Genomic DNA, 138,221 nt, shown 5'->3' with positions numbered 1-138,221 from the left:
GGGGCATGCAACCATCCAGTCTTGAAGTGAAATAAATTTCAGGAGACCATAGCAGCTTTAATTCTTCAGGCCAAATAAATCTCCAGAGGCTTTTTGGGCCTAGCATCTGGTACCCCTAAGTGTCTGCCTGGATAAACACATTCCAATGCAGAGGAGGCGGTGTAGACCAAGCAAGATGAAATCTCCCTGCCACACATTTGCACTTTCTTCCAATGACACTAAATATTAATGAGTGGCCTACATTAAATCCACAAGCACCTGATTCTCCCTCCCCTCTCTCCTTCTGCAGGGCAGCTGCCCTGGCGCATCACTGCAGAAACCATCATCTTTACTAGCAGGGAACCCATCCTCCCCTCCTTCCCCCTGCCATCCCCTCCCCCCCCCACCGCCAACTGGGGACTCGCCAGAAGGCAAAGGGAGGCTGGTGCAGCTGAACAGGAAGAGAGCAGCACCAGCTGTGCATTCATTTCCAGAGGTTTCGATTCTGCCCAGCCTTGCTATTCTTTCTTTCAACAGAGACAGTGAAATTATAAAGGGCTAACACTGGGGAGAAGGAATAGGACAGGCAAAGAAAGAGAAGGAGCGTGTACCTTTGTCAGCCGACCAATCGTAGCTTCTTTGAAGATCCAGTGCAATGTTAGATTCCTCACCCTTCAACAACAACAACAAAAAAAGTTGCTATCTGGTTAGGCAAAAAGTTATGATCTAACCAGTTCTTTTAGCTGTACAGTGTTCCCTCGATTCTCGCAGGGGATGCGTTCCGAGACCGCCCGCGAAAGTCGAATTTCCGCGAAGTAGAGATGCGGAAGTAAATACACCATTTTTGGTTATGGACAGTATCACAAGCCTTCCCTTAACACTTTAAACCCCTAAATTACCATTTCCCATTCCCTTAACAACCATTTACTCACCATTATTACTGGTACTACCATTGAATAAGACACTTAGTGATCCTGATATTTATAAACATAATTTGTTAACAATAATTATTCTTTTTGTTATTTATTTGCAAAAATTATTAGTTTGGCGATGACGTATGATGTCATCGGGCGGGGAAAAACGTGGCATAAAAAAACCCCTGCGAAGTATTTTTTAATTAATATTTTTTGAAAAACGATGGTATAGGCTATCCGCGAAGTTCGAACCCGCGAAAATCGAGGGAACACTGTATATCAAATTAGGAAAATCAATAGCTCATGATTCCAGCCTGCCAGAATATATTGGGTGGCCTCCCTAGATTTCACTGCTACCGTGTTTCCCCGATAGTAAGACCCCCCCCGATTGTAAGACATATGGGGGGTTTCAGGGGGGTCGGCTTATATAAGCCATACCCCGAAAGTAAGACATATGTCTTACTTTCAGGGAAACACGGGGGTATTGCGGGGGGGGGGCGATGACATTGCTTCCAAGCTCCCCGCGCGCCCCTCGCCTTCGCTCACCGCAGCGCCACCACCTCTTCCCCTGCCGAGCCTCAACTGCAAGCGGCCAGCGAGGCCGATCGGCTCCGAGGCGAGCGGCCGGAGCTGCGCCCTCCTTCGCCCGCCTCCTTTCCGCTCGCCTCTGAGCCGATCGGCCTCGCTGGCCGCTTGCAGCTGAGCCTCGGCAGGGGAAGAGGCGGTGGCGCCGCGGCGAGCGAAGGCGAGGGGCGCGCAGGGAGCTGCCGGAAAGGAGGCTGGTGAAGGAGGGCGCAGCTCCGGCCGCTCGCCTCGGAGCCGATCGGCCTCGCTGGCCGCTTCCCCTGCCGAGGCTCAGCTGCAAGCGGCCAGCGAGGCCAATCGGCTCCGAGGCGAGGGGCCGGAGCTGCGCCCTCCTTCGCCCGCCTCCTTTCCGGCAGCTCCCCGCGCCCGAAGACGAGCCGGCCCCGGTGCCCGGGACAATGTAAGACATACCCCCAAAGTAAGACACAGTGGGGCTTTTGGGGGTAAAAAGATAGTAAGACACTGCCTTACTATCGGGGAAACACGGTAACTAAATAGAGTTCTAAGCTTGCAAGAAAATGCAACTGGTAAGTTAATTTTGCATACAGTATAAACTCTTCCCCAATGAAGTGTCCTCTATCTTCAACTATTATCTGCTAAAGGCAACAACTCTTCAAGAATTATCTATTTTGTTTTTTGAATTACTACTCCACTTCCTAGACAGCTAAAAAAATATGTTAACTTAAAAACCATAACAACAATAAAATCTATACTTACAATAGATTGAAGATTTTAATTCTTGTTTTACATTTAAAAAAAAATATTTTCCCCATATGTCCCATATGATCAGCTAATGAACTAAGTCAAAACTGGCCACTGGTAGGGGCAGAGCCAAATTGGCATTTCCTACCTTACTTTTGGTTCCTTGTGCCTTCCCCCCACCCAAAACAGCAGGTGTGTCTGGGAAGGGCAGCTCCTGTAACAACTTTGAAATGAGCTCTGGAGGACAGCTTGCCAAGTGAAGCCTGAGGGAGGCAGACTGTCAAACCCCCCCCCCTCTTTTCGACCTATTTCTTTGACTACTTTATTGGTTGTACACATTTCTAGAGAACTATATAAATCATCAAAATGCCTCATACATCAAGAGTGCCTGCCAAAGGAGTACGGTATATTAGGTTAGCTTACCTAAAGTGAGTGAGGTATTTATTTTTATTTATTTATTTATTAGATTTGTATGCCGCCCTTCTCCGTAGACTCAGGGTGGCTCACAAGAATAAAACAATTCAAGACAAATCTAATAATTTAAAAACATTAAAGCAGACATACACACAAACAAACATACCATACATGAATTATATAGGCCCGGGGAGATGTCTCAATTCCCCCATGCTTGATGGCAGAGGTGCGTTTTAAGGAGTTTACGAAAGGCAAGGAGGGTGGGGGCAGTTCTAATCTCAGGGGGGGAGCTGGTTCCAGAGGGTCGGGGCTGCCACAGAGAAGGCTCTTCCCCTGGGACACGCCAAACGACATTGTTTAGTCGACGGGACCCGGAAAAGGCCAACTCTATCCGACATAAACGGGCAGGCTGATTCATGGAGGTTAAAGAGAAGAAGGAGGAAAAGTGACACGAGAGGAGGATCTAATAAGGCACACACTAGTTAACTGTTTCATTACTGAATGTCTCTGAGGGGCTGTTAATATACAGCGTGACAGACGGGACCCGGAGAAGGCCAACTCTGTGGGACCTAACTGGTCGCTGGGATTCGTGCGGCAGAAGGCGGTCCCGGAGATATTCTAGTCCGATGCCATGAAGGGCTTTATAGGTCATAACCAACACTTTGAATTGTGACCGGAAACTGATCGGCAACCAATGCAGACTGCGGAGTGTTGGTGTAACATGGGCATATTTAGGGAAGCCCATGATTGCTCTCGCAGCTGCATTCTGCACGGTCTGAAGTTTCCGAACCCTTTTCAGGGGTAGCCCCATGTAGAGAGCATTACAGTAGTTGAATCTTGAGGTGACGAGGGCATGAGTGACTGTGAGCAGTGAGTCCCGGTCCAGATAGGGCCGCAACTGGTGCACCAGGCGAACCTGGGCAAACGTCCCCCTCGCCACAGCTGAATGATGGTTCTCTAATGTGAGCTGTGGATCGAGGAGGGCGCCCAAGTTGCGGACCCTCTCTGAGGGGGTCAATAATAAGGTATACAATGTGGGGTCTTTTCCTGGATTTGGTGCCATTATACAGAGAGAGCAATTTAAGTGTAAGAGACAGTGAAAGAGGGGAGAAAGCAAAGGGTGCATTAGTGTAAGTTTCAGGCTCCCACTTCCTCCCAAAATTAGTCACTTCGTCTCTTTGGGGATGTTTAAGGGGAGGTGTTTCATGTACCAATTTGATCCTTAAATGTCCTTAAATGCCAAACATTGGGTTTCTCTTAGCCCAAAAATTCTGGGAGTCAATAAAAATATTCTCTCATCCTAACTACAGGAATATTGTCTATTTCTGTCCATGGCAATAGATCCCAAAGGGAATCCATATCTCTGCTTCAAAGGGATGGTTGGCCTCGTCCGGTAGATCCTCTATTATTACACACGATTCTATGAAACATTATTAATATATTCTGCCTTGAAAAGACCTTTGAGCCTTGCTTTGTGTATTCTCAAACTGAGAAGAAAGATATGGAAACTACTGTATGGATACATAAAAATCTCGTGGGTTTTTTTTTTTTTTTTTGAAGGCCAAAGTTGCTCTAAACCTGTCTCAATGTATCTAGCCTGAAATTCCTGCCTTGCCCTTAGAGATTTCTTCCCACTGGCCAGGGCTCATCCTTAGAAGTAGGGAAAGCAAATTATTCTCTTTGATTCCTTGCCTGTCCTACACACACATCACATCCACACACTACCAATTTCCCTTTATGCTGTGTTCCATCCAAACAGCCCAAAGTGGTCCTTGATTGATGGCAGTGTTTGCCCGCTAAGCGCACCCTGCGGTCCAATCCTTGCACATTCCCCAATTCCTCCCCAGTCCCTATTCAAAGACCGACTGTGTCTCATGTCAGTCCCCGAGGTGCTATTAATTAAAAATACATCCAATTAAATGGCAGGTGAGGACGTGCCATACGAGCTCCCTCCCCCCCCTCCTGCTTCGATTGGCTCATCTGTGCTTCGAATTGAACAAGATGCAGAGAGAGGCTACAGGAGAGCTCTCTGAACCTGTGCCAACATAGGCCATGCCAGTCTGCTCGGGTGGTGCGGTGAGTGTATGTGGCTGTGTGTGCATATGCAAAAGAGATGTGGCAGGCTGATTACCATAGCCAATGGTTGGCATTATTATAGTTTATCAGCTGCGTCCTGCCCCATTTTTATGCTTGCTTTCTCCCAAATACCAAATGAAGCTAGGGGGAAGAACAGCTTATCTAGTAGAGCTTGCTAAGCCAAACAACAGATTCATTTGAAAATAAGTCTGTGGAACAGAGGCCCACACAGAAAGTTTTAGCTAACCACTGATACTAATTTCAATTTCTCCTTTGCCGTTTGGCACTGCCTCCCAAACTTCTTTTGCCCGTTTCAGTAGCCTTCCTCTTTCTTAACTACATTGTGCTGATTTTTATTCAGTTCTGGTTTTCTCCTAGATCATACTTATAGGAGTTTCACAACCAGTTTATAGGGACCCAGAGTTGGTTTGAGGATGTTGCGGGGGGAACAAGGAAGTCTTAAATTATTTTTCTCCGTCTGGCTTTTGTAACAGGAATCAATTCCCCAGACCGCTAATATCCCTGACAGATGGGTATTGTGTCACATGCTTATATTAATAACAATAATCGAAATATAGTATAGAAGTGGTGAGCCAAAGACAGACAAAATATGGAACTCTGAATACTGATTTAGTCAACAATGCTAATTTTGCCCTTCTTGCGGTTGCAAAATATTGAGCTTTTTTGCCAAACTGGTGATGCATTTGTCTCCTGCTAAAGGCAACAATTCAATAATCTTAACTTTTACTAATGCGGAGGTAAGAGAAAATATATGGAGCCAAATGAATATTTCAACAAGTTAGTTCTACATCAATATCAGTCATCTTGTCATATAATGATATAAACAGAGTAATATAATCCATAAATTCTACAACTGTTTTCCTTGATGGTGCATAATGTACAAATAATTCAGATTAACCGGTATGGATCAATTATATTCCAAAACTAAATTATGTTGGATGGAGCCAGAAACATTGTTTTTAAATGCCATTCAAGGGTAGCTAGAAGTATGACTCTTAATTGCAATATTTAAAAAAATACCAAATTTCAATCAAACATGAAGTTGGCATTTTACATTTCAAAAGTTGAGATAGTAACACTGAAAAAAGATTCTTGGGCTGAAAACTGAGCTTTTCTTGTTGGACAAATGTGGCAACGAAAGTATTCCTTCTGAAAGTGATATTAGATGGAAGAGCGTGGAGCAACACGGAATAAATCAAAGAAATCTTGTCATGGCCAAGGAACGGGGTGGTTGATTCAAAAGTGTTCCATTTTAGTTTTGGAATCTGCAGTATTTCTTGCCGACTTCACATTCCTGCTAATTGGAGATTTTAATCTTCAGCGACTTTCTGCTCAGGGGTGCTGACAGGATCACCAGCTGTGCAGCTATTCCAGCAGCAGCGGCTTTTTAATCAAGCTATCTTGGCAGGGAAGGTGGGATAGTGGAATTGGGGAAAGGGAGGGTGAGGTTAGGAGGATGAGGAAGGTGAGAGCCTGGTGTTTGCCCCCTCCCCACTCCAAGGGCAAAGCTAATGTGCGGAGGGAAAGAGAAACTGTTTTTTCCTTGCAGAAGCTAAGGGTAAGTCTTGGCAGGATCCCAAGACACGAGTTTATGCAGACTGCAGTTTCTTACCAGCCATATATTAAAAGGGTAAATTTTTGAAGTACATGAAGGAGCAGAGAAGGAAAACCCTACCCCTAAACCTTTTTGTAGCAATCTTTTAGAAGGAAGATAGAAAAATTTTATCAGATATGGTAAGGATAAAGAAATTGAATTTCTGCTCACAGTACAATTAAGTATCTTTCCTTTCCCTCACAGCTTCAAACACTAAGGAGACACCTGAAAAATTTATATTGGATAAATGATGGCAGTAGCAACTACGTCAAATACATATGGATAAAACTCCCGGAAAATCTATACCACCTATATGCTTAAACCACAGGCCGCAAAACATAGAAGCCCCAGCTCCAACGCTGGCCCCCCACACTCTTCTTATTACTCTTTTCATGCTCTGTTTTTCTACTCGTCCTCCTCTTGTATTTCTTTCCCTTCTTTCTAAATCCCTTTCCCTTTCTTTCCCTCTCCTTCCCCAATCAAGCATGCTATATAAGTAAACTATAATTGCTGGAATGTACATTATATATATTCCCTTTACTTTTCTGTACCCTGTTTTTAATGTATATAACCAATAAATATATTTTTACAAAAAAGAATTTATACTGGAGAAAGGGATATTCGTCAGCTCCAAGTTTTGATACTAAGTCCTATGACTCATGGATAACTCCATGGCATTTAATGTCCTTCTAATCTGCTTCTTATACAACATAGGGCCTAAAGTTCACCGAATAGTTTGATAGAAAACAACATCTCTGATTTCCTCTGGTTGCCTGGTAAGCATTTTGGTCCTCTGCAGATGGAGATCTCTTCCTAGCTGTCAAGTCTTATAATTATCATGGCAGATTTTTCCTCTAAAATTTGCCCTTTTAGGGAAAAAAATTATCAGCTAGAGCAAGCATCTACAATTCACAGCTTGGCGGCTGCAGGCCTTCCCTTCAATCCTGCTACCAAACCTTGGTGAACTCAGACGTCCGTACCAATAGCTACAGCTTTTATTCGACAGAATAATTATTTTATTTAAGAGGTTCAAAGAAGAAAATGACAAAAGAGAATTATCCTGTGAATGATATTTATTTATTTTAACAAAAGTATAATTAAATTAAATCCAATGCTCTTTTATTTTGCCTCAATCCCAGTTTTTAGAATGTTAAAAAAAACCAGACTTAAAAGATTTGCAGATAAGTGCCAAATTCAAAACAATTATGATAATTTAAATGATTATATACTTTTTGGCAAAATGATAATATGATAGCAACTCGGAGATCTCTGCACAAGCTCAGAAGGGAAGTGCTTTTAGGACTCCTTATTTTTAAAGCAGATAAGGATTGGTCTGTATCCAGGGGTGAGCTACTGCCCGGACCGGGGGTGGAGGGGACACACAGAGGGGTAGTGAAAAAGGAGCACCACCCCAGAGCACCCATTTTGCACTGATGTTGAAAGAAAATGCAGGGCGTCCTGCATAAGCCACACCCACAGTGTGGTAGTAAAAATTTTGGTAGCCCTTCACTGTCTGTATCTCATGTAGAATAAGTGCACCAGTATGCCTTCTGTCCCCTGTCCCATTTATCTCTCCTATTCATCTTATATATCTCTTATTCCTTACCTATATCTTTTTTTCTATTCTCTGATATATTGTATTTCTATATATTTCCCTCTATCCTTCATTGTTTCTTCCTACTATGAAGCCCTTCATGGCATCGGACCAGAATATCTCCTGGACCACCTTCTGCCGCACGAATCCCAGTGACCAGTTAGGTCCCACAGAGTGGGCCTTCTCCGGGTCCCGTCGACTAAACAATGTCGTCTGGTTGGACCCAGGGGAAGAGCCTTCTTTGTGGCGGCCCCGACCCTCTGGAACCAGCTCCCCCCGGAGATTAGGATTGCCCCCACCCTCCTTGCCTTTCATAAACTTCTTAAAATCCACCTCTGCCGTCAGGCATGGGGGAACTGAGACATATTTCCCAGGCCTATATAGTTTATGTATGGCATGTTGTGTCTATGTCTTTTTAAATTATGGGTTTTTAGATTTTTAAATATTAACTTTGTATTGTACATTGTTTTTTTACTATTGCTGTGAGCCGCCCCGAGTCTACAGAGAGGGGCGGCATACAAATTTAATAAATAATAATAATAATAATAATAATAATAATAATAATAATAATAAGTATGTCATGTTTTGGATGAAATAATATAAAAATTTTTTTAAAAAAGATACTTTGTACCCTTATACCTTCACTACATATTTTGGCAATTATTGTACTTATTGTGGTGGCTGGGGGGGTGGGGAATGTTTCTCCCTCACTTGGAAAGTTGAGAGTTCAATCCTAGAGGTTTCTCTTCTGGAGTGCAAAGAAAAAATATCTGCAGTCAACTCCACATGGTGTCAGGAAGGATATTGGGCCAGTAAATACTTAGCTTCATCCAGCAACCCTGATTCTACTCCAAATTAAGGGATTGTATAAAGGGACTTTGTACAGGAGTGGGTTCCTGCCATTTTGGACCAGATTGCCCGAACTGGTAGCGACCTGCTGATGTTGTCACAATGGTGTCACAGATCCAGTTCAGTCGGTGCCGATCTGTGAGCACCGCCATCATTTGGGGGGGAATTTTTTGTGTGAATTGTTTATTGTTTGGAAGTTCTTTCCTCTGCTGCTTCTTGAAAAAGGGCCGTCCTGCCTCCACCCAATTTTATTGTTGTTGTGTTTTTAACTATATATTGTTTTATTTTATGGTTGGAGAAAATAAAAAAAATTATACCAGAAAAAACTTTATACTTATCTTTATTCCTCCGTCCGAAGCACAGCTGATCAGCTGTGTTTCAGGCTGATTATAGCTACTGAGCATGCGCAGAAGCAAAACCGCACATGGGGAGCGCGAAACATCACAATGCAAAGTGGTGGTGAAGCTAAGTGGAATCCACCCTTGAGTTTGTGTTATTGTGTCTGTTGAAGTCAAAAGACCTCATATTCTATTCTAAAGAAAAAAGGTGGAAACTATTTGCATTAGTTTCCATGATACTCGTACCATTTTTATTATCTTTTTAATTTTTACCAATTTATATGTCTGCCCATCTTGCAAATGCAACTCTGGGCAGATAATAAACACATAAACAATAAAAACAATGTTCATAAGTGCTACCGTAATAAAGAATAAAATTCTACAGAAGCTACTGTACTCAAATACAGTAGTTAACATAAGCCTCTCAATGGGATATTTAACCTCTTGACTATCAGGTATACTAAACTAATTAGATTATATTCTTTAAAATGAAGGGCCCTTCCTGTTGGATCTAGAAGGATAGGCAGAAACAACCAGAAGAGATGATCCTGAAAATAACTAACCCCATGCCATGAAGCTCTTGACAAGCAACATCTTCAATTCCACCCAGAAGTACTCAGAGAATGCCAAACTGAGCAGAGATTAATATATACCATTTCCCAGGTTCAGCACCATAATTATGACCCCAAACTGGCTCTTTTTGTTATTTTTAATTGTGATCATGTACACAAAAGTAAGTTCAATTTTGAGTAATGTATTTAGAATATAATAACAGAGTTGGAAGGGATCTTGGCGGTCTTCTAGTCCAACCCCTTGCTTAGGCAGGATATCATACACCACTTCAAGCTAATAGTTATCCAATATTTTCTTTAAAACTTCCAATGTTGGATTTTACAACTTTTGGAGGCAAGTTGTTCCACTGATTGTTTTAACTGTCAGGTTCTAAGTTGCTTCTCTCCTTGATTAGTTCCCACCCATTGCTGCTTGTTCTCCCCCCAGGTGCTTTGGAGAGCAGCCTGACTCCCTCTACTTTGTCGCAGCCCCTGAGATATTGGAACACTGCTATCATGTCTCTGCTGCTCCTTCTTTTTATTAAAGAAGACAAACCCAGTTCCAGCAACCGTTCTTCATATGTTTTATCCTCAGGTCCCCTAAACATCTTTGTTGCAAAAAGTGAGATACAAATTTGAGTATCTTAAATCTCATTCAGACCAGGAGAGAATCTTTGGCAGACCAAGTATTGTTGAACTGGAGTTGTAAGGGTGGTTTACCAATGATTATGTTGACTGAAAAATGGTATGTTTAGTTATACTAGACAACCCAAAGCCTTCTTACTTCACAATAAGGATTCCAATGGGTTTTTTTTAATCACTTCAATTGCTTTTTTCCATAGCTTTCTCATCTTTGTGAGATTTTTCAAAATTAAAATATTTTCTAAAGATATACTGTTTGGGCTTTCACTTGAAACTTGTACTGTTTTCAATATTCTGAAATTTACTATTTTTGTCCTGTAGAATTTGGGAGAATTATTGTCTGGGGAGCATCCTGAAAATACTATCTCAGAAACAACTCTTTTCCTACATTTTACAAATCTAGGAAGTCCTGTTTTTTTTTCTTTGTTTTTTAAAAGAATGGCTTTAAAATTAGTTTATGTCTATTTTATTGCTAGAATTTTGAATCTTTTATATCTGAGCTACCACAAAGGATAATGACAATAAGAATCCTAATGTAGCTTAAAACATTGGTCAATGTGATCAATAAGAGAGGTGGAGGGACCAGGTTATGCAGCAGAAACAAACATTATAATAGATGAGATCCATCTGGATACAAAATAGAGGATCAAGGAGCTTTCAATCTGAAGGGACCCTTTTTATTTATTTTATTTTATTTCCCATTACAATCCATACTCATCTAGTTTCACTTATCCCACCCCCCCTCAATTTCAGGTGTTCATGGTGCTAGATTTGTTTGTATTTGGGTTTAACTGGATGCAGTTGTAGTTGCTCAAAACAGCAAGGACTATTATTTAAAACTTTGTAGTTCTGAATGAAAAGATCTAGAAGAGGTGGACTGAGCAAATATAGGACACAGCAGAAAAGCTGCTATGGGCAATACTCCCCTTGTTGACCCTCACAGGTTCTCCACTTATAACATTTTGTTGAACATAAGAATATAAATTTTCAATATATTTTATTCTGTTTCAATACATTGATCCATTAAATCTCTTGCTCTCCTTTTATTACTATTCTCATTACTAGTTTTAGCTTATAAGCTCTGTAATGGCAAGGACCTGTCTATTTCTGTTTTGCTTTAGTTAAAGAGAGTGTTCACATAGCATTTTAAGCCATAATTTGTTTTGTTTGGCTTGGACTTAGCTGATGTGAACCCAACCCATATGCTGTGAACATGGCACTCTATATAATCAGCTGACATGCAAACATATTGCTCTCCATACGCTGGAGAATGTAATTGGAGCTGTTGTTTGGCCAGTTTGGATTTTCTTTAACCTAAAACTAGGAAAGTGGGAAAGGTATTTTTATCATGTGCAGTAGAAACAAGGAAATGTATCCTGCTGAAAAAAATAAAGGGAACATTCAAATAACACATCCTAGATCTGAATGAATGAAATATTCTCATTGAATACTTTGTTCTGTACAAAGTTGAATGTGCACAACAGCATGTGAAATTGATTGTCAATCAGTGTTGCTTCCTAAGTGGACAGTTTGATTTCAGAGAAGTTTTAATTTACTTGGAATTATATTGTGTTGTTTAAGTGTTCCCCTTTTTTTTGAGCTGTGTATTTTTCCTTCCTTCCTTCCTTCCTCCCTCCCTCCCTCCCTCCCTTCCATCCATCCTTCTTAGTGAACATGGAAGGGACTTGAGATGCATAATGATTCTCCAAGAATCTTTTTTGTCTCTATGTTCAAACTTCTTTGGCTGCAAATATCTACCTTCCTCAAAATGGTAAAAGGAAATGAAACCAAAGGAGAGGTCCAATAGAGTTAACAAGCCATGATGATCCAAAAGTGAGATGCCAGAACTTCCTGTGGAAACATTTGGAAGTTTTGTTGGCATGAGCTGCCCTCTTGTGTCCAAAAGAAGAATGCCAGTTGCCAATTGCCATGAAGAAGAAATCAGCCAAGAAATCAGATCTGCTTTTAGTTTATTGCACAGCAATATTTTCTACCATACTTTTTGTTGTTCAGTCTTACCTTTGCTTATGTACCGTACTTTTATATTTAATTTATATAGCATTTCTCTTTTTTAAATCACTTCTCAGAAATAAAAAATATCAATTCACTTTTAAATTTTTAAATATTTTTTTTCCTTCAAAGAACACATTTTTAAATTAATAAAAAATTCTAATTATAACTACTAATAGCAAATGTTAAAAATCAAATTAAAACAGAATGGTGGCCATTCTCAAATAGCCAGCAGATTAAGAAACACAGCATGACAATATTTAAAGACCTTCTTCAGCTGTACGAGGGGCAACCTTGTGAGTAATTGTAAGCAATTACTACCAGCATCACTGCTGACAAATGTCCTCAACTCTTCAGGTGAAGACAAAGAGCAGAACCATCAGGGATAAACTAAATATAAATTGGGAAGTTATGTATTGCCAAATATTGTGTCTCTTCACAAGGCCCATAGAAAATCCATTCAGAAAAGGAAGAACGTGGGAAGAAGAGAATTATGATGCAAACTTAGAGGTAGGATAAATGATAAATTTGCTTGTAAATGCTGTAAAGATGATTAGGATTTATTTTATTTTTATTTTTTATTTTTTATTTTTTTTATTTTTATTTTTATTTATATATATATATATATATATATATATGTGTGTGTGTGTGTGTGTGTGTGTGTGTGTGTGTGTGTGTGTGTGTGTGTGTGTGTGTGTAGATTGTTCTGAGTTCGGGTTTTGCCCTGTGTAATATTTTGCATGTTTATGCGACGTTTCGGCGAAATCACATTCACCATCATCAGGCTAAAGTTCCAATCTTTGTGTTGTTGTAAAATGGAATGTTAGCAACTGTCATTTCTTCCTAGTATATAGTGTGGGGGTGGAGATTTGTTTTGAATGTAGCAAATAGATTGGGTGATTATGTTTCAGTGATCTGATTGGTTGGTGTAATCATAATTATTAGAAGGAATGACATGGAGATTTTTATGAAGTGTTTTGTTTAAGGCTGATTTCCAAATATCAAATTTCTAAAATCATAATTATTAGAAGGATTGACATGCTGATTATTATGAAGTGTTTTTTTTTGTTGTTTAAGGCTGGTTTCCAAATTTCTGGTAGTCGTGTCATCTCTTTTATTTATGCAAAGGGGTCTCCTCTCAATTTCTATAGCTTCTAGAGCAATTCTTCTGTATAAATTCTCTGTTTTGTGGAGTAATTTAGTTTTTTCAAAGTCAATTTTGTGCCCTGTTTTTTTAATGTGCTGGACAAGGGAGGAGGTCTTTTCTTCTTTTTTGACTGCATTCACATGTTCTGCTATGCGTTGGCTCACTCTTCGGTTAGTTTGTCCAATGTATGTGGCTGCACATGTTTTGCAAGGGATTTCATAGATTCCTTGGTATTCCAATTGGATTTTATCTTTGGGGCTCCTTAGGATATTAGATATTTTTTGGTTGGTGCAAAATGAAGTTTTGATGTTATGTTTGTGCAGAATTTTACTAATTTTATCCGTGGTGCCTTTGATGTAAGGAAGGATGGTGGTGCCATTGTCCTGTTCTTGATCTTGTTTTTTGGGGGGTGTCTCTTTTTTGATTAGGTTTGTTATTGTTTTCTCTTTGAATCCATTAGAAATTAATACATCTTTGAGTTTGTTCAATTCAGTTTTTAAGTGCTCATGGTCAGCTAAGCGTTTGATTATATATATATATATTTATTTTGATTTGTATGCCGCCCCTCTCCGTAGACTCGGGGCGGCTAAAAACAGTAATAAAAACATGTAAATCCAATACTAAAACAACTAAAAAACCCTTATTGTAAAACCAAATATCCCTACAAACAAACATACCATGCATAAATTGTAAAGGCCTAGGGGGAAAGAATATCTCAGTTCCCCCATGCCTGACGGCAGAGATGGGTTTTAAGGAGCTTCGTTTCTTTATATATTTTTATTCACTTTCTTTTTTCACTTGTTTTATATTTTTCCTCACTCTTTTTCTCTTCTATAAATATACACTGCACGTTTGTCTTTTATTATTGTAAAGAACCTTTTCGTAAAATTATTTTAAAAAAGAAAAAAAATCAAATTCTGTCTCGGGCCATGCCATCTAATTAGGCGGTTATCAAAATGAAGTCTCTTGGACTTCTGGATTGAAAACCAAAATATAAATCTAACAAATTAAATGGTTCTGTCCAAGATACCTAATAGACCCTTAAAGGGTTCCAGAGGGAGCTTGGGGAAATACCAGAATCACTTCTCCACAATCCGGCTGAGTCCCTGGTGGATGCCTGGAACAGGGTGTCATCAGCGGTATTGGACCGGATTGCATCTTTGCGACCACTCCATGGCGATGGATCCAGGAAAGCTCCATGGTTTACCCAGGAGCTCCAGGAGATGAAACGCCAGAAGAGACGTCTAGAGCCACACTGGAGATCCAGTAACTCCAAATCTGACCGAACACTGTTAAGAGCCTTTATTAGGAATTACTTAGTGGTGATACGGATGGCAAAATGTTTGCATTTTTCCGCACTTATTGCATCCACGGATTCACGCCCAGCTGCCCTCTTTAGGGTGACTCGTTCTCTTCTCAATGTAGAGTGAACGGAGAAGCCCTTGCAGGCTAGAACTGAGGAATTTGTTCAGTTTTTGTGGGAAAAAGACACCCAGATTCGGATGGACCTGAACTCTGATTAGGCAATTCCGACTGAAATAACAGGGGTAGGTCTTAGTGCTATTGTGTGGAATGAATTTGAGCCTGTGACTCCTGAGGATGTGGACAAGGCTATGGGAATTAGATCCTCCAAAAGGTTCTCTACATGGAGCTACCTCTGAAAAGTGTTCGGAAACTTCAGATCGTGCAGAACGCGGCCGCGAGAGCCATCGTAGGGCTTCCTAGATTCGCCCAGGTTTCTGCAACACTCTGTGGCCTGCATTGGCTGCCGATCAGTTTCCGGTCACAATTCAAAGTGTTGGTTATGACCTTTAAAGCCCTGCATGGCATTGGACCAGAGTACCTCCGGAACCAACTGCTACCGCATGAATCCCAGCGACCGATAAGGTCCCACAGAGTTGGCCTTCGGGTCCCGTTGACCAAACAATGTCGTTTGGCGGGCCCCAGGGGAAGAGCCTTCTCTGTGGCAGCCCCGGCCCTCTGGAATCAACTCCCCCCGGAGATTAGAACTGCCCCCACACTCTTTGTCTTTCATAAATTACTAAAGACCCATCTATACCGCCAGGCATGGGGGAGTTGAGACACCTTTCCCCCAGGCTTTTTTATATTTATGTTTGGGTATGTATATATTGTTTGCTTTTTAAAATATGATAGGGTTTTATGTGCTTTTTAACATTAGATTTGTTTTTCACTGGAATATTGTTTTTATTATTGTTGTGTGCCGCCCCGAGTCTTCGGAGAGGGGCGGCATACAAATCTAATAAATTGAATTGAATTGAATTGAATTATTGGATCAGTGCCATTCCTGGTTGGTTTTGGCCAGCAGGGTGGTGACATGGGGCTGGCTTCAGGCCTTGATTAGCGCCTCCTTGAGGGAGGGATCCTTCCTGCAACCATTAAAGGAAGCAGTTGTGAGGCCCCTCCTCAAGAAGCCTTCCCTGGACCCAACTGAATTTAAAAAGTTTCATCCAGTTTCCAACCTACCCTTTGTGGGAATGTTGTAGATAAAGTGGTGGCACTTCAGCTCCTACGGTCATTGGATGAAACAGATTATCTAGACCTTTTCAATCAAGCTTCAGACCTGACTACAGTACAGAAATTAATTTGGTCACTCTGATGGTGAGCCAGAGATGGAGGTTATTCCTCTATCTTGGTGCTACTTGACCTCTCAGCTGCTTTCGATATCATTGACCACGGTATCCTTCTGTGATGACTATAGGAGTTGGGAGTGGGAGGCACTGTGATACAGTAGTTTATTTATTTATTGGATTTGTATGCCGCCCCTCTCCGTAGACTCTCCGTAGACATAGGAGTTCTCCTCCTATGGCCAGTCAGAGTCAGTGTTGGTAAGAGGACAGAGGTCAATCCCCAGGCCCCTCCTCTGTGGGGTGCATCAGGGTTTGGTCTTCTCTCCTCTCCTATTTAACATCTACCTGAAACCACTGGGTGAAATCATCTGATGACATAGGGTGAGGTATCAGCAATATGCTGATGATATACAGTGGTACATCTCCACCCCATGCCAGTTCAGGGAAGTGTTGGATGTGATTTGCCAGTGCCTGGAGGCTGTAAAGGTCTGGATGGAAGTTAACAGACTCAGACCTCGTGGCTGTGGGTATTGCCCCCAAAAGATTATATCATATACTGTCCATCCTTGGCTCTGGGGGGGGGAATTACCCCCATCAGAACGGGTTCACAATTTGGGTATACTCCTAGACTCACAGCTAAGATTAGACCAACATCAGACAGCTGTAACTAGAGGGACCTTTGCACAGGTTCACCTAGTGCACCAATTGCAACAATACTTGGAACAGGAGGCTCTTCTCATGGCCACTCATGCCCTTATCACCTCACGGTTAGATTGTTGCAATGTGCTCTACATGGGGCTACCCCTGAAAAGCGTTCGGAGACTATAGTTGGTCCAGAATGCAAAACGTAATCTGTTGTGGGTGCACCTAGGTGCACTTATGTTATACCAATTCTCCGTGGACTGCACTGGCTCCTTATTGTTCTCCGGGTGTAATTCAAGGTGTTGGTCATTTCCTTTAAAGCCCTACATGGCTTAGGGCCAGACTATCTTTGAGACCGCCTTCTACTACATAGCTCCCAGTGGCCGATAAGGGCCCACAGAGTTGGTCTTCTCCGGTTCCCATCAGCTAAACAGTGTCAGCTGGCGGGTCCACGGGGGAGGGCCTTCTCTGTGGCTGCTCCGACTCCTCTGGAACCAGCTACCTCCTGAAGTCCAGATTCCTGAGATCTGGGCTGCCTTCTGGAAATCTGTGAAGAGCTGGCTTTTCCAGCATGCCAGGGGCCACTGATCGGATGCTGTAGCATCAAGATCCAGCCGTAAATGGCATGTATGGCTTTTAACAGTGGGATTTAAATGGTTTCTAAATTGTTTTTAAAGGTTTTACATAGAAACATAAAAGATTGACGGCAGAAAAAGACCTCATAGTCCATCAGGTCTGCCCTTATACTATTTCCTGTATTTTATCTTAAGATGGATATATTTTTATCCAAGGCATGTTTAAATTCAGTTACTGTGGATTTACCAACCACGTCTGCTGGAAGTTTGTTCCAAGCATCTACTACTCTTTCAGTCAAATAATAATTTCTCAGGTTGCTTCTGATCTTTCCCCCAACTCACCTCAAATTGTGTCCCCTTGTTCTTTTGTTCTCTTTCCTATTAAAAGCACTTCCCTTCTGAACCTTATTTACTGTTAACCCTTTAACATATTTAAATGTTTCCATCATGTCCCCTCTTGTTTTAATCATATTTTAATGCTATTTGTATGTTTTAATGGCGATCAGTATGTTTTATGCATGCACAGAATGTTAAAAACCACAAAATGGTGACTGACATCTGGTTCTCCGAACCACCAGCAGCCACTGCTACCGGTACCCCCCGAACCGAGCCGAAGCAGTAGCATTTTACCCCTGACATATGGGTTTTTCATGGCCTGAACTTGGGGGGAGGGGAGGAAAATGATCTGCATCTTTTTTATCTTTGATTAGAGTGCCCTCTAGTGTCCCTGATTAATGATAAAATTAGAGAGGAAAATATATAAAGAAACAAGGTTCTGGTTCTAGTCTATCCCTGCGTTTGTCAACCAAATAATTTTGAAAACTGAATAGACCTAGTCTGGGGGGAAATGCCACGGGGAAAAAAAATCAGATTGCAAATACAGTGGAGTCTCAGTTATAATAATAATAATAATTATTATTATTATTATTTATTAGATCTGTATGCCGACCCTCTCGGGGCAGCTCACAACAATAATAAAAAACAATATTATAGCGAAACAAATCTAATATTAAAAAAGAAGCATATAAAACCCTATCGTATTTAAAAAACCAAACAACACATAAACACCAAACATAAAATATAAAGAGCCTGGGGGAAAGGTGTCTCAACTCTCCCATGCCTGGCGTTATAGGTGGGTCTTGAGTATTTTAGGAAAGACAAGGAGGGTGGGGGCAGTTCTAATCTTCGGGGGGAGTTGATTCCAGAGGGCCGGGGCCGCCACAGAGAAGGCTCTTCTCCTGGGGCCCGCCAAATGACATTGTTTAGTCGATGGGACCCGGAGAAGGCCAACTCTATCTGACATAAACGGGCAGGCTGATAGTTGGATAACCGAAAATGTTGGATAATCCAGAGGGTCTAAGAAAAGCTTTGAAATCACTATGAATTGCAAACGTATTGAGGTTTTATTGCAAGTTTCTACTCCATTGATACCTTCTTCCTTTTCGTTACAATGTTTGGGGCTCTGCATGTCACCTTCCCCATTCTGGATGCCATGTTTGGGGACATGTCGGGGGAAACGAAATGCCCCCAAGCAGCTTCGGATGATCCAGAATGTCATATGACTGAAGGACGGATAATCAAGACTCTACTGTAAGTTGATTTTGGCCAGAAGATATGGAGGAAAATATTCCAGAAAAAAAAATGTAGCCCTTGATTAAATTAAATAAGCAGGTGCTTAGGACATCAAAGGAAAGGCGACACCAAATAGTTTTTTCCTTAGCTTGTTATTGTTGTTAGTTGCAAAGGTATGTCTGATCTATCCCGATCCCCTGAACAATGGCAACTCCAAATCTCAACTAGCAAATGCTCTGTCCTACACATTGGGAAGAAGAATCTGAACTCCAAATACGAACTGAATAATCAAATTATCACAGATAATCCCCACTCAGTTAAAGACCTCGATATACTAATAACAAAAGCCCACTGTAACAACATAGCCAAGAAGGCTTCAAGGGTTGTAAACCAAATCCTACGTAGCTTCTGCTCTGGCAATCTCACACTACTTACCAGAGCTTACAAAACCTTTGCCAGACCCATCCTCGAATACAGCTCATCTGTTTGGAACTCATATCGCATCTCAGACATTAACACCCTTGAAAATGTCCAAATATACTTCACCAGAAGAGCCCTTCACTCCTCCACTCAAAATAGAATACCCTATGAGACTAGACTTTCAATCCTGGGCCTAGAAAGCTTAGAACTAAGACGCCTTAAACAAGATCTAAGTATTGCCCACAAGATCATATGCTGCAGCATCCTGCCTGCCGGCGACTACTTTGGCTTCAACCACAACAACACAAGAGCACACAACAGATTTAAACTTAATATTAACCACTCCAAACTTGACTGTAAAAAATATGACTTCGTTAACCGAGTTGTCGAAGCATGGAACTCATTACCGGACTCCATAGTGTCATCCCCAAACCCCCAACACTTTACCCTTAGATTATCTACGGTTGACCTATCCAGATTCCTAAGAGGTCAGTAAGGGGCGAGTACAAGTGCACTAGAGTGCCTTCCATCCCGTCCTATTGCTCTCCTATATCTCCTATACCTTTCTTCTATTCCTATATCTCTTCTTCTATTCTTTCATTGATATGTTCTATTACTATACCTTCTTTTCTATTATTTCTTAGATATATTTTACTATGAGTATCTCCTCTATAACCTTCATCATGTATTTTACTATGTGTATATAGATATATACCCACTAAAACCCTCATTGTGTATTGGACAAAATAATAAATGAATGAATGAATGAATGAATGAATGAATGAATGAATGAATGAATGAATGAATGGTCCTCAAGGCCTTCCTGCCCTCAACCATCCCCCAGAGTCCATTTGAGCCAAGGCTTCTCAATTATTTTCTGTCATGCCCCACCCTAGGAAGAAGTAAACATTTCATCCCTGCCCCCAACTCTCTGCTGATGTGCGTCTCGTGGCCTGGCCCGCCCATCTTGCTACCCCCCAGATTGCGCCTCACCACGAGACACGCATCCTACCCGACACTTGTACCGGTACCTCTGTTGCGTTCCTCGGCATTGTGCCCAGGGCAGCCTGTTCTAGAAGAAAACATCTTGTGAGTTCAAGATGCTTGATTGGACTCACAAGACTTTTTCTTTTAGAACGGGCTGCCCTGGACACAACACTGGTGAACGTGACAGAGGTAGTGGCAGGGGTGGGCAGCAGGCAGGACGGGGTGGAACGCAGTTCCACCAGCGGAAATGAAGCTGTGTGCCCAGCTCCAGCTGACCATCCCCCCTCCCATCCTCCTCCTCGTCGGAAAGCGGCAGGGAGACCAGCACCAGCAGGAGTTGCAGGGGGCCCTTTTCCTCCTGCCTCTTTTCTCAACAGCTCATTGGCACCCGTTTGCCTAGCTACCCAGCCTGAGGCGGGGGGGGCGACCCAGGAAGGGGAGCAGGGTAAACGCAAAGCAAATTGTCACCCTAGAGAGCGACACTGGTGAGGTTGTAAGTTGAGGACTTAACAGTTCACTTGCACGATGATGATCGTTCAAGCCACTCCCACCTGGCCGCATGGCCAGCAAGCCACACCCACAAAATAAGCCACACCCACAGTGTGGAAGTAAAATTTTGACTGCCCATTACTGGGTACCAGTACAAGTGTCAGGTAGGATGTACATCCAACACCCTGTGGCAAAAAAAAGCACATTCCCGGGGTCTCTCTCTCTCTCTCTCACACACACACACACACCTGGCATTACTCTATGCCCCCCAAGGAGGGGAAATCAGAGAAGCACTGGTTTAAGCTTACATTGACTGCTTCGGTGAATCCATCCGGCCACCTCATTCGGTCGTCCCCTTCTACTTTTGCTCTCAATCTGTCACAGCATTAGGCTCTTCCCTAGTGAGCCATAGGATTTGAGTTTCATCTTCAGGATCTGGCCTTCTAAAGAGCAGTCAGGGTTGACCTCCTCTGGGACTGACCGGTTGGATCCCCTTGCAGTCCAAGGGACTCGCAGCAGTCTCCTCCGGCACCATAGTTCAAAGGCCTCAATTCTTTGGTGCTGAGCCTTTCTTATGGTCCAAATTTCACAGCCGTATATTGCAATTGGGAAAACCATCGCCTTGACTATATGTACTTTTGTTGGCAAGGAGATGTATCTATTATTTAGTATGCTGTCTAGATTTGCCCATAGCTTTCCTCCCCAGGAGCAAGCGCCTTTTAATTTCTTGTCTGTAATCCCCATCTGCGGTGATCTTGGAGCCCAGGAAAATAAAACCTGTCACTACCTTCATTTCTTCCCCATCTACTTCCCAGGAATTGAGAGGGCTGGATGCCATGATCTTAATTATCTTAATGTTGAGCTTCTTAACGTTTTTAATATTTCTCCCAGCGATCTTAATTCCAACTTGTGATTCATCTAGCCCCCCGCTTTCTCATGATATGCTCTGCATATAAGTTAAATAGGCAGGACAACAGTATACTACCTTGCTGAACTCCTTTGCCAATTTTGAATCAATCAGTGGTTCTGTGTCCAGTTCTCACTGTTGCTTCTTGACCGAATTATAAGTTTCTCAAGAGACAAATAAGATTTATTTATTTATTATTTATTTATTGGATTTATATGCCGCCCCACTTTAAGGACTTGGGGCGGCTGACAATATGTAAAATAAATAACAAATACAATAGCTAAATTGTAGCTAGCGGCAGTCCTTGGAAGAAGCCGATTATCTAGGCCCTCAACAGTCGGGTTTCAGGCCTGGCTACAGCACAGAAACTGCTTTGGTCATGTTGATGGATGATCTCTGGCAGGCCGGGGACAGGGGTTTATCCTCTGTCCTGGTGCTTCTTGACCTCTCAGCGGCTTTTGATACCATCAACCATGGTATCCTTCTGCGCCGGCTGGAGGGGTTGGGAGTGAGAGGCACTGTCCTTCAGTGGTTCTCCTATCTTTCTGGTCTGTCACAGTCGGTATTAGTGAGGGGGTCAGAGGTCGACTCCGAGGTCTCTCCCTTGTGGGGTGCCTCAGGGGTCGGTCCTCTCCCCCCTGCTATTTAATATCTACATGAAACAGCTGGGTGAGATCATCCAAGGGCATGGGGTGAGGTATCATCAGTATGCGGATGATACCAGTTGTACATCTCCACCCCATGTCCAGTTAACGAAGCAGTGGAAGTGATGTGCCGGTGCCTGGAGGCTGTTAGGGTCTGGAGTGGTGTCAACAGACTTACAATCAACCCTGATAAGATGGACTGGCTGTGGGTTTTGCCTCCCAAGGACAATTCCATCTGTTTGTCCATTACCCTGGGGGGGAATTACTGACCCGCTCAGAGAGGATCCCCAACTTAGGCATCCTCCTCGATCCACAGCTAATATTAGATAACCATCTTTCATCTGTGGCGAGGGGGGCGTTTGCCCAAGTTCGCCTGGTGCACCAGTTGCGGCCCTACCTGGACCGGAACTCATTACTCACAGTCACTCATGCCCTCATCACCTCGAGGTTCGACTACTGTAATGCTCTCTACATGGGGCTACCCTTGAAGAGTGTTCAGAAACTTCAGATCATGCAGAAAGCAGCTGTGAGAGCAATCATGGGCTTTCCCAGATATGTCCATGTCACATCAACATTCCGCAGTCTGCATTGGTTGCAGGTCAGTTTCCGGTCACAATTTTTGGTTATGACCTATAAAGCCCTTCATGGCATCTGACCAGAATACATGTGGGACCGCCTTCTGCCACACGAATCCTACCAACCGATTAGGTCCCACATAGTTGGCCTTCGCCGAGTCCTGTCGACAAAACAATGTCATCTGGCAGGACCCAGGGGAAGAGCCTTCTCTGTGGCGGCCTTGAACCTCTGGAATCAACTCCCCCCCCGGAGATTAGGACTGCCCCCACCCTCCTTGCCTTTCGCAAACTCTTAAAAACCCACCTCTGCCGCCAGGCATGGGGAAATTGATTCCCCCTGGCCGTTTCGTTTTATGTATGGTTCGTTTGGGGTGTATGACTGTTTTTATACTAAGGGTTTTAACTGTACTTTTTGATCATTGGATTTGTACTGTGCTTTGCTGTTGTGAGCCGCTCCGAGTCTCCGGAAAGGGGCAGCATACAAATCTAATAAATAATAATAATAATAATAATAATAATAATAATAATAATAATTCCAATTAATTAAAACTAAGCAAACAATCTAAAATCCCCAATTGTGTTAAAAATCAGTCGTACCCATTCAAATAACAGCCGTACAAACATTTGTTGGCCAGGGGGCTGAGATCTAATCGCCCCGAGTCTGGCGGCATAAAAGAGTCTTAAGACTCTTGCGAAAGGCGAGGCTGGTGGGTGCAGTGCGATGGTCTGGTACTCCCAGCTCTTTTAAGAATTTGCCATAATATGTTGTGATCCACACAATCAGTGGCCTTAGCATAGTCAATGAAGCAGAATCTGGAACTCCCTAACTTTCACTAGAGATATGCCATGCTCCTCCTGCTTCAAACACTCCACTATCCCTGTGTTGAAGAAGCCCTCCATCAAGGATCTGAATGACTTACAGACCAATTGCTCTAACAGCTATAGTTATGAAAATCTGTTAGACCCCCTGTAATTTGCATACCAGGCAAAAAGGTCAAGAGATGATGCTGTTAATATATGGCTCGGCCATATAGTACATCCTACAACTTCTTGAATCTCCAAAGACCTACACAGGGGTCCTCTTTGGAGACTTTAGATCAGCATTCAATACCATCATATCGGATTTATTTATTTATTCATTCATTCATTCATTCATTCATTCATTCATTCAGTTTATTCAGTTTATTCAGTTTATTCAGTTTATTCAATTTATTCAATTTATTCAATTTATTTATTTATTCATTCATTCATTCATTCATTCATTCATTTATTGGATTTATATGCCGCCCCTCTCTGTGGACTCGGGGCGGCTAACAACAGTGACAAAAACAGAATGTAAAAATCCAATGCTAAAACAGCTAAAAACCCTTGTTATAAAATCAATCATACATACAAACATACCATCCATAAATTGTAGAAGCATAGGGGGAAAGATTATCTTAGTCCCCCCCATGCCTGACGGCAGAGGTGGGTTTTGAGGAGCTTACGAAAGGCAAGGAGGGTGGGGGCTATTCTAATCTCTGGGGGGAGTTGGTTCCAGAGGGCTGGGGCCGCCACAGAGAAGGCTCTTCCCCTGAGCCCCGCCAACCGACATTGTTTAGTTGACGGGACCCGGAGAAGGCCCACTCTGTGGGACCTAACTGGATTTGTGCGGCAGAAGGCGGTCCCTGAGATAATCTGGCCCAGTGCCATAAAGGGATGGTCTTCTAACCAAACTAAATCAGCTACCTGCAGCTGAACACACTTGTAAGTGGATCACAAGCTTCCTAACAGACAGGAAGTAGCAGGTGAAGCTAGGCAAAATCGTATCAATTAGCACAGGGCACCCCAAAGTTGTGTACTTTCACCACTTCTCTTCTCTCTATATACCAATGACTGCATCTCAAACAATCCATCTGTTAAACTACTGAAGTTTTCAGATGATACAACAGTGATTGGTTTCATTCGAGACAACAATGAAACTGCATACAGATAGGAGGTTGGACAACTAGCTTCATGGTGCGACCGTAACAATCTGGAACTGAACACACACAATGGCCGAAACGTGGCCTCCAGGAAGGACGTCTTCGTGACGTCAAAACTCCGCTCATGGAATTCCCTATTGGGATTCCCCACTTCTGTTTCAGCCTCTAGATCGGTCGAAAATGCCGCTGCCAATCGCAAAAACGGCGCTCCTGCGGGCGCCGCCGCCCGGCTGTAGCCTTCTGAAACAGCCAGGCGCTTCTCGGCAGCCTCCGGAACCTGAACCCGAACCCGAACTTCCGGGTTCGGCATTCGGGAGAACGCCGAGAAGCCCCCTGGCTGTTTCAGAAGGTGACAGTCGGGTGGCAGCGCTTCTCAGCGACCTCCCGAACCCGAAACATTTGGGTTCGGGTTCGGGAGAACGCCGAGAAGCCCCTGGCTGTTTTAAAACGTGACACCCGGGTGGCGGCGCCCAGCGGAGGGCCATTTTGTGATTTTTTCCCCCTTGCACGCATTAATCGCTGTTACATTGTTTCCTATGGGAAACATTGTTTCGTCTTACGAACTTTTCGCCTTACAAACCACCTTCCGGCACCAATTAAGTTCATAAGACGAGGTATTACTGTACTTTCTCTTATTTCCCTGTTTTCCAAGTTTGCTGGACACCCTACAAATGCCATCATTCTGCTAAACAAATAATTCCCTCATCATTGTCAAAGTATTTACTAAGGCTGAGTTACTATTACTGTAATTTGTTGCTTGTATCATCACGATTTATATTAACATTGATTGTTTCCTGATTGCTTATTTGTACCCTATGGCTATCATTAAGTGTTATACCTCATGATTCTTGACAAATGTATCTTTTCTATTATACTTTTCTATGTACAATGAGAAGATATGTACCAATGACAAATTCTTTGTGTGTCCAATCACTTGCCTATTAAAGAATCCTAACCTATTGTATCCTACTCTCCATGATCCAGCATATGTTGACAATTTGATCACTAGTTTCTCTGCTTGTATTTCTAGTAGTTCTTGAGCCACATACTATTGAAGCCTAGGATTTTGAGCATAACTTTGCTAGCATGTGCAATGAATGCAATGGTGTGGTAGTTTGAACATTCTTTGGCATTGCCCTTCTTTGGAACTGGAATGTAAACTGACCTTTTCCAATCCTGTGGCCATTCCCAAGTTTGCCAAATTTGCAGGCAAATTGAATGTAGCACTTTTACTGCATCGGACCAGAATATCTCCGGGACCACTTTCTGCCGCACAAATCTCAGCGACCAGTTAGGTCCCACAGAGTTGGTCTTCTCCGGATCCCGTCGACTAAACAATGTCGTCTGGCGGGACCCAGGGGAAGAGCCTTCTCTGTGGCGGCCCCGACCCTCTGGAACCAACTCCCCCCCAGATATCAGAGTTGTCCCCACCCTCCTTGCCTTTCGCAAGCTCCTCAAAACCCACCTTTGTCGTCAGGCCTGGGGGAATTGAAATTTTCCCTTCCCCCCTAGGCTTATAGAATTTATACATGGTATGTTTGTATGTATGATTGGTTCTTTAAATTTGGGTTTTTTAGATTATTTTTAATATTAGATTTGTTTACATTGTCTTTTTATTGTTGTTAGCCGTCCCGAATCTGCGGAGAGGGGCGGCATACATATCTAATAAATAAATAAATAATAAAATAAATCGTCTTTTAAGATTTTGAATAGCTTAGCTGGAATAGTGTCACTTCCACTAGCTTTGTTGTTGCTCAGACTTCCTAAGGACCATTTGTCTTCACATTCTAGGATGTTTGGCTCGAGATCAGTGATTACCCCATAATGGCTATCAAGGACATTAAGTTCATTCTCGTATAGTTCTTTTGTATAATTTTGCCACCTCTTCTTAATCTCTTCTGCCTCTGTTAGGTCCCTGCTATTTCGATCCTTTATCATGCCCACCTTTGCATGAAACATTCCTTTCGTATCTTCAATTTTCTTGAAGAGATCTCTGGTCCTCCCTGTTCTATTGTTCTATTTCTTTCCACTGTTTATTTAAGAAGGCATTCTTATCTTCTAGCTATTCTGTGGAATTCTGCATTCAATTGGATGTATCTTTCTCTTTCTCCCTTGCCTTTCGCATTCTACAGGACCGCCTTCTGCTGCACGAATCCCAGCGACCGATTAGGTCCCAGATAGTTGGCTTTCTCTGGTTCCCATCGACTAAACAACGTTGTCTGGCGGGCCCAAGGGGAAGAGCCTTTTCTGTGGCGGCCCCAGCTCTCTGAAATCAACTCCCCCCGGAGATTAGAACCACCCTCACCCTCCTTGTCTTTCATAAGTTATTGAAGACCGACCTATGTCACTAGGCGTGGGGTAACTGAGACACCTCCGGGCTTATATAGTTTATGTATGGTTTGATTGTGTTGCATGGTTTTAATGATGGCTTTTAGATGTATTTTAAATACTGGATTTGTCACTTTGTTATAATTGTTGTGAGCCAATCTGAGTCTTTAGAGAATGGCGGCATACACATCTAATAAATATTATTATTATTATTATTATTATTATTATTATTATTATTATTATTATTATTATTATTATTATGTCAATACAACACAGCAAACAAGATCACTATGCTGGATTTCGTATTTCATCACCAGTCGGGCGCTTCCCAAGCACCTAGGACTGCATGATGTAGCGGCGAATTATGTTTGCCGATCCCAGTAAAGCGGCCTTTTGCATTTGACACATGGAGATTTTGTCAATTCCGATGGTTTTCAAATGTCCGCTGAGATCCTTTGGCACTGCGCCCAGTGTGCCAAGTACCACTGGGACCACTTTCACTGGCTTATGCCAGAGTCGTTGCACCATTATTATTATTATTATTATTATTATTATTATTATTATTATCATTATTATTAATTGTTATTATCCCTTTTTTGCGTAGCTATTTGTAAAGCCTCCTCTGACAGCCATTTTGCTTTCTTGCATTTCTTTTCTTTTCCTTGTTTCCTTAGCTATCATGGCCTTAATCCTAAAAATGAACTTTAAATTGTTGAAAAGGGAGTTAGGTTAAATGAAAATCAGTTTAGATTTTCCCATCCCATCCTGTCATCTCCCATGCCTTTCCAAGGCAAAAATGGTGGGTGTTAATTGAGATAAATAAAACACAGTATGCTTTAAACAAGAATACAAATCAAGCAGCATGTTTTAATAAAAAATAGAACTCAAAGACAATTCAACAAGAATGCGGGGATGATAAACATAAAACAAAAAACAAATATATTCCTATGAAAAAGTTCTTCCATCCATTTAGCTTACCTAGTCTTGTTCAGCCATGACCCACCAATGTTTTTTAGTAATTGGGATGAAAAGGGCTTTCTCACTGTGGAACAACTTCTCCATCAAAATACTGTTTGTTCAGAAAACCCAAAAGAGCCTACAAACTATGCAGTAACAATAATTTTTAGAGGTGGTTGGCAATAAGATAATCAGGAAAAAGTCCATCTCATTGTCAACTGTATATAATGTTTGATTCTGAATTAATATTTTGATTGTTTTATAATAATTTATTGTTCTATTCCTTGGATTTGGGATGACAAAGCAGATAAAATTTTAAAATTATTACAAAGACTTTATACTGCTTATTTAAAAAAAACCCACCCACATATCTGCTCAAAATTTCCATTGCTAAGGCAGTTGTGCCCCATTTTACAAACTGTCGAAGTTGTTAATCACTTTGGTTATTAAGTGAATCATGCAGTTATTACGGTAAGTAAATCTGGCTTTCCTCATTGACTTTGTTGGTGCCTGGGGAAGGATACAAATAGTAGTCCCATAACCCTGGGGCAGCACAATTGTCACAAATACATGCCAGTTGCCAAGCACTAGAATTTTGATCACATGATTACAAGGATTCTGCAACAATTGTATGAAAACCAGTCATAAATCAGTTTTTTCAGTGCTCTCATCACTTTGAACAGTCAATAAATAAAGCTGAGGTATACTGTAATATTTATTATTTATTTATTCATTCATTCATTCATTCATTCATTCATTTATTCAATTTTTAATGCCGCCCTTCTCCTTAGACTCAGGGCGGCTTACAACATATTAGCAATAGCACTTTTTTAAACAGAGCTAGGCTATTGCCCCCACAATCCGGGTCCTCATTTTACCCACCTCGGAAGGATGGAAGGCTGAGTCAACCTTGAGCCGGTGATGAGATTTGAACCACTGACCTTCAGATCTACAAATCAGCTTCAGTGGCCTGCAGTACAGCACTCTACCTGCTGCGCCACCCCGACTCATATCTGAGGGACCATCTCTTGCCAGTCATATCTACCCAGCCCATCAGAGCAGAGAGGCAGGGAATGTTGTGGGTCCCATCCCTGAGGGAGATTTACCTGGTGGGACTCAGAAGAAGGGCCTTCTCTGTGGTGGCTCCCTCTCTCTGGAACCTCATTCACCCAGAGATTGGAATGGCCCCCACTCTAGTACTCTTCTGGGAGGTGGTAAAGACCTGGTACTGCCAGCAGGCCTGGGAAACCCAGAGCAAGAAGGAGTCCATTAAATGGGTCGTGTGATCTGCTGTCGCTGGGGCAGGGGGTGGGAGGATGGGGATGACTTTGCTATATTGTACTATATTAATTTGATTTTTTTGTTAGTTTGTATTTTTTTAAATGTGGTTTTATATTCTGTAAGCCACCATGAGTCGCCATGGGCGAATAGGCAGCAATTAATTAATTACTTAATTAAAAACAATATGCTGTATCTTGTATTCAGAAATAAAAATTGAAAAACTGAACATAAAAATTGAACATAACTGTTTTTTTATTTTTAAAACTTATGCTTTTAAAACCAATATCTTGCCGCACTTAAATATTTATTTTAGAGGTTATTATGTTTGTTGTATTGACAGTCTTTTATGCTTGACAATGTTCATTTGAAGAATCAATTCTGATATTGTTAAAACAAATGACAACAAATTATATAATGAATTAGAGTCAGTGTCAAATGAATTGCTGAGAGCTAATTTTCATAACTAATAATATGTATACATTTGTATCAGAGGTGGGTTCCTCGTGGTTCGGACCGGTTCTATAGAACCGGCAGTAACTTGGTGACCTGGATCACCGGAACCAGCAGAAAACTGGGGGGAAAACCCCATGTGAATCCCACATGAATCCCAGCGACAGGTTAGGGCCCACAGATTTGGCCTTCTACAGGTCCTGTCAACTTTACTAGACATGGCGCTTGGTGGGACCTAGGAGAAGAGCCTTCTCTGTGGGGGCCCCGGCCCTCTGGAATCAGCTCCTCCTGGAGATTCGTATTGCCCCCACCCTCCTCGCCTTTCATAAGAGCCTTAAGACTCATTTATGCTACCAGGCTTGGGGCTATTAGACACTGCCCCCTGGCCGATGAATGTATGGTGGGTTTGCTGATTGAATGAATATGTGTGCATTTTAATTCGTTTTCTAGTTTTTAGATTTAACTTTTAACTCAATTAATTTAATTTCGAAGTACAATGTTTTTTTATGTTGTAAGCTGCCTCAAGTCCTCGGAGAGGGGTGGCATATAAATCAATTAATCGAACAAACCAACATACATACATATATTCTGTTTAAATGTGTGTGTGTGTGTGTGTGTGTGAGAGAGAGAGAGAGAGAGAGAGATCCATCAGGAAAAAGCTAGTCATGGATTAGGGATTTATTTTAACAAATTGATGTGCAGTATTGATTGATTGATTGATTGATTGATTTGTTTGTTTGATTGATTGATTTTAATGCCGCCCTTCTCCTTAGACTCAGGGCAGCTTACAACATGTTAGCAATAGCACTTTTTAACAGAGCCAGCATATTGCCCCCACAATCAGGGTCCTCATTTTACCCACCTCGGAAGGATGAAAGGCTGAGTCAACCTTGAGCCGGTGATGAGATCTGAACCACTGACCTAAAGTCAGCTTCAGTGGCCTGCAGTACAGCATGCTACCTGCTGTGCCACCCCGGCTTTATAAAGAACAGAAAGCCAAGATAATAATAAAGAACTTTTAATACAACAAGGCAGCACACCAAAGGGAACAGGACACGGGTGGGTTCCAAAACTTTTTACTACCATCTAAGGGTGTGGCTTAATTTTATGGAAGTTACTTGATGGTCATGTGACTGGATGGGAGTGACTTGATGATCATGTGACTGGGTGGGCATAGCTTTGTGGCCATGTGACTGGGTGCGCGTGGTCAACTTGACACTCACTTCAAGGGATACAGTTAGAGTGCCTGGCCTCTCCTCGTATCAAAGGCCTCAACGAGATACAATTTCCCTATCTATTTACTACTACTGAACATCTAAATATATGATTTAATCCTATGTATATGCCATATGTGTACATATGCCACATGTTTACATATTACTCACAGGCACACAAAAGTATGTTATCTACTATATACACTGTATGTGTACATACACACATACACATACACACCCCTCTTTTAAAGAGGGGTGTGTATGTGTAAGAGGTCAGTAAGGGGCGAGTACAAGTGCACTAGAGTGCCTTCCATCCCCTGTCCTATTGCTCTCCTATATCTCCTATTCCTTTCTTCTATTCCTATATCTCTTCTTCTATTCTTTCATTGATATGTTCTGTTACTATATCTTCTTTTCTATATCTTCTTCTATATTTTACTATGAGTATCTCTTCTATAACCTTCATCATGTATTTTACTATGTGTATATATTTATATATACCCACTAAAACTCTCATTGTGTATTGGACAAAATAAGTAAATAAAATAAAATAAAATAAAAATATATAAATTTAACCTCACTTACTACATTTGGAAAAACACACCCAGAGTCTGCCATACATTTAACCATAGCTTCTGTACATTAGAACATTACACATGCCTTCAGATGTACTTCCCTAGTTTGCACCTGACTGTTAGAGCCAGGAGACGTCATGTATTGAATAAAATGTGATGAAACTCACTAAACAATGCTCTTGCTTAGCAACCAAAAATTTGCGCTCAATTGTGGTCATAAATCAAGGACTATCTCTGCCTTCCTCTGCATGTCAGCCTTGTCCTAGTAAACTCCTTCTTTCTGGCAATTTTCCTCTCTGTTAGTGGCACCAAAATATCCAGACAATTTAAGGTTTCCTGCTGCAGAAGGGAGGTGGACTAGATTACCTCCGAGATGTCTTCCAGCCCCAAATTGTTGTCCTGTTTCAGTGTCTTCTGAAGCCACGTCTAGTGCCAGGGTTTATGGTGCTTCCTTCCTCTTCTCTCTCTCTCTTTCTCTCTCTCCCTTCCTTTCTCCTCTTTCTTTCTCCTCTTTCTTTCTTTCCTTCCTTCCTTCTTTTTTCTTATCTTGTCTTTCTTATCTCTCTCCCTTCTTTCCTTTCTTTCTCTTTCTTTCTTATCTCTCTGCCTCTCTCCCCCCTCTTTTTCTTTCATCTCCAGTTATAGTCATTAAAAATAATAGTTCCTAACTCAGTTAAGCATTCGCTTCCACACCATTTCATAAGATAAATTATTACCAGCTAGAAAACATTTTGATTAACCAGAGGGAAACACCTGCTGGGGAATATGCTACTGGGAAAGGTGAAATAAGTGGATTGAGGTGCTGCAACCCTGGCTGTAATAGAATCAGGGTAAGCAGAGCATTTTATGCTAGAGGTCCAGATATATATAACAGGATATAATCCTATTCTAACATGCATGCTACACTGCAACAGTGGATCCTACATGTTCTGATTCTACACCAGGAAGAAAGTCCCGGCCCTGTTGAATGGGAAGAGCTGGCTATAAAGGAGGCTCAGCTCACAGATGGACAGACCAAGGCTCAACTAAAAACCCATCTCCTCTCCACGCTCTTTCCAAGCTTCTCCTCTGTCCCACCCTCCTTTCTGCCAGCAGTCTGTGCATGCCCAGGATTGCTCCTTGGACTAAAGCGTTTTAGCGCAGGACCTCCTTCCCTTCAAGGTCCCCCTCCTTTCTGCTGTCTTTTCCTTCCCTTCCCCAAATTCTGCATCAAGTTGGATCCCGTGTTTGGTATTTTCCCATCTCTTTCAGGGAAAGAGAGAATGAGAGAACTATTCAATAAAAGTGCCTGGATGGAGAGGATTTGGTCTCCTGCTAGCCACCGAGCTGAAACAGTTGCATAAGAGAGCCTCCTTCTTCAGTGCTCGAAGGCAAGATCTCTCTGTCTCTCATTCTTTCCCTTCCCCTTTTTCATTCTCTGTCATTCAGTCTCTCTCTTTCTCCCTCTCTCCTTTCCTCTCCCCCACTCCTCCCACCCCCACTTCCCAACCCTCACACCCAGATAATCACTGTAAGGAAATTCAGCCACATTCTTTCATACAAAAATAATACACCGGCTGGGTGCATCTCTCCATTTCCCCCTCGCTGCCTCCATGTGTGCATATTTTCTGCTTTTGAAATAAACTTAGCACAGATTAAATTGTATTACAATGCTACCAGGTTAACTTGATCTTTAGAGGAGACAGGACTTTCAAATGATTTTCATGAATAGCTCTGCTAGACATGAATCAAAAAAATCTATAAGAGACCCTGAAATAATAAGTAATGTATTAGAATTAAAAAGAAAACAGAAAAAGGATCCATCCAGAATGTCTCCCCATTTCTATCATTATTGCATATGAATTTAATGAGGTCCAAAACAATTGTTCAGCAGAAAGCTAATAATTTTTTCACGTTGCAAGATGTAATTATTAAAAGCATCCAATACTCGTAGTTCACAATGATCTAGTTTACCCGATCCACATTAGTACTTCCAAATAGGCAGCAGAGTATTATAGAATGTAGAGGGGAACTTCCGGTTTGGCATCACACTGGAACCAGCTTCCAATGGAGATTAAATGAGCCGGGGTGGCGCAGCAGGTAGAGTGCTGTACTGCAGGCCACTGAAGCTGACTTGCAGATCTGAAGGTCAGCGGTTCAAATCTCATCACCGGCTCAAGGTTGACTCAGCCTTCCATCCTTCCAAGGTGGGTAAAATGAGGACCCAGATTGTGGGGGCAATAGCCTAGCTCTGTTAAAAAGTGCTATTGCTAACATGTTGTAAGCCACCCTGAGTCTAAGGAGAAGGGCGGCATAAAAATTGAATAAATAAATAAATTCCACTTGGTGTGCCCGGCTATCTATCTGTCTGCCTGTCTGTCTGCCTGTCTGTCTGACTGACTATTTATCTATCTATCTATCTATCTATCTATCTATCTATCTATCTATCTATCTATCTATCTATCTATCTATCTATCTATTCAATTTTTATGCCGCCCTTCTCCTTAGACTCAGGGCGGCTTACAACATGTTAGCAATAGCACTTTTTTTTAACAGAGCTAGGCTATTGCCCCCACAATCCGGGCCCTCATTTTACCCACCTCGGGAGGATGGAAGGCTGAGTCAATCTTGAGCCGGTGATGAGATTTGAACCGCTGACCTTCAGATCTACAAGTCAGCTTCAGTGGCCTGCAGTACAGCATTCTACCTGCTGCACCACCCCGGCACAACCGTGGCTGCTTTAGGCAAGATCTTTTCGAGATACAAGGACCGGTGGAGAGGAGAAGTTTTGGAGCATCGGAGGGAGAAAGGAGATCTCCTGTACGAGGCAAGAAGCGCCCCCAGATCGAATGCGAAAGAGATCGGCCTGTTAATGGCCAATCAGAAGACGTGAGAGCCAGCCCCAGTTAAGGGAAGCAAAGAACAACTGCAGAAAACGTATCAGATCAGTAAAGAAGGGGGGGGAAAGACCTCTATACGAAGGGAATAATATGAAAGACTTAAGGATGAAAGCGAAACTGGATATGTTGGGTTGAAGCGGCGAATGTAAATTAGCAAAGGAAGGAGCAAAGAAAGTGAGTTGGATGGACGGAGAAAGGGTGTGATAAGGTGCTGAACTTTTGACTTTGGTGGTTAAAATATTGGAAAAGATTGCGAGGCAGAGGAAGAAGGATTGCTGGAGTGGCTTACTGGAAATAAAGTGAAAAAGACTTAGGTCAGGTGACAAAAGAGTGTTGGAAGAATGGGTGAAATGGAGCCTAATTGTGCAATGATGGGGCGTAATAGAGGGACAACATCTTGGAAGCACAAAAGTATTCAGTGAAAGCAAGAGTGCTTAAGAAGAGGAAAGGAAAACAGAAATAAAGAACTTAAAGAAAAGAAGAGTGAACTATTAAGGGCACTCTCCCCCACTTGTTTTGTTCTCTTTCTTTGTCCTAAAGAACAATTTGAAATTGGGATTCTTTTTTTTCCTTTCTTTTCTTTTCTTTGGGTCTATGCTAAGAAGTGTCTAAGCTTTCATTCTGGCACCTGACTTCTCTTGTCTCCTGGCTTCTTCTATTGAGATTTTTTTTTCTTTACTTTTTCTATTGAATTGCTATTTTCCTTTTGAATTTATCATATTTCAAGTAAATTAATAGGGGTATAACTTCTTTGTATTTCTGATGGTGAAAACATTATAACTTATTTATATTTATAGAATATTTAGATAGAAGTATTGATAAGTAACTATTGATAAGTAACATTATAACTTATTTATATTTATAGCATATTTATATAGAAGTATTGATAAGTAACTATTATAGTATAGCAATAGAATAATAGAGTAATTATAAATGAGCTTTAATAATTCCATATATTTATATATTTTCATATTGCAATTAATTAATTAATTAATTACCTTCCTTTGTTTGCCTTTCCTAATTGATTATTAAACTTAAAAGTGATAACTAAATAATCTATATATTAGTTATACAGTGATCCCCCGCTCGTTGCGAGGGTTCCGTTCCAGGACCCCCCGCAACGAGCGGGTTTTCGCGAAGTAGCGCTGCGGAAGTAAAAACACCATCTGCGCATGTGCAGATGGTGTTTTTACTCCCACAGCGCTAGCGAGGAGCCGAAGATTGGGGGCGGCGCGGCTGTTTGCCGCCGGCATGGAGGGCTTCCTAGCAGCCCCCCAAACCTGGGTTGGGGGTCCGGGGGGCGCTGGCTCTCGGCGCTTTCGAGCTGAGTCCGGGAGCGAATTCGCTCCCGGACTCAGCTCAAAAGCGCCGATAGCAAGCGGCAAGGAACGGCTTGTCCACGCCGTTCATTCTCGCCGCTTTCGAGCTGAATCCGGGAGCAAATTCGCTCCCGGACTCAGCTCGAAAGCGCCGAGAACGAACGGCAAGGAACGGCTTTTCCACGCCGTTCATTCTCGCCGCTTTCGAGCTGAATCCGGGAGCGAATTCGCTCCCGGACTCAGCTCGAAAGCGCCGAGAACGAACGGCAAGGAACGGCTTTTCCACGCCGTTCATTCTCGCCGCTTTCGAGCTGAATCCGGGAGCGAATTCGCTCCCGGACTCAGCTCGAAAGCGCCGAGAACGAACGGCAAGGAACGGCTTTTCCACGCCGTTCATTCTCGCCGCTTTCAAGCTGAGTCCGGGAGCGAATTCGCTCCCGGACTCAGCTCGAAAGCGCCGAGAACGAACGGCAAGGAACGGCTTGTCCACGCCGTTCATTCTCGCCGCTTTCGAGCTGAGTCCGGGAGCGAATTCGCTCCCGGACTCAGCTCGAAAGCGCCGAGAATGAACGGCGTGGGCGGGCGAAGGGCGGGCGGCAGCGAGGAGTTTGCGTGGGCGGTGGGGAAACTCCTCGCTGACGCCAGCAAGAGGGGGAAGACTCAGGGAAGCCGCCCAGCAGCTGATCTCCCGGTTGCCATCTACGCATGCGTGCCCACGGGCACGCATGCGTAGATGGTATTTTGACTTCCGGGTTGAAAAATAGCGAAGTACCCTGTTCGCAATGGTTGGGGACGCAATAAACGGGGGATCACTGTACTACATTGTTGGAATTAATATAAAATATTTATTAATTATATATTATATATTAATTATATATTATTTATCAACTAATCACCTAAACATAGGTGATTGGAGTGAACAAGTGATATTATAGACACCAGGAAATACTGGAATCATATACTTAAGTGGGATAACCTATTTAAACTGTTACCAATGTCAACGAAAACAATAACCCAGAACAAAGGAAGCAGAAAGCAAACAATGTTGTTATCTTCCCCTACGAGGCAAAGATTGCTTGAAAGTATGTTGCTGAATAGAATTAGAAAGGGTAATGGGAATTAAGACAACTGAAAAAATTAAATATCTAGGGATTTGGCTGTCAGTGAAATGTTCTTTAATAAAAGAAGACAACTACCTGAAACTGTTACAAAATATACAAAAAAATTTAACACTTTGGTCCAAATTGAAAATATTGTTGATGGGAAGAATATCAGTCAACAAGATGAACATTTTACCTAAATTGCTTTATCTTTTTCAAATGGCACCAATAAAATTAGGGAGAAAATTTTATAAGGAATTAGATAAAATAAACCGAAATTTTGTCTGGAAGGGTAAAAAATCCAGAATCAAATATAAATTGTTGTAAGATAAAAGGAGATAGGGAGGAATGGGCTTACCAAATCAGAGGGTATACCATCATGCAGCAACTACAGTATAATGTGATTAAAAGATTGGGTAACACTAACAAATAAAAGAATACTAACTAGCGAAGGGTACGACTTACAGCTAGGGCTGGCATAAATATCTCTGAAGTGAAGGCAACAAAATCCATAACTACTGTCAAAGACACCATGTAAGAGGGGGCTGGATATTAGAAGGAAATTTTATACTCAAATTCCAAAGTGGTTATCTCCAATGGAAACTATGATCTATCCTAATCTACTAAATTTAGATTAACAAGTTACATATAAACAATTGTTAGATGACCATAATAAATTAAAAACAAGAGAAAATTTGGCAAGGATTGGCATAAACATTGACTGGTGGCCATACTTTTAGATAAATCAGAATTTGTTCAATTTGGTTTTCAGAAAAATTATCAGGAATTGAATAAAATTTTATTAGACTCTGTCAAGAAAGTGATTTTGAAATTGTACAATTGCCTACTAAATTACAAATTGGAGGATGAAAGAGTCAAGGAGGTAATGATAACATGGGCTCAGAATATTAGGCACATGATTGACCTAGGCAATTGGGAAATAATATGGATTGGAACCTCAAGTTAATAACCGTGGCATACAAAGAGAAAGATTATAAAATATTTTATTGTTGGCCTCTCTTTCCACCAAGGTTGACAAAAATCTCCCCTAAATTTTCTGCAAAGTGCTGGAAATGTAAAACAGAACTGGGCACGTATTACCACATTTGGTGGATGTGCCCAGTAGCCAGGACCTATTGGAAGCGAATACAAAGATGGCTAAATTACGAATTACTGTACATTTGTTAAATTAGACCTAAAACTTGAAATGTTCCTCCTAGAAAATTGGAAAAGCCAATTAGATAAAATAAACCGAAATTATGCCTGGAAGGGTAAAAAACCCAGAATCAAATATAAATTGTTGTAAGATAAAAGGAGATAGGGAGGAATGGCCTTACCAAATCAGAGGGTATACCATCATTAAAAGATTGGGTAACACTAACAAATAAAAGAATACTAACTAGTGAAGGGTACAACTTATAGCTAGGGCTGGCATAAATATCTCTGAAGTGAAGGCAACAAAATCCATAACTACTGTCAAAGACACTATGTAAGAGGAGGACTGATAGAGGATTACTGAACAGGGTTGAGGCAAGTCCTGAAACTCTAAATACCTGCTTTAATTTCATTTCTCTAGCTCTACTGACCAACATGGAGTTGTTCAAATGTGGACTATTAACCCCACCCAGCATGGTAAGGGTTTCTGAGGATTGCAGTTCAAAATATCCACAAGACAACAGGTTATTTACCACTTTTCTTCTCTGGCAAATGCAGAAATTGCTCCAATACTAAGCACTATTCCTCAAAAAAAAAAACCACCCACCTTTCTATCAGGCAGACCTATTCAATTTCAATGGAAAAAATGAAGCCAACTGAGAAATGTCTGGAATGAATGACATCTTCACATGCCTCAATCTGCCTAAACCCATTTCTCACACTGGACTTTAATATGCGTTGAATGATATTTTTTAGATTGGGAATTGGGACATGGCATGTCTGGAAGGCCAAATGCAGGGGCAGGGCTGATATACACTTGCTCTTTCTTTTGTAAAAGGGGCACTGGTCCTATCTGTTATGCCTCTTCTCATCAGGTGGAGCCATCATTCAGGATAATAATAATAATAATAATAATAATAATAATAATAATAATAATAATAATAATAATTATTATTATTATTATTATTATTATTATTATTTATTAGATTTGTATGCCGCCCCTCTTCGAAGACTCGGGGTGGCTCACAACAATGATAAAAACAATATTATAGTAGCACAAATCTAATATTAAAAGAAATAACTAAAACCCAATCATATTAAAACCAAACAACACATACATACCAAACATAAATTATAAGGAGCCTGGGGGAAAGATGTCTCAAATCCCCCGTGCCTGGCGGTATAGGTGGGTCTTGAGTAGTTTACGAAAGACAAGGAGGGTGGGAGCAGTTCCAATCTCCAGGGGGAGTTGATTCCAGAGGGCCGGGGCCGCCACAGAGAAGGCTCTTCCCCTGGGGCCCGCCAGACGACATTGTTTAGTCGACGGGACCCGGAGAAGGCCAACTCTATGGGACCTTATCGGTTGCTGGGATTCGTGCGGTAGCAGGCAGTTCCGGAGGTACTCTGGTCCAATGCCACATAGGGCTTTAAAGGTCATAACCAACACTTTGAATTGTGACCAGAAATTGGTTGGCAGCCAAGGATGGTATGTCCTTGTCCACTTAGAATGAGGACCAAGTCTGCAGGAACCGCCTTCTTAGGACCCAGGTTTGATGAGGCCAAAGAAGCAGACCCAGCACGGCTACCAGTGGAAAACTGTTTCAAATAAATGCAGCCCCCCACCCCTTCCTGAAATTGTCAAAATAAGGGGCAGATGCCGGCGAGCACAAAATCCAGAACATTAAAGCTAGAAAAAGGCTCAAGTCTAATGACGTCAACTACACCAGTCCAATAAACGAGTAGGTAGAAATTGACCCTCCAAGGGTGAGACTAAATGAAGTCTCCAACTGATGAGAAGAGGTGTTTCAGGTAAGACCAATGCCCCCTCTCCATACCAGGTGGAGCCATAATTCAGGATGGGATGTACCAAAGCCGCGAAGTCCATTGGATGGACCCAATTCAAGTCCAATTCCCATGCACCTTGCCGATATTGCGCATAAACTGGGAAGGAGAAGTCCAAGTTGCCACTTGACAAACCTCTCCCAGAGGCGCTTGGATTGTTAAACTGCTGTTGCTAAACTATGCATGGAGTGGGCTGTGATTTCTAAGCCAAAAGCTTGTACGTCTTGGCAATGGTTCCATGAATCCAAGGGGCAATTGTCATGGCGGAGACCTTCTGACCCAAGGAAAGAGACAAGAAGACCACCAGAAGCACTTCAGTCCTGCACAACTCACATGTCTTATCAATGTGTATGCATAAGGCTCTATGGACACCCAGCATATGCCAAAGTCACTGTGTCGAATGAGCCGGATCCATGCAAAAATTGGACAGAACCAGCTCCTGAGCCCTATGGAAGGTGGAATTAACCTTTGTAATGAACAAGGGGCCCAACCTGAGGACAATATGGTTCAAATGAAAAATGGACAAGTCCTTCCGGATTGAGAGAGCCGAAAGCTCAGAGATTCTGCGAGCCAATGTGATCGCCATCAGGATGGCCACCTTAAAGGGGAGTAGCCAACTGAAGAAGCTCATAAGGAGCCCCCATCAGAGATTCAACATCCTGGGAAGGTCCCAGGTTGGGTGGATAACCAGAGGATGAAGACTGAAAGCCCCCCCCCCCCCCCCATGAACTGATAAACTGTAGGGAATTTTGCTATAGAGTCCACCTGGTCACAGGAGATAAGGCCACCATTTGGTATCAGAGAGTAGTGGGGGAGACCCATGGCCACTTCCCACTGTAGGAATTTTAACACCTTTGGAAGAGGTATATGTGTGGGCGAAAGACCCTCCGATGTACATCAGGAGCAGAAGGATTTCCATGTGGTGGCATAAATCCTCTCCGTGGAGTACTGATGAAATGCCTGGATGGTGAGGATGACCATGACGATGATTGGGTCATAATTCTGCCCTCTCAAAGTGTGCCACTCATCCGCCAAGTGATCAGCTGGTACCACTGGGGATCTAGGTGTACCAATGTCCCCCGGTTGAGTGATGACTCATTGGGGTGGAGACATGGTGGAGACATGGAGAGGGCCTCCAGATCTGTGAATCACTTCCTCTGCAACCAATGAGGTGCCAACAGAATCACTTCCACCCTCTGTTCTAATACCGTCTGGATGACCTGGGGCAGGACCGGCAAGTCAGAGGGCATTCACCCCCTCTGCTCCCTGGGATGGAAACTGAGAAAAGAATCTTGGGAGCTGGGAGTTCTCCCGGATCATGAAGCCAAAGCAGCTCATGATGTTGCATGAGATGCTGTCATGCTGAGTATTGACAGCCCCAGAGACATTCAGAGACATTCAGAGTTATTCAGTAATTAAATAGTTAACTGTGTGTGTGTTTTATTAACTCCTCCTATTATGATGTAAAATCCTGCCACATCATATATGCATCACGTCCGCCCTCCTCAGATTCTCCATTTTATATTGTTAGTTCTTTGTTAGCCACCATCATGTGAAGATGTATTTTTTATTTGCCTTTCATGGCATATTTTATTTTTTCTACTTTTGTAATAAAAGAAACCTTGTTTGAATACAAATTCTCTCTTTCAATCCATCGCCTCCGGAAATGATTTTTTATGGTCCACACGGGCTGTAATTTATCGCCTATTTCTGACATGGTAGCAGAGGATGGTTTATACTAATAAATCTAAAAGCCACGATACTCTGTAATGCCGGCTAAACATAAGAAGAAATTATTCTCTCAGTCCTTTATTGATCAAATGTCAAGTGATCAGATAGATGATTTGCTGGCTCTTATAAATAACTCGAAGGAGAAAAGAGTTCCAACGATGGAAGGACAAATCTCTCATGACACCGAAAATCCAGCTGAACAAGAGCTTTTCATTACAAGAGAAGAACTCAGCCGAGAAAGACAGCAACAAACCGTAAGTTGCGATCCCCTTTTAAATGTTGAAAGCCTGGTCCACCTCTGTCTGACTGAGCCAGTTCACTTGGGTATTGCAAACTCCAAAAATATGGTCTGCTGAAAGGGAGAGCAGAGGTCTCTCTGCCCACAGTCCCAGTGTCAGAACCTCCTGAGTCAGAGGCTGCAATCGAGTGCCAGCCTGGCGATTGACATGGGCCTTGGTGGTGATATTGTCCATAAGAATTAGGACATGGCAGCCAGTTAAGACCCTCTCAAAGTGTTTCAATGCCCCAAAATACTGCCCGAAGCTCCAGTCAAGTTGATCAAAGTTGTGGACTCCATCTGTGACCACCAGCCCTGTGCTATTTGGCCCTACTAGTGAGTGCCCCAGCTGGTCATGCTTGCATCCATTGTGACGACCACCCTGGCAGATCCTGTTGTACATATTCTTGATCAGTTGGAGGATGATGAAGATATTGAGGACTCGGATTCAGATAGTGTTTATGAAGTAGTGGGGGGCCCGGGGTTACAGGTAGTAGAACAGGTGGGAGGCCAGCCACAGGGTGGGGCTATGAGTTCAGGATCTAGTGAGGGAGAATCAGACACGCGCTGGGTTAATCCTAAATTCAGAAGGATTCAGATACGTAGAGAGCAAAGGTCTGGAAGAAGATATTAAGGAGAGGAATGGGTTAAATATTGTAGTGAGGTATTTGGCACGTCAGGGGGCTAGTGGAGAAGAAGGGTGGAGTTTCAACGTTGCTGAAAAGAAATATGGAGGTGTTTTCGCCACGCTAAAGTAAGCCAAGTATTTTGTATTGTATTTAGTCAGTGCTGCTGTCTTTTTTAAAGCTAAGTAGCTAGGAAATAAATCTTGTCTAAGTGAAGCAGGAAAAGGAATGTGAGAAATGCTGCTAAGAGAGAGATAACAGACCGAGTAAGGTCTGGAATGTGTTGAAAATACAGGAGAGCAGAGAAATAAACGGAATTGCTTTATTCATGAAATGATGCATTTAATGAGAGTTATTTATAATGACTAAACTTCTACCAGAAACCAGAACAGATCCCTGTAAAGGCAACCCATGGAAATCATTTTTCTCAGGAGAGTTGACAAGAGGGCTAGGGATACCCTACGTTCCCAATGTACCTGAACAACAAGGTTCTTGATGCTGTCTTATCTCTCCTGGGAAAGGAAAACCCTACACTTTAAGGTAGTGATGGTGAACCTATTTTGGTTTGCGTGCGAAAAGGGTATGTGTGGGTGTGCTAGCATGCACGCATGGCCCACACCCCTTCTCTATCCCCCCATGGATGAGCACCCCTCTGTGCTGCCCCCTGCACTTGCGCACAGGCCTTTATGAAACCTGCTAGGCAGTGGTGGGTTCATACTGGTGTGGTCCAGAGAGCTGCACCGGTGTGAACACACTGATTTTCGGCTTTTTTTCCCTTGGCATCTCCATGCCAGAAGAAGTCCTCCCGCCCCCCTCGTCTTAATGCTGACCTTCATTCTTTGTCTGAAGCACAGCTAATTCTTCCACACAAAGACACCGGAGGGGAGGGAAATGCCAAAAATTAGTGGGTTCACACCAGTGCGGCTCTGCGGACCACAACAGTATGAACTCACCACTGGAAAAAATGCCTAAACTGGCAAACCAGAAATGCGTTTTTCCAAACTTCCAGTTCGTCCATTGGGGGATTTTTTTTGCCTCTGGGGCTTTAGGGAAGTTTCCCTGAAGCATCCGGAGGATGAAACTGCTTTTCCAAAGACCAAAAATCAGCTGGCCATAGTGCACATGCGCGCTGGATCTGAAACATAGAAAAGTCTTGCGTGCCCTCCCCCAAATGGCTCCCTGTGCCACTATTTGCCATCACAGCTCTAAGGCATCTATAATGGCTTTAAGATGAAGGAGGGGAGTAGATAGGGAGAGGTGGCTCTTCTCCAAGTTAATGGAGGATCTGTGCTGTCGGAGCGTGGAGATGGTTACCTGGAGATGCTACCTCTCAAGATGAATGGAGGACGCCTGTACCAGAATATCATCTAGGTAGCAATGGACTCGCACAGGTAGAGACCTGAGATGAGCAGTCAACACTGCCAGGACCTTCGTGGAAACCCTGGGTACAGGGGAAAGACCAAAGGGAAGTGCCCTGTATTGGAAATGCCTACCTGCATAGCAGAACTGAAGGTCCTGCTGATGAAGACGGTTAATCAATATATGGAGGTAGGCCTCTTTCAGATCCAAGGAAACCAGGAATTCTCCCTGCCCGATGCATCCCAGAAAAGACTGAAGGGGGTGCAGTTTGAACTGTCTATATTTACTAAATATAGGAACTAAAGCTTCTATTCTGGCCCCTTGGAACATATTTGATCACAATCTGACCAATCAGGCATTTACAGTGGGGTGGTGGTGGTGGTGTTGTCCCTCTGAGCTTCCTGCCAATCAGCTTAAAGCTCTGTTGGGAGAATTGACACTAAATTTATGGTTGGGGGGTCACCACATGAGGAACTATATTAAAGGATCATGGCATTAGAAAGGTTGAGAACCACTGCGTTAGGTTAAGAATAACCTTCCATCCCCCGAGGCTTTAGGAACAATATATAGGGTGGAATAGTACCCCCATCCTTGCTGGTCCCAAGGAATCTGCTGAATGTCCAGCAGGTGCTGTACCACGTCATCCATAAGTGCTTGCCTAGAGGGCACTCTGGAAATGGGACATCTGATGAAAAACCTCAGGGGAAGAGAGAGAAATTCTAGAGAAAAACCCTGGCTAACAGTGTCTATTACCCACCTTTTCTGAGTAGTTTCCTCCCAGAACGAGGCAAAGAGAGCGAGCCTCTCCCCTATAGGAGGATTGGAAAGAGCCCTATCTGAAGGTATGACCCCCATCTCCCTTAAAGGCCACTTGAACTGTCTCCCCCTCCTGGATCTCTCCGCAGGCTGCAGCTGCCAAGATCTGGACTGACCTTGGGGTCAGGAGAAGCTGAAGCCCTGGTCAGCAGCCCCAAAAGGCCATCAGGAATAGAGAAACTGATGTTTCCACTCCTTGAAATATAAGGAAAGACCTTCCTCCTATCCTGAGTCTCAATGAGATTGGGCCAAGGCGTCCCCAAAGAGAGGTTGAGCTCGGAAACAGGGCAGTAGCCAGACACCATTTGTGCCGGGTATCCACAGATCAGTGACGCAGCCAGTGCATACATTGTGTGACCAAGGAAGCTGCTACTGCCTTGGAGGAGAACCAGAAGGCGTGAAGCAAACTGGGTGGCCGCAAAGATGTTGTTTAGGTCCTGTTGTGTTCGTGTTAAATTCTGGAATGAGCTTCTGGATGAGATGCAGCTATAACAACAAGGAATGCACAAAGAAGGAGGCAGAAGAAGACCCCTTCACCATCTAAGTGGCCACTTTATGGGCCTTAATAAGGGCCTGTTCAGTTTTCTTGTCTTCTGGCCTCAAGAGCTCCTCAGAATTACCTGGCATAGTGGTCGGAGAATGGAGAGCTACTACCAGAGTATCTCCTAGAGGTAGGTGAAGAGGGAGGCCTATGTTGAAGTGTTTACGATCAAGAGAAGATGGCGTAGGTCCCAAGAGTGGGGTTGACCACTGGCACTGCACAGAAATAATTGTGGGGCTGAATCTACGCTCATTTCTGGCATAACTTTAGCAAACAATGGATCCAGAGACTGGACACCCAAAGGCCTGGGAGCAGGGTCAGGATCTAACCCCACCACAGTGCAGGGTTGTAAAGGAGGCACTTAAATAGTACAAGAGGGAAAAGAGCATTGGATGCATGTTGGTCTTGTGAAATTTCCCTTGTCCTTCAAAAGATCGTAGTCATCATGGACCTGATCTCCTAGAAGATCTGCATGCTCCTCATCAGAGACATCAGAGTAGTAGTCATTGTTGCAAGGCCTAGGCAAGGGGTCAAGTCCAGTGGAAAGCTGATTTGGCACCATCTGGGCGAGTGTCTGCCTAGGGATTTCAGGCACACTGAGAGGGCCTGTTGAAATGCAGAGGCCAGTACCATCTGTAGAGTGATATGATTAGGAACCCAGTGGATGTGGATGGAGCTGAAGTGGACACTGAAGGAACCCCAATAGATTGAGAGGCCTCCTGAGCCTGTGCTGGAGCAGGGAATAAAGCCTCAACGGTTTGACCTAGAATTATTTACTCGACTAGGGGACATTTCTATACCAGCATGCACTGGTGAAATCCATTTTTAAAGACTACTGGTTCTGTGGGTGTGGCTTAGTGGGTGTGGCAGGGGAAGGTTACTGCAAAATCTCCATTCCGACCCTACTCTGGGACCAGCCAGAGGTGGTATTTGCTGGTTCTCTGAACTACTCAAAATTTCCACTACCTGTCAGAACCTGCTATATTTCATCCCTGCCAGAATGGCATCAATAATTTATTTATTTATTTATTATTTATTTTGTATGCCGCCTCTCTCCTTAGACTCGGGGCGGTTCACAGCAACAGTAGAAAACAATGTTCAATACAAATCTAACATTTAAAAGACTAAAAACCCATCATTTAAAAAACATACACACAACATACCATACATAAATTATATAGGCCTGGGGAAGATGTCTCAGTTCCCCCCATGCCTGACGGCAGAAAGTGTGGCAAGGCAGAAAAATAAAACCTCACTACAGTAATCACTGTAGGTAATATTGAAAAAGTAATATATTTGTGATAACAGCTTATACATTGCAATTACTTACAAACTTTGGTTCTTTTCTCCCTGAAGAGCATCCTTCCTGGGCTGTTTCCTGGGCTGAAAGCAGACCTCTTTTAACCGATAGCCAGAATTTAACCTGTAGTTGGGAAAAAAATATTTTTGTTGTTATTAAAGCAGCTTAATTCAGATAGATACAGTCAAGAAAGCTCATGTGGCATAATGATTAAAAGCATGATTTAGGAGCCAACCACCCTCCCACCCATCCATCCATCCAGATATTTGCTCGCCTAGTTCCAATTTCAGGCAAAGTTCACCAAAAACTCACTTGGAGGCCTTCCACAAGCTGTGTTCTTTCAGCCTTCAGGGTCCGGTCAGAAATTTCAAGATCTGAGCCTCCTTCCCTGGTCTCTAAGGGAAATCTCAGAGTAAGGGGTCAAAACCAAGGACCATATTAATATTTTTATATTTGGCTCAAAAAAAGCCAGGTCATATATGTTTCCCCCTTATGCTAGTATGCTCCACTCCTTGCTCCAAGGCTCTATCTCCCAGTCTGCTGTGCATTTCTTAGCCAATTGTGAGCACAAGAACAATACAAGCAAACCTTAATGATTGCAGTCTATTGCTGAAATAATGTCATTGTCTTGTATTGTTAAAGAAAATCAGAAACATAAATTACTAAGAGTTTTATAGAGTTGTGATACTTCAAATAATTTTCTACTGCATAGATCAGAACTGTTTTAAAACAGTTTTACAAACATTCAGTTTTGTACATCACAGTTTGTAGTCAAACATCAACAACAAGTGTTTGAATTCTAATGGCAAAGCATTCTGGCTGAATCATACATGGAACTTGGCACTGGAAAGTCCCAAGTTTGCTGATTTAGATGTGCAAATAAGTTGCCACAAGTATGAAATAACACTTTCATATTTTACTAATAGGTTAGTTCTTGTATGCTAGCAACACTAAGTCTCCAACTCTCAAGCAATACACATATGTGTGAATCGGTCCAGTAACTGAAACAAATATAACATGTTTAGGCAAACACTTCTGGAGGCAGAATCAGCACATGTGTGAGGTGTATTAGGATTGTTAACAGAATTGTGCCTTGTGGAACAAAGGGGCATATGATCATTAGGCCCACCTATAAATCTGTTTAGCCTTTTTAAAGAAGATATATATATATTCTCTCTATATAGTCTTCTCTACAAAGCTCTTTAAACCTAAAAGCAATTTCTGTTGAACAAATTATGTCTTATTTGTTCATGTGTCTTTAAGGAATGGTGTTTATCTTCAAATTTGAATTACTGGAGGTGAACTTTAGAGTTGGATAGTCATTCCACCAAACAGGAGAAGAATGTTGTAATGTGTATTTAAAAAGAGGGACACTGGTTAATCTTTTGTTATTTTGATGCCTTATATTGTTAGTGTGCTCTATGGCTTCATTACAGCTGTATTAGTTGCAGTTCAAATCTATAGATGACAGTGATTCATTAATGTCAGCTAAGTACATGGAAAGTTGAAGTGCTGACTTCATTTCTATGGAGAGCTTGATGCTGAGCTTGGTTGTTTTCTCACAGATATTTAATTACCTGATAGGTAACATCACCAATTCTTTGATTATGTTACCTAGTTGGGTAATTAAATGTTTGCAAGCAAGCAGCCAAGCTCAGAGAGCATCAAGGACTCTACAGTCCAACCCCAAGCTACCTTTTATTGGAAATGCATGACTTCCTATATTGCCAATTTCCTGTACAAATAATTCTACATAAAATAGCAAAGGGCAAATGACATTCTGCTATTTACAGTTGCATTTATGTGTATCTATAACTACATAGATACAAATGTGTGTGCACATGAGCATGTGGTGTATATCATCGAAATCTGAGCCTTAAAAATGAAATATTGTTTAAAGGAAGACCATTCAGAAAAGTACATCATACCAAAATGTACAGCATATAGCTTTCCTTATACTGAATCAAGGAAGCATATAAAAAAGGAAACACAAATTTGACGGCAGGAAATTTGAATTAAGTTTGCTTATGAAATATGCACTAATCGGCACAATGACCCAATATTGAAACAAGAACAGGATGTTGTGGTACCAGTAACAGAGCATCATTGTTTAGTAATAACATGTGAAAGGTACAGGAAAGGCTTTCTCTGGAATTAAAATCATGGATGCAGATTTGAGGCTTCTTGAAACTGTTTTTCCACAATTAAAAAAGCTGATTCCTAATCTAACTATTTGAACATATATAACCAATAAAAGAAGTACCATATATTCAAATAGCTTGATTAACCTGCTTTTCAATTTTCTGAATATTCTTTTTCGGTATTTCAATTTAAATATTTAAACATTTAAATATTGTGAATTAGTTTGTAGGATATTAACTGGGATTAAAATGCTAATTGAAAACAAGTACTCAAAAACTTGCAGATCAAAGGCTAGAATTCTATTAAACTGAATGTGGTTTTTATCCAAATATATATATGATTGTGCTGTACAGATAGTCCTCAAGCTAGAACCATTTGTTTAATGACAGTTTGAAGTTACAGTGGCACTGAAAAAGTGACTTTTGTCCATTTTTTACATTTTCAGCTGGTCTAATAACCCTGTTCTCGTGTGATCAAAGTTCAGATGGTTAGCAATTGACATGTTTTTATGGCAGTTATAGTGTCCTGGATGTATGTGATCATTTTTTGCTATTTTCTGACAAGCAAAATCAATGGGAAAGCAGATTGCAGTTGCAGTGATTCGTTTAACAATTGTGTCAAGTGCATACAATTGGGCAAAATTCACTGAACAACTGTCTTGCCTAGCTAAGGAAACGAGGACTACCTGTATAAATTGGAAACTGTCAAAACTGATGGAATTTGTGAATTCTAAACAAATAAAAGCAGCCTGCATTCGTATAGGCAAATTATTTGGAAGTGAATAAACAGAACTACTCTATGCAGGTCTGTCCACCCCCATCGTATCTTTCTCCTCTTTTGATTATTTTTAAATTGTTTTTAGATATATAAGCTTGATAACATTTCAAAAGAGACAAAAGTTTTTGAAGAAAATTTTGACTTATTAGCCAGGGGAACTAATGCCCTGTCCTTTGCTCTCCTGAAACCATACAACTGAAATAGATGAAAAGAAAAATATGCCAAGTTTCAATCGTATCATTTAGACTAATCTTTTTTTGGTGCAGAATTTTTATAAAAATACAGCACACAAGCAGCTCTTTTGCATGAGTTGTAGAGATGCTTTATAAAATTGAAACTGTACAGGCAATTAATCAACCACCACTGGACTATTTAGACAGGATCAAGGCCTTGATGTAGCTTGCAATTTCTCACTTTGCATTATTTATTCTTGAAGTTAGTTTTTTGTTATGTATTTCTTGCACTGCAATAATAGGAGTTACAGGTAAATGATGGATTATGAAAATTTACAAATAGAATAATGAACAACTTACAGGACAGAGGCACAGACCGCTGACACTGACATTTCATTTTTGTTTCTCCCTCATTTTGTATCCTTGAGCAACCCTTTCCCAAATGAGTATTATACTGCTCAAAAAAATAAAGGGAACACTCAAACAACACATCCTAGATCTGAATGAATGAACTATTCTCACTGAATACTTTGTTCCCTACAAAGTTGAATGTGCAGAACAGCATGCGAAAGTAATTGTCAGTCAGTGTTGCTTCCTAAGTGGACAGTTTGATTTCACAGAAGTTTGATTTACTTGGAGTAATGTTGTTTTGTTTAAGTGTTCCCTTTATTTTTTTGAGCAGTGTATATTTTAAGATCTCAGATGCTGTTCACACTTGATATTATTCAGGTCTGTATCTTGCATTTGCTTTGCACAGTTGGAAAACAATCTATTATTTGCCTGTACTATATCTACATTTTGCATATAAAAGATCAGTGAACTGACTGACGCTTAGGGAAGACCTGCGCTAACATCACTGATCTGAATTTCCAATAAATTTGTCAGATTACAGGTAGGCTTCTCATCTTCCTATATTGGAATTTGCAGGCAGCAACTTGTTTTTGTTGCATTTTTCCAACACCAAAAATAGACATGGCCTTAAACCTACCAGACTAGTATTAGCATGTTGGATCATTAGAATTTTTTTAGGGATTTTTTTTTTTCAGGGGGCAGAATTGTAGAAAATGTTCCAAGTAAGTAGTTTTCCAATGATCCCTGAAAGTGCTACTACTAATGTGCTTGACAAGAAAAGCTAATTTTCTGTTACAGAAGTACTGTAGTTCTGAAGTTGTACCAGACAAGAAAATCCAACTTTGATAAACATAATCACTATTTTATTAGAGGTATTCTGCCATATTGCTTTGTCGCAAGGAATGTATGTGTCAGCTTTCTAACTATTTTGAAAAATATTAAATCCAAAGAATAAAGTCACTTAGTATGTGATGGCTCCTTCATATATGCAAGTAATTATTTGCAAGGAAGTACAGGTAGTCCTCAACTTACAACAGTTCATTTAATGACCACTTGAATTTACAACGGGACTTATGACCTTTTTTCAAAATTATGACCGTTGCAGCATCCTCATAGTCATGAGATCAAAATTCAGACACTTGGCAGCTAGCATGTATTTATGATGGTTGCAATGTTTTGGGGTTACATGATCATCCTTTGTCATCTTCTGACAAGTAAAGTCAATGGCAAAGCCAGATTCACTCAGCAACCACATTACTAACTTAACAACCGCATTGACAGAGTTAACAATTGTGTCAAGAAAAGTCATAGAATGAGGCAAAATTCACTTCTCTTGCTTAGCAACAGATATTTTGGGCTCCACTGTGGTTGTAAGTCAAGGAGTACCTATAACCGGAAGCACCTGAAATTCCAAATTCGGGATTTCTGCTAATCGGATGTTTAATGCTGACTCTTTCCCCCCTAAGGTTGTCCTATTTATGTCTTCTAATATAAATAAATGGTATTTATATCTTTTTCTACCTCTTAGCTCTTAGTAACCTGAACAAAAGAAGTTCCTGCAGTTTCACCCAAGTTAATTGGATATTATAATTCTTTTAAAATGCAGAGAATATTCCTTAAAAGAAACCATGGCGATCAGGACCTTATCCTACAGAAAGGAGATAATAGCGTGAGGAATAAAGTAATGGTCCAGGGTGAACTCAATTTACATCTCTGCTGAATACCACTAATTCAAAAATCTTAATATGGGTTTGAATGATGGAAGAGTTTAAAAATGAACAAGGCAACCATGTATTTTTTAAAAAAAACCAAAACCAAGGCAACCCATGTATATAAAAACTGGTATGATAGTTGTTTAGAATTCCAGAACTAGAGTGATCATTTTCTCTATTCTCACCCCACCCCCACCCCAATGTATCCTTAACTGTACTAAAATTCAAAGCAATTCCTTATTTCATTAAGGTACAGGTATTATGTGAAAGCTGTAAGCCTCTTTTGCATATGATAAAGCATGGGGGGGGGGGAATGAGTTGGAAGGACTCCCTTCTGAAAGAAGAAAAAAATATCTTCCAAATCAATTTTGCAACAGCAAATTCTTCACTTGAAGTTAGCTTTCTATGGTGGTTGTGCTATGCTTCTAATTCAAAGGATTTTTAAAAAGTGCTTTGAAATGCATAAGTGTGCATACATGGCAATATTCCTTAAACCAAATACACTTTCCCCAGGTTCACAGGGGAATTCTAGAGGGCAACTGCAAGATCTGAAAGCGGGGGGAAGAGTTATTTTTCTGAAGAACCTACTTCTTTTGGTATCCAAAATGCTGCGTAATTCTGATTTGTAGAGTTTGATTACATGCCTTCAACTTGATATCAATTCTAAATCACCATAGATTTTCTCCCTGACAATCTGTATCTAATCTGTCCTTTCATGTCCAATGGTAGGGGGGAAAAAGCTTGAAACAGGTGATTTGAATCTGTGATGCTCAAATTCTTTCATGTGAATACAAGAGAAAATGACTGGCCATATGGCTAAATGATAATTCTTTCTTTAGACAAAATAAAGGATAGAAAGAAAATGGAAGGATGGAGAACAGCAAAGGCATAATTGGGATACCAGGAGAGCTTAAGCTTACTAACATAAAAAACATCAAGAAAAATGCATAATAAAGGAGGGGGGATCAGAGAGAGAAAACCCTCCCTTTTATTTACAATATTCTGCACATATAATACTTTTTTTGCACATTAAGTATGAACTGAAGATTTAAATGTACACACAAAATTTACACTTGGAATTTTGCAAGCTTTCTACACTTTGCAGAACAAAGAAAAGCAGTATTTTTCTAATATAAGGTGGCACATTACTATACTTAATGATTCCCTCATCCCTTTCGATTTCAATTATGACCTCACTCCCTCGTCATGTTTAAAGTATATTCAGCAGCAGTGTGCTTCCTCAAATATTTGTTCACTTATAATATGAAAGTTTTGATATTATATAAATTCGCCGTGCTTTTCAATGTCTAGCATGCTTCTTTGAAAATCCCAATTTAAAAGAATTGGAAGTGGGAGGAAGTGGAGTTATGTTACTAAGTAATTGTCTCTCCATAATTCTACATTTTGAAATCTTGGAGCATTATACAGTTTCCAGTGCAATTTTTTTTACAAAGAGCAATATGGGGGAGAGGAATAAAAAAAATTGAAATTAAAAATTAATCAGTATGGGTGAAACTACTAAAGCAAAAAAATAAAAAAAGAACAATTAAAAATAAGTAAGTACCCTCTTTCATTGAGGAATGTTTCAAAAAGTCTTCTTAAACACTGAAAACAGTGTTTTATCATATAAGAGATATCAACACTTATCTTTTAAAGACTGAGAAAAAAATAAACCTATTCAGGTTTCCTTCATTTTAGTATTAAATACCCTCCACCCCAAGAATTTAAGAATTACAAAGTTTTTGGTTTTTATTTTATTTTTGCCATTCACTCAGGGTGTATGTACTTCAACAAAAAGACACTTGCCATTCTTAAGAGAGAATTTTTTTAAAAAAATCATTCCATCCACTACTCAGTGGACTCACTACAGAAACTTAGTTTAGCTAAGGTTTGGAAGTGAGTATAACAGCACAGGGCTTTTCACAGTAAACCAGGGAACAGCTTACCCTTGGAAGAATGCAGCCTCCTGCCTTTTCACATAAAGGAACAATAACTAAGAGGGAAAATATCCCAAGACTTACATAACATAAACATTTTTTCTAATTCAGTATAAAAGGCATGTAGGCACCATCTGACAAATCTTGAAATTCAAGAAGGCAAGGGAGAAAAAAAACATTTATGGACTTTGCAATACTGAGATTAAATCTACATAAGCCGTAGAATGAGCTGGCTGAGTGACTGATGGTGCTGAACTGCACTTTTCAAGCATTCTTCTTCCTGGAAAGGTGCAGTCTTGGCTTTAGAAAGAAGATTAATACAGCCAAGAGGATGTTGGACTGGTATCTTTCTCCATAATATGTCGATTTTTCTACCTATAAGAAGGAAAATTTCTGTCTCTTACTCTACATGTGGATTTCTCCACCTGCTCCTTGAAATAGTACAGCTCATTCTAAGACTTCATTCTGCAAAAAAAAAAAGATAGACCAAGACACTGATTCATCTCATCCAGATCTTCAGTGGGCTGACAGAAATAGCTCAAGTCATACAAGAACATTCAATTCATGTCTCCAATTTATTATTTTACTTATGAAATCTTTCCTTCTTTTCCCTCCCCCTCCCCACACTTGTCAATGTAGCAAAATTCATCACATCAAACCCAAATCACTAGATTTTGGGGGATGGAATGATGTCACAAAAAGGCTAAAGAATTTTCACTCTAAAGCCCTGGGGAGAAAGAAACAGAGCAGCCCAGTGAGCAAAAGGGGGGGGGGGGGGTTATCAACCATTTCTATAGTAGGTGGTCAATGGTTTGCCCATCAAACTAGTTGCTCTGAGGTTAGGAGAATAAGAAAGTAAACACTACCCCCCTCATGCCACCGTTCAGTCATTTTAATAAGGTGCCCCTCTTCCTCCTCTTGGAGGAGCTCTATCCTGCCCACGAAATGATTTCCCATATGCAGTGGACTGGGCTGGGTTTCCCCACGTGTGGCTTGTTCCTGTGTCACTTGAATCTGTTACTCCCACCTCACTGTAGTTATGAATTTTGGCCTCTGAATGTACCAGTGTATTGTCACTCCCCTCAGTTTTGACGAAGGACTGCCCAACAGCAGAATGTATCGCTAAAGGAACTCGGGTGAAACGGAGGTCCTGGTCCCCAGGGAACTGAACTGATCCTGTGCTCTGGTAACTGCTGGACTCCCTGATGTGGCTTGTGGAACCCGGGAAGGTCCTACTTTTCCCCGCAGTTGGGGATGATGTCTCTGTTAAAGTCTGGATGGGATTTCTTTCATCAACATCAAAGTTGCAGCCCTCGGGCTTGTCGGTGCTGTAAGTCCTGGATGAAGTTTGTGACTTGGTGTATTCCAAGGAGGGCTTCCCAACTTGGGGTTCTTGCTTTGGGTGGCTCAGCAGCCCTGCCTCTTGCTGGGATAAAAGTTGGAGGAGAGCGGCTGTCATAGCCGGGTTCAACTCCTGAGCTGCATTAGAGTTGTTCTCTTCAGCCAGAGTGGGTGGTGGCAGCGGTGGTGGTCCAGGAGGCTCAGGGGGTCTCTTCTCTGGTGGGAGAATGTGAGGACAGGCTGTGGAATGGTTACTTCTTTTAAACACCAACTCATAAGTACATGTGAACAAACATTAAACATTTCAGAGACAGATATAAAGGAAGTGGGCAAAATTTAGGGAAAAGAACATTCTTTGAATAAAATAACTTCAAGATTATCAGACAAAAAAAAAGGATTGCATGCTGCAGGACTCAAAAATTCTCGTTCTGAGATCTTTGAGAGCCACTGCCAGTCAGATTAATAGTACTAGGTATGAAATAGCTGTGTGTGCTTTAAAAGTTTTTTTTTTTAAAGAGGTAAACCAAAGCAAATTTCTGCATCAAACTTATTTAAATTCTGGGAGCCATGTACAAGATAATAATTTCTGTTTTTTACTGTTTATTATACATCTGATTGTCATAGTTAGTTACAAAGATCTAGGCAGGGTACTGAAGTTTCTTCCTCCCCACCCCCCCAAGAAAAAAATGGTGCTGAATCCTTCCTTCATTTTCTTAAATTTCAGCAATCATGGCCCACATTTTCAAATACTATCTCTGAAAATAAAATAGCTAGATATATACCTTTAAATTAATGAAAATATTATTTTCACTGTAAAGAATATCACGTAAGCAACAAAATTCCATATAGAATAAACAATAGCCCTTCCCATAATCAAAACCCATATGGATTACCCAAAAGAAGAAATGTTTAATGATCCAAATTGTAAAAGAGACCAAGCAATACGCTGCTCATTTCCATTTTGGTAAAATGTAGGGATTCTCCCCATAGTTACCTCAGATACCCCAAACCATTGAAGCTGATAAGAATGGACCCTCTCCGCCAATATTAGCCTAGTTCAGAATAAGCATCTGGCATTTCTACTTCAGTTTAGACTGCGGTAGTTTTCTTTCATAAGAAGGGTGAGATGATGGGGCAGGCCTCAGTGGGAGAATCTGCGTCCTCTCATACGTAGAACAGACTTCTTTTGAACTCCTTTCCTCAGCACAGATCAGCAACTATTTAAGTTCACCTTCATAAAGGGCTTAAAGATTTAATTAGAGTAACATTAATTATCGATTTTATTCTTCTAACATTCTAAAGACTAAATGTAAAGCACAAAGCTAGGGCAGTAATGAGGAGGACTATGATCCAGCCTTCTCAGTACCATGCTAGCTTCCATGTGCATGAAAACTGACATGAGTATTTGAGCAATCATTTCTCAATTTAACAAGGTACATGCCAAGACTTCCCAGCCTTACGTCCTGAAAATTATTTCACGGGAAAAGCTAGGGGCAAGAATTCACAACCTGCTCAAGGTCTTATGATGAACATTTTCAGGAACCCAAAACTGTCGCCAGATTTCACACACACTCAGAGACGACTACCAGGCTTGGTTAAAGAATATTCAAAGAGTTTTTTATTTACCACATGGAAAGACCCATATAATCTTTCCCCCTTAAGTCCTAGAAGCAAGGGGGTGTCTCAATTTATTTACCTGCAGTTTCCTCCTGAGGCAAAGTGGGGGTTTTCCTTGGCCCCCGTAGATCGCTGTTCTTCTCACTGCTATTCTGCTCTGTATTTGTTGCAGGCTCTTGGGTTTTAATTAGCTGGCTCAGCAAAACTGCCAGAACACTTTGCATGTCTCCCTGAGTGCCTGCTGCTTCGGGAGTAGGTTGTTCCTCAGAGGGACATGCTGGTGGGGCTTGTTCCTCAGCAGCTGTTTCCTCTTCAGGCACGTTCTGGGAATCCTGTTCTTGCTGAGTGGTGGTGACTTCATTGAGTGCATTGATAGACTGGTTAAGGGCCTCTAGCTGTTGCTGCATCTCAGGGTTTGAATGAATGTTGAGTAGCTGGGCCATCTGCGGAACACTTAGGTCCGTCTGGCTCTGCAACAAGTTCAGTAAGACAGCCAGCTCACTCTGATTCAGCTGCTGTGTGATGTCACCAAGACCTGCTGAAAACATGAGGCAAGGCACCAGGGGACAGAAAAAGAAGCAAAAAGACCTTAGAAAAAGTAGAGCAGGAAATTGTCTTACATGCAATCCTACCTCTTGCTTACAAACACATTTAGTGTTACTCTCCTCTTTCCCTTCAAGAAATATTTTTTTTAAATTTATTTAATGTGAGAATAATAAATGACATAGCGATCAAGAACATAGGACACATACACAGGGGCAAATAGAAATGTCAACCAGAGAAATTCAAAATACTTGTAGGAGACGCATTCAAAATGCTTGAGGGAGAACTATCATATAAGCCCAGCTTCTCACCTGACATACCAGGATGGATTGTATGCCTACTTGCGGAGCTGAATCTATGGCAACATCTCTCAGTCTCGTATCCTCTACTCATCTGGAACTTAGCCTTGATGTTACTAGCTGGAGATTATAAAAACTGAAGTTCAGGAAAACTGACATTCACTAATTTGGGGGATTAGAAGGCACACATATCACCTTTGTTGTATATGAGTACACTATTAAGGAAATTCCTCTGTTTGGTACAGTTTTATACACCTGCTAATTTGCACTACTGCCTGTTGGAATTGCAGCCTCAGCTCCCTTGGTGCATTTACCCATCTGCCTTCAGCTTCCAGAATTTAGTTCATTTTAGAGTAGTGGATGATACATGTCAGGAAAGACAGAAAAATGAACATGTTAATTTTACTGGAATTCTTCATAAACTATTAATGCATTAGTCTTTTGGAGAGATATTCTATACCGAGAGCAAAAAGCAGCATTTTAGTGATGTTTTCTGTTTTTTCCAGCCTCCAGGACTTGTTTTGGTGTGATTTGTAACCAGTCCTTGGATGAGCAGATATGCTAAGTAAGTCTCTGAAGTCAGTGATACACCAAGTAAGGAACCTAAGGAGACACTAGGACTGGATCCTTCAACAATCCTTGAATAGTTAATTAACTGTAGTAGTGTGCCTAAATAATGACTAAATAATTGTGTATCTGAAAAATAAATCTGACACAGAATTTAATTCAAACTGGACACAATTCTTCAATTATAATTCAATATATAGATTCTATTACATGCAAAATTAAATATCTCTCCGCATCATTTTATTAATGAAATACAGCCAATGGTCAGTAGGACTGCAAAATCTATATTGTAATTTCATAGGATTTCTAAAGCAGAGTAGAGGTCTAATAATATTGACTGAATTTATTGAGATTTACAAATTTCATTTTATGATTTATATTGCATTTGAGTATGTTTCTAGATATGTATGCTTTGCTTAGAGCTTAAGAGTGATATTCAAGCTTTTAAAATGATATAATGTATTCTATTGTTCATGATCAGTTAATTATATTTCTATAATTATAACTATATTTCTATGTTTCTATATTTAGGAAATCCCAAAGGTGCTTTTTTTCAAGAGGCAACTGGACTTTCTGGTTTTTCTTTGAAGACATTTCACTTCTCATCCAAGAAGCTTCTTCAGCTCTGACTGAATAGTGGAAGGATTTGTACTCTTACAGGCAGCTGTTCATTTGCATGCTTTTAAGCGGGTAGTTAAGGTCACTGGAGTTAGACTCAGCCGTCCACCGCCATTTAAAAGACACAGGCCACTCTTTTGAAGATAACAAAGTCAATATTTTGGAACAGAAAGGATCACTGGTTTCAAAGAAGGGTTAAAGTTGAATGTCAAAATTGAAGAGCTCCCCCCCCTCAACAGAAGGGGAGGGACACAACATCACCTATCTTTAATCTACAACCCAGTCCTTTCAACAATTCCAAGAAGGCCCCACATCCATTTGCACCACTTTGACTCTGATGACACTGATAAACATCCAGGGGGCCTTAAGGACATGCTAAAAAAATTCAAATGACCAGCTGTCTGCAAGGAATATAAATCCTTCCATTCTCCACCATTCAGTCAGAGCTGAAGAAACTTCTTGAATAAGCAAAAACGTCTTCAAAGAAAAAACAAAAAGTCCAGTTGCCTCTTGAAAAAAAGCACCTTTGGGACAACCATGACCTAGATGACTGAGAATCCCCATAGACATATTCAGGAAAAGTATCATCCCTAAATCATCTGTAAATCCCTTGCTTACTTTTTTGCCCCTTTTGTTTTTTCTCTTCTTTGTTTACATATTTATCTGAAATGTCTACTAAGGTAAAGGTAAATGTTTCCCATATCCAGTTGCATCCTATTCTAGGGGTCAGTGCTCACCTCTATTTCTTGTCAGAGGGAGCCAGCATTGTTCAAAGACATTTCTGTGGCCATGTGGCCAGTGTCACTATACACCAAGGGGCAAGGAACACTGTTATCTTTCCACTATAAATAGGTATCAATAGTAATGTCCAGGGGAAGAGCCTTCTCTGTGGCGGCACCTAACTAACCCTATTGCACAGCACTTATGTCTCAAAAGTTGGCCAGTCAGCTTTACAGCTGATAAGTTCAGCATTTTTAACCAGAGAGCCAAAGCACTCCCCAAAAAACATTAGAAATGTTAAATAAAAATATATTACAGAAGATACATAGTTTCTGAACAGGCATAAGTAAACCTTGTTTCACTATAATATTGTTTTTTATTATTGTTGTGAGCCGCCCCAAATCTTCGGAGAGGGGCGGCATACAAATCTAATAAATTATTATTATTATTATTATTATTATTATTGTCTGAAAATACATACTACTGATTGCATTTAGTGCATGATGCATTATATGGACTCATTATATAGAGCCAGGGTGGCGCAGCAGGTAGAATGCTGTACTGCAGGCCACTGAAGCTGACTGTAGATCTGTAGGTTCAAATTTCATCACCGGCTCAAGGTTGACTCAGCCTTCCATCCTTCCGAGATGGGTAAAATGAAGACTCGGATTGTGGAGGCAATATGCTGGCTCTGTTAAAAAGTGCTATAGCTAACATGTTGTGAGCCGTCCTGACTGTAAGGAGAAGGGCGGCATAAAAATAGAAATAAATAAATAAATAAATAAATACATAAATAAATAAATAAATAATAATAATAATAATTATTATTGTTATTATTATTATTATATACATATGTGAATGGGAATTTATCACATGTAAAGTGGTAAAGAGATTTCCATCAAAAGACTGCTAAACTGAAATCCAGCACATTTACTGACTCTTTACCCAGGCCTTTGCCAATAGAGAGTAAGACCCTTTGCTTCAATGTGCTTGCCCTCTTTTAACACTATCTTTTTCCTTTAATTAATTTTATCATAATTTGACTGTAGTGAGCTACCCAAGGTCATTGACAACTACCGATAGGTGACCTATAAGTTTAATAAATGATCATTATTACATAAATTTCCAAAAACTACCCAGAAACCTCAATTAAAATGGAATAAAACTAAAAATGTCTAATCAAAATTGGCTGTAAAGACTTTATTACTAATATGTGGATGTGTTTTTTTTTAAAAGTATACATCACTATTCTCAGTACATCTAAAGGCAGTTTGGAAATTGTTCCATTTCCATCCTACCCAAATTCAAACTTTAATCATAATCTTGTTTTAATTAAACATCTTAATAATAGTGTACATAACATAAAGATATAATAAAAGATGATTCCAGTTTTTATGCTAGGTTTCTTATACCTGATTTCCTTGAAAACAAATTAAAGATGCAATATAAATACATAAATGTAGTATTTACAATAGGATTACCTTTTTCTCAAGCATAACCCTTTTCAAAATCATTATTTATGATCTGAATTTCCAAATATTTAGAAAAGCAAAAAATCCTGCCAATTAATTAAATCCTCAAGGGTTTTCCTAAGTTACACACTAACCAAATGGGTCTCCAGCACCAGGTTGTGTTTTGATCTGAGCAGGCTGGGGGGGGTACTGGGCTGCTATGATTCTTAATGGTTTCAGTGCTTATTACAGCGGCTGTATTCTTCCGGGAAGCCTTTGCCGAGGGAGGTTCCTCCACCGCAATCCCACTTTGCCGCTGCCGCCGGCGTTTCTTACTCCAGAGTTCATGACAATCCTGCCAATGAGGGAGGCTAGAAAGACAATATGTTTGTATATTGTCAATAATGGCAAATACAAATAATCAAAAGAAAAATTCTAATATTAGATTATTGGCATTTCTCTTATTTTAGATTATTTTTACCCCAATAGTCCAACACAAAAATCTTTCTTGTGTGTTAGCAATTCTTACATGAGTCAAAAGGGAGGTCATTTGGAGTGAGTGAATGACAGGAGGAATAAACCTGGTCTTTACAAAAGGCTTTAAAGGTATATAGAAACCACATGAATTTCACCACTCCTTTTTTAAAGTTTAGGGCAGTGATGGCAAACCTTTTTTTCCTCAGGTACCAAAAGCGCATGCATACGCACTATAGCACTTGCGTGAGTCCCCATATCCATAATTCAATGTCTGGGGAAAGCAAAAATGTCTCCCCCCACTGAGGGTATTTGGAGGCCGGAAATGGCCCATTTCCTGATATCTGCTGGGCCCAGTAGGCTCATTTTTTGCCCTCCCCAGGCTCCAGAGGCTTCCCTAGAGCCTGTGGAGAGCGAAAATGCTCTCCCTGCCCCACCGATGCTGAAAACCTCCTTCGTGTGAGCCGAAAATCAGCTGGCTGGTTGGAGCTAAGCTAGAGCAACTGCTCGTGTGCTAGCAGATATGGCTCTGTGTGCCACCTGTGGCATAGGTTCGCCATCATTGTCTTAGGGCATATAAATCATGGGCCATTTCAGTTAATAAAAATTTGGAGTTGCAGAAAAAAATGTGACTTGAATCGAGACACAGCTATATTTTTCTATGATTAAGCAGTTTTCTCATCAATTTTCCCAATTTGCCTCATCCATCTGTAGCTCCAACAGATTTCACAGGGACCTTGACCAGAAAAAAAACCATGGAAGGTGGCTACATGCAGACATATCACAGGAATAAAGGGAATGGCCAGCAGCATTTTAGCGTGTATGAAGAAAAAGGAGATTTGGGGACTGAAGTACTAGGTAGATAACTCTAAGCTATCTTCCAAATTTGAACCAGCTTGTAAACCAAGGAAGGGTTTCTTTTTCCTTTAGCAGGATACTTACTCTGGAGGATCCATCTTGCTGATATCAACATCCTTTAGGAAATCACTCTGCAAGGCTTGCTCTGCTGTACATCGTTTATTAGGGTCCAGTGTTAGCATATGGTCTAGCAAGTCGAGGGCAGCAGAAGGAATGCTAGAAGATGAGAAAAAATATGGGGAGGAGAGCTCAGAGTTGACGCAATAATCAGCACTGTTAGTTTGTTATCTATCTATCTATCTATCTATCTATCTATCTATCTATCTATCTATCTATCTATCTATCTATCTATCTACCTACCCCCCCACCCTACTTCTTAACCACCCATTTTTCTTAGGGAATAGACTTGGGTGGTATACTATGTAATTAAAATATAAACAGCATATAAAATCAACATTAAAATATTTAAATTAATTTAAGATTTAAAAATTTAAATATTAAAATATGACACTGTAAAATTTCAGAAGCCATATTACTTGATAGAATTTTTAAATATTTAAGGCAACCTGTTTTCTTAAATCTTTTATCAGGAAAGAACAATCTATAGCAGTGATGGCGAACCTATGGAATGGGTGCCACCTGGCATACGGAGCCATATCTGCTGGCGCATGAGCTGTTGCTCTAGCTCAGTTCCAACATGCATATGCTTGCCAGCCAGCTGATTTTTGGCTCGTACAGAGGTTCTGTGAGGGCATTTTAGTTTCCAGAGAGCCTCTGGGGCGATGGGGGAGGACGTTTTTATCCTCCCCTGGATCCAGGGAAGCCTTTGGAGCCTGGAGAGGGTGAAACACGAGCCTACTGGGCCCATCAGAGGTTGGGAAACAGGCCATTTCCAGCCTCCAGAGGGCCTCTAGGAAGCGGAGGAAGATATTTTCACCCTCCCCAGACACTGAACTATGGATTTGGGCACTCGCACATAAGTGATAGTGCATGCCCATGCTCTTTTGGCACCCGAGGGAAAAAAGGTTCGCCATCACTCATCTATAGCATACAACTAACTATGTATTTTGTGCCTCCGAGGCTCTCTCCAACTATGAATAATACTTCAATGTCAGTTTCCAAAATGTACTTCAGGGAACCTGTGGAATACCAACATAGTGTCCGCGGAGTTAGAGATTTTGGCCTGACACATAGTTTGTCTTATGCTTTTGAAATTCAACAGACACTTGCTGAACTGTATTTTTAGAGGGCAGCGCACCGTGAAAACTGGGCCAGAATGAGCCATCTGGTGTCAAGAATATGGAAAAGAACTTGTTAATTGAACATGGATATACATCTGTCTTTCATATAGATAGTCCTTGATTTATGACAATTGGGCCCCCAAATTTTGTTGCTAAGTGAGACAATTGCTAAGTGAGTTTTATCTCATTTTACAATCTTTCTTGCCATAGTTGTTAAGTGAATCACTGCAGTTGTTAAAAGCTAATAATACAGTTGTTAAGTGAATCTGGCTTCCCCAATGATTTTGCTTATCAGGTCACGAAAGGTGATCACATGACTCCGGAACATTGCAAACATCACAAATATGGGTCAGTTACTAAGCATCTGAATTTTGATCATGTGGCCGTGGGGGTGCTGCAATGGTTGTAAATATGAAAAATGATAACAAGTCACTTTTTTCAGTGCTGTTGTAACTTTGATGGTCATTAAATGAATTGTTATAAATCAAGAACTATCTGTACCACAATTTGATACGTGCAAGTACATGATTCTGGTAATTTGTGTTTCAAACTCATATGCTTATGATTATCAATTGTAAAATATTTGCCTAAATAATTGTTACTAGTCAAAACAGATGTTTCTGGATTAAATGGACAAATTTGAGTTCATATTACACATCTCCATACTTTCATTTAAAAATCAATCCAATATACCAGCTCTAGAAGAAAGGATGAGATAATCTTAAACCAGTATCAGCAGTGTTGGGATTAAATCACTGAAAATTGAGGCCACGTGTATGGATTTGCTTATTTCTTTCCTTGAGCCTACTGCTCAAGACATGGATCTAATGCTCTTTGCTGACTAACCAGATGATTATGCCTCTATTCATTGCCATTGGATGTACATGGCTGTGGCATGCATAGCAATTCAAACGAATGTATAATTTATGTGCTGACAAAAGAGAATATGATTTGGGAATCTGGCAGCAAAATTTACATTTAATCATATTCATAAGTCTTCCCCCACTCAACTCAAGACATAACTGAGATGATTAAACAGTAATATCAGTATCAATTATTTATATTAAAAAAACAGTACTAGTAACCAAGTAGTAAGAGTCCCAATCCCTGAAATGAGCCCTTGTAGCATATGTTTAAATTCATCTATTTTTCCCAACAACTGTCTAAGAATGGATGCTTTGAGTGTAAAGTGTTCTCAAGTATAGTATGAAAAGAGAAAAGAAAAACAAATAAGTAAGTAATCACTCCTCCCCCTTTATCCAAGACAAGTGGACACTACTGAATGCAGTTAAGAGCTGAAACAAGTAAATCTTCTCCTAAGTCTCATCTAGAATCCACCAAAAGTCTGTGGCTTTTGGTCAATTAATTTTTGCAGACCCTGAAAGTTCACCAAGCAAGCTTTTTTAGGTAGACAAGTGGACAGCCTATGCAACTCTACATTATCTCATATTCACAGAGACAGCAGATAGAAATAAAAAATCAGATATTGAGCTTTGTAGTGTTATAGTAAACACGAGGACACACTGCATACAATGCTATGCTCTCACCCAAAGAACAGTGCATCAACTTACAAAGAAAACTCCTCCCGCAGGCGTCTACGATATTGCTTCTTAGGTTTCATGGTATTGAAGTAGGGAAGTTTGATGACATCTGGCCATGCAGCTGGGCACGGGCTTCCACAAAGACGACTGCAAGGAAATGTAAACACAGTTTTGAATATCTTGATAAACATAATACTTGAACTCACTCAGTTCTGTGGGTTTTACTGAATTACCTATCCAACTGCAACTCCAAACAATACAGTAACAACATTTGTGCATCACCTTTCTTCCACTGGTTGACATGATGCACTATTCTTTGGCATAGCCATTAATGTGCTGGCCTAGAAACTAGGATACTGCAAGATTATCTCCTAGGCATGAAAGCCAGCTGGTTGATTTTAGGTCTGGGTCTCTCCCGCCCCACATTTCTTTCTCTCTCTCCCTCCCTCCCTCCATTTCTCTCTCTCCCCCTTCAATTTCTCTCCCTCTTTTCCCCCTCCCTCCCTCCTAATTATTAAAGAAGAAGTTCAGAAAGAATATATATGTGATTTACATTTCTGTCTATTTAAACTCAACTTTTACTTTAAATATCTCAAAGGATTCATAAATAGCTATTGGCATGGACTTTCAAACTGAAGTAAAAAGAGCATCAGGAAAAATTTGCAAGAGTAAAATTTGTATTAGTCATCTCTAAATGCAGAACACATATGAAGAAGAGTCTTTTCTGGGGGGGATATTTAAAGCATCAAAGAAATGAGTTCCCATTCATATACTATAGTAAGTTGAACATTCTGACAAGCACAAAGATGATTGATTGATTGATTGATTACATTTATTTGCCACCCATCTCATATCCAACAATTCTGGGTGGCTTGCAACATAAAAGAAAACATTAAAACCATCCATTATAAAAACACGGAATACAAAACGATTTCATAGATAAAATCAATGAGAAAATGTGGCAAAGAAGGGAGCCAAACATATGGAGGGTGGGAGGTGGCATTGAGTTTTAGTACTGAACCACCTCTACATGGAGCTCCCACATTGGGTTCCCAAACCATCTGGCAGGACCAGGCTCTTTTGAAACATCCAGAGGGCAGGAGCCACAGCAATGTGGCTCTTCTCCTGGATCCCGTCAGCTGAAAATCCTTGGCTGATAAGATTTACAGTAGGCCCCCTCTGCTGGCAAGGGTGGGGTAAGCCATGATTAAGATTAGCTGAAGAAAACATTTGTAGATGAATAATAAAAATAAATGTATTTATTTAATTCAAATGCTGTCCATCTCACCAATAAGGCGACTCTGGGCCCAGGCAATGGATTTCAGATTTTAGAAAGATTCCTAACCAGGATTAAGTTACTTGAGCAGAAAATAATGATCTAGGGAGGACTTTGCAGCTGATGAATCTGTAAACACTTTTCTTAACCAGCTACATAAGGCACATAACTATTCTTTTCTGCCCTGGCTTCTTTCCCAAATCTGTATGGTATTTATAGGGAGCTAAATGCTAGTTTCTAACAGCACCATTAGAATCGTGATTCAAAATTATAGATAGAAATAAGCTAAATATACAGAATTCTGGGACCTGTTTCCTGAAGAATAGATTACCAAGCTGGAGATAGAGATTCTTATAAGATACAATTATATACGTTTAAAAACTCAAGAAAAGCATTTTTCTGGCATCTATGTACATTTCTAACATGAGCAACCAGCTGGTATTTATTGTTCATAGATCTAACCTGGACCTAATATAATTGCTTTCAATTCTAAAAAAAAATATGACAACTGCTGGCACAGGCAAGGCAGAATACACAAACTACTTTCTGTGCCCGATCTCCTTTCTATCATTCATAGAATGCTTTACCTGATTAATTCAAGCTGGGACAACTCAAGATTAGCTTGAAAAATAGGTTTCTTTGTAAACAGTTCCCCAAGGATGCAACTAGGAAGAAAACAGAACAAGCTAAAACACCAATAGCATAATTTGGAGTATTTGCGGGGGAAGGGAGGGATGGCAAGCTTCTCTTGGCTCTCTAGGGATCTTACTGGTTATCTAGCAAATTGCCAGTGAAAGGTGCATGCAAAGGACCTATCTGCATTTACTGAGCAGCATTTCCCATTGCCTTGTGGAAGAGATAGATCTTCATATTTTCTGAAGAAAATTATTGCCATGAACAATATTTTAATTCATAAAAAAGAACAATAGAATATCTTAAATACAAAAACCTAAAGGTTTTTTTTTAGAAGTGAGCTCTTGTATGTGCTTGTGGCTATTGTCCAAGGAAACAGCAAAAAATTAGATTCATCATAGTTATTTAAGGCCAATCAAAACTAAATGGAATTTCAGCCACACTATGTTTAAAGCTTGAAGTATGAACCACTGCAGATTGTAGCCATAGGTTAACATCAGAAATCAAAGCATGGAAGAGTCACTGGCTTACCCACAGCTCCAGACATCTATAGCTGGTGTGTAACGCTCCTCGCCTAGAAGCAACTCTGGTGGTCGATACCATAATGTAATGACTTTATTGGTATATGGACGGCTAAGTGAGAAAACAATTATTAAAAATATTTAGGTTCAACAATTCTGTAAGAATCAATATAAACAGAAATATATTAGATAGTACAATCGACAGAATGACTATTGATTTTTAAGCCACTACAAATTCCATTCAAAGTCATCCACAAGTCTAGCCTCAAGCATTCATAATGAAAAGTTATCAAGATGCAATTGCAGAGATAAGAAATAAACTGTCTCAGAAAATCATTCGGTGTCAGGTGTTCAAGGAGGATATCTTCACTAATTAAACAAAGATAGGTCAATGCTTTCTCTTTGTTACATTATTAACAGAATTAGGAAAATCATTGCTTTTATTGTCAGGGATCTAAAATTCAAAGTAATTTGCTAATGGTTTCAACATGTTTAAAACTAGGGTGGATTATAAATTAACTATAAATTTAGTCATAAGTCCAAGGCATAACCAAGATTAGCAGCCAATAAATAGGCAAAGACCGTGTAATCAACTCCCTCACAAACATTACCGACTCAAAAAGAAGAGACAACAAAGATAACTTCTATATGCTTATTTGCAATTAAATTCAATAGGGTATATAAAGCAATCCATCCAGGTATATTATGTGTAAAATAGCTAGTCATTCCTATGCTCCTCTTAAACATCTTACCTTTCTTCTGAACTGTAAAGTCGGGCAAGACCAAAGTCTGCCAGCTTGATCTGCCCACTGCAAAAAATAATAATTGTGAACCTTTAGTAACAAAATTTTTCACAAAAGAGCAACATTGCATAAACAAGAATTACTAAATTTGCAGTATAAGTCACACTTTCAAGACACAGAAATCTCCTGCAAAAGAGATTGCCCACAAAATTATCCTACAAATTTATAAATATCACTCTATTTTTCAACCACAGAATCTATCTTATTAGAAGTTTGGGGACAGCAAGGATTCATGAAAATACATTTTCAAGTCATTCATCAGTTCTTTGACTCTCATCCACCCACCCGCATAATAGAAGGCTAAATATGCAGCAGGGGAGAATTACAAATGGTGAAGGAAGATAATAAATAGCCTCATAATTTTTAAAAATATAAAGACCAGATCCAATAACTGTGCTGAGGTCAACTGCCCTTGGCCTTTTCCCTCTGAATTATTTCCATAATGAGAACACAAATCCAATGGGAATCCAATATGTTTTAAAGAGTTCTCTGTGAGATCATATTCAAATATACAGTAATATATAAGGCAAATATTCATGATAAATCCTCCTTTGCTGTGAAAATTTATGTATGAAATCATATAGATGAACTAGATTTGATCTGGTGTCAACACAATAAGAAAGGTTCATGCATAAAGCATTCTGATAGAAAACTAGTAGGTTGGTTTTTTTAAAAAAATCTAGGCTCTCTCACCAAAAATGACTCTAGGTAGCATGATTGTTTAACAGAAATTGCAGCCAGCCTCTGCTATGTATGGCAAAACATATATACTGGTAACTCAAATGAACAAACAGTGGTGTATATAAAATAGATTTTTATATATAAAAATTTGATGGAATGATGGCAGTCAGATCTTCATTAGAAATGTGTTTCATGATACTGGTACATTAAATTTTTGCTTTCAAATTATTACCAGAGCAGGCAAAAGAATACAGAATAAAACATCTTCTTCATATCTCAAGAAAGATAAGAATACAATGGACATTTTAAAAATACACTGGATAGAACATCTAATTAATGGAATATAAAATAAATTTGCATCATTACCTGTTATTTAACAAGATGTTGGAACATTTGATATCTCGATGAAGAAAGTTTTTTTTGTGACAATAGTCCAGTCCCTCCATCAATTGTTTCATGAATGATTTGATATGGTCCTCCGAGAAATGCACCAACCCGGATTCCAGCAATCCCATGAGGTCATGGTCCATATATTCAAATACAAGATAAAAGGCACCTACCAGAAGATTAAAAAGACAAACACCACTATTTTTATTTAAGAATTAAACATATGAAGATTTATCACATCAAACATTAAGCACCTCCTATTTGGAATGTTCTAAAGTAGATTATGCCATAAGTGTTTTGAACTCTTAAATAAGTGCTTGGCCTTATTGCCATGCATTCAAAGGCCCAATTTGGGTTAGTATCAGGGGATGTTTTATTTTGGGGAAAACAGAGTATCTAAATTGTAAAGAAATTTTAAATCCAAAGATTAGCAATATTCCTACCCTTATCTATTATTAAAGAACCTGATTATCTTACACAGCATAGAGCTCCGATCAAAATTTCACAAAAGATCCTCAAGATAAATAGGAAGCTTCTTACCCAGACCACTGACCTTCTGACACTCTAGACCAAATTAAAATATACCTCCTCATAATAGTTTTCTTTTTATGTACATAGAATGTTTATTACTGCTAAATAAGCCAGGTAATTTGAAATGCAGGTCATAATCTCAAAATCTACTGTATTTTTCAGAGTATAAGATGCACCGGAGTATAAGACGCACCTAGATTTTAGAGGTGAAAAACAAGGAAAAAAGTATTCTGAACCAAATTGTGTAGTAATATATTATTTAATAAAATAGCAGTGTAGCAGAATACCTTTTACAAACATGTACACTTTTTACAACCATGTAACTTTTTACAAACTTCAAACTTGACAGCTTGAAGACTTGTGGACTTCAACTCCCAGAATTCCTTCTCCAGTCAGGTTAGCTCAAGAATGGGAGTTGAAACCCACAAGTATTAAAATTGCCAACTTTGAAGACCTTTGCACCCCTAATCTCTAACCCAGGGGTCTTTAAACTTGACAGCTTTAAGATTAGTGGACTTCAACTCCCAGAATTCCTCCTCCAGTCTTCGGAGAGGGGTGGCATATAAATTTAATAAATAAATAATAATTAGTAGGCAAACCAGCCCCGTTTATGCGAAAACAGGCAATTTTTCAACCAGTGTTTTTCTCGCAAAAAATAGCAGAATCTGGGAAGCCTGTAAGGAGCTTCAGGGTGCTGGCAAAAATGCTCCATTTTTTGTGAAAAAAACGGGTCATTTTTCTCCTGGTTTTTTTTTCTTCACAAAAATGAAGGCATTTTTGCCTTCCCCCATTCCCAGGAGCTCTCTGCAAGCTCCCCAGACCCTTTGCCCACCCCATTTTTGCAAAGAAACAGGAGTTTTGCCATCCCCTAGCACCCAAGAGTTCTCTGCAGGTGGGGGCGGGCAGCGATGGGCCACCATTCCCAGTGCTATCGGAATGGGCTGGGAGCATGGGAGCACATGCACAGAAGCCAAATCTCACGCGAGGATGCACGTGCATGAGATTTCCGGGGGGTTTTGGATTCCCACATGTGCAGAAGCAAAAAGGCTCAAAGCCCAGCCAAAATAAGGTGACAGTTACCCGTCTGCCCTGCCACTCCATTTACGGTGGCTCCACCATGAGCAGCCTGAAGAGCAGAGAGCAGGCCATGTGGTCGGAGCTCAGGCAGGCCGCTGCCACTCTAGGCGCCACAATGAGATTCGGCTGTGTATGTGCTGCAACCGGAATCTCACGTGAATGTCCTTCTGGCAGTGAGATTTAGGCAAAAAATGCCAATTTCTTTGCTTCTCTGAATGGAAGCAAAAAAAAAAAAGGTAATTTTTACCAAAATTATGCTGGTTGTGCATGCCCAGCAGTAATGGAGCTACATGCGCAGCTTCATTTCTGCTACTGGAGCAGCATTCCCCCTGTTCCGGGTGGGACCCATCCCTGGGGCCAGATCTTCCGAACAGCATTTTGGGGGGGGGGGGGGGGGGACTTTTTTTGACAATGAGTACCTTTGTCCTTCTTGAAATCCAGTGCATCTTGTTTGTCTGTAACAATTTCCTTCATGTTGACAACACTCCGATGAATCAACTGTCTGAGAATCTTGATTTCACGGATAGCTGTAATAGGGAAGCCTTCCTTTTCATTGTCCAACCTAACTTTTTTCAAAGCTACCAATTCACCTGTGAAATACAGGACACAGCAAATTATAAAAGTAATAATGGTCAAACAAAATAAGAGAAACAAAAAATACGATCCTCCTTAAACATGTTCCTGTTTGTCACTTATCTGAGTAGACAGTGTCAACATAACTGGTCTGCGATTCAGGACCAACTGTTTATTTATTTATTAGACTTGCACGCCGCCCCTTTCCAAAGACTATTCAGTTACAACAGACTTGGGGAAAATAAATTACTTACAAGCTGTCCTCAAAACCATGAAAGCCTTCCACACCCACATCCCCTGAGGTCACATGATCATAATTCAGGCACTTGGCATTTTTGTCAGTTCCCAGCAAAAAAAAAAGTCCATGTAAAATTTATAGGTAATTTGTTATTTTTCATTTAATTATTATTATTGTATTATAAAAACAGTTAAAATCTAGTCTAGTAAGAATTGCCTTGACTTACAATTGCAATAACTTTTGACCAAAATCCCAATCCAAATTGCAATTGTATGTCAAGAATTATCTATACAATGAATTTTTTTTATCAGAGCAACATTAGGATATTAGGATATTTCAGAACTTTTCTTCATTTCTATACTTTAATCCCATAATCCCATAATAATCCCATAATTAATCCCATAATTAATCCCATAATAGATATTTTGAATTACTTGCCACTGAGATTAAGAGGGCAACGAGTCTACCTTCTTCAATTCATTCTTAGAAACTGTTACTGTTTACAAACTCTACTTACAGCTACAATTACTATATTTTTCGGAGTATAAGACACACCAGAGTATAAAATGCACCTTAGTTTTATGGGAGGAAAACAAGTGAAAAATTCTGCTTCTGCCTCCCAACAAACAGTACAGACGATATGCACTGTTTGCTATGCATTTCTGTGTATGTATGCCTGACCCATAGAAATAGGAAAGAATTGGAGAAATGTACAATATGGCAGTATATTAATGCTAGTTTTCTTAAATGTAGCTATACTAACTCCTCCCAATTATTTAAATGGATCTACTCCATTGTGTGTGTGTGTGAGAGAGAGAGAGAGAGAGAGACAGAGAGAGAAAGAGAGATGTCCGTATGTGTATTATTATTGGAGGAGGTGAGGGAGACTGTCTGATAGGGATGGCATGATGACATTCCTTGCAAGGTTTGGAGAGACCAGCAGCTGAGGACAACACTGTCCCAGGCCTCTCAGGCAATGGGGGAGGTGGCCAAACTTGACAGATCTGTCTATCCTTACAGGCATGGGGAGGATTGGCTATAGAAAGTGATGGTGAGAGGCAGATCCTCTCTGATGAGGAACAGCTGCCTCTCTCACTAAATCTGAGGTCACAGAGCAGAGCAGAGGCAAACTCAAAGGAGATCTAAGAGGCTGCTTAGGAGGTCACCCCACCACTTCTCACAAGGAACACATGGCATAGGTTGACTTAAAGAGAAGCTGGGGGAGATTGTCTTTGTCAGGAACAATTGTTTGCTTTGCCTTACACACCTCTAGCTTGGGGCGGGGGGGGGGGGAAGAAACCTCAGCCTTGACTTATTTCAGCTTGTGTCTTGCCTTATGCCCTTTGCCTTCTGGATCTGCCTTGCCCCGTGGACTTGTTTGTGAACCTTGCCCTGTGAGCTTGCACCTAGTCCTTTGGATTTCCTCTGTGCATTTCCAAATTGGTTCTGTTGTTTACTGGCTTAAGCTCAGAAAAGAAAATGTAAAATAATCCATGTTTTTATACTCACCTGTATCCTTGTCCTTGGCTTTGTACACTTGTCCATATGTTCCCTCACCAATAATACCAATAATATCAAATTTGTCCACACAACGCTTTCCCCAATCACTTTCTGTTTGTCTCCTTTCACCATAACGAGGGCAACAGATTCTGGAAGAGAGGGGAGAGAAGCAAAGAGAAGAATTGTTAAAATGTGTAATTCTTAGTCAAAACTCTTTCATAAATGTTTCTGATCATCCTACTCGGGTCTGCATGTATGTATAGATATAGATATATAAAGTGTATATCAGAAATACTGTGATACCTAATATATTTATTTATTTATATGGAAACAAAGCTCTAGCTAAATCCTTATGTCATTTTATTTTCAAGAATATTTCCAAGATTTATGTGGAACCCAATGTGTTAATAGAAATACAAATCATATTTGAAAGCAATGCTTTGCAATATTCTTAACTCTTATTTTATTTTAAATTACAGATTATAAAATAAAAACTAGATAGACATGAAGTCAGACAGATTCTAAGGAAGATGTTGTGGGATACACTGGCTATCCGACAACATGGATATCAAGCCGAGAATCAAATTTTATCTTCCATGCACTATGAACAATCTACATTTTAAAATTCCCTAATTTTTCACTTCTATCCATTTCAAAATGGATTGTATTTGACTTGGAAACACAAGTGTTATTTACCAGTACTAATCAAAACTAAATCTAGTGTCATGCGAATGAACTTATATTAGCTTTACCATATGTCAAGGCACAGGATTAAAGCTGGTCTATTGACTACCCAATTTTATTATTTTTTGCCAATCCTCAATGTTATCCTACAGCAGTGATGGCAAACCTTTTTTCCCTTGGGTGCTGAAAATGTGTGCACGCGCATTATCGCGCCTGCAGGAGTGCCTACAACCGTAACTCAATGCCTGGGGAGGGCGAAAATTGCTCCCCCTGTCCACCCAGAGGCCCTCTGGAGGCTAGAAACAGCCTGTTTCCCAACTTCTCGTGGCCCCAGTAGGCCTGTTTTTCACTCTCACCAGGCTCCAAAGACTTCCCTAGAGCTTGGGGAGGACAAAAATGCCTTCTACATCTCCCCTGGGGCCCCCAGAAGCCAAAAATTCCCTCCCAGAGCCTCCATGCAAGCTGAAAATCAGCTGGCTGGTGCACACATGCTTGCTGGAGCTGAATTAGGGCAACGGCTTGCATGCTGACAGATATGGCTCTGCATGCCACCTATGGCACTGTGCGCTGGGTTCGCCATCACTGTCCTACAAAAATAAAGCACTTTGAACAACTGTCATCAGAGTATATTTAATTCTTACTTTGGTCTCTTTCTCAATGATTGCTGAGGTGGTGTGGCTGCCTTTGGTTCTGGAGACTCCGGTGGTGAAGGGTCTCCACCAAGAAGCTCTGGAGGAAGTGGGAGGTCAGTAAGCAAATGTCGTGGTCTCTGTTCTTTCTCTTTCTTCGGAGGCTTCAGAGGAACAATCTCCTTTGGACTAAAGCACCAGAGAAAAATGTTATGAACTATTCAGAAGCTGATCATGGTTTCACATCTTCAAGGTTTAATACAGATGGATATAATTCAGCTGCTACAATTATAACATTACTGATAGAAATATCTAGAGGAAATCAATGTAACCAAAGTTTGCACCATTTTATCATTGAAGTTCAGTACCTGATATATAGCTGAAATTTCAAAATTCTGGAATTTAGAAAATGTGCCCTTTTTAAAGCAATGGAAGAAAAAAAAATAAAAGAACACAATCATTAATTTAACTAAATTGAAATCAATTTTTCCCTCCTTTTTACTTATTTCTTCCTCCATACTTACCATACTACTCAAACATCATTGCTTGAAAGGATCTGTGAACTCCAGGCCAGGGTTAACTATATTTTTTCATTATAGCAGCTATCTGCTCCTTTTATCTACTAAGATTTGACTAACTTTATTAATGTTGAAGTGAGGAATTGAAAATATTCCCATGATTTGCAATGGCAAAACATCCTTAGATTACTACAAATACATAGAAAACTGTGCACATGGAAAATTTATACTAACTACAGTTTTGTAAATGAACACTTTAAAACAAAACTAGTACTCGTCGTTCATTCTTTTACACTCCTGGATATTACGATGTACTGCCTCTGCAATTATTAGTTATGGCAATAATGCTATATGCTGACTGACATGTGGAAAATTAGCAATATTATATCAATGATGTCCAACTCTACCAGCAAAAATGTAACAAAACTCTCTTAATAACTTTCTTTATACACTTTCAACAGGCCTGCCAAACAGAGGACAGTACAAACACACTAGAGAATTAAAAGTTTGCTAGATTTAAAATTAGGAAAATTTGTTTTCCTGGAAATCAAGCCAGTTAGAATCTGAAAAACTGATGGTCTCTGAAGTATTCAACCTGGCTGAAAAAGTTATTTGTTCTGCACAGTTCTGCTGCATAATTCTCAAGATGGTATTCTGTTGATTAGTGGATAGAATTGCTATTTTTTTTAAAGATGGAAATTTAGTTGCCTAGGTTCTGTGTCATATTCCATCACAACGCTTAAGAAACAATAGGCATTAAATCCAAATATTAGAAATTGACCATGCCTCTTTTCCTCCAACAATTTATTACTATTTTTTCTACAGTGTCTTTCTTCCAAAGAACTTTTGAAGCAAAAAATAAAAATTATTTTAAGCAATATTTCTAAAATAATAGTAATAGTACATAAACCAGATACAAATTTCTGTATGGAATTACTTTAAGTTCATCAGGCAGAATCCAGTCATGTCGCACCATTCATGATCTCAAAGAAATATAAAAATCCAGTTATGCATCCCCAGATATCTAGATATTATGCTATCACTATGATACTTATTATAGCATGATGAATATTAGAGTCTCAATTAAAAGAAAAAAAAATGGAAATAGTGTAGAACTATAATCTGGCTGAGAAAAACCAAGTCACAGGCACAGCAAATCTTGGTCCATCATCCTCTGTGTGTGAAAGGAGATACTGTACATGAAAACAGAGTAATATGTCCAGCAAGAGGAAAAATGATGACAGCAACCAAGATGGCCAAGTTATACTTTACCACCACCACCACCACCAAAAATAAATATCTGATTTAAGATCATCCATCCTGTCTTCGAATATAGAAATCAGATACTGGTGTAACAAAACAAATCAATACAAATTGGCTCTTTAGGGGAAACAATGGGTCAAAAAGCACATTTCACACCCTTTTAAAAATTCTCTAGTCATGAATTCAAAACTATGTTCATAAAAAGCACTGCAAAGTAAGCGTGAACCCTGAAAACAACAAATAGGATTAGCAACCAAATTGTTCACATCTAAAATTATCCTCACCAGCAATATCTATCAAAAATTTTAGATAAAGCCCTCTCCTAGCAAATTATCCAAGTTATTTTCTATTGAGATGCATCTTTTGTATCCTGCAAGAAATTCCCATTCCTGTCCAAATTACTAGAAATTCAAGGTGTCATAGGCAGCAAACAGGTTACGACTCGTGCAAATTATATTGACTGCAGAATTTACTGTACCAGCTCATATACCAAATCTTTGCATCGGAACTGAGTTAAATGAGCAATACATTACACTGACAAGTCTTTGTAGAATAGCAGTGTCTTCAAACCTTACCTTTCTAACTCTTCTTCCCCAGGCAAGATTGGTGGCAAAGGGAGTGGAGGCAATGTTGATGTTTTCAGATGAGGAACAGCTATGGTCACAGAACCATGACCCTTTGAGGAAGATTGAATGGTGGACTGGGAGTTAGCCTGAGAAGTCAAGGATGTTTTAGAAAGGGCAGAAAATGACCGAGAAACTAAAGCAGGGCTCTGAATGATAGATGACTGGGCAGAGGACAGAGGGGGAACAACCGGCAATGGAGGCAAAGGGGGCAATGGTGGAGGAATTGGAGGAGGTGGGGATGATGTTGGTAAAGGAGGGAGTGACTTTACAGAAGGCAAAGGAGGTTGGACCTCTTGCTCAGATGTCTCTATTTGTTTGGGAGTTACAGTTTCCTCCTTGACTGTAACAAATTTCATATTTTTTGTTCCCACAGTTTTTGACTCTTTAACCAAAGCAAGACGTTTCTTTTCAGAATTTTCTACTGTCTTTGTTTTGGCAGGCTCAGGAGTTGTTTTCACCTCTGCACTGTGTTGTATAGTATTTACCATCACCAGATCAGGAGGACATTTTTCAGGCTTAGCCTTTTTTGCCTTCCTGACATCCATTATAGACTCTTTTACTTCAACTAAATTATTTTCTTTTTTAGATGAGCTAGATGAGTCCTTGGTCTCCTTTGCATCACTTTTTGCTGCAGCTGCTGCAGCTGCAGCCCTCTCCTTTTTCTTCCTACTCAGCTCAGCTCCTAAACTGGAAGTCAGTGGTAGCCGAGCAGGTGAAATACTGGAATGGCGACTGCGAGACCCAGTTCTCTGCTTTTTGTTATGAGATGAAGAATGCCTCGAATAAGTGGGACTTCGGCTTCGGGATTTCATGGGCTTCCTGTGAAAATAAAATAGGATAAATCAAAATCCAAAAACATCTCAACTACCATATTATAAAAATCAAAACCAAGAAGTTAGCTCAATATTTTGTGTTCTCTATTTCTATTACACAATGGTTTTTTTGAGATTACAAAATATGTGAACATAGCCACTGCAGTTTGTAAACCATGTTTAAATGCTACATGAACCCAGCTAACTTATTCATTACACCATGGTTAAAATAAGCCATGGTTTAGCCATTTCAGAACCCACACTATTTATAGATTTCAACCGTGACCCTTAAAGCTTCAGTACATTCCTCAATTTGCTACAGGTTTCTTTGCTTTCTTCTTGGACTCACCTTATGTGCATAGGCTTAAACTGCACCTTCCACTTATGTATCACACAATGTAGCAATCTTTATAGTACCAGTTTAAAATAAAAAGGGTCAAATAATTTAAGCCTGGATATATTTAGATCTTTTGCTTGGAATCTGGAAACCATGATATATCACTGTTTGCATGTGTAAAAACAAGGATATATACTCCCCGCACAAAACAAGACAGACATTTTAAATATGTACTGTGAAGGTTTTTTTTAAAGTGTTCTAGCTGAAAGAGAGATGGGAGGGATGGAACCAGAGCTGCCTTTGCTTGGGTCAGCAGTGTTTTCAAGTTTATTTATGTATTTATTTATTCTATTTTTTATGCCTCCCTTTTCCTTAGACTCAGGGCGGCTTACAACAAAGTTGCACTTCACCACATTGGTGGTTACTCTCCCAAGATTCCCTTAAATGTTCTGTGTAATCAGAAAGCCTCTTCTTTCCCACCAAGAGGACTGAGAGTTCAATGGAAACTCACTTTATATGTACCGGTACTTTATAAAAATAGTCTAGCACAGCAGTCCCCAAACTTGGCAATTTGAAGATTTGGGGACTTCAACTCCCAGAATTCTCCAGCCAGCATAACTTCTCCAGCTATGCTGGCTGGAGAATTCTGGGAGTTGAAGTCCACAAGTCTTAAAGTTGTTAAATTTGAAAACTCTGATCTAGTACGTAAGAAAGCATTCCCAGCCACAGAAGATTGTTCCATGACTGTGAACCAGTCACTTTTTTTTTTAGTCCAATCTAAGACACAAAGTTTTATGATTAAAAAAATAATAAGAGGAAGAGTGTTATATGCTTTATCTACAGCTTCTAAAAAGTTATAATTAAAAATTAAAAAATTAAAAGAACTGGTAAGACCAAAACCAAGTGTCAGAAATCCATACACTGGTTCTGTTTTTCCTATTCCTTCCCCGGCATTGAGCTGTCCCAGTTTTAACATTACTGGACAAAACTGTTCTGAGAATCAGATTTTAGCAGATTAGTAATCTTATCTAAATCTTTCCTAATACCAAACACTCCAACAAAGCACAAAGATTTGAAAGCAATTTCTGTAGTTAATTATAGGAAGCTGAGACTATATGTAATCCTGAGGTCTAAGAGAAGTACTTCAGGTCTTTGCAGTATAGGTTACTAATCTAAAATTTAGAAAATACAGTAAGCTCGAAATGTGAATGTTACCTGCCTCCTTACTTTTTTAAATCAGTGAAATATATTTAAAGCTGTACCTTTATTTTATTATTTCATTGTTTTCAGATTATTTAAAAATTACCAGAAAGGAAACATGTAGTTATGGATGAACTTAGGAGTGCCTAGTAATATCTGAATTTAGTTGTTTGCAGACCTTTCATTACCCAAGCAGGTAACATCATCAGTGCTACAAAGTGTGGAGTTTGGTCTCTGTTTATATATTGTTTATATTTAAACATTTTAGCTTTTTTACGCCTTTAATATGTTGATTTTAGCACAATCAAAACTACTGAAGACTTGTAAACAATAGTTTCTAGAAATCCTGTGGTCTGGCTTATTACATATGCAAGATTTTACAAACAGTTGTCTATGACAGGCAATATTGATTAAGCTCAAAGATAAATGAAGCCATGAAAGAGGCCACAAACAGCAGTTAGTAGTCCACAAAGCCAATAACGGTAACAAAATAAACATGAGAAAAGAACGTCCCCTGTCCATACTTTGCACTCAACCTTAGGCCAATTATTTCAATTTTCTTTCGCATTTTGGATAAGCTATCAATGTCATTATTTGCTATTTTAGATAGTTTAAAGTATTTTCACGGCTTTCAATATGAGCCGAGGTGGCACAGTGGGTAGAGTGTAATAGTGCAGGCCACTAAAGCTGACTGCTAGATCTGCAGATCAGCGTTCAAATCTCATCACTGGCTCAAGGTTGACTCAGCCTTCCATCCTTCCGAGGTGGGTAAAATGAGGGCCTGGATTGTGGAGGCAATATGCTGGCTGTTAAAAAGTGCTATTACTAACATGTTGCAAGCTGCCCTGAGTTTAAGAAGGGCGGCATTAAAAAAATCAAACAAACAAACAAACAAATAAATAGAAAGAGCTAGCTGTACTCTTGGGGGTAGTAAACTCATATTTACATATGTTATTGTGAAAATATAAGGGCAGATTTCTATCAAGAGCAATGGGGAATATTCTTTCTTGAATGAATAACATTCAAGTTAATTTCTTAAATGTAACTAACTGAAAGCAGGATTCTCTCCTTGCAATGGTTTTGTCATTATCAGAAAACACCAATTATCTACAGGAATTCAATAATAATAATAATAATAAGAGTTGTTTTGACTGAAAGATGCTTACTCCCATGTAATGCACTCACTGGCTGAGTTCACACATCACACTATAGTGCTTGTTTTAAAAGCTATGTTGGCCTAATTTTACCACAATGTGCAGACCACAATACTGGATTCACCCAGTACAGTAAATCATAACCCAAACCACAAAGTTAAGTGACATGTGAGCCAAACACAAATAAATATTAAGTATGCTTCAGGACACACTTCCAGGTAAGGCAACATATAGCAGTTTCTTGTTCTCCATATACTCCAAAAGAACACTCACAGATTTAGTTTATGGTCACTCATTCATAGCACACAACTTGTACGTCCTCCTTGCTTTCAATCTGAGTTTTCCAAATAGGTATGATTAAAGCACACAACCTACATATTATTGGTCAATAGCTGGGAAATAATTAGGCACATACACATATTACTTTTATCTGAATATAGAGGCACAAGAGGTTTTTTGAAATACAGAGAGACTCAGTGAATTTAAAATAAGAGTGAATTTTTACTGGTTACATGAACATTTGCTCTTATACACACTCATACACAATTACCCAAGTTTTCCTCAACTAGGCTGATGAGCACTAACTAGAGCCAGAGGGACAGAACTCAAAGAGTGAGTGGATTTTAGGATCCCTTTTAGCCCTCCCAAAATCCCTCTTTGTTGATTCACAAGTCTGGTAGCTGTAGATCAGATGGCAGCATGCTCCATGTACTCAGGCTCAACTTCCTTTGATTGCATTTCTTTCCTTTAGACTTGGTTCCTTCTTAACTCCCTCCTTTTAAAGGGATCTGTTAGACAAGATTCCTGGCTTATGTCTTCCCTGTTTATGTGTCTTCTTCATCTTTATCTATGGCAGCTTCGACCTACTCTCACAATACCCCCCAAAATTCAGGTCACCAAAATGTACCAATAAATCTGCAACAAAATCCTTTACAGGATATTTAAGCTCTAGTGACCCATATCCCATTCTCCAAACTTCAAGTTAGTAGTCTGCCAATCCCTGGTTATTAAGGAATACAACCTGAGAATTAGCTCTTGAACTCACTATAGATATCTCATTTCATAGTGTATTGTACTAAACATTGTAAGAAGCCATTCCATTAATATAGCCAGTTTGGAGGAATGACATCTTTTTAGAGGAAGGGTATCTGTTTTTATAGAAGACTCTAGTGGAAAAAGTGAGTTTAAATGGTTTAAAAGTTTCAGAACCCAACATACTTAGGTGAATAGGGAAAAGAGTTGGCAAACTAGAACACCACACAAAGCTTTCTAAGCTTATAAAATTAAATAAAAGAGAATATAAAAATGAACAGGAATGAGATGCCTCCTTGCTGTTTCACAAATTTAAAAATACAATACTGTTTGTTTCACTCAAGCCTATTTACTCAACATATAATAAAGACTCAACCAAGTCACTTTTATAAGTTTTCTAAACTTATGAAAGTAAGTTTTTTGATTACAAGATGTTTACACATATTAACCAATCCTTTCCCAATAGACATGGAGATGCTTTCCTAAAATTTGGCCCATAATTAGCAGGAAACAACAACTACATTTATCCTACATTATTTAAAAGTAATTGCCAAGAGTTGAAGTACCAACCATGTTTACAAAAGGAACAAAAAGTATTCAAAATGTAGCCAACCAAATATAGGGTTCATCATTGTTCCTTTCATACTTAGTGGGAAGCTTATCTAGTAATAATTGTTTCACAACATTTCCTCTATATAAAATGCCTTATGTTAATGATATAGTATCTCTCATGTTCATTAAATATCTCATTATAGAGAGGAGAATGGAGTTGTGAAAAACACACTTCATGAAGACCATCCAGAATTCACAACAGGAAGAGAATTCTGTGAATAGTCAAAGCAATATGATAAGATTCTTGTTTAATACTGCCAAAGTGCTAGCGACTTCTCCGAAAATACTCCCACTTCAATGTCAACATTCTTCATTAAAAATGTTAACAAGAAATTACAGAAATCTATTCATGGAAATGTTAACTATGTAATCCCCAGTGATAACAAGTTTTTATTATAAAGAGCAAGTAATACCTTCCAAAGTATTAGCAAAATGAAATCTCAATTTGCTAAATAAGAAAGTTCCTTGCAACACTGGTTTACATATATTTAGTAAGCCCATTTTCTGTCTCCTCTTCCAGTTTTTTAATTTTATAAAAACTGAAAAGCCATGATATGTATCATGAGAATGGATTAAAATTGCAGTTTTAGTTTTCAGAAATTTCTGTCATTTATACTACACTTGACTACAGCAAAATGAAAGCAATTAACAGTAAATCTTGGCAGCTGGTTCTCAGTTACACACCTGATACAGAAGCTATCCATTTGCAATAACTATGTAATGTCATCCATCTTTAATGATCTATATTTCATGCTGATCAATTATTTGATCATTCATTCTAGTTTGCCAAGTTTTGAGGGCTTGACAAATTAAACCAAAAATATGTTGAAAAACATGCAAGACTAGTGCTCAATGGCACTGAGTTTTCATATTCTATGTTTCTATTTCATATCATGGTTTAGCATGATATCCCTTTGTTCAGATACTGGCTGACCTGGATTCTTTTCAACTTATTCTCCAATAAGATAGATAGTATTACTTAGGATACAATAATATTGGAAGACTGAAAAATAAGTGTGTTACACTCAAACTCCATGCTCACCAGCATATGCATCTTAAAATAATATAGTAATATCAATAGCATTTAGACTTATATACTGCTTCACAGTGCTTTACAGCCCTCTCTAAGCGGTTTACAGAGAGTAAGCATATTGCCTCCAACAAATGGGTCCTCATTTTACCAACCTTAGAAGGATGGAAGGCTGAGTCAACCTTGAGCCTACTGAGATTCAATCTGCCATACTGGCAGCCAGTGATCAGCAGAAGTAGCTTGTATTACTGCACTCTAACCACTGCACCACCGAGACTCTAATAATCCAATATATAGGGCCACATTAGCACCCTAATGAATCAGAGGAATATAAAACATTTTGTTTTAAGAGACAATAACAACAATTCTGAGACATTATCCCCTTTAGTTACATTATTCTTAGGATACTCAACAATTCTGATTTAAGTATGAAGTCCGGTACCTGGAAACAGGACTACGACTCAGAGACCGTTTGGAAACAAAAGGACTGCTGGAGCGCCTTCGATTGAATGGGCTGGGAGATCTTCCACTGTATGATCCGCTTCCTCTTTCATAGCTGGATGAACGCCTCCTGTTGTATGGACTGACCGACCGCTGTCTCTTGCCATAAGGGCTGGGAGAACGCATACTGGATTGGTAGGCAACAGGTTCCTTATATGGAGGGCTGACTGATGGTCTTCGTGAGGATACACTAGGACTCTTCTTATATGAATCATAGTTACTGGATGTATGTGAACGTGGAGGGCTGTTGTCATAGTCCTGTGAATACGATGCTCCTGAGGGACTGTCATCTTGCTTGGGACTATCTGACCACTTTCGATGTGGACTTCTGGATTTCCGCTTTGGACTGTCCAATGATTTGTAACTTTTGGGGGCATCTCTTTTCCGATGACTTTTACTGTGATCCTTGTGACCAGATTTTGCCTCCCGTTCTTTTCTAGACTTCTCCTTATGCAGTTTGGCTGAGCGGGACTCTTTGCTACTGCTCTTGAATGATTTAGATGAGTGGTCATCATTCTCCTCATGTAGCCTTTTGGAAGTACCAGATAGTCTATCCTTACTAGAACTCAACTTGCCTGAGGACTCTTGGTTTCTGTCCATTCTTTTCTCCTTGTCTCCCAGCTTACTTTTTATTAATTCACGGACACGCCTATGTTGATGATGACGATGTCTATGGAGTCGATCACTCCTGTCTGATGTCCCTTTCCTCTCATCATTTTCTCTACGTTCCAACTTGAGGACTGCTTCATCTGAGAAAGTGTCAGAATCAGAGCTGATATCGTCATATTCTACCAATGGCTTGATCATGCTGCCAAGAGGTGCTCCTCCTTCTTGAGTCCCCAACGGCGAATCTTTGGAATGCCTGGATCTGTGTCTTTTATGCTTGGAGAGTCGATGTCTTTCTCTGCTGTTTGAGCTCCCACTGCTGGACACTGCATCTTGATGCAAAGACCCCCCACCTCCTGTATCCTTCTTGCCCCCATGTCTCTCTGGGTTTGGCATTCCTTCTCCACTGTGCTTGAAAAGAGGGAGGAATCCTCCAAAAAGCCTAAATTCTACTCTACAAGCCCCACTCCCTACCACAGAAGGGCTACTTTTTCTTTTGTTACCTATATCCTACATTCAACCCACTCTTGTCTCCTTACTGGGATAAATGGAGTTGCTCTAAAAATACCTGATTCTGCAAACACATCCAGAATGTTGTAAGATAAGGCTGCCTCAGAAATAAATCTGAAACTGAGTCGAGCCTCGAGGAAATCAACTTATCAAAATATCCTCTGATCTTACACTTCGCAGGTAGGAAGGAAAGAGATGTTTTAAATCCTGAGTAAGCACCTGCTCTTCCTTAACTCCAAGTCTAAATTAACTCCTACTTTTAGGGTATTAATTGCTCAAAAGGGTTCATTAATGGGGTAAAAACACGCCAAAAAAGAGACCCATCCCAGTTTGTAAATAGGTAAGAAGCCGAATTTTACAAACGCAAAAAGGAGAGGGAAAAAAAGTTCCGGAGATTAGTCTCTTCAAGATGTTTTAAAAAACGGGACCCTTAAGAGGAGTCTCTCAAAGTATTTAAGCAGCGGACTGCCTGGGGTCAAGGTTGCCTTGCCACTAAGTAAAAGTCCCACCTCCCTACGAAATGAAAGCGGGGCTGAATATATTTGCTACCTCCTTAACTTCCTGAGGGGCTGACTGAATACACTTCCAGCCCGCCCCGGGGCCTCGCTCGCTAAGCAAATCCCGGAGGCCCGTGTCCAACCCAAGAGCCTCTACTAAGAGGGCAAACCCGCTTCCTCGACCTGAATCTCTAGTTAGTTCCTCCCCAAGTCAAGATTCCCATCTTTTTTTTACCTACTTCCCAGACCGAAACGGCGCTGTTTCCAGATGGGTGGGGGAGGGGGGAGGGAAGAGGAAGGCAGGAAAGTGAGGAGGGAAGGTTAGCCACCAGTTCTCGCGAGAACACGAAAAAATAATCGCCCACGTTGCCGTCCTCTGAGCCGCCGACGCCGTGGCTTCTTTCGGTCTACCTCGGAGGTTCCTTTCCCCCAACTCCCCTCTACCTGCTCCTATTTCTACAAATACCGCGAGAGCACGCCCGCGTGCGTGCGCGTACACTTGTTCTCACGCAGGCGCAAGCGTTCCCGCACAGCCCGAGCTCCGCGAAGTCTCGCGACGTCTGCCTGGAGATCAGGGATGGGACGGAGGTTATCCCGGTTTCTGACCTGCTGGGGGGGCGGGTGTTAGACGAGGTTTACTGCCATGTTCTCGCGGGATCTTGGCTTATTTTTCCTCCCTCAAAGCGTGGATAGCCTAAACACTAACTGCGTTATTAATTAAACTTTTGTTTAATTAAAAACCTACAAGACCGAAAAAAGAAGAGGGAGTTTGCTTTCCGGGACTCATTTTTCCTCCCAACGAAGGGGGTGGTAGTTGTTGAATCATACCTTATCTGTGTTAATAATAGTAATAATATATAATACAATATAAATAAATATTATTATTATTTTATATATGTGTGTGTGTGTGTGTATATACATAAAATAATAATCAAACAATATTACAATGAAACAAATCTATTATTGAAAACAACGTTGTAACGCTTTTATGCGATCCTAGACCATTCTAATTTCGTCTTGTAAATATATTAAACTATCACAAGGCAGTTGTCGATATTTGTTATTTTTTCATAAAAGCGTGATGAATCCCCCCCGAGAATAAGAACAAATTGATTTAGAAATGACGCCCGTCCCATGCCTTTTCTCTCAATACATGCTTATTAAACAACTTGGAAACGACAGTCAGATGTGTGGGGGGCGGGCGGAAATGACACTTTATGAAAAGGCATTCTGTACTTGAAAACAACGGGGGGGGGGAGCTGCCATCTACTATAGAGGTTTAAGGCAGTCGTTCCTTCAACGAGGAATTCGATAGCGTAGGCAGGGGAAAGGGGAGAGACACACAGATTTCAAGTCTCGCGAGAATTACCTGCTCTTACGTTGGCTGCCGCACGGGATTATCGCACGACTTCCTGCTCTCCATTTATCATGTTTCGAGCCCGGAAAGGAGGAGGAGGAGGAACAGGAGGCTGCGTGGGCTGGACCAGCCCCTTTCACACCAAGGGAGAGGGCCTGGTTGGCTGGGGCAGCTCTATATGAGGGAAAGCAGCAGGGTCGCTTACTCCCTTTCCCCCCACCATCATCGGAGGGATGAAGGCAGTTCAGGGCAACACCGAGGGTGAGTGATGGGGCTTCGGGCTGCAAAAAAGCGCTTGCTCACCGCCTCCGTGGCAGAATCTTTAGAGATGCAGAGATATAACTTACACCCATATGCTGCCCCATCGTGCTTTACAGCCCTCTCTAAACGGTTTACATACCCAGCATATTTCCCTCAACAATCTGGGACCTCATTTTACCGATCTTGGAAGGATGGGAGGCTGAGGCAGCCTTGAGCCTGGTGAGTGCCCAACCGCTGGCAGTCGGCGGTCCGCAGAATTAGCTTCCAAGTGTAGGAATCAAGAAGGTCCTCTGATCAGATGGAAGATCCATTTAGGAAGTGTTCAGAAGGGAGTTGTCGATGCGATGCTGGCAATCGAAATAACCGTGGAAGAGGGATTTCAGAAAGATAGGCGAGTCCTGGGATATTTTGACAATTTCGGATAGCGCTCCGAGAGGGTCCTTTTGTAGATTTCGTTTGATAGCACTTAAAAAAAATGGCCATGAGCGCCAGCCTGAGGGCAACTGCTGAAAAGACAGTTGGGTGACACATTAACAGCCATTGCCCTGATGAGGCCTCGACTAGAATGTGGCATCCATTTTGGGGCAATACTGTACATTCAAAAGGACAGTGACAAAGCAAGCTTGAAGAAGGCTGTCAAGGTAGTTCAGGGTCTAGACCAAAGTTTTATGAAAGAAGTATTAGAGAATCTGTTTATGTTTACCTTAAACATTACTTAGGGGAGATGGGAAAACAGTCTACAAATATTTGAATTGCCATGGAGAAAAAAGAGCAGACTTATTTATTGTCTAAGAAGGCAGACCCAGAATCAATTTTAAATTTGCAAGGAAGGGGTTCAGAATACATATCAGGAGAAATTCCTGACTTTCTCATGAAGTGAGTAGACAGTAGTCCTGTTTCAGATATGGTGCAATTAAACAAGGGTCAGGCTAGATAATTTCACTTCTAACACTATGTATTATTATTATTATTATATAATAATAATAATAATAATAAATATTTGATTTGTATGCCGCCCTTCTCCGAGGATTTGGGGTGGTTCACAACATATCAAAAGTACAAAACGGTATACAATACATCTCAAAAAATCCAGTTAATATAACTAAAGAACTTAAAAACTCTAATTTAAAAAGCATCCATCACCATTCACCCTGTAAATACACTAAGCACTTGTTGGTCAGGGGGCTAGGATCTAATGGCCCCAAGCCTGGCGGCATAGATAGGTCTTTAAACTTTTTCAGAAGGCAAGGAGAGTGGGTGCAGTGCGAATCTCCAGGTGGGGGGAGCTGATTCCAGAGGGCCAGGCCCTCACAGAGAAGGCTGTTCCCTTGGGCCCCGCCAAACAACATTGTCTGGTTGAGGGGGCCAACTCTGTGGAGGAAGGGGAGGCCTAAGGAGGCCAACTCTGGGACCTGACCGGGCGCTGGGTTTCGTGCAGCAGAAGGTGGACTTGGAGGGATTTGTAGGTCATAACCCATACTTTGAACTGTGTCCGGAAACTAATCGGCAGCCAGTGCAGTCCGCGGAGTGATGGTGAAATATGGGCATGCCTTGGAAAGCCCATAACCGCTCGCGTGGCTGCATTTTAGTGATACACTAAGTCAATCTAAGAATTAGAATGTAGAATTCTAGCAGAAACTGAACATCCCATGACTGTTTGGCATCTTTTCAAAAGTATTTTTCTTATCTAAAAAGAAACAAAATGGACAAAAAAGCAATGGGAGCAAGAGCTTCCCTTATGGGAAGCTGCCAAGGAGTGCCAAATATCACAATCACAGCCATATGTTTCCTAATGCAATTGATTTGAAGATCCTTTAAATTTCAGTCATATGGGAACAATGGTGCTGGATTTTGTGCACATTCTTTAATGGATTTTAGGTACTTAATTAAAAAAAATTGCACTATGATGGAACTATTTTGAAATTGAACGTCACAGAGTTTTAGTATATAGAAAAGATGATAGATAAACAGTTCTACAGCTACAAGGGTTGGCCAGAAAGTAATGCACCACATTTTTTCTTCCATAATTATTTATTGAACACAATGAAACTTACACATAAGAATGGTGTTTCTTCTACACTCCCCAATTTTCCATGTAATCTCTGTCCTGTTCTATGGCCTTTCTCCAGCGAGACACAAGGGTGTGTAAACCCTATCGGTATCACTTCTTGTTCTGGTCAGCCATTTCTGCACTGTGCAAATCACCTCTTTGCCTTCCTCAAAATGTCTTCTGCGAATGACATCCTTTAATGGCCCAAACAAGTGGAAGTCAGGTAGCTAGGTCAGGGCTGTAGGGTGGATGGGGTAACAATCACTTATAAAACTTTTGTACCTCCCAAATCTTAACAGTTCGGGGCAGCTCACAGCAATCAAATAAATTATAATCAGTTAAAACATAACAATAAAAGATGACAGGTGTTATGAAGCCAAAGCATTGGAGAAGATTAAAGATAAATTATACATGACTTATGATTTTGCTTATAGAATCAGAGAAACTGAATAAGATGAATTCCCTTCTGGAAAGACTTCATGTCAAGTTTAATCCCAACAGTAGACCTTGGACAGAAACCATGAAGCTGGTTAGACAAGTTATGGTAAGAGTTAAAAGACTTTAAAGTAACATATTCTGTTAGACGTTTGCTATTGCCCCCTGTGTATAAATATAACATATTTTAGAACATATCTAAATAAAATTTGGCAGACATGGAAAGTAGCCAAGAAATTGTCTTATTGAACAATTGTTTCACACCTTAGGAAATATTGATTAGAATTAACTATTGTCACAATTCTGTACCTATAGAACATATATGTTTATTAAGTTTATTAATATCTTATTTGTTGTTTTCCTTTCATTTTATTATTAAATGTGACATGAAATATTTTTCCTATTTCTTTTGAATGTAGGAAAAACGAATTGTCATGAATTCTGGAGGTCACCAGAATCTTATCACTTGCTTAGAAACTTTGCAGAAGGCTTTAAAAGGTTAGTGGTTGTGTCAAAAAGAAATAATCACTGGTTTATAGGAATTGGCATTAAGAACATTTTAAATGCTTTGTTTACCACATTTATTCAAAAGAAACTCACAATACCCTGTTTCCCTAAAAATAAGGTCCAGTCTTATTTTCTTTTAGGCTTGAAAATAAGCACTCGGACTTATTTTGGGGGAGGGTTTTTTTTTTTTTTTTTTTTTTTTTTGAGGTGCAGAAAGCCATGTGGCACACTGCCGCCTCTCCCCAGCAGCTGCTGCTTGAGAAAAGGACAATTCTAGAAGATTTTGAGAAGTTTGTGGTTATGGTAGAAGGAAACTGCAGCCTGTCCCTTCAAGCAATCGGATGTCTGCGTGTATGACAGAGATAGAGAGAGACAAAGATGATGGAAAGGAGTAATAGGAATGGCATGCAACACAGTTTGAAACTATCGCACTGCTGAAGGCTCGAAATGAAGCTGTTTTGCGAATGGCAGGAAAAAAATTTTTTTATCCAATTCTTATCCCGCCCTTCTCTTTAGACTCAGGGAGGCTTACAACATGTTAGCAATAGCACTTTTTTAACAAAGCCAGTATATTGCCCTCACAATCCGGGTCCTGCCTATCATCCTTTCCTCAAGTTCCGCACAAACTGAGGAAAGGATAACAGGCAGAAAGTCTCCCTCCCCATTTTCCTGCCATTTGTCAAAAAGCTTCTGTTCCAAGCCTTCAGCATTGCAATCCTGGCATCAACTGACATTTGATCACTTGAAAGGGACAGGTTGTGCCTGGAGAGGAGAAACGAGAGGAAATTGTGGCCCACGCTTGCTCAGCTAATCCACAGCCTTGATGGATGGAACAGCCATGAGGTGACAGGGGAAGGGAAGGGCTGCCTCCTGTGCTGGCTATACCCATCCCTGTAGCTTATTTTGTGGCTGGGATATATATTAGGTCCAACTCAAAAAGTCAGGCTAGGGCTTATTTTCATGGTGATATTTTGGGGGGAAACACAGCATTAACTGACTCTCTTTTTGTATAACAATATTTTTATATAATATATCTAAGGACTTATCGGTTGATTGTAAATCTGATGGGCATGATGATTTACTGCAATCTGTATCTTTATGGTTTATTTGGTTAATCAGTGTTGTGATTCAGTCTGAGGCTCCTCAGGGAACGGCTGGAACTCTGCTGGCTCCATGCTCAGAGGGGGAGGACGAGGAACAGGAGGAGGAGGAGGACCAGGCAGACGGGGAAGAGGAATGTCAGGACGAGGAGGAGGGAGAACAGCCTGAGACCCCCGGGGGGGAGCTCTCCCCAGCGAGTAGCCTAGAATCATTAGATGAGAACGCACAAGCCATCATCGATATGAGGCAGAGAAGGGCAGCACAACGAAGGGGACAATTAGCCAGGTATTTCCATCCCTAATAGGCAACAGCTGGGTTTGGGTGTGGTTCTCCCCAGAAAGGTTGAAAAGGCAGGCCCGCCCTTCCTGTATTGTGGAGAGTTATCTTTTGGGAGTCCTGTGACCTTGCTTCGATCCTTGGCGTCTCTGATTCTGGCTTGTAGCCTCGAAGGCTGAAAACTTGGGGGAGGCGTGGGTTTTATTATCTACAGTGGTGTGTGTGCCAGCAAGAAGCCTGTTGTATTGTCTGGCCGTCGTGACTCTTCTGTGAAGCTTCATAGCATTCCAGTTTGTAAGAACAGTTTTTGTTATCTGTGTTTGTTTTCAAAGATATAAAATGACTTTGTTTTTTACCAGCGTGTCTGGCTACTCTTTTTAGTTGGTGTTGACGTCTGGGGGAACCCAAACAGAACAATCAGCAGGCATATTTATAAAATGCCACATTCCTAATATATCAGTGCTTTTAATGCATCTTTGTACATGGATTTGGGAACAAGCAGTAGTGTTTTTTTCCTTTTCTCTCCATTCAGAACCAGCAAACAGTTGCAGAGGCATGTTTGGTTTCTCTTGCTTCTGTGCCTTCTATCAGTTAGAATTTCAGCTAGCTAATAGGTGCAAAGTTAAGCCTCTGACCCCAGCTCTATCCTGATAGCACAGCTAGAGAAGGAGTTAAAGACTTTTTGCAACAAGAAGCGTAGTTTTAACATATAAAACTATTTTTCTTTTGTTTGGGATTGGAAAGAAAGTTTTATTTTAATGCTTGGCCAACAACTTCAGAGAGCTGTAGTAGGGTAATTCTCCAAATCTTGTTTGAGGAAATAGATTTAGTTGCAATGAAGCGTATTAATTGAACACTGTTTCCTGACTTGTTAAAATGGGGAAGTTGATTTATAATGATACATATCAACATCAATGAAGTCAATATGCAGCATACAGTGAGGTATAATAAATTAAAATGCTTAAAACAAGATGTTAAATTTCGATACTTGTGTCAGATATACAAAAGTCCCTTTGTTACATTTCTCTGGTTTTCTTCCAACAATTCTGGCTATTTGCATGTGGATAAGGAGAGAGGCAGCCCAGAAAAGTTGTTCAATGAAAAAACACAAGATTCTGCTATTTTCATCTACGTGTTTTTTTCTGTTTTTAAAACAGATACCATTTCCAATTCTTGCTAAGTAGCAATAGCACTTAGACTTTTATACTGCTTCACAGTGATTTAAAGCCCTCTCTAAGGATTTTATAATCAGTATATTGCCCCCAACAATCTGGGTCCTGATTTTATCGGCTTCAGAAGGATGGAAGGCTGAGACAACTTTGAGATTCAAACTACCAAATTGCAAGCAGCTGGCAGTTTTCAAAAGTAGCCTGAGTAACCTGTAGTACTATCTTCTGACCAATGCGGCACTGCTGCCCTAAATCAACGGTCAACAACCAGTGGTGGGTGGACCACAGGTGGTCCGCGAGAACATTTTGCTGTTTCACAGAAAAATTATTTGCATTTGTTATATTGCACTAAATCAAGGGTCCTTAAACTACGGCCCCTGGGCTAGATATGTGCGATGAACATTCATGTTGCTGCAGAGAGTACACCTTCAGGGTCTTTTTGTGCGGTCGGAAGGAAAGGGAGAAATTCCGACTTGAAGTCTGCTTCAGCCTCCTGATGTGGGGCTTTAGGCAGAGGCTGGAGGGAAATGCCGCTGGTGACAAGGAGCCAGAGACCCTTGTTCCAGTGGGATTGCATCATGGCTTGGAACTAGCTGACCATCTCGGCCTGCTGAGCCTTCAGGTAACAGTACCTGGCCTTGCATTCCCACATAGAAACATAGAAGTCTGACGGCAGAAAAAGACCTCATGGTCCATCTAGTCTGCCCTTATACTGTTTTCTGTATTTTATCTTAGGATGGATATATGTTTATCCCAGGCATGTTTAAATTCAGTTACTGTGGATTTATCTACCACGTCTGCTGGAAGTTTGTTCCAAGGATCTACTACTCTTTCAGTAAAATAATATTTTCTCATGTTGCTTTTGATCTTTCCCCCAACTAACTTCAGATTGTGTCCCCTTGTTCTTGTGTTCACTTTCCTATTAAAAACACTTCCCTCCTGGACCTTATTTGACCCTTTAACATATTTAAATGTTTAGATCATGTCCCCCCTTTTCCTTCTGTCCTCCAAACTATACAGATTGAGTTCATTAAGTCTTTCCTGATACATTTTATGCTTAAGACCTTCCACCATTCTTGTAGCCCGTCTTTGTACCCATTCAATTTGGTCAATATCTTTTTGTAGGTGAGGTCTCCAGAGCTGAACACAGTATTCCAAATGTGGTCTCACCAGCACTCTATATAGCAGGATCATAATCTCCCTCTTCCTGCTTGTTATACCTCTAGCTATGCAGCCAAGCATCCTACTTGCTTTCCCTACCGCCTGACTGCACTGTTCACCCATTTTGAGACTGTCAGAAATCACTACCCCTAAATCCTTTTCTTCTGAAGTTTTTGCTAACACAGAACAGAACATGTCTTCCCTCTGCTTGGAAAGCCTATGCTCTGCTTCTGCAGAGACTCCTTCTCGGTCAGATCCAATTTGAACTGAGTTGTTTTGCCAACTCTTTCTCATGGTGGCTGCTTAGCTCCAACAGTTGCTTCCTGTTGGGGTTTTAAGGAGCCCGAACAAACAGGCAAGGAGTGGTTGGGAGGGGAGGGACAAGTAGAAGCTGGCAAGGTGCCCCTTGATGTGAGTAACATTGAGTTGGTCATACCCAGTCAGTCACATGACTATCTAGCCATACCCACCAGCCGGTCATTAAGCAGATCATATTAGTGGTGCACAAGATTTAAAATTATGAATTTAGTGGTCCCTGAGGTCTGAAATGTTGGTGACCTTTGCTCTAAATAATAATAATAATAATGGGCTATAAGTGCATAGTGCTGCTGTTACCATGTTCTGATCGTCTCTTACCAGTCTTTTGCTTGAGAAAAAAACAAATAAAATCCTTAGTCCATCTTGCTCCAAGTCTTTTGGGTGAACCATCATTGGAAAAAAAATAGAAAAATGTAATGCCACACAGAAGAAATCATAAGAAAAGTGAAAATTCAACTCACCATTTATTAGGGGGGGGGGAGGGGGAATCTAAAGTTGATATAGGACTGGATCTAATAAAACTGTCTTCTTCCTAGTGTCATCTCTGCCTACTATGACAGATCGCTTAGAGTCCATTGCTAGACAAAATGGGTGAGTTGTTTGGTTCCTTTACAGGTTTTACCTAGTTAATTTCAAAGAATCATACTAATCTAATTGTCTCTTAGATATACTACAAAAACATACATTTCTACTGGAAAGCAATTTTTTGCAGGAAATTATTATTATTATTATTATTATTATTTATTGGATTTGTATGCCGCTCCTCTCCGCAGACTCGGGGCGGCTAACAACAATGATTAAAAAAAAAAACATGTAATCATCCAATTTAATAAAACAACTAAAAACCCTTATTATAAAAACCCAAACATACACACAAACATACCATACATAATTTGTAATGGCTTAGGGGAAGGAATATCCTAACTCCCCCATGCCTGGCAAAAAAGGTGGGTCTTGAGTAATTTGCGAAAGACAAGGAGGGTGGGGGCCGTTCTAATCTCTGTGGGGAGTTGATTCCAGAGGGCCAGGGCCGCCACAGAGAAGGCTCTTCCCCTGGGGCATGTCAAACGACATTGTTTGGTCGATGGGACCCAGAGAAGGCCAACTCTATGGGACCTTATCAGCCACTGGGATTCGTGCGGTAGAAGGCAGTTCAGGATGTATTCTGGCCCAATGCCATGTAGGGCTTTAAAGGTCATTACCAACACTTTGAATTGTGACCGGAAACCGATCAGCAGCCAGTGCAGGCCGCGGAGTGTTGTAGAAACGTGGGCAAATCTGGGAAGCCCCACGATGGCTCTTGCGGCCGCATTCTGCACGATCTGAAGTTTCCGAACACTTTTCAAAGGTAGCCCCATGTAGAGAGCGTTGCAGTAATTGAACCTCGAGGTGATGAGGGCATGAGTGACTGTGAGCAATGACTCCCTGTCCAAATAGGGCCGCAACTGGTGCACCAGGTGAACCTGGGCAAACGCCCTCCTCGCCACAGCCGAAAGATGATGTTCCAATGTCAGCTGTGGAATGAGGAGGATGCCCAAGTTGTGGACCCTCTCTGAGGGGGTCAATAGTTTCCCCCCCAGGGTAATGGACGGACAGATGGAATTGTCCTTCTTGGGAGGCAACACCCACAACCACTCCATCTTGTCTGGGTTGAGTTTGAGTTTGTTGACACCCATCCAGACCCCAACAGCCTCCAGGCACCGGCACATCACTTCCACTGCTTCGTTGACTTTGGTTATACTTTCCTTTGGTTATAGGGTACATGAAGTGTAATAAATAAATCCAAGCTCACATCTCAATTGTTTTGAAGGACCATAGTGCAGTACATAGCTTGCTATTGTAGTCCTCTGTGATCTGAATTGTATTATCATATTTTTTTGGAGTAAAGTAATACCTCGTCTTACGAACTTAATTGGTTCTGGGAGGAGGTTCGTAAGGCTAAAAGTTCGTAAGACAAAACAATGTTTCCCATAGGAAACAATGTAAAATCAATTAATCCGTGCAAGCAAAAAAACAAAAACGCAAAAACGGCGCTCCGCTGGGCACCGCCGCCCAGCTGTCGCCTTTTGAACCAGCCGGGCGCTTCTCAGCCTTCTCCCGAATGCCGAACCCAGAGGTTCGGCAAAAGTTCGGGTTTGGGAGCTTTGACGTCACGGAGATGTCCTTCCTGGAGTTCACGTTTCGGCCGGCCAGGAAGGACGTCTTCCTGATGTCAAAGCTCCGCCCATGGAATTCCCTATTGGGATTCCCCACCTCCGTTTGAGACTCCCGACTGGCCGACAGCTCCGCGGCTCTTCTGGCAAGGTGACAGCCGGGCGGTGGGGCTTCTCGGCGGCCTCCCGAACCCGAATGCCAAACACGAACTTTTGCCGAACTTCAAAAGGCAACAGCCGGGCGGCGGGGCTTTTTGGCAGCCTTCCGAACCCGGAGGTTCGGCAAAAGTTCGACATTTGGGAGAACGGCGAGAAGCCTCTCCCCCCCCCCCCCCCCGGCTGTTTCAAAAGGCGACAGCCAGGCAGCGGTGCTTCTCGGCGGCCTTACAAACCCGAACGCCGAACCCAAACTTTTGCCGAACTTCTGGGTTCGGTGTTCAGGCGGCGGGTCGGTAAGGCGAAAAAAGTTAGTAAGAAGAGACAAAAATTTTCCAAACCCCGGGTTCGTATCTCGAAAAATTCGTATGACGAGGTACTACTGTATTAGATGCTCCGCAATGTAAGATGCACATTAATTTATGGGAGGGGGGAAAGTCTGCCTCTGTCTACCACCATCCATTTGTATTCAGCCTGGTCAGCTTCAGTACGTTATCACAGCTTGATTCAGCACAAGTATATTCTTGTGTGTCCAATCACACTTGGCCATTAAAGAATTCTATTCTATTTTATTGTTTTGAGGAAATAAAAATTTGGGTGGATGGCACTTGGTTTGAGAAGCTAGTTTTCTAGTTTATTGTTGTTGTTATTATTATTATTATTATTTATTAGATTTGTATGCCGCGCCTCTCCGAAGACTCGGAGCGGCTCACAACAACAAAACATTACAAATCCAATGATTAAAAAACAATTTAAAACCCTTAATATAAAAAATAGTCATACATCTCAGAAAAACCATACATAAAACGGAAACGGCCCAGGGGAATCAATTTCTCCATGCCTGACGGCAGAGGTGGGTTTAGTAAATAATTTGATAATATTTTGTCACAAGTTAAGAAGTTGATGAAGATAATTATACTAGCAAGTATAATTATACATAAGATCTTGATGAAATTTGATAAACTTATATAATCTTACATTTTTTTGACATTTATAATTTTCCCCTTTACAAAAGTCTTGGATCTCATCTTAGTGGAAATGGCACTGAATGCTATATAACATCAGACATGTTCTATGTGGAAGTCCACTTGGATACTACCGGACAACTGCGTGATGTCAAGGTAGCACATCATGGAGAAAACCCAGTGGTACGTAGAGTATAATGGCTACATTAGTTTTTTTCATATTTATGTTGATTTATAACATATGTTTAAGTAACCCATATTATCCTTAGCGAATTTGTGCTAGGCTTTTCCATGCTTTGAGTTAGATTTCTTTTATAATATCCATGAAAATCACAAAATTTGCACTATACAAAAAAAAAAGATATGGGGAAAGTGCATTTGAGGACATTTTCAAATCCCATGTTAAGCTTTACGTGATTCATTTTGCTTTAACGAAATGCAATTGTATTCCTGTATTGTAAGTTTATATATTATCCATTTTCTTTTTTCCAGAGCTGCCCAGAGCTGGTACAGCACCTAAGGTCAGTACTGTATTATTTTATTCATTGGGTACATCATCCTTTCCTAACTGCATGTTTTCTACTAGCCGAGTAGCCATTTAATCAACTGCGTTTTGGTTTCAGCTTTCAGGTTTCTCAGTTGGCCTTCTCCTACTTTTGGATTAATTTTTAAAAATACCCAGGTTTGATAATGTTGTAATCCATGGGTGGTTATGACTTTCCTCACTGCCGGTTCACTTCCTCACGCGCCCCGAGAGAAGGGGACACACGGGCGTGTATGCATAATGCTAAAAATGTAGCTTCTGCATGTGTGCAGAAGCAAAAAACAAAATGGCAGGGCCAATGGTGCCACCAAGAGAGCTGGCTCAAGGCGTGTCCAGCCAGCCATCACTACCGGTTCAGTGAAGGGGGGGGGATTCCCACTACCAGTTTTGTGGAACCGGATGGACCCACCTCTGCTGTAATCCATTAGGGCACTAGAAGAATGGGTGAAACAGATTATACTAAATATGATGGCAATCTTTTCAAAACCTTTATTTATACACAAACACTCTCCATTCCTTTCCAATAGTTTTCTGCAAATTGCTCTCATTTACAACAGCAAACGAGTGATTTTGTTCCTGTCAATTAGTAATCAAAGAATTAGCTAATGCAGACTGGTTTACCTGCCTTTAAAACTGGCCAGCAGTCAGATTTCCCATGGCTTCAAAGCTGTATTTATGATTGATGGCAACCATGGCTTTGTTCAAGCAAATGTGCCTTCCATTGTAGAATTCCACAGAATTATTGAGAGTAGACAAGAAAAGTGTAATGAACAATTTTTATCCTTTAAAAAAAGTTATTCTACAAAATTTATAAGATCTTTTACAACAGGAACTAGTGGAGGAAGAAGTTAAGGGCACCATAGTTGCGTGGGCCCAAAACTTTGGATACACTATAAATTTAGATGAGTGGGGAAAGTTATGGACGTCCAATTACAAAACTAATGCTTTCAGTACCATACAAGGAAAATTTATATAAAATGTTCTACCGTCAGTCCTATTAGCTAAAATGTGCTCTAGACTTTCACCGAAATGTTAGAAATGTAAAGAAAAGCCAGGAACATATTTCCATATGTGGTGGAAGTGCCCAGTGGTTAAGAAATTTTAGAGGAAAGTCAGAGATATCCTCTAACAAATTATAGGGGGGGGGGGAACCCCACTGAGACCCGAACATTTTTATGGGGGATAATTAGGCACAAAACCACCGAGAATGACAGACGCCTGATACTATACTTAACAATGGCAGCTAGACTTATATATGCTCAAAATTGGAAACAGGAAATCTCCCCCCCCCCCCCCCCCCACTAAATCTGATTTGAGGTGGCAGAGATGAGCAAATTAACACAGGAGCTACAGGATAGAGATAATAAAGAATTCCATAGTAATTGGGACAGGTGGTATGATTGGATAAATTAAAAAAAATACCTAAAACTTTAATACTGGATATACATTCAAAAGAAAATGGGGGAAAAGGAAAAACAGACTGTTGCTAAATACACCCACTTATCTTTACTGAACCATTAACCCACAGTTAAATACAACCCAGGGAAAGAAGTACAAAGAGATAGAAAAGTAATTTAAGAAGATTAGTATATAACAAAATCAGGAAATGAAATGGATAGGCTGTAAAATAATAAGGCCCAGCAAAACAGCCGGCATTTATGTTATTCATTAGAAGTTCTGATACCAATGTAAATTATATTATAAAGCAAAATGCTTTATTATGTTATGCTGTTTGTATATCTTCAGCTTTTTTTTACTCTGTGTGTGTTTATGTGTTTTTTTGTTTTAAATGTAAATAATAAAGATATTTTTAAAAATAAAATAAAATAAAAAGGTTATTCTGTAAATCGGATAAATAGAACATTCATTCAGTATTTAAAATAGAAAAATTTAAAAGAAAAAGCTGAAGACTATCTTACTTCTGCATTCTAACAGGATGTTGTTATGTCCTTTGAGGATGTACGGTAGTTATGAGAGTGTCTTTTATTTCTTTTATTATTTATAAACATTACATTTTGAAGATCTCAGCCTTAAAAATTAAGACTTTGAGAAACATATTAAGAATCCTCTGCTACAGAGGTAAAAGACAATCCAGGAAGATTCATGGGTAATATAAGAGTACAGTTAGTCCTCCTCTTCATTCTTACAAATGATTTAACATAATTCTGCCACATCGACTAGTGTCTAACCTTATGGATCTTGGGCTTTCTTATTCAATCTGCCTTTGGATTATGGATTTCCTGTCTTGCTGCTCTCAGAAGGTCAGATTAGGTAATCATACCTTCTCAGCCCTTATTCTTAACACCTAAAGGGTTGCATGATGAGTCCCTTACTCTGTGCTCCTTACGTACATGACTGCATTCCCATTCACATCACTAATACTATTATTAAATTTGCAGATGATAAAATAGTGGTGGGACTCACCTCTGAGAGAATGAGTCTGCCTATTGAGATGAGGTGGACCGGTTGCTTTCATGCAATAGAGACAATAACTTGCTCCCCAACACCAATAAGATCAACGAGCTTATATTGGACTCTAGAAGGAATAGATCAGACATCCAGCCCTTGGTTATCAGTGGAGACCAAGTAGACCAAATGTCTATTTTTAAGTTTCTGGGTGGTAACATAAAAGAGGACTTGATCTGGGGCGTTGACATTGCAGCATTGGTCAAAAAGGCCCAGCTGAGTTTATATTACCTGAGATTTCTCAGGGAACAACAACTGAATGAAAAACTACTGGTGACCTTTGCTTCACTATAGAGAGTACAGTGGAACCTCGACATACGAGCAGCTCTACTTACGAGCTACTGGAGATAAGAGCTGGGAGGGGAGCGACATTTTTGTTCGCCTCCCGAGCTCACATTCGGGATACGAGCGCCAAGGAGCTGTCTCCTGAAGCCGAACGCTAACTTCCGCGTTCGGCTTCAGGAGACAGCTCCTTGGCGCTCGTATCCCGCGTGTTTTAAAAGGTTGCAGCCGGCCTGGGGGGCTCGCTGGGGTGCTGGCAAGCCCCCCAGGCCGGCTGCGAAGTTTTAAAACATGCGTGCCGCTTCGCAGCTGTCTCCTGAAGCCAAACGCTAACTTCTGCGTTCGGCGGCAGCGGGTTTTTTTGTTGTTGCACGGATTAATTGACTTTACATTGTTTCCTATGGGAAACAATGTTTCGTCATACGAGCGTTCCGACTTACGAGCCTCCTTCCGGAACCAATTAGTCTCGTAAGTCGGGGTTCTACTGTATTTTAATTTACTGCACCTGTGTATGGTTTGCCAATTGAACAGTGACAGATAGGCCAGGGGTTAACATTGTTGTCCAGAGGATTATTGGTTGGCCTCTCCCCTCTTTGGAAGAGCTTTATAGCTCCTGCTCCCTTAAGAAACTTCAAAACATTCTTAAAGATATTTTTTTAAACTATTACCATCTGGCAGATGGTACAGGACAATAGAAACAAGGACAAATAGGCTGAAAAACAGCTTCTATCCCTGAACAGTAACTATACTGAATTCTACTGTATAGTGCAATATCAGGGGTTCCAATTCAATTGTATAGAATATGAAGGACGTGTGTTTTGATTTTTTTAAATGTATAATATATACTAAAGATGGCATTTAATTTCGTTATATGAGGTGCAATGACAATAAAGTAAATTTTCTTCTTTCCTAGAGAGAGAAACTTCAATGAATTTTCTAAGCATCTTAAGGGTCTTGTCAATCTATATAAAGTGCCAGGTGACAAGTAAGTATTCCATTAAATCCAGTTTCTTAATGGAGAAATACTCTAGAAAGCAGTTTATTTATTTATTAAATTTGTATGCCACCCCTCTCCGTAGACTCGGGGCGGCTTGCATGTTACAAGCTGTTTTATAAATAATTATCCTATTCTGTCATGACTCAACTGAGACTGATTGCAGCAAGACATAATACAATATCATGACGGAAAATTGCAGGAGCCTCGATATACAATTTATTTATATACTTATAAAATTTCTATAACACCAATTTCACCTAAGGGACTAAGAGCAGATTGCAAACTTAGCAATCACATTATGGGAGATGTGAATCTTAGCACTCTAAAACATTGGCCAATTCTTTGCCAACATCTACTGTTGGCAAAGAATTGGAAGCGTTGTCTGATTCTAAAGTCTTTAGCTAGCTCTTATAGTGTGGGGAACTTCCTTTATTCTATAAAATGTTTAAAACAAGTTTCCTCTTTTCCTTTCAGCAAATTGAAAACTAAAATGTATTTGGCTCTACAGTCCTTGGAGCTTGATCTTTCAAAGATGGCAGGGATGTATTGGTAAGACCAGTTTACCATAAGGAACACAAGATTTAGTTCTATTATTTTTTAAAAATAAAAATAAACACCCAGAATGTGTAAGTGGATCTGGAAAGAACTGGCTTTAATCCTATTTAAAATATGGATAAATAAAATATTTGCATCATATTATTTAACCAATATTCTTTCTATTCTGCATAGAAGAGCATTCACATTAATAAAATTTAAGTCTTTTACCTTTGATGGTAATGGAGGAAAGTATAACAACATCCCACATCAGGAGTGCCTGCATCTGTATTAGACTAGGCAATAGAGACCAACTCCCATGTCTTTATTATGCTGACTATTATACTATACCCAGTGTTCTAATTAAATCAGAACTCCACTCAATTGGGAGAGTTATTGATATGAAGAAAAAAATATATTAGCAAATCAATCTGTAGAAATATCCAGAAAAGCTGCCACAATTTGATCCATTGTGATTACTGTTAAAAGGCACTGGGTCTGAATTTAGAAAGATTGCAAAAGCCAGATTACTATATCTTGAAAGTTTGTCAACATACTACACCTTCTTTCAAACCCTTTTCCTACTAAACTTTTTTTAAAGTTTCTTATCCTGTTTTATTAGATTTATTGTTGAAATTTTTGGTTATTGTTATTACTATATAATTATTTAGAGCTGTATATGTAAAATAGATCTAAGATTCCAAATATGGTTTAAAAGATGAGTTCCAAAGCTTTCAATAGAGGATGTATGACATTTTCTTTTAAAAAGATTAAGAAAACAGTTGCTGAAACAAAACTGAACTGTGTTTCCCAAATCCAGTAATAGATATCTAATGGTCATGACTGTTTATCCACATAGGTTTCATGGCAGGAGAGGATCTCATTTAAAGAATTAGATTGCAGTCCTGTCCAAATTTATATGCAGATGAATTAATTCTGCTGACATAATTATTGAATATGCATATTATATGTCTTGTATCATGAATGTGTAAAAATTTCTTTTCGCTTTCTATCTCCTTATAGGCAAGCCACAAATGCAAGCCCCTTGGACAAAATTCTGCATGGCAGCGTGGGCTATCTCACCCCTAGAAGTGGTGGTAGGAAGTATTGTTTTTTTACTAATCATTTACTATTACCTTGTTTTGTATTTCAGCCAATGCAGTTCAGTCCGAAGTTCAGGTTTTCAAAAACCACTACTTCAGGAAAAAGCTATAGAAAATGCACATAAACTGCATATTATAATCAATCTGTACATTTGAGAAAATTCTTTTGCAGTCTTAAATGAATTCATAAAGCTTCATCATTCTAGTCTTAATGTCAGCAAAAGTCCATTAAGGTTTGCCAGAAATAACAACATCTCTATTTTAATGTTGATCAAATAAAGGATTTTTTAAAATTTTTGACAACTCCAATCTTGTACAACTTGATTACTTTTCTTTTTTACGTTCTCACAAAACTTCAAAAATTTAACCTTTTTTGTAAATCCATCATAATAAAACTCTCCAAATTATTCTCTTGGTTTTCTATTTCTATGTCTCTTCTAATTATTAAGACAGTAGCTCATTTCTTTTATATGTCCAGTGTAACATCTTTTTTCTCTTCATTCATATAGCCTAACATTTTTAAATCCACTTTCAATTCATACTTCATCTTGTTAATTAGAACTTGGCACTCTTCCATAAGGTATTTTAAACACCATCTAACTATAGAGAAACACACTATTAAAAATAAAAAAATTCTGAAAGTTATAGTTAAATCTTTCTTTTTAAGGATTGCAGTAAGCTCATCCAGTACAGTGGTACCTCTACTTACAAACTTAATTCGTTCCGTGGCCAGCTTCATAAGTAGAAAGGTTTGTAAGTAGAAGCAATTTTTCCCATAGGAATCAATGTAAAAGCAAATAATGTGTGCAAACCCATTAGGAAAATCCAAACTTTAAGGCTTAAAAAAAAGTGGCAGACGGACAAAGTGAAGGCTAACGGAGTGGAGATGGACAGCAAGGAAAAGCTAGGAATGGAGGTCCTAATAAAGGCTAATGCCACCCCAAATCGCTCCCCAAATCACTCCTCCAGATGCTTCCTATGCCACCCCAAATCAAGTCTTCCAAAATTATCTCTTTTCAAAATGCCCCAATTCTCATTGCTGCCTTTCCTCAATCCATTTGCCTTCATTAGGACCTCGATTTGGGGTTTGCCTCGTTTCTCCTTGCTTAGTAAGCGTTTGCCTCATTTCTCCTTGCTGCTTTTCTTCAATCCATTTGCCTTCGTTAGGACCTCATTTTGGGGTGGCATAGGAAGCTTTTGGAGGGGTGATTTTGGGCGATGTAGGAAGCTTTTGGAGGCGATTTGGGTGGCGTAGGAAGTGTCTGGAGAGGCGGTTTTGGGAGCGATTTGGGGTGGCGTAAGAAGCATTTGGGGAAGTGATTTTGGAGGCGATTTGGGGTAGCACAGGAAGCACTTGGAGGTGATTTTGGAGGCGATTTGGGATGGCATAGGAAGCGTCTGGAGGGGTGAATTTGGCAGCGAGATGGGGTGAAGGAAGCAGTAGGCTAGGGGGGATTATGGCAGCAGGATGGGACAGCTGTGGGGAGCGGAGGAAGCGGAGGGCTAGAGGGGGAAATGGCAGGAAAATGGGGTGATTGCAGAGAGCTCCTCTGACGCGCGCCGTTTGGCAGCAGCAGCAGCCGACAGAAGCGAGGGTTCGTAAGTAGAAAATGATTTGTGAGTAGAGGCAAAAAAATCTTGAACACACGATTCGTATCTCAAAAAGGTCATAGATAGAGGTGTTCGTAAGTAGAGGTACCACTGTATAATGAAATGCATTGATCCCAAGGTTGCTAATAAATGCAAATTAGTTAACAAGCAATTTTCAAAAGTGAATAGAAAAGGAAGTATATGAATGTAACAACTATAGTAATCTGGATAGTGGGTGGAGCAGTACCTAGAAACAACAAAACGGAAGAGAAAGAACTGGGGGGGAAATCACAAAATACAAAGAGGACCCGCAAATAGAAGTAGAATGACGAAAAAAGTAATAAAAATAACTGGAAAATCACATGAATATCATCAGCACTGGCAAAAGCATTATCTGCCAACTTCAAAAGTTAATTTTGCCTGGAACAGCTTGCATCTTGCAACAATACCTTTGATATTATCAAACAACATCTGCCTCGCCCAGTCCTTGGGAAATACCAAATCTAGTGTAAACATCTGGTTGACTATAAGAACAACCATAATAATACTAATACTATTAAATGTGCGTGTAACAAAACTCTCAAAGAAAGGCAGGCAGTATTGTGGTCCAATTTTCAAATCATTTTTTCATCTTTAGTTCCAAAAGTATTAAATAACTGTGGCGGGTAAACTAAAATGCATAAGTCATGTCATATTTTAGATAAATAAAATTATTTCTATTGTTTTAAACATTTTTATTGTTTTTATAGTTTTTGGAATTGAATCATTAATTGATATGGACAGCTATAATAATTGAATAAATAAATAACTAATTGAATAGGTTAGCTTATATATTCAGTTCAACTTTTAGACTTCATTTTTACTCTTCTTACACCTATTCTTGTTCTTCCATTAACAAAACCTGCTTATTTCAGGTCACCTGATGAATCTGAAGTATTATGTTTCTCCTTATGATTTGTTTGAAGAAGGCACTGGAGCTCCCATCATTCTGAATGAGAATAATGGTACGTTATTCTTGCATACTATTTCCCACCATGCACTGATTTTCTGAATTCTGCATTCTAGTATGCTGGATTGTTTTAAATCTTCTTAAATGTCCTTAATAGCAGTAAAGTATCAGATTAATACTTAGATATGCAGTATTCATATTTAATAAAGAAAAGATAAAGTAAAGAATTAACTTTGTGGTCTCTTGCAGCCATTATGTGATAATTATTGATGAAATTACTGTACAGTGTTCCCTCGCTTTTCATGGGAGATGCGTTCCGAGACCACCCGCGAAAGTCGAATTTCCGCGAAGTAGAGATGCGGAAGTAAATACAGTATTTTTGGCTATGAACAGTATCACAAGCCTTCCCTTAACACTTTAAACCCCTAAATTGCAATTTCCCATTCCCTTAGCAACCATTTAGATTATTACTCACCATGTTTATTTATTAAAGTTTATTAAAAAAAATATTTATTAAAAGCAGACGAAAGTTTGGCCATGACATATGACGTCATCGGGTGGGGAAAACCGTGGTATAGGGAAAAAAACCCACGGGAGTATTTTTTAATTAATATTTTTCAAAAACCGTGGTATAGTGTTTTCGCGAAGTTTGAACCCGCGAAAATCGAGGGAACACTGTATTGTGGAACTACAAATTTAAATCATAGGTGTCCAACATTTTGACTTGCATGGGCCACATTGAGTGAAGAGGAATTGTCTTAGGTCGCATTTAAAATATATAATATAGTTAATGTACAGTATATAAATCGTATAGTTTATGATCTTATGGGACCACATTGCTAGCTGACCATTGCTAGCAGTTGGGCCATGGGAAATGGATTGAACACACCTGGTCTAAATGATGGGGCTGTGAAATGATTATGGTAGCTGGATCACAGATACATCCTCAACCTGAGAAATAGCCTGAATTGCAGTGCTCTCTTCATAGATAGAACATGTTCCAATGCATTTCTGATTTTCAGAATAACTAGAAGTCTGCTTCCTCATAGTCTAGCAGAAGAAATACATAAATCTTTAATCACATTTATAAAGTGTGAAAAATAATAATAGAACTTCAGAGGTTTTTGAGTTACATTGTGTTTTGATTGTAACAATCACTAAGTAATAACTATGTTGTAACCCTTTGCCAATGCAACTTAACAAGAGGACACATCTATATACAGTAGTACCTCTAGATACGAGCTGCTCCACATGCGAGTATTCCAAGTTACGAGCCACGATGGGAGCAAAATTTCTGTTCGACACCCGAGCTCAAATTCGGGATACGAGCCGAGCTTCCACTAGTTGGTGCAAGAATCCTTGCTTCTGGTTATCTCGGCGGGGAAAAACAAAGTCTAAAGCCATTTGTTCCAGATACGAGTTGATCGACATACGAGCTCCGTTCTGGAACGAATTAAACTCGTATCCAGAGGTAGTACTGTATTATATAATGAAAATGAAATAGGAAGAACACTGAAAAGATAAGAAGAAGGCAGATATAAAATTGATATTTCATTTAAAATAGTTTATGGAGATAAAAATAGTAAGCATTGGAGTAAGGCCATTGGAGCTGTGAGTTCCGCCACCTTCTTGTTGGACCCGTGTCCCTCCTGGCTGGTCTCAGCCAGCAGGGAGGTGACACGGAGCTGGGTCCAGGAGATTACCAATGCTTCTCTGAGGGAGGGGGCCTTCCCGGCTCCCTATAAGGAGGCACTTGTGCACCCCCTCCTCAAGAAGCATTCCCTGGACCCAGCCATATTTAACAACTATCGTCCTGTCTCCAACCTTCCCTTTATGTGGAAGGTTGTTGAGAAGGTGGTGTCGCTCCAGCTCCAGCGGACCATAACTTTAAGGACCTGCTTTGGTCGCACTGATGGATGATCTCTGGCGGGCCCGGGACAGGGGTTTCTCCTTTGCCTTGATGCTTCTTGACATCTCAACGGCTTTCGATACCATCAATCATGGTATCCTTCTGCGACGACTAGAGGGGTTGGGAGTGGGAGGCACCATTTTACGATGGTTCTCCTCCTACCTATCTGATCGATCGCAATCGGTGTTAGCAGGGGGTCAGAGGTCGACTCCTAGGTCCCTACCTTGTGGGGTTCCTCAGGGGTCAGTCCTCTCCCCCCTGCTGTTTAATATCTACATGAAACCGCTGGGCGAGATCATCCAAGGGCACGGGGTGAGTTACCATCAGTACGCTGATGATACTCAGCTGTACATCTCCACCCTGTGTCCACTCAGTGAAGCAGTGGAAGTGATGTGTCGGTGTCTGGAGGCTGTCAGGGTCTGGATGGGTGCCCACAGGCTCAAGCTCAATCCAGACAAGACGGAGTGGCTGTGGGTACTGCCTCCCAAGGACACGTCCATCTGTCCGTCCATTACCTGGGGGGGGGGAATTATTGACCCCCCTCAGAGAGGGTCCGCAACTTGAGCGTCCTTGATCCACAGCTGACTTTAGAGCACCATCTTTCAGCTGTGGCGAGGGGGGCATTTGCCCAGGTTTGCCTGGTGCATCAGTTGCGGCCGTTTTTGGACAGGGAGTCTTTGCTTAGGGTCACTCATGCCCTTACCACCTCAAGCTTCAACTATTTTCAAATTGTCCAAAATGCAATCACGTGAGCAGTTATGGGCCTTCCAAGGCATGTCCATATTTTGTCATCACTCCGCGGACTGCACTGGCTGCCGATTGGTTTCCGGACACAATTCAAAATGTTGCTTAAGACGTATAAAGCCCTACATGGCATAGGACCAGACTATCTCTGAGACTGCCTTCTGTCGCATGAATCCCAGCTGCCGATGAGGTCCAACAGAGTTGGTCTCCTTAGGGTTCCGTCAACCAAACAATGTCGGCTGGCAGGACCTAGGGGAAGAGCCTTCTCTGTGGTGGCCCCGGCCCTCTGGAATCAGCTCCCCCCAGAGATTCACACTGCCCCCACCCTCCTTGCCTTCTGCAAGAGTTTAAAAACACATCTTTGCCGCCAGGCCTGGGGACATTAGATCTTCCCCTCTCCAGCAAATGTTAGTGTGATTGCTGAATGAATGAAAATGAATATTTTTAAAGTTAGAATTTTAAGAACTTTTTATTATATTAATTGGATAACTGTACTGTACTGTCACTATATGTTGTGAGCCTCCCCGAGTCCACGGAGAGGGGTGGCATACAAGTCCAATTAATAAATTAAATAAAATAAATAAATAAGCAATGAATTATTTTCTACAGGGATTATTGTGGAGAAATTATTAATCATTAAGTAAAATGTAGATACAAATGAAAAATTACTGTCTTCCAACAAAAATTTTGACATGGGAGAATGGAAAAAGAGAATGAAAAATATCTAAACAAAGTGAGAAAAGGATTAAATTGAAATGAGGAAGAAAATGTTATTTGCAAAAAAGCATAGACACATAAGAAAAAACAAATTTAAGATGAGAAGGAAGTGCAAACATAGATAGCCTTGCTCCTCACCAAAAAACAGAGGTTGAGCCAAAAATCACAGAGGGCCCTGTGGGATGCATTGATCGCTTAAACAGTACTAGACATTTGTAACAAAATATTGGGGAAACAAAGGTAGTAAAAATATTTTCCCCTTTACGATGCAGCTTATTGCCTTACCAAACAAATACATTGAAGTTCTGAAATATATCTTTCACATAGAATCCCAGAGAGTACTTTGAATCAGAGATACCTCCTTAAAGTTAAAAATGATCTTGATTTTTTTTCATTCAGTGTCATATTCATGATTTATATTGCGATGGAGCACAATACTGGTATTGAAGGTCTTAGATGAGATTATCTTACACTTTAAGTGGCTGCCACTTAATTTGAATAGTTATTAAAGAGTAAATGGCCAAGACCCAAACAAAAGTCATTGCCCTTCATTTTGCCACCATCTCTTGCTGCTCCTGCACATACTCCCTTCACCTCAATTGTTGACTCCATTACAGATACTAACCGAAGCAAAAATCTGTATTTGCTTTAATGTATGAGAAACTGTTCTGTGGTTAGAATTCCTTTCTTAAACTATGAAAGCTGGAAGGAGTATGTCAGTGACAGTTATTCCTAATGTTTGATTTTTAAATAAGGTCAGGTTGTGAGAGCAGGTTGGAAAGTCCCATACAATCTTACAGATTTGCTAAGGATACTTAAAATTTTGATAATAAGTAGGAAAAAAGACATATTATTATTTATTAAATGTACACGTTCCTGACTTCTAATAAAAGAACATATATCAAGAATCTGACATAAAAAGAACTTGTACTTCCAGTTCATGGGGAAACATAGGATTTAAGCTTGCCTGCAGTATTGAATAGGCAAATCTTAACTGGTATAAAGCAGCTTTGGGGAAGTTAAAAGTCATTGCTCACCCAACAATGCCATCTATTATCAAAGGACATCCATAACAAATCTATTTCCTGTATAACAGTGAATTATGTTGATCACAGGTTATGCATTGTCTAACATTAAACTCATTGAGCTACAACTGTTTGAAAAAGTGTGCCTTTTTCTCCTTTCCTTTCAGTTCCTCGTTACTTGGGCATGAATGTATGTGTTACAATTGAGGGAACCTTAACTATGAATAAACTTCCGATTGCACCTCTGATTATGGGGACTCACCCTGTTGATAACAAAGGGTAAGAAAAAAAGCAATATTGAATGCTCATTAATGTTCTATAGGTCAAGGTCATTCCTGTCCCTTTTTTGCATGTTGCCCATTATATTCTTTTTTAACAAATAAAATAGTTAAGACTCTCCTTCCCTATACATGTAATCATCTCTGCTGTAGCCTTCAGCCACTAAAAAAAATATTATTTTGATTTGTGATCATTATCAAATATTTTTCTTTTCTTTTTTTTAGGACACCCTCATTCTCCTCAGTTACCAGTGCCAATAGTGTTGATTTTCCAGCTTGCTTCTTTTTGAAATTTCCAAAACCTATTCCTGTTTCTCAGGCTTTCATTCAAAAACTTCAGAATTGCACCGGTAATAACTTTTGATAAATTATTGCAAGAATTTTGTGGGCATCAATGAATTATTTTCAGTGGTACCCTCTGTCATTAGATGGCAGCAAAGTAGCTTTTTATTCTTGCATTCTTATTCTTTTTCACATCTGAGACTGTATATTTTCCATGAACCTAATTAGAAACAGTCCTATTTTCTGCTGCTGAAATCCTCTCCTTTTTAAAGCCAAGTAAATGTTATATATTTGTCATTATAAATAATCGTGGAAATATATCATGGTCTAGAAAAGGGTAGCTCTCAGAATAAGATTTCACAGAGTTTTGTGGTCATAAAAATGCTTCATATATATTTTTCCCTGCCCTGGCAAGTTACCCATAGCTATTTTCTATACCTATCTTTTTAATTTTATTAGCCAAGCGGATGATGTATGTAGAAACATGGATGTACAAACATGTAATTTATCTGAAACAGAGAGGAACATACTATATATATAATTTGGATTTTTCACAACTATTTTAGCTCTCTCTGGTAGTTTTACAAGTAAGCTTTCAAACTCCTATTCAAAACAGAGATATTATGCTAAAATACTTTGTTTACCTGTTGGGAGAGGAATGAGGGGAAAGGCACAGGTTTTCTAATATAACACATCTATTGATGATTATACCTTTTTATCTCCCAAGCGTAGTACTCTCTCTGTGGACCATGTTAATTTTTAGGTTGACTTTATTATATAATTAATGATATAATCCTTGACTTCCAATTGCCAAATGAGCATGTATTTGTGTATTAAATATTTGTGGTGTCTGGGAAGATAATTATGGCAATTCCAAAGTGCAGTAAGTTCCGCCCTCCTCCCTTCCCTTGGAGGAATTGTACTAAACAATACAATATTCCCTCAACTGCAATGTAATAACAGCTGTTCTTTAGTTAAATCTCTGGGGCTGATAATATTTTCTTATTACTCCTAGGTATCCCGCTGTTTGACACTCCTCCAACATATGTCCCATTATATGAACTCATCACACAGTTTGAGCTATCCAAGGAGGAGGAGGAGGAGGAAGAGGATCCTTGTCCATTGCATCATACTATGCGCTTTTATGCTGTAAGTTATCAAGTGAGAGAGTAACGTGAACTAGACAAGTTCTAAATATAGAATTTTCTGAACATCAGAAAAATTGTTAATACATAGTGCTATAAACATAGTTGTGTTTTATTATGTAATGCCTTTAACTTTGAACCGAGAATTTCATTACTATATAACTGAGAAGTCCTATATTGATTTGAGATTCAAGTGCAGTCAATCTATAGGTTCCAACCCCAATTGGGACCAGAATTTCCATCACTAAACAAAGCAATTGTTAAGGAAAATATCACATCGCTGTGTCACTTAGCAAAGGCAGTTCTGGCAATTCAGCTTGTGATTGTTAGGCTAGGACTGTCTCTGGCCACTTTTTCATAGCATGGTGCGGTGGAGAGGTGTACAGCAGCAGAATACAGCAGCCCCTTGTCTTGACCATGCTTACGGGATGACCAAAAAGGACATAGAATTTTTTTTTTGGGAGGGGTGGAGTTGAAATGGAGACAGTTTGCACAGAGCAAGAAAACATGACTACAAGACACTGCAATTGTTGTAAATGCGGATCAGTCACTAAGCATTCACATTTTGATAACATGACTAGGAATGCTGCAGTGACCATAACTTTAATGACCTGTATTAAGTCCATTTTTTTCAGGGCCATCATCATTTTGAATGACAGGGACTACCTGTAGGATAATTTCTTTTCCTATCTTCTCTCTTTCTCTTTTTTTCCCTTTTATTTTCACCATTCCGAGATTAATCTTCTCTTAAATTATTCTAAATACTTGGGCTTAGACTTTAGACAATAACTTTAATCGGCATACTAATCGGCATACATAAAATGAAATTTATTGCATACGGCCCTCAAAGGTTCACCACCTCCAATATACACTACATAAACATGACTAAATAAATAAATGCACCTATACTCACATATATCAATTTACCTTGGAGTAAGCTCCATAGAATTCAGTAGGATCATAGCTGTTTATGGAGCCCAATGTTATTTTCTCTATGATACTGTCCATTTTGTTTAATAGCAAAAATGCCTCTATTTTGTTGGTTCAGAGTAAATCTGGAAAATCCTTTTTGGATAGTAGTTTCTTTTATTTTTATGGAGATTCTCAGTCATCCAGGTGTTTTTTCAACAGGCAACTGGACTTTCTGTTTTTTCCTTGAAGATGTTTCACATTTTTTAAAAGAAGCTTCTTGGATAAGAAGCAAAATGTCTTCAAAGAAAAAACAGAAAGTCCAGTTCCCTCTTGAAAAAGCACCCTTGGGATAGTTTCTTTTGTATTTTATTTCCTTTTTTCTTAATCTACAGAATTATCTCTTTTATGTATCTGAGAAGTATCTAGAGAGCATTATAAACACTACCCTTTTTGAATGGTAGTTTCAATTTCATACTGTTACAAACATTACTAATTAGGTTGTCTAACCCAAAAAGCAAAGCTCAGTAGATATATATCAGTTTTCTGCATTTTAAAGATTATCTTCAGTGCTCCAGAAATACAGAGAAAATAATATTTACGCTTTTCAAACTGGAATAGTTACAGAAAAATAGAAATGGTTAAGTGTACTTTTTCTTTCTTCATCACACTGTTGTTGATACAACATTCTCTTCTTATATTATATTATGTTATATTATATTATATAACATTGACATAAAGAAGATAACAAAATTTAGAAAAATCACGTACATCATTAATCCTGTATTAAGACTTTACATATATTTTTTCAAATTCAAGCCATATATTTTATGGTACTTAGTTGAACCTTATCTTTTAATAAGCTTTTTTCTTTCCAAATAAGATTAGAATAAAATTAGAATTTAAAAATCCATTATTTTTTGATGTCACATTGTTTACCTTTAATGGAAATTAAAGGATAATTTTTTTATGAAATGGCCAAACCTAGAAAGAAAAATTTTGCATTAACTATGTTGGATTTAAACCATTATATATCATTTTTTCCCCAGAAGAGTCAGTTAAAATGTAGGCATTTATTTTATTTTAAATTGTACATAAAGAGTAATAAATCAGAATGTTATCCTTGTACTATTTAAGAAAATAAACCATAAGTAAACTCTGTAATAGAAACTAAGTAGTCAAATGTAGATCAAAGCATTTTTTTGCCGTCTATGTCCAAGTAATTTTAAATTAGATGTTTTGTAATGAAATCAATAATTGGTACTGATTGCTGAGCTTGATAGGAGTAGAATATTTGCTGAATTGAGAACGGATGCTTTCAGCATTATTATTTTGTCCCATATTATTAAATGAACAAAACGTTTGTTACTACCGTATTTTTCAGAGTATAAAACGCACCTTAGGTTTGGGCGAGAAAAACAGGAAATTCTAGAAATTTGCCAAACAGCAAACAGCACAGATGATATACAGTGGTACCTCTACCTAAGAACGCCTCTACTTAAGAACTTTTCTAGACAAGAACCGGGTGTTCAAGATTTTTTGCCTCTTCTAAAGAACCATTTTCTAGTTAAGAACCAGAGCCTGGAGAAATTTCCCAGGAAAATGCCCGGCCAGTTTCCTGCCATTCCCCCTGGGTTTCTCTCTCTGGTGCAGTGTATGGGAGGCAGCCTCGTGCTGGGTGTATGGGAGGCGTATGCTCCTCCTCGTCGCCTCAGAGTCCCTCTTTTTTTTTTTTAACCTTAAAGTTTTGGATTTTTTTGATTCCCCTCACCTCACCTTCTTCCTTCAGCGGCGACTGTCCTCCTCTTCTTCCTCCTCCTCCCACCCAAATTCTGAGCTTTTCATTCTTTCCTAATGGGTTTGCACACATTATTTGCTTTTACATTGATTCCTATGGAAAAAATTGCTTCTACTTACAAACTTTTCTAATTAAGAACCTGGTTACGGAACGAATTAAGTTCTTAAGTAAAGGTACCACTGTACACTGTTTGTTGTACAGTAATACCTCATGATACGAACTTAATTGGTGCAAGGAGGAGGTTCGTAAGATGAAAGGTTCGTAAGACGAAACATTGTTTCCCATAGGAAACAATGTAAAGTCAATTAATCCGTGCAACCAAAAAAAAACCCCGCAAAAAAACGGCGTTCGGCGACTGCTGGGAAGCCGCGCGGCTGTTTTAAAAGGTGACAGCCGGCCTGGGGGGCTTCCCAGCACCCCCCCCCCCGAACCCGAAAGTTCGGCTAAAGTTCGGGGGGGTGCTGGGAAGCCCCCCAGGCCGGCTGTCACCTTTTAAAACAGCCGCGCGGCTTCCCAGCTGTCTCCGAACGCGGAAGTTCGGGTTTGGCGTTCAGAGACAGCTGGGAAGCCGCGCGGCTGTTTTAAAAGGTGACAGCCGGCCTGGGGGGCTTCCCAGCACCACCCCGAACCCGGAGGTTCGGCAAAAGTTTGGGGTTCGGGGGGGGTGCTGGGAAGCCCCCCAGGCCGGCTGTGACCTTTTAAAACTGCCGCGCGGCTTCCCAGCTGTCTCCGAACGCCAAACCCAAACTTCCGCGTTCGGCGTTCGGAGACAGCTGGGAAGCCGTGCGGCTGTTTTAAAAGGTCACAGCCGGGCTGGGGGGCTTCCCAGCAACCTCCCGAACCGAACCCGGGGTTCAGAAAAATTTTGCCTCTTCTTACGAACTTTTTTCGAGTTACGAACCGGCGTTCGGGAGGCTTCTAGGAAGCCCCGCCGCCCGGCTGTCACCTTTTAAAACAGCCGCGCGGCTTCCCAGCAGTCTCCGAACGCCGGTTCGTAACTCGAAAAAAGTTTGTAAGAAGAGGCAAAATTTTTCTGAACCCCGGGTTCGTATCACGAGTTGTTCGTAAGACGAGGGGTTCGTATCTTGAGGTATCACTGTATATTTCTGTGCATGTGTGCCTGACTTATAGAAATAGCAAAGAATTGGAGAAATGTACATTACGGCAGAATATTAATCCCAGAAAGTTTCTTAAATGTAATCACACTAACTCCTCCTAATTATTTAAATAGACCTACTCCAAACATGTCTAAATCAGGGTTTAACACAGCTGCCTTATCTTAATACTAATACTCAGTACAAAAATTTAATATAAAAACAGGACATTGTAGATTATACTTTTACAGATTTTTAAAACTGATGTAGCTTTCTGGAAATACTCTCTGCTGCTTAAAAGAATATACAATTGTACTAGTCTCTTCAGAGCAAGCATTTATTTAAAAAAGCTTCATTTTGTTAAGTTGTCTAGAACAATAATAAAGCAATCTTTAAAAAATAAGTATAATAATTTGAACATTCTATAGGCATTTATAGTTATTGACTTACCACCTTGCAGCAAAAAACAAACAGCCATTTTCATCCTTTGCCTCTCCCTGCAGCAATTTGCCTCCTTGCAGCTTTAGTTTAACTTTCATTTTAACAGTGGGCTTGCCACAACTTCAATCAATTAGCTGAGTGTCCAGAGGCATATAATCTGTGGCTTGTGCTAATCAGGCTGTTTGCTGCAAGGAGGTAAATTACTCTTTGGGAGGTGGTTGTGTGGGGCTCCATTTGGTGTACAAAATGCACCCAGGTTTTCACCACCTTTTGGGAAGTAAAAAGGTGCATCTTATACTCCAAAAAATATAGTACAGTGTTCCCTCGATTTTCACAGGTTCGAACTTTGTGAAAAGTCTATACCACAGTTTTTCCCGCCCGATGACATCATATAATAATAATAATAATAATAATTTATTAGATTTGTATGCCGCCCCTCTCCAAAGACTCGGAGCGTCTCAGAACAATAATAATAACAATGTCACAATGGAAACAAATCTAATATTAAAAAACAGTTTTAAAAAATCACTTAAAAACCATGCAACACATGCATACCATACATAAAATGTAAAAGCCTGGGGGAGGTGTCTCAGTTCCCCCATGCCTGGTGATGCAGGTGGGTCTTAAGTAATTTGCGAAAGACGAGGGTGGGGGCAGTTCTAAACTCTGGAGGGAGTTGATTCCAGAGGGCCGGTGCCACCACAGAGAAGGCTCTTCCCCTTCCCTTCCATTGATTAAACAATTCGTTGATTGTTTAATCAACGGGACCCAGAGAAGGCCAACTCTATGGGACCTTATCGGTCGCTGGGATTTGTGCAGTAGAAGGTGGTTCCCGAGGTATTCTGGTCCGATGCCATGTAGGGCTTTAAAGGTCATTACCAACACTTTGATCGAGGAGGACGCCCAAGTTGCGAACCCTCCCTGAGGGGGTCAATAATTCCCCCCCCCCGGGTAATGGATGGACAGATGGAATTGTCCTTGGGAGGCAAAACCCACAGCCACTCTGTCTTGTTAGGATTAAGTTTGAGCTTGTTGACACCCATCCAGATCCCAACAGCCTCCAGGCACCGGCACATTACCTCCACTGCTTCGCTGACTGGACATGGGGTGGGGATGTATAACTGGGTATCATCAGCATACTAATGATACCTCACTCCATGTCCTTGGATGATCTCACCTTGCGGTTTCATGTAGATATTAAACACCAGGGGGGAGAGGACCGACCCCTGAGGCACCCCACAAGGGAGAGACCTAGAGGTCAACTTCTGATCCCCCACTAACACCAACTGCGACCGACCGGAGAAGTAGGATGAGAACCACTGGAGGACAGTGCCTTCCACTCCCAACCCCTCCAGCCGGCTCAGAAAGATACCATCAAAAGCCGCTAAGAGGTCAAGAAGCACCAGGACAGAGGACAAGCCTCTGTCCCGGGCCCGCCAGAGATAATCCATCAGCGCGACCAAAGCAGTTTCCGTGCTGTAGCCGGGCCTGAATCCTGACTGTTGAGGGCCTAGATAATTGGCTTCTTCCAAGGACTGCTGGAGTTGGAGCGCCACCACCTTCTCAACAACCTTCACTATAAAGGGGAGGTTGGAGACTGGACGATAGTTATTAAACACGGATGGGTCCAGGGAGGGCTTCTTGAGGAGGGGACGCACAAGTGCCTCCTTATAAGGAGTCAGGAAGGACCCCCTCCCCAAAGAAGCGTTGACAATCTCCTGGACCCAGCTCCGTGTCACCTCTTGGCTGGCCAAAACCAACCAAGAGGGACACGGATCCAGTAAACAGGTGGCGGAACTCACAGCTCCAATGGCCTTGTCCACTTCATCAGGTGTCACCAAGTCAAACTCCTCCCAGACAGATGGACAAAGACGAGCCCCAGTCACCTCGACTGACTCGTTGTCAGCCGACATCGCCAAACTTTTGTCCGCCTTTAATAAACATTTTTTTTAAATTAACTTTAATAAATAAACATGGAAGTAATAATCTAAATGGTTGCTAAGGGAATGGGAAATTGCAATTTCTTGTGATACTGTTCATAACCAAAAATAGTGTATTTACTTCCGCATCTCTACTTCGTGGAAATTCGACTTTCGTGGCGGTCTCAGAATGCATCCCCCGTGAAAATTAAGGGAACACTGTATATACATTCCAGGATTAGATAGTTCAGCATTGGAATGCATCTTGGCATATAAATCCGATAGGTGGGTGGGTGGGTAGACAGACAGACAGACAGACAGATCTCTTTTACTCCAGTAAATAGACACAGTTGTTAGATATGATAAGAGATACTGTATATGCTAAATATTGGAATGGTTTCAACGTTATTAGCTTGGTACGTTTTCTTCGTAAAATACTTTGAATTTTGTGAACAATATAATATAAATATATTTAAATGTATAACATTTCCCTGAGTAAAATCTTGTAATTGAAACAACTTTGTGGCATATAATCAATAAACTATCGCCTTGAAAGGTGATTCAGTTCACCTTTGTAAGGCTACTCCTTACAACATTGTTTGCTTTATAATATTCCTCCCTGCTTTATGTAATATGTGTTCATGTATTTCAAATTCCAGGCCTTGCCAGGACAACAGCACTGTTATTTCCTCAACAAAGATGCCCCATTGCCAGATGGACGGAGCCTTCAAGGAACATTGCTTAATAAGATTTCTTTCCACCATCCGAGTCGAGTACCTCTCATTCTCAGTATGATCAGACATCAGGTGGCCTACAATACACTAATAGGCAGCTGTGTCAAGCGAACAGTTTTAAAAGAAGGTGAGTACGATAAAGAGCTTTTAAAATATATCTTCATTACTGGCATTGTAGGATTGAGAAAAGAGAGAGAGAGAGAGAGAGATTTAAACATAAATGTTATTTTTGTTTAATAAGCCACTTTTAAAATCCTGCATGTTTATTTTGCATATACAGTGGTACCTCAAGATACGAACCCCTCGTCTTACGAACAACTCATGATACGAACCCGGGGTTCAGAAGAATTTTGCCTCTTCTTACAAACTTTTTTCGAGTTACGAACCGGCGTTTGGAGACAGCTGGGAAGCCGCGCGGCTGTTTTAAAAGGTGACAGCCGGGCGGCGGGGCTTCCCAGCAGCCTCCCGAGCGCCGGTTCGTAACTCGAAAAAAGTTCGTAAGAAGAGACAAAATTTTTCTGAACCCCGGGTTCGGTTCGGGAGGTTGCTGGGAAGCCCCCCAGCCCGGCTGTGACCTTTTAAAACAGCCGCGCGGCTTCCCAGCTCACGCCGAACGCGGAACTTCGGCTTTGGCGTTCGGCTTCGGGAGACAGCTGGGAAGCCGCGCGGCTGTTTTAAAAGGTCACAGCCGCGCTGGGGGGCTTCCCACCACCACCCCGAACTTGGAAGTTCGGCAAAAGTTCGGGGGGGGTGCTGGAAAGCCCCCCAGCGCGGCTGTGTCCTTTTAAAACAGCCGCGCGGCTTCCCAGCTGTCTCCCGAAGCCGAACGCCAAAGCCGAACCTCCGCGTTCGGCGTTCGGAGACAGCTGGGAAGCCGCGCGGCTGTTTTAAAAGGTCACAGCCGCGCTGGGGGGCTTCCCAGCACCAACCCCGAACTTGGAAGTTCGGCAAAAGTTCGGGGGGGTGCTGGAAAGCCCCCCAGCGCGGCTGTGTCCTTTTAAAACAGCCGCGCGGCTTCCCAGCTGTCTCCCGAAGCTGAACGCCAAAGCCGAACCTCCGCGTTCGGCGTTCGGAGACAGCTGGGAAGCCGCGCGGCTGTTTTAAAAGGTCACAGCCGCGCTGGGGGGCTTCCCAGCACCAACCCCAAACCCGGAAGTTCGGCAAAAGTTCGGGGTTCGGGGGGGTGCTGGGAAGCCCCCCAGCGCGGCTGTGACATTTTAAAACAGCCGCGCGGCTTCCCAGCCATCTCCCGAAGCCAAACCCAAACTTCCGCGTTTGGCGTTTGGAGGCTGCTGGAAAGCCACGCGTCTGTTTTAAAAGGTGACAGCCGGGCTGGGGGGCTTTCCAGCGGCCTCCAAACGCCAAACGCGGAAGTTTGGGTTTGGCGTTTGGCTTCGGGAGACGGCTGGGAAGCCACGCGGCCGTTTTAAAAGGTCACAGCCGGCCTGGGGGGGTTGCTGGGAAGCCCCCCAGCCCGGCTGTGACATTTTAAAACAGCCGCGCAGCTTCCCAGCCATATCCCGAAGCCAAACGCCAAACCCAAACTTCTGCGTTCAGCGTTTGGAGGCTGCTGGAAAGCCACGCGTCTGTTTTAAAAGGTGACAGCCGGGCTGGGGGGCTTTCCAGCGGCCTCCAAACGCCAAACGCGGAAGTTTGGGTTTGGCGTTTGGCTTCGGGAGACGGCTGGGAAGCCGCGCGGCCGTTTTAAAAGGTCACAGCCGGCCTGGGGGGCTTTCCTGCAGCCTCCAAATGCCAAACGCGGAAGTTTGGCGTTTGGCTTCGGGAGATGGCTGGAAGCCGCGCAGCCGTTTTAAAAGGTCACAGCCGGGCTGGGGGGGTTGCTGGGAAGCCCCCCAGCCCGGCTGTGACATTTTAAAACAGCCGCGCGGCTTCCCAGCCGTCTCCCGAAGCCGAACGCCAAACCCAAACTTCCGCGTTTGGCGTTCAGAGGCTGCTGGAAAGCCGCACAACTGTTTTAAAAGGTCACAGCCGGGCTGGCTGGGAAGCCGCGCAGCTGTTTTAAAAGGTCACAGCCGGGCTGGGGGGGTTGCTGGGAAGCCGCGCGGCTGTTTTAAAAGGTCACAGCCGGGCGGCAGCGGGTTTTTTGCAGGGTTTTTTTTGGTTGCACGGATTAATTGACTTTACATTGTTTCCTATGGGAAACAATGTTTCGTCTTACGAACCTTTCGTGTTACGAACCTCCCCCTGGAACCAATTAGGTTCGTATCTTGAGGTTCCACTATACTGTACTGTACTTTGTTCCAGAAAAATAGAAGATGCAAGTAGGCTTTACTTCTGCATCTGTCATTCTGGTAGTCAACATGTATTTCGAATAAACATTTTGTGATTTTGTTATCATATACAGTACAGAAAGTCCCCATAGACACCTGATCAAAAATCATACACAGGCATCTGATTCATATTTATGACAGCTGCAGTGTCACCGGATTATGTGATCACCTTTTGTGCCCCTTTGATAAGCAAAGTAAATGGGGAAGTCAGATTCATATAATAGTGTTACTAACAAATTCAGGGATTCACTTAAAATATCTGTGTCAAGAAAGGTCATAAAATGGGGCACTTAATAACCGTTTTGCTTAACATCAGAAATTTTTGCCTAACTTGTGGGCATAAGTCAAGAACTACCTGTAATGTATTTACCTATATTTACATGCTAATGTGCATCTTTCATTTCAAAAATTATAATAGGTTGGATTCTATCTGAATGATAGAAAAGTTTCAGTACCGGATTTATAGATTTTATTTGATTTGTTTGATTTGATTTGGTATCACCAACTCAAAAGACCTTGAAAATTTTGAAGTACATAATTAGTACAACCAGGCATAAATTCAATTTTTATGTAGTGTTATTTTTTTCCAGATGAATCTTAAAACATCTTTTGTAGCCAAAAATATCTTTTATAGAGAAAAATTGGATAAAATTAGCACAGTATTGACATGATGAATGTATTTTAGATAGAAATTAGAAAGAATTTCAACCATGATTTTGGAATGTTGAATTTAAAACTAATTTTGGATGAAATTTAAGGTATCAGTATTCTCCCAACATAGTATGTTTATGTCTTTGCTGGAGGAATGAAGTGAGTACAGGATGTTAAATACTTTGAGGAAATATGAAAAATAAGATAAATAAAATCAAATTACAGTTAGAATTTGTTGTGTCTCCTCTAAGGAATCCAGAATGGCAAGTTTAGGATTTTTTTACTATATCCTTTCAGCAAATCTGGGAGATAAGTTAAATTACAAATGGCAACATATAACTGTTAGGATATTTTAAGACTGCAACTTTTGTCAGACTCACCTTTTTGATCTTGGCTAATACAGTGGTATTAGAACGCCTCTACCTAAGAACGTCTCTACTTAAGAACTTTTCATGATAAGAGCCGGGTGTTCAAGATTTTTTTGCCTCTTCTTAAGAACCATTTTCTACTTAAAAACCCGAGCCCAGAAAAAATTCCCAGGAAATTTGAGAGCAGCACAAAGGCCCGGCAAGTTTCCTGCCATTCCCCCTTTAATCCTGGCTTTCTCAGGCTTTTCTGGGCTGTCAGAGGAGCCTTTCGGTGGCGCTTAAGGAGGTTTTGGCAGAGCAAACAAAGCATTTTCCTTTCTCTGGGTGCCTGGAGAGGGAATAAACCTCTGCCAACGCCCAGAGAAAAGAAATATTCCCCTCGCTCTGGGCAGTCCAGAGCAAAGGGATCATTTTCCTTTCTCTGGGCGCTTGGAGAGAGAATAACCACTTCACTGTGGTGACTCCCTCGCGCTGCTTCCCACACACCCCGTGCGACGTTGCCTCCCGGAGCATCTGAGCGCGGAAAGGCAAAAGGGGGCGCTTTGCCCTGGCTGAATCAACTTGGCTTCAGCCAAACCGAGGAGTCACCACAGTGAAGGAAAGGCGTCGGCTACAAAGAGAGAGAGAAATAGAAGAGGGGAGCCTTTCAGCATGGGAAGGAAGAGGAAGCAGGTAGCAGCAGCAGCCACCTTTTGAGTCAAAGGAGCGGGAGGTTCCCCCCCTCGCCCGCCAGGGTTTCTGTTTCTGGCGCAGTGTACAGGACACAGCCTCACGCTGAGTGTATGGGAGGCACGTGCTCCTCCTTGCCGCCTCAGAGTCCCTCTTTTTTTTTTAAGCCTTGAAGTTTTGGATTTTTTTTTTATTCTCCTGACCTCACCTTCTTCCTTCAGCAGTGATTGTCCTCCTCCTCTTCTTCTTCCTCCTCCTCCCACCCAAATTCTGAACTTTTATTTCTTTCCTAATGGGTTTGCACACGTTATTTGCCTTTACATTGATTCCTATGGAAAAAAATGCTTCTACTTACAAACTTTTTTACTTAAGAACCTGGTCACAGGACAAATTAAGTTCTTAAGTAGAGGTACCACTGTATATAAATCCTCAGAGAGGGATGGCATAGAAATCCAATTAATAAATAAATGAGAACCACAGATAGAACAAACAGCAGAAAAAACAGTTGCAATAGTCCTACAGATATCGCTTTCATTCTTGAAGAGACTTCATCTCAGAATTGTTTTTAAAAACATTAGCTCTCTTTTTATCAGGAATGGTTCTTCTACCAAGTTTAAACATGCCTTTCACTTTGATTTGCATGTTTCCCAAGAGCAACTAAACTCAATAGGAATAGGCAGAGTACAAAATAATAAAAACCTTAAAATGGCAACAAAATATATAGTAGTTTATAAACATGTAACATATATGATTTAGGCAGCTATGATGAATCAGTGAACTGAACGATTTTGTTGTATGCAGAAAACAAGACAGGATGTCAGAAAGGGAAATGGTAGATTTCTGTATCTCCCAACAAATGTGCAAATCTCTTAAAGAAAGAGCATTTGAAAAAAAGAGCATTTTATTCCAAAACAGCGGTCCCCAAACTACAGCCCATGGGACGGATGCGGCCCGCTGAGGCCATTTATCCGGCCTGCAGCAGCACACGAGGTTTACCGATCGATATAATAAGCTTCCGAATCTCCTGTCCACTCACCAAAGTTGGCTGCTGAGCGAGGAAGTGGCAGAGCAGCAACAGTTCCTCTCCCTAAAGGCAAGAAAGAAAGGGGCCAATTGCAGGCCCGCTTTCCTCCCCGCCCCTTGGCTCTCCACCTCCTCCCCACCTCCTCCTCTGTGGTTAGTGGACGGGAGATTCAGGAAAAGGCGATTGGCGATTCAAAAACCGTGCACTGAAAGTCACAGAGATAGAAAGATTGAGTGAGAGAGAGAGAAGAGAGAGAGAGGGACAGAACGAGAGAGGAGAGAGAAAGGAAGAGGGACAGATGGAAAGAGTGAGAGAGAGAGAAAAAGAAAGAGTAAAATGAGAAAATGAGGGAGAAGAAAATGAAACAAAAGGGAGAGGGAAGAGAGAACTGGAGAGGAAGGAGGGAGGGAGGGAAAGAAGGAAAGAGAAATGGAGGGAGTTTGTTGATTTAAGTTTAAATTTACTTGTTAATAAAGAAGTATAAATTACTTTATTACTTCAATATTTTAAATATTGTATTTCTTCCCATTTTGTTTTTTACTTTATAGGGTATGTACAGTGTGCATGGGGATTTGTTCATGGTTTTTTTATAGTCCGGCCCTCCAGTGAACTGGCCCCCTGTGTAAAAAGTTTGGGGACCCCTGTTCTAAAAGTTCAAAGCTTTTTAGTTTTTCAGAACTCAACAACCAAACAACACTTAACACCCAATTAAAGAACTATAGTATTATTGATCGTTCTATCATTCCCTAACACCAATTCTATTTGGGAAGATCTTTTATTAAATCAAATTTAAACATACATATACACCCAATTTAGTCCTCAAAGGTTTTCTTTAAATGGGAACAAAAAATTATCTAATCTTGCCTTCAAATCCATTTTTCCATGTTCTAAATAAATTGCAAATAAAGCATGAATGTCTCTTATTTTCTTGACTTTCATTATAAAGTGAATAGTGTTCTTTAGAACTTCAAAGGCTTATTAATATACATACTTAAACAATATTTTTCTTTTGGCTATATTACTGTGTCTTTTTTTTCCAGATTCACCTGGCATCCTGCAGTTTGAAGTCTGTCCTCTTTCTGACTCCTGCTTCAGTGTATCTTTTCAGCACCCGGTTAATGACTCCTTAGTTTGTGGTGAGTTGCAGGAAGGAGGAGGATTGGGGCAAGACATCTGTACAAAGCGAGAGCCAGTTTGGTCTAGTGACTAAGAAGCTAGACTAGGAAGCAGCGACAATATTCCAACTTAGCTATGAAGACCAACCTTGGGCCAGTCACATTCTCAGCCCAATTCACATAACAAGGTTGTTGTTGTGGGGGGGAATTGGAGGAGGAAGGTATATTGGATATGTTTGCTGCCTTGAGTTATTTGTAAAAATAATAAAGGCAGGATACAAATAAATAAATAAAAATTGGTATTGGTTGAAAATGGACTTATTTTCAATAACATTCTGCTTATGAATTCTGTCTTTCAGTGGTAATGGATGTACAAGATTCTACCCATGTGAACTGTAAATTGTACAAAGGGCTTTCTGATGCACTCATCTGCACAGATGATTTCATTGCAAAGGTTGTTCAAAGGTATGTGTTCTTAAACAAAAAAACCCTGATGACTTAAAATTAATAAAGTACAAACAGTGATTATTCAGAGATACATTCAAATAGGTTTCATCACTGTTTCCTGTAAGCTGCGCCCCCCCCCCCAAAAATACCACCGCCCACGCACCCTTTTCCAAGGGCGCGCAAAGAGCCGGGTGTTGGAGTTGGGGTGGGGAGTGACGAAAGTGTGGAGGCGCTGTGTGCGCTCCCTATCACCCTGCAAGCCCACGGGGGAGGCGGGGCAGGGAGGCGCCGGCAGTAGACATGGGTGGAAGGAAAGGGGGCCGCGGCCGCCCCCCGCCTCCTCACGGTGCCTCCGGCCCCTTCGCGCCTCTCGCCGCTGCCCCCCGCCCGCCTGATCAGCCCCCACTCCGGCTTTCTCTGCCTCCTGCCTTGGGGCGTGACTTCTCCTGCGGCGGTGGCAGCTGTGGTTTCTCCTCCTCATCCACACTCCCAGCCAGGGGGCTGCGAGAGGGTTTTCTCCGCGCGCTTCGGGAATGCCTGCCGCACCCCTCTCGCAGCCCCTTCGCTGGGAGCGCTTTTGTCCTGAGCTTTCAGCAAAGGGGCTACAATAGAGGCAAGGCAGGCGTTCCCGAAGCGCTCGGAGAAAGCACTCTCGCAGCCCCCTCGCTGAGAGAGAGAGAGCAACAGACAGAGCAAAATGGAAAGAGAGAGGGAGGGAGAAAGTAAGTGAGAAAGAGAGAGAGAGAAAGGGGGGGAGAGAGATAGCGAGAGAGAGAACAAGAGAAAGAAAGAAAGCAAGAGAGATAGAAAGAGTGAGAGAAAGAAAGCAATAGAGAGAAAGAGAAAGAAAACAAGAGAGAAAGAGTGAGAGAGAGAGAGAGAGCAACAGACATAGAGATAGAAAGAGAGGGAGAGAGAAAAAGAGAGAGAGAGCAAGAGGGGGAGAGAGAAAGAGAGAAATGACTCTTGATTTAAAGCATATGGTAAAAAGCACCCAAATAATAACAGAGGGAAAAAAACCCAGCCTCGTGTGTGTGTGTGTGTGTGTGTGTGTGTGTGAACTCTTCAACCATTTCCAATAGCCCTCACCTGTTATTGGAAATGGTTCAAGAGTTCACACACACGCACACACACAAGGGGGGAGGAGACAGGGATGGAAAAAGAGGAGAAGATAGTAATAATAGTAATAGATTTTGGTTTTGTTTTATTATTAATTTCTTTTAATAAAAAGGAAGGGAATTTTTTTCTTGTTTGTTTATTTATTTATTTATTTATACTTCTATGCCGCCCATTCCCAAAGGGACTGCTGCTCAGACACTATACTTTTCCGCCCACACCGGAAAAAAATTAGAGGGAACATTGGGTTTCACTATAAATATTTCTTTACTGCTTTTCTGTTTCAAACACGGCTATTTTTCAGATGCTACTAAAATAGCAAAAAAGCCTTTCTCGGTGCAACACTATTCTGAATTTATTTTGTCTATTTTTTTTCAAAGCTAGGCAACAAGATTGGCTAGATTCATATACTATATTAAGATATAATGTACTTTGTTTTGTTATGGCTTCACATAGTAAATCCAGGCAATATAGCTTGCAAGTAGTGGTTTATGGCTTCGGAGTGTGTATGAATTGGACCACTAACTTGTTCAGTGTATGATGGCAGGCAGGTACTCCGTTTCCTCCAAAATAAGACATCCCCCCGATAATAAACCCAAGCAGTCTTTTTGAGTGCATGGCAATAAAGCCAAGCGCTTATTTCAGGGTTCAAAAAAAATATAAGGCAGGGTCTTATTTTCGGGGCAACACAGTAGTCCTTGACTTACGAACAAAACTGAGCCCAAAATTTCTGTTGCTAAGTGAGACAGTTGTTAGGTGACTGTTATCCATTTTACAACCGTTCTTGTCACAGTTGTTAAGTGAATCATTGCAGTTAACATGGTTATAAAATGAATCTATCTTTTCTTCAATTTAGTTTGTCAGATGGGCGCAAAAGATTATCACACCACCATAGGACACGGCAACCGACAAATATGGACCAGTTGCCAAATGTCTGAATTTTGATCACGTGATCATAGGGATGCTACAAAGGTCATAAATGTTAAAAATGGTCCCTTTTTTAGTGCCATTATAATTTTCAACTTTCAAATGAATGATTGTAAGTTGAAGACATGCCTTTCTTCACTCATAGAGAAGAAAATGCATGTGAACTCTTTTTTTTTTCTTATTCAGGATTGGCCAACTTATTTTATTGCTAGGGAATACACATTAAATATAGTTTTATCTAATTACCCTCAAGAACCAAGAATTGTGGCAATTAAGTCTTGTTATTGCCAGTGGGAATAAAGCTGGAAGATTTTCATCTTTCTTTGGAACAGAAATAATATGGAGAGTTAACCTACCTATCGTTGTCAACTTACAACCATTGATTTATTGACAGTTCTGTACTCCAACAGCATGGAAACAAGTGACTTACAGCCTCGCACTTATGACCATCATAGCAACCCCACAATCACATGATCAAAATTTGGGCATTTGGCAACCATCATATATTTACAATGGTTGCATTGTCATAGAGTCATCTGATTGCCATTTGAGATCTTTCCAGTGGGCTTCCAGCAAGCAAAGTCAGTGGGGGGGAAATGGATTCATGATTCACTTAACAACTGCAATAATTCTCTTAACAAAAAGTCTAAAATCTGATGTAGCTCATTTAGTAAATCTTGCTTAGCAATAAAATTCTACAACAACTGTTGCTATTTGTATTTTTTGTATTTGTATTTAATCAGATTTGTATGCCGCCCCTCTCCGCAGACTCGGGGCGGCTCACAGCAACAGCAATACAAGACAAATCCAATATTAAATTAATTTTGGGAACACCACAAGTTAAAAACCAATCATACACACTAGCATACCATACACAAATTTTATAAGCCTAGGGGGAAGGAACATGTCAATTCCCCCATGCCTGACGACAGAGGTGGGTTTTAAGGAGCTTACGAAAGGCTAGGAGGGTGGGGGCAACTCTGATATCTGGGGGGAGTTGATTCCAAAGGGTCGGGGCCGCCACAGAGAAGGCTCTTCCCCTGGGTCCCACCAAACGACATTGTTTAGTTGACGGGACCCGGAGAAGGCCAACTCTGTGGGACCTAACTGGTCGCTGGGATTCGTGCGGCAGAAGGCGGTCCCGGAGATATTCTAGCTGTAAGGACTAGCTGTACCCAATTTCAGGTGCTTATTTTTGTTCACATTTTTTGTGATAAGAGTTGTGCTGTTCCTAAAAAAAATATTAAACAGAAGGACTAAATTTGCCTTTTACAACATTGTATCTTGTAGGTGCATGTCAATTCCTGTGACTATGAGAGCCATAAGGAGGAAAGCGGAAACAATCCAAGCAGACACCCCAGCTTTGTCCCTCATTGCTGAGACAGTTGAAGACATGGTGAAAAAGAATCTGCCGCCTGCAAGCAGCCCAGGATATGGCATGACTACTGGCAACAACCCGATGAGTGGCACCACCACCCCAACCAGTACTTTCCCTGGCGGCCCCATCTCCACTTTATTCAGTATGAGCATGGGCATTAAAGAAAGGCATGATTCGGTGGGACATGGGGAGGACTTCAGCAAAGTGTCTCAGAACCCCATTCTTACAAGTTTGCTGCAAATCACAGGCAATGTAGGCTCTACTATTGGCTCTAGCCCCACTCCTCCACACCACACACCTCCCCCTGTGTCCTCTCCTGCAAGCAACACCAAAAACCATCCAATGCTTATGAATCTTTTGAAGGACAATGCTGCTCAAGATTTCTCGACTCTTTATGGGAGCAGTCCACTTGAGAGACAGAACTCTTCTTCTGGCTCTCCAAGGATGGAAATGGGACCAGGGGGCAATAAGCAGAAAAAGAAAAAATCACGTGTGTTGGTGGATAAACCAAAGCATCAAACTGAAGATGACTTTCAGAGGGAGCTGTTTTCTATGGATGTTGATTCCCAGAACCCTATATTTGATGTCAACATGACCACAGACACTTTAGATACTCCTCATATTACTCCAGCACCCAGTCAGTGCAGCACCCCTCCAACAACCTATCCACAATCTATACCTCATGCCCAACCCAGTATTCAGAGAATGGTCCGGCTCTCCAGTTCAGACAGCATTGGTGCTGATGTGACAGATATTCTTTCTGACATAGCAGAAGAAGCATCCAAACTGCCGAATGCCAATGAAGATTGCCCTCCTATTGGGACACCAATAAGAGACTCATCCAGTTCAGGGCATTCACAAAGTGCCCTTTTTGATCCAGATGTTTTTCAGTCAAATAACAGTGAAAACCCATATACTGATCCAGCTGATTTGATTGCTGATGCTACTGTAAGCCCAAATAGTGACTCTTCAAATCAGTTCTTCCCAGATGGAGTTGACTTCAACCCTGATCTCCTGAACAGCCAGAGCCAAAGCGGTTTTGGAGAAGACTATTTTGATGATAGCAGCCAGAGCGGAGACGCTGATGACTTCAAGGGCTTTGCACCACAAACGATAAGTACTCTGGGTGTGCAAGTACTGGGGGGAGATGGAGGGGAGAGTAAGTTCAAGGCAAGCAGCCAAGCGGACACAGTCGACTTTAGTATTATCACTGCTACCAGCAAGGCTCTGGGAGTCTCTGATGTATTGGAGCATCATAGTGGAAGCCAGAGCCCCTTGCTGAGTATGGGAGAATTGGGGAAGGAGAAATCACAGAAGAGGGTCAAAGAGGGTAATGGATCTGGGAGTTCTTTAACGGGCCCTGGGCTGGATGGCAAGGGTGGAAAACGCAACCGCACCCCATCCAGTGATGGAAAGAGTAAAGAAAAGGTCCAGAAGCGGAGGAAGGTGGAGCCAGAAGGCAAATCTCCTTCTCATAGTACATCCACCAGACCTTTCACCCCACCAGCAAGCACAGGTGGCTCAAAATCTCCTGGAAGTTCAGGCAGGTCTCAAACACCCCCTGGGGTAGCTACTCCTCCCATCCCTAAAATCACCATCCAGATTCCCAAGGGAACAGTGACTGTTGGCAAACCTTCCCATGGGCAGTACACGAGCAGTGGCTCAGTCTCTTCTTTGAGCAGCAAAAGTCATCACAGTCATTCCTCCTCCTCTTCTTCGTCCTCCTCGTCATCGTCCTCCTCTTCGTCTTCCTCCTCGACGTCAGGCAAAATAAAGAGCAGCAAGTCGGATGGGTCTTCGGGGTCCAAGATGAGCGGCAGCCTCTACTCAGGCCAAGGCAGCTCTTCAGGTCAGTCCAAAAGCTCCACCCAATCAGTGGGCAAGCCTGGGTCCTCCCCAATCTCAAAACACGGCCTCAGCAGCGGCTCTGGAGGTACCAAGATCAAACCTCAAGGGAAGCCTTCGTCGCTTATGAACCCTTCCATGAGTAAACCAAACATTTCTCCTTCTCATTCTAGACCCTCGGGCGGTTCTGACAAGCTGGCCTCTCCGATGAAACCTGTTCCAGGTACTCCCCCGTCATCTAAAGCAAAGTCCCCTATTAGTTCCGGTTCTGGAGGTTCACACATTCCTGGGACAGGATCAAGTTCAAGCATGAAGTCATCTTCAGGGATGGGATCTTCCAGTTCCATGTCCCAGAAGCCACCTCCTTCTTCAAACTCTTCAATGGGATCTTCATCTTCCTTTTCATCTGGCAGCTCTTCCATGTCTTCAGCTCAGAATCAGCATGGGAGCTCCAAAGGCAAGTCTCCAAGCCGAAACAAAAAGCCATCTCTGACTGCTGTCATTGACAAGCTCAAACATGGGGTTGTCGCCAGTGGCCCCGCAGGGGAAGATTCAATGGATGGACAAATGGTCCAGAATTCCAATTCATCAGGCCACTCCATGTCCTCCAAGCACAATCTGTCGGGGAATGAATTGCAGGGGAAACGAGAAAGAAGTGACAAGGAGAAATCCAAAATCTCTGCTTCGGGAGGTTCCGCTGAATCTTCCAAGAAAGCGTCTGATTCAAAGAGTGTTGGAAGCACTGGAGTGGCCAAAATCATCATCAGTAAACATGACGGCGGTTCTCCTAGTATTAAAGCTAAAGTTACGTTGCAAAAACCTGGGGAAGGAGGTGGGGATGGCTTAAGGCCTCAGATGTCATCTTCCAAAAATTACGGATCGCCCCTGATAAGTGGATCAACTCCAAAGCACGAGCGTTGTTCTCCCAGCCACAGTAAGTCACCTGCATACACACCCCAAAATATTGACAGTGAGAGTGAATCTGGATCGTCTATAGCAGAAAAATCCTATCAGAATAGCCCTAGCTCTGATGACGGAGTTAGGCCTCTTCCAGAATATAGCTCAGAAAAGCATAAAAAACACAAAAAGGAAAAGAAGAAGCTGAAAGATAAAGACCGTGACAGGGATCGTGACAAAGAGAGAGACAAAAAGAAATCTCACAGCATAAAGCCAGAAAGCTGGTCTAAATCTCCCATCTCTTCAGAACAGTCTCTGTCTATGACAAGCAGTGCCATCCTTACATCAGATAGGCCATCTAGGCCCAGCCCTGATTTCTTGATTGGGGAGGAGGAGGATGATCTCATGGATGTTGCCCTAATAAGGAATTGAGAATATCTGTAAATTGTATGTGTGCGGAATGTTTAATTTATGCTCTTTAAAAAAAATATATCATTAAAATTGTGAGTATGGGTTAAAGTAAATCAAACCTGATTTGGACAGCTAATGAACTGTGTCTGTCTGTGTGTGTGTGTGTGTGTGTGTGTGTTAGAGATACACACACAGACATCTATATTGGAAGCCTGTCTACCAAGAGCCTCTGCCACCCCAAAAATCACTGTTCGGTTATAAGTCTGTCACTTGCTCACAAGATTGCATTCCTTTAGGCAGAGGATGAATGTTGCCTATTTTAGTAGAAATAGATCTTCATTGCACCATTTTTATATTTCTATTGGTGCTTAATTTGAATCTTTTTTTAACATTCAGGGGTTGATTTTTATTCACATTTGGTAGAGCTTTTCATTAACAGACTGTTAGAAGCAATTTAGTGCCTGGCGTTTCTGTAAGTTCTTTTAGGTGTTGACACATTTCCTTTTAAGAAAAAAAAACCCCAATCTGATATAAATTTACAGATAGCACCAATTCTGGCACTCATCTAAAAGGGTGAAGTATTTTGATATAGATGTGTTATACCGGTAAGGTAATTTGACTTGTTCTTCGTGTTATAAAACTACATTTTTAAGAGTACCTGTGTTGGATTTCATGCCTGTTTTCTGTGTAATAGTTACACAGTAAAGGCTATCATTTGATGAGAAGCAGAAAGAGATGGTTTTAGAAACTCCTGAACATAGAATTTAAATACTTCTGGTATGTTTTGTGTGTGTATATAAAAATCACAAATGAGAGAATTCTAATAATAAGCATCATTTCTTTTGCTTCAATTGTTTTAAAAAAAAAACATGTACTGAGATAATATGAGTCCTCTTTGATGTGTAAGCCACTATAGAAATGTAATATTCTTGATCATAAAAGAGGAGTCAATAATACAATATTTTAAAGAATTGTGTCCGTTCCCAAGAGTGTGACCAGTTCATTACCTCCTTTCACGTTAGTGAAATAATACAGAAAACACCTAGGAAAAGCACCCTTGTTTGCACTGTTACATTTTGTCATAGGAAATGAACTGAGACTCCGTAGACTTCCAACATTACATATGCATCTGTTTACCAATCAATACTTCCTGTCTTCTACATTTAACACTGACATTTGCCCAGTATTTTGAGCACTCTATATGCATTTGGATTAGGCAATGGCAGTTTATGGCTATATCTGTACTGATAGATTAAAGTGTGGCCTTAGAACTATGCATTGTAAATACATTGATTTTTCCAAGGTATTATGTGGTTAGTCTACCTATTCTTGGATTCTATGTATTAATGAAATATGAGGCAGCTTTCACTTAACCTGGCATCCTGCAAAATAAAAATCCTTACATTTCCAACCAGCTAATTAAGAAATCTGATAGTTTCAGTCTTACACTTCTGGCAATGCCAGCTTGGACAATGCTGTTCTAAGATACAATGGAGATAATACGAACTGTACTTTGTATTGCATTCTTGTCTTCTTGGTTATCAAATTTGGAGCAAGTTACATTATTGTGTTCTTACAGGTGGTTGAATTGCACACAATATCTTTGAAAATAGTAAGAATTATTTTACTGATATTCCTTATATAGCACCATATTACAGATGTGCAATTTTTTTATTGGTTGGGTTGTCATGTGTTCAGTTTTTATAGTATTCTTTTTAATTGAAAATGCAACGTCCTAACTAACAGTAGCATAGGATTTTCAAACGTGAAGCTTCATGAAAAGCTTGCTATAATTCCAGACACAGTGTCATGTATAGAAAATAGAGATTCTCTTTCATTTGCAATAATTTTTGGAAATATGAATGGTGATAAGCAAACATAAATACAACTGGTCAGGGATCCCCAACCTCGAGCCACAGCCTGTTTGGAACCGGGCTGCACAAGCAGTGTTTGAGCACGCTCAGCTCCACATGCGCAAATGGTGGGTGTGCACACAATCGTGCTTGTCCCACTGCTTGCAGAGAACCATTGTTGTTGCTACTGCCTGTCTGCCATGCCAGAAAGGTTGGGGATCGCTACTTTAAATATTATTGTGTCTTCATTTCAATGAAGAGATCCAGTATTGGCTCTAGATCCATTTCAACAGTTGATATTAAAACCAGTATGCTGTCAAAGTCATATATTCCCCATATATATTGAGTTGCCCAAACATAAGGCACAGAATAGGATACATTTTCTTTTTATCTTTTGTATATGTTAGATTGAACCAATGGGCTAACTTTAGGGTTTGCTATCATATGACAAAAAATAATTTTCAAAAGAACGTTAACTTATTCAAATATTTCAAATCCCTCAGTATTGTCAAACCAAACATTAAGAAATTAAGATGAGAGAGCTACAGTATATGTTTAAATCTCAATTGCAGCAGCTTACATATTTTCCCCCCATATGACCCTTACTTTCACTCTGAACAATTTGTGCAAAGACTGCTTCCTATGACAGGTGGGTAAGGAATATATTGTACAGTAATGGTTTAGCTTCTTGAAAAGTATTTTAAACTATGTGTTGGTTTTTACAAATAAATAAATTTGTTTGGTAAAAATATTAGCCTCATTTTGACTATTGCATTTTTGTCATTTTCTATGTGGAGGAAATTCTGATTATTAAATGCTATTTTGGAAAGCCTGTTGAAATCCTGACTTAACTATATTTTTTAAAATTAATTTGAAAGTATAAATAATTATAATTTTTCCTTATCCCCTTTAATATTCAAATACAATATAATTGCAAATGCTACTTCCTTTGATTATTTGGGGCTCATGGTGATAAAATAAGATTTAATGCACTGAAAACCATTTTTGTTCCTTTGTTTCCAACCTTTTGTTCCTTCATTAATTGACAGAGTGCTTATAGACACTAAATTTACATTCAACACCCAGCATAAACAAATACTTCTTATTTTTATTTTTTATTTAAAATTATTGGAAAGCCATGAGAATAATACCAATGCAGGACAAGTTCTTAAAAGGCAGCTTGCCAACAACTATCTAACATTTTTGGTTTATGGAAGGAGGCTTAGCAGCCTTGATAAATCCTCTAAAGTGTTGGAGTTCCTTGAAATATTTGAAGATAGGAACATTTCTAAGGATGAAAAACATTGCTAAATGTGATTGCCTACAGCTAAGGTTAAGAAAATTCACACTTTTTATGATCTTTTTTTTAAAAAACCAAATGGAGTGTTGCAAACTGCTGCTTTGCAGTTTGAGTACTGATGCTGGGTATTTGTTTTAAAGGGCATACTGTATGTGCTGCACTTATTTTGTCACAAAGCTGGAACAAAATTCAGCTAATACAAAGTAGGTAGCCAGCAATTTATAAACTACAGTGTTCCCTCGATTTTCGCGGGTTCGAACTTCGCAAATAGCCTATACCACGGTTTTTCAAAAAATATTAATTAAAAAATACTTTGCGGGGGTTTTTCTATACCACGGTTTTTCACGCCCGATGACATCATACGTCATTGCCAAACTAATAATTTTTGCAAATAAATAACAAAAAATAATTATTGTTAATAAATAATTATGTTTATAAATATCAGGATCACTAAGTGTCTTATTTAATGGTGAGTACCAGTAATAATGGTGAGTAAATGGTTGTTAAGGGAATGGGAAATGCTAATTTAGTGGTTTAAAGTGTTAAGGGATGGCTTGTGACACTGTCCATAGCCAAAAATGGTGTATTTACTTCCGCATCTCTACTTCGCGGAAATTCGACTTTCGCGGGCGGTCTCGGAACGCATCCCCCGCGAAAATTGAGGGAACACTGTATTGCACAAGCTGAGAGAGGAATATACAATGTATCAATATAGAAAAAGATTTATTCTCCCAAAATTATTATCTAAGAACCTTAGCAGAGATCAAAAGGAAGAATGTGCCTGTCAAGAGATAGCCCATCAGGGTCTTTAGTTCTTAAAGCCATCTCTAGAAAGACTATGCAGAGAATTGGCTTCCTGCTACAGCTTCATTATCTACTTCATTTTGTCTTAAAAATCTTTGTTTCATTCAGCAAAGGAACTTTATTAATAATACCACAGGATATGTTCAATGTTATTTGGGACTTAATATCTCAGATTACATCTGGGGAGAGAACAACAGGACAGTAATTTTAAATGCCAAACTCTGGTTTAATTATTGTATCTAAGCTCTTTGATGTTTTAAAGTGGGAAGAGAGAATGCTTATTCCTACCTGAACTAGCTTATAATGCAAGTGAGGTAAGGTGCATTTTTATAATACTGTACCTTTTATTTAAAATTGGCTTAGATGTGGATGGGCTTATAAGCATAAAATATATGGGATATATGCAGCCTTGTGAAGTAGCACCGAATGAAAGAAAGCCCAGGTGAACTATTTCTACTTTGTTCTAAAGACACATTAACAAAATTATCCAAGTCTAAAAATATGGTAAAAAATAAAACATGATGTTACATGACTGCATCATTTAGGATGGCAATCCAAGCAATTTCGGTTGGTGTAACCACAAGATATGCAGGTTATTAATTGGCACATAGAGGGAGGCCTAGGAAAAAAGTCTCTGTGTGCGAATAGCACACAATAGCAACTGTGTACACATCAGTGAAGAAAAGCCAATTGGGGAGACTTACCCATGCAATTTTGACATTCCCTGAAGGTTTCCCCATTCACTTTGTGGGAAGCTATCAGAAAAGGTTGATAACAGTAATAACATGACCATGGGATGCTGCAACTAGTTATATGTCAGCTGGTTACTGGTCATCTGGGGGGGGGTTCTTTGGGGGGGGGTTCTTGTCCTTTTGTAACAACTGTCCATGTAGCTGTTTATGTTACTATGAGATCTCAATTACATTCAAGACTAAATAGTTCACAAGTCCAACAGTACACTTAATCAAATAATAGAATAGAATTTTATTGGCCAAGTGTGATTGGACACACAAAGAATTTGTCTTGGCCCATATGCGTTCAGTGTACATAATAGATAAGTTCATCAAGAATCAGAAGGTACAAAACGTAATTTATTTTATTTTATTTATTAGTTGGACTTGTATGCCGCCCCTCTCCGAAGACTCGGGGCGGCTCACAACAAGTAAAAACAGTCACAACAATCCAATCAATTAAAATATTTAACGATTTAAGAAAAACCCCATGTAATAGCAAACACACACACAAGCATACCATGTATAAATTAACATGCCCAGGGGAGATGTTTAGTTTCCCCATGCCTGACGGCAAAGGTGAGTCTTAAGGAGTTTTCGGAAGGCAGGAAGAGTAGGGGCAGTTCTAATCTCCGGGGGGAGTTGGTTCCAGAGAGCCGGCGCCGCCACAGAGAAGGCTCTTCCCCTGGGACCCGCCAACCGGCATTGTTTAGTTGACGGGACCCGGAGAAGGCCCACTCTGTGGGACCTAATCGGTCGCTGGGATTCGTGCGGCAGGAGGCGGTCTCGGAGATATTCTGGTCCAGGTACATGATAGTCCAGGTACAAATAAGCAATCAAATCATATTAGGAACCAGTCAATATACATTGTAAGGATACAAGCAACAAAGTTACAGTCATGCAGTCATTTGTGGGAGGAGATGGGTGATGGGAATGATGAGAAAGATTAATAGTAATTGTTGAGGGAATTATTCAATTAGCTGAGTGATTCTTGTGTCTAATTGTTCTAGTGTGCAGCGCTTTATAGCATCATCCTGAGAGTAGACATTGAAGCAGTTTGTGTCCAGGATGGGAAGTGTCTAAATATTTTCACAACCCTCTTTTTGACTCGTTCAATGGAAGGCGGATCGGTAGCAATTGTTTTTTCTGCAGTTCTAATTATCCTCTGAATAACAAGACTTGAGTCTGTCTTGTGGGGTTATAGAACCAAACCAGACAGTTGTAGAGGAGCAGATGACAGACTCAATAATTTATTTATTTATTCGGGTTTTTTTAATGCCACCCTTCTCCTTAGACTCAGGGCGGCTTACAACATGTTACCAATAGCACTTTTTAACAGAGCCAGCGTATTGCCCCCACGATCCAGATCCTCATTTTACCTACCTCGGAAGGATGGAAGGCTGAGTCAACCTTGAGTCGGTGATGAGATTTGAACCGCTGATGTACAAATCTACAATCAGCTTTAGTGGCCTGCAGTACTGCACTCTACCTGCTGCGCCACCTTGGCTCTATTATTGTAAGAGGTGGAAATATGGGCAGATTTCTCCTAAAATCTACCACCATTTCTATGGTTTTGAGTGTATTCAATTCCAGATTGTTCCAGTTGCATCACAAGGTTAGTTGTTCAACCTCCTGCCTGTATGCGGATTCATCATTGTGAATGAGTCCAATCACTGTTGTGTCATCTGCAAACTTCAGTAGTTTAACAGATGGATTGTTAGAGATGCAGTCATTGGTATAGAGAAGTGATTTTCAACCTTTTTTGAGCCGCGACACATTTTTTACATTTACGAAACCCTGGGGCACATTGAGTGGGGCGGGTGTGTGTGTGTGCTAAAAAAAGTTTGGACAAAAAAATTCTCTCTCTTCCTCCCTTTTGCTCTATTTCTCTCTCCCTCTTTCT

The 138,221-nt window shown here is 40.6% G+C and overlaps 2 protein-coding genes across 5 annotated transcripts; one reads left to right on the top strand and one right to left on the bottom strand.

Moving 5' to 3' along the window:
- Positions 1-53,423: 53,423 nt before the first annotated feature.
- On the bottom strand, positions 53,424-85,597 carry CDK12 (cyclin dependent kinase 12). Its single transcript, XM_070728977.1, is given in 15 exon segments — positions 53,424-55,178; positions 56,659-57,114; positions 60,933-60,984; positions 60,986-61,148; positions 62,194-62,325; positions 64,922-65,038; positions 66,755-66,832; positions 67,332-67,433; positions 68,074-68,130; positions 69,172-69,361; positions 71,220-71,390; positions 73,121-73,260; positions 74,437-74,613; positions 76,781-77,650; positions 83,451-85,597. Coding segments are annotated over 15 exon segments (4,431 nt in total). The 5' UTR covers positions 84,512-85,597; the 3' UTR covers positions 53,424-54,513.
- Positions 85,598-86,557: 960 nt separating this feature from the next.
- On the top strand, positions 86,558-134,232 carry MED1 (mediator complex subunit 1). 4 transcript variants are annotated; one of them, XM_070728976.1, is made up of 18 exons: positions 86,558-86,740; positions 89,225-89,334; positions 89,645-89,723; positions 94,294-94,348; positions 97,082-97,214; positions 97,524-97,552; positions 101,237-101,308; positions 101,795-101,869; positions 102,878-102,951; positions 105,462-105,551; positions 110,059-110,170; positions 110,395-110,519; positions 111,467-111,600; positions 118,417-118,618; positions 124,535-124,630; positions 124,969-125,074; positions 128,390-130,326; positions 130,496-131,410. In XM_070728976.1, exons 1-18 carry the CDS (start codon positions 86,713-86,715, stop codon positions 130,531-130,533), a joined length of 3,495 nt encoding a protein of 1,164 aa, XP_070585077.1. In that variant the 5' UTR covers positions 86,558-86,712; the 3' UTR covers positions 130,534-131,410. The 4 variants fall into 4 exon arrangements, with proteins under 4 accessions (XP_070585077.1, XP_070585074.1, XP_070585075.1 ...); XM_070728973.1 differs by having other exon boundaries at positions 128,390-134,232; XM_070728974.1 differs by lacking the exons at positions 86,558-86,740; positions 89,225-89,334; positions 89,645-89,723 and adding an exon at positions 91,095-91,118 and having other exon boundaries at positions 128,390-134,232.
- Positions 134,233-138,221: the final 3,989 nt, after the last annotated feature.

Source organism: Erythrolamprus reginae, chromosome Z, assembly GCF_031021105.1.
Source record: "Erythrolamprus reginae isolate rEryReg1 chromosome Z, rEryReg1.hap1, whole genome shotgun sequence".
Taxonomy (NCBI): domain Eukaryota; kingdom Metazoa; phylum Chordata; class Lepidosauria; order Squamata; family Dipsadidae; genus Erythrolamprus; species Erythrolamprus reginae.
This window is presented reverse-complemented; position numbering and strand designations above follow the sequence as displayed.

Bases quoted from the DNA above. Each gene is read 5' to 3' on its own strand.
- MED1 (XM_070728973.1), top strand. From the start codon at position 86,713: ATGAAGGCAGTTCAGGGCAACACCGAGG. The intron at 94,349-97,081 runs GTGAGTTGTTTG...CCTTTACAAAAG, and splicing joins TCCATTGCTAGACAAAATGG to TCTTGGATCTCATCTTAGTG. The intron at 124,631-124,968 runs GTGAGTTGCAGG...TCTGTCTTTCAG, and splicing joins TAATGACTCCTTAGTTTGTG to TGGTAATGGATGTACAAGAT.